The sequence below is a fragment of the Symphalangus syndactylus genome, chromosome 10, assembly GCF_028878055.3.
Source record: "Symphalangus syndactylus isolate Jambi chromosome 10, NHGRI_mSymSyn1-v2.1_pri, whole genome shotgun sequence".
NCBI lineage: Eukaryota > Metazoa > Chordata > Mammalia > Primates > Hylobatidae > Symphalangus > Symphalangus syndactylus.
In genome coordinates this window covers 68,558,085-68,698,366 of record NC_072432.2, presented here as the reverse complement: position 1 = coordinate 68,698,366, position 140,282 = coordinate 68,558,085, and the positions used below count along the sequence as shown (strand labels likewise).

Below are 140,282 nucleotides of genomic sequence, written 5' to 3'. Positions count from 1 at the left end.
TGAGAGACAAAACTGATTTTATGGTCTTAAAGAATGCAGTATGTGCTTTAAATTAGAATCTGATAGCTGATATCTTCCATATTTTAGTTTAAGTACATGGGTCTAGAATTCAAGGGATTTAAAAAGGGAATGGATTCTCTCAAAAGTATGCTCCATTATTTTGCCTAAACTATTTTTTTTATTATTGCAACCTTGAGGCAATTTGAAGATTGTCAATCACAAGAGAGGAATATGGGATCCAAATATGGTAATATGGGAATCATATTACCTATGGATTTGGCCACAATTAACTTAGATTGGAAACTGAGAGTGCCTCTTGATTATTCTGAGCTACCGTGTTTTAGACTTTGGCCAGAGAAAGCATTACTCTCCTGGCTGTGGTTATTGATCCAAAATACCAAAGATAAACTAGGATGCTAAAATATGTTGAGTGTAGTCTAAATTATAGCTAATACCTGCATGTTGCAATAACATATCTTAATACTTTGGTATTCAATAATAAAATTCAGTGAAAAGTAATGGCAAATCATTGAGACTAAACATATTATTACATGATTTGAAATTGATGAAATTTTGGATAATTCTACCAGCTAAAGAACTTTGACCAGAGGAAGTGCTGCCAGAGAATAAGGGACACATGCAATGTTTACAAACAAAATAAGTTAAACAACCAACTTCAGCCTCCTGATTAAGGGACGATCTTATAAGAGCTGTGCAAAATCACTCTCGCTGATGTGACCTGGTGTCTGCTGTGTGAGGGATGAGACTTTCCACATTTGACTCATCTGAATAGTTTTGCTAACAGCTGTTAGGGAAAGTTGATCCTCAGTCTCTCTCTCTCTCTCTCTCTCTCTCTCTCTGTCTCTGTCTCTGTGTGTGTGTGCATGTGTGTCTGTGTGTGTGTATTCATGTACATCCTGCAGTTACACTGACTAATCCAGTTTGCATTACTCAGGAATTTTTGCCAGCTGATCTTCTAATAATATTCAGATAAAGAGAGATAACTGCAGAATATGAAAGAGAAGGAGGAGAGAAAGCAGCTACTATCTTACCTGCTCTTTCTCTACCTTGGCCTCGCCTTGCTTTCAGTGACTGTGTCTCTCTGAAACCCCATCTCTTACCATGGTATCTTGTTTCTACAGTTCCACTTCTTAAGGAACTCTAAAATGTCACTTCTTTTACTTTTCCTTTCCAATCTAGGGTTGATGGAGAGTTTCTTCTCTTGGTAAGTCATAGTTCATAATTTATTTTCTTAGCTCTGTCAACATTACTAGGAATAGTAACATCCTAAAGCTGAATTATCCTGGGGATACACCTGTAAATAAATTAAGCCCCTCAGCTTTGAGGCAAAACAAAACAAACTCAGCAGCACAGAGACCCCAGGCAGATTCAGTGGCTTTGGCAAGGCCGGAGGTTAGTCACACCTCATTGCTCCCCTTCCCTATAACTGCCACAGGACTTTATTTTCTAGTAATTGAACAGACACCAATTCCTGAAAAAAAAAAAAAATGACTGAAAGGTGTTTCCACCAACGTTGACAGACTGTCTCACATCACGACTAGACTCCCCTCCCTTACTGTGGTTTCTCTAGGACAGCTGACCGGACTTACAAAGCTTTCTTTCCTAAGCAATAACGACTGACCACAGACTGGTTCTGACCAGCCCACGATGACTGTGCACAAGGCGCCTTTATGCCCTCTGATTGAGTTTTTAATGTAAAGAGACAAGTTTCAGTTCATTTTAATGTTAAGTCTCTGTGCCAAAGTGAACATGGGATGAACATACAGGTTTGTTCACCATGCATGTGTTTGGTCTTCTTCATACATATTCCTAGGATTATTATATATCCTACTTAATATGTATGCATAACTGGTAGGGTCCTGTTAGGCATAAAGCCCAGCCTCTTTTTTTTGTTTCTGAATCATATGCTTTTGGTATTAGCTGGAGACTCTGTTTCCTAGCCTGCAGATTATAACTCTTTGTAACAAATAAATCTCTCTTTTTTTCTTCTTCCACATATTTCACGGTGTTTCATTAACACACTTTCCTGAAGCTCGTAAGCACCTACCATGTTCCTAAATTGACAGTTTCAATATAATCCAGTAAATTATTATTATCCGTGCATATATTTCAAAAAGTCAGTTGACTGGAATAATTGAGAGGGGAAAAGAGACAACCAAGTCTGACTCTTTAGGATTGAATTTAAGCCAAGTGTTGAGAGTATTCCTATTTAAAATGAACACACTGTTCCCTTTGTCCAGAAATCATGGTACAAGGGCTTTGAAAAGATAGTTTTATGTAGACTATTTCCACTAAAAAAAACACACTGCACAGAATTCCATTTGAGTTTGCCTTCTTCCCTACTTCTCAAATACTAGGCTTCAAAAATAAATGGAGTACTATAACTATCCTTCAAGTTTGGAAACTAAATAAAATAATTGTCTCAGGTAGCCTAGAAACAAGTTTAAGGCACCTATACAAATTCAGAGCAAATACTGAGAAAGCATGTTAAAAAAAAAAAAAAAAAAAACACGAGTTGATAACCATTTACATAATATTAATTTTTTTTTCTAAATGGCAGACTAAGAAGGCAATCAAGCATAACATATGCTATGGTCTGAATGTGCCCTCCAAAATTCATATATTGAAACTTAATTGCCAATGTGTTAGTACTAAGAGGTGGGCCTTTAAGAGGTGATAAAGTCATGAGGGCAGAACCTTCATGAATGAAATTAGAGGCCTTATAAAAGGGTTTGGAAGAATGGGCCTCTTCTCTTCCACTCTTTGCCATGTAAGAACATAGCGCTGGCCCACTATTTATCTTTCATCTTTTCTGCCCTATGAGAACACCAAGAAGGCACCTTTTATGGCCTTCAGCAGATGACGAAACTGCTGGTGTCTTGATCTAAGACTTTTCAGCTTCCAGAATTGTGTCAAAATAAATTTCTCTTCTCTATAGATTGTTGAATCTGTTATTTTTTTATAACAGCAGAAATAGGCTGAGACAATATGTGAATCCCCAAAAGAGAATATTTGAAATAAAATAAGAATGTGAGGGTAATAGATTCTAGATCAAAAATCCGATTATGAAACAAAATGATAAAAGAGACAGGTGAGATGTTAAATTAATTTGTGAGAAATAACACTTGAAAAAATTGACAAATAAATTAGAAACAGAAAGCAAGGCTTATGACATTAAAGTGAATTTAGTACTTGAAATTATTTAAGGCAGTCTCAACGAGCTAAGAATAGTAAAAATTAATTAAAACAATTAGACAAAAAATAGTACAGAATGAGGATGATCAAAATATTTTAACATAGGGACAACTGAAATCTGATGTCCCAAAAGTAGAGAAAAAAATGGAACTGAAAGTTATCCTAATAATCAAACAAAAATTAATTTTTAAAATAAAAAATGAATATATTAAATCTTAGATTAGCTGTGTTATAAAGACACACTATTGGCCTGGAAAGTGTATAAAATATATAAAAATTTATTTAAATTAAGCTTCTGAGTTTGAAATACAGTGATTTTTTTCTAGTCAAAATGGAAACTTTTAAAAAAAGAAAATAATTTGACAGACCTCAAAAGCTCTTTAGTAGCATTTAAAGCTGGAAGACTGAATATTATTTACACAGCTCTGAAGGGAAGAAGGTGAGAACTAAGTACATGATATTAAGACTTAGATTATGGTCATTCTTACATAAATGCAATGAGTAAATATTGCCAAACTTGATCTCAGAAAATTAATATTCATGAGTCTTTATTGAAAGCAAATTCTGTATGACATGTTCAAACCAGAAAAAGTTCAAAATATTCTGGAATAATCTCTGATTCAATGGTGAACATTGAATTCCTTCAAATATAGCAAAAAGAGCAAAGAAATGTGAAGCAAGTAAGGGTCAGAACTATTGACAAGTTATAATTATGATATAAATCATATAAATTAGAGATGAAATTACTTCCATAGCAGAAGTTTAGCTAATGGCTAAAATTAAAATGCATGGTTAAAAATAATGACTAAAACTATGCATACATAGTATTTCTTAATATTAGAGACATCTTTCAGAGAAAAACCTATATAAAGATATGTATCTAAAATTCAGTAGAGATTAGAGTTCCGTTTCAATATCTTTCAGCCAAATCAAATAAAATTATATTTAAACTTTTATTTAAAAATCCACAAATAGTACTAATCCACGAGTGTGGATAACCCCCAAAAAACAGCTATCACACTGGCCCTTTGCTCTTGCTGGTGGAGGGCAGCTGCCCCACATGATGAGGCAAAGGGCCCATTTAGCTGTTAACACCTAAGCCATCCACAGATGGCTGAGCTTAAAGAGCACTGTAACACACCCTCTGGAGCTTCAGGGAGTCACAGGCATCTCTACCTAGATGCTGCTGTGGGGCCCGCACACAGTTTGTTCATGCTGGCACCCAAAAGCAGCTGGCCAGACCCATTACTCACTTGCCTAGGTGCTCCTTCCTACAATGGGTTGAGCCAGGCAAGCTGAGTAAATGGAGTTTGTTCCAGCCAGTGTCCAGAAGTGGTTGTCCGGTTCCTGCACTTGCTCACTCCTGGTTCCTACACTTGTTTGCTTGCATGCTCCCTCTGCAAGGGATACAGGGACAGGCTGAGTAAATGAGACACCTCTGCCATGAGTCCCACAAAGGGGTCAAGAAAATATCCTGCATCACTAGGTTATACTTTATAGACAGTGGTACTTATCTGGAGGTTTGTTAATGACTGCTCTTAAGATATTTTAAAAATTCACTGGTCATTATGTTTACATTCATCTCCACAGCTGCCCCTTTGACCTTTATGTGAATGATGTCATTAGGCTAATGAGCAAATATGGGAACTCACACCATACAGAACTATGATAAATAGCTTTATAGATCCCATTACTTACACCATAAGTGATAAATGCTTTTGTTTTGAGATGATCTACTTTGTGGAATGGATGAGAATGAGATAAGGATTTCATTCAAGGGCAGGGCCAAGATGATGAACTACAAGCAGCTCATGTGTGCTGCTCTCAGGAACAGGAAACAAAAGGGTTAGTGGACCCTGACCCTGCAAATCAATTATTTGAGAAACCAGGTTGGCATCCATCAAAGCAGCAGGGGAACACAGAGAGCAGAGAGCAGCAAACCTGGGCACTGACCTGTCTAGGCTTAGAATAGAGCAAGGAGAACCTCTCCAACATGAGAAAGGAAGAGTGAGTGACAGCTCCAAGAGGGATTGACGCTCTCCATAGGGACCTGGGCAAGAATAGGAGTGTGAAAATCTCCCTTCCCCCCTCCCCAGCATCCCTGTAGTGTGCTTCTTGATTGAGGCAGTGAGCCACTCAAACATTTTGCCAGGTGAACTTGCAAGGAGATCTTATAAGCTTTAGGCCCAAGAGAAAACCAGCAATGATGCCACAGGTAAAACAGAAGACACAGTTGTGGTGCCTGGGAGCAGTAAGATTGCTCCCTTTGCTGCAAGGGGCTTAGCACCATTTTCCAGTCCAGCTGTCCTGCTTTGGCCCAAACTTGGCTGGCTACTCCACCAACCCAGCTACTAATAGCCAAGTAGGCAACACTTACTTGAGATTCCAGCCCACTGGTCACATTTTAGTGTAAACTCAGCTGGAGCGCATAGTCTCCTCATGTCCCAGGAAACACCCAGATGGCAGGGCATGTGACCTCACTCAACAACACCAATTATAGCAGGTAAACAATGCCTCTAGAACTTCTGGCCCAGTAGCTCTGCATCTGTGTATACTCAGCTAGAGCATGCCGCATTCCATTGGTCCGGGAAACACCTAGGTGAAAGAGTGCATGAGGTTGCTCACCTCCATCACTAGTAGTCAGGTGGGCAATACCTGTTCGAGCATCTGACTCAGCGGTCCTGCTTCTATGGGAATTCAGGTAGTAGGTACAACCTCTTATTGTCCCAGGAAGCACTCATACAGGAGAGCAGGTGTCCCCCACAATTACTGCTGCTGATAGCTGGGCAAGCCAAACCTGCTAGAACTTTCTGCCCAGCAGTTCTACTGCTGTCTGAATTTGCTGGGCAGCATATCCTGCTATTGCCTTGGAAACACCCAGACTACAGGGCAGACAACTCCACTCACCCCTACCTCCAACAGTCAGTTGGGCCATACCCGTTTAGAGCTTCCAATCAGTATCCCTCCTTCCATCTGAATTCTGCTGACAGGTGTAACCCTGGGCTGCCGCAGAAAGTATATAGACAACACGTTAGGGCTGGTCTGTCAAGGATATTTCTTGTCTGCCAACAGTGGGCCCTGCCAGAGAAAGCCCCATAGACCAGAACAATCAACAATAGAAACAAGGATATGGAGTTAGTAATTGGAGACAAAACACAAACAATCCACTATTCCAAACCCAGGAGTAGACTAGAATTGAAGCCAGTCAACCAAAGCCACGTAATATCATAATCACTCACCGGAGAAAAAAGCAAACAATTCCATCCAAAGGACAGTAACTTCAAATAATAAAGGAATATCAGTCCACGCAAATGAGAAAGAACAAGTGCTACAATTCTGGCAACTCAAAAGTGAGAGTGCCTTCTTGTTTCCAAATGTCTGCACTAGTTCTCCAGCAAAGTTTATTAACCAGGCTGAAATGGCTAAAATGACAGAGATAGAATTTAAGATATGGATAGATATAAAGACCATTGAGATTCAGGAGAATGTTAAAACCCAATTCGACAAAGCTAAGAATCACAATAAAACAATGCAGGAGCTGAAAGATGAAATAGCCATTATATAAAAGAGCCAAACTGATCTGTTAGAGCTGAAAAACACACTACAAAAATTGCATAATGCAATCACAAATACTAAGGACAGAATATGCTAAGCTGAGGAAAGAATCTTAGAACTTAATGATGACCTCTTGAAATAACTCAGCCAGGCAAAAATAAAAATAAATAATCTCTGAGAAATCTGGAATTATGTAAAGAGAAAAAATATATGACTCATTGGCATCACTGATAAAGACAGGGAGAAAGCAAGCAACTTGAAAAGTATATTTGAGGATATCATCCATAAAACTTTCCCAAACTAACTGGAGAGGCCAACATTCAAATTCAACAAATGCAGAGAACACCTGCAATTATGTAAAAAGACACCCATCCCCAAGACACACAATCATCAGATTCTCCAAGGTTTAAATGAAATTTTTAAAAAAATGTGAAAGGTGGCTAGAGAGAAGAGACTGTTCATCTACAAAGGGAACCTCTTCAGGCTGACAGCAGACTTTTAAAGAGAAAATCTACAAGCCAGAAGAGTTTGGGGGCATATACTCAGAATTCTTCAAGAAGGAAATTTCCAAGCAAGATTTCCAGAAAAATTGATGCATAATGAAGGAGAAATAAGATTATTTTCAGATATGCAAATTCTGAGCAAATTTACCACCAAACCTCACTTTAAAAGGTCCAGAAAGAAGTGATGAATATGGAAAGAAAAGATGATTACCAACCACTACAAAAACACATGCAAGTACTGAGATTACTGACACTATAAAGTAACCACACAAACTAGTCTGTATTATAATGAGCTAACGATACAACAACAGAATCAAATCTACACATATCAATACTAGCCTTCAATATAAATAGGCTAAGGGTCCCTCAAATGGCACAGAGTGACAAGCTGGATAAAAAGCAAGACCCAATGTCATGCTATCTTCAAGAGATCCATCTCTCATGCTATTACATCCATAGGCTCAAAATAAAGGGATGGAGAAAAACCTACCAAACAAATGGAAAACAGACAACAAAAAAAAAGCAGGGCTTGTAATCCTAATTATAGATCAGAAGGATTTTAAGAAAGATAAAGAAGAGCATTATATAATGGTAAAAGTTTCAATTCAACAAGAAGACCTATCTTAATTATGTATGCACCCAACAATAGAGCACTCAGATTTATAAAGTAAGTTACTTTAAATCTATGAAGAGAGTGAGATTCCTATACAACAATAGCAGGAGACCTCAACACCCCACTGACAATATTAGACAGATCATCAAGGCAGAAAATTGACAAAGATATTCATGACCTGAATTCAAAACTTGACCAAATAGACCTAATAGACATCTACAGAAGTCTTCACCCAAAACAACAGAATATACACCCAAAACAACAGAATATACATTCCTCTCATAGCCATGTGGCTCATGCTTCAAAATTAACCACATAATCAGACAAAATACAATAATAAGCAAATTCAAACAAAAACCAAAATCATACTGACCATTCTCACAGACCAAGCACAATAGTAATAGAAATTAATAGTAAGAAAATCACTCCAAACCATAAAATTACATGTAAAATAAAAAAAAAACTACTGCTGAATGACTTTTGCAGAAACAAAGAAATTCTTTGAAACTATGAGAACAGAGATACAAAATACCAGATTCTCCAGAACACAGTTAAACAGTTTTAGAGGGAAGTAGATAGCATTGAATGCCTACATGAAACATTTTAAAATATTTCAAATTAGGAAACTAGCATCACAAATAGAAGAACTAGGGAAGCAAAAGCGAAATAATCCCAGAGATCTCAGAAGAAAAAAAGTAGTCACAGCTGAACTGAAGAAAATTGAGATACAACAAACAAACAAACAAACAACAAAAAATCAATGAAACCAGAAGTTAGTTCTCTGTAAGAATTAAAAAGAAAAATACACTTCTAGCTAGAGTAAAAAGAAATGAAAAAAGAGAGAATATCCAAATAACCACAATTACCAATGACAAAGGGGATTTTTCCACCAACTACATAGAAAAACAAAACAAAACAAAAATCAGAGCCTAAAATGAAAACAATACTCCAAGCACACAAATTACAAAATCAAGAGGAAATAGAAAAATGTATAGACACATTCAGCCTACCAAGACTGAAAGCAGAAGAAATTAAATCCCTAAACAGACTAACAAGTTCTGAAATTGAGTAAGTAATAAAAAGTCTGCCCATCAAAAATAGCCCAGGACCAGGTGGAGTCACAGCAAAATTCTACCACATGTATACAGAAAAGATGATACCACAATTTCTTCTAAACTGTTCCCAAAAAATGAGAATGAGGTACTGCTTCCCAACTCACTGTATGAAGACAGCATCATCCTGATATCAAAACCTGGCAAAGACACAACAAAAAATGAAAACCTCACCCCAATATCCTTGATGAACACAAATGCAAAAATCCTTAACAAAATACCAGCACTAAATGCAGAAGCACATCAAAAAGATAATCCACCATAATCAAATAAGCTTTATTCATGGGGTGCAAGGTTGATTCAACATATGGAAATCAATAAATATGGTTCATCTCATAACAGAATTAAACACAAAAAAACATGATTATTTCAACAGATGCAGAAAAGACTTTCAATAAAATTCAACAACTCTTCAAGTTAAAAGCCCTCAATAAAAATAAGCTTTGGAGGAACATACCTCAAAATAGCAAAAGCCATCTATGACAAAACAACTGCCAACATAATATGTAGTGGGCAAAAGTTGGAAGCATTCCCCTTGAAAACTGGCATGAGACAAGATGCCCTCTCTCACCCCTCTTATTTAACATGGTACTGGAAGTCCTGGCTAGAGATATCAGGCAAAGGAAATAAATATAGGGCATCCAAATAGAAAGAGGAAAGTCAAACTCTCCATGTTTGCAGATGACAATATTCTATATCTAGAAAACCACAAAGTCTTTGCCCAAAAGCTCCTTGTTCTGAGAAACAACTTCAGCAAAGTCTCAGAATAAGAAACGAAGTTCAAAAACCAGTATAATTTCTATACACCAACATCCTTCAGGTTGAGAGTCAAATCAGGTACATAATCCCATTCAAAATTGACACAAAAAGAATAAAATACTTAAGAATACAGCTAAGCAGGTAGGTGGAAGATCTTTACAATGAGAACCACAAAGAAATCAGAGAAGACACAAACAAGTGGAAAAACATCTCATGCTTATGGATAAGAAGAATCAGTGTTGTTAAAATGGCCATACTCCCCACAGCAGTTTACCAGATTCAATATTGTTTCTATAAAACTACAAATGGCATTCTTCACAGAATTAGAAAAAGAAAACTATTTTCAAATTCATATGGAACCAGAAAGAGCCCAAATAGCCAAGGCAATTACAAATAAAAAGAACAAAGCTGGAGGCATCACATTACCTTAGTTCAGATTATACTACTGGACTATAGTAACCAAAACAGCATGCTACTAGTATTAAAACAGGCACATAAACCAATGGATCAGTGTAGAGAGCCCAGAAGTAATGTTGCACAACTACAACCATCTGATCTTTAACAAAACTGACAAAAGGAAGCAATTGAGAAAACATTATCTATTAAATAATTGAAGTTGGGATAACTGGTTAGCTATATGCAGAATGAAATGGGGACACTTCCTTTCACCATATGCAAACATCAACTCAAGATGGAAGAAAGACAAATGTAAAACCAAAACCTATAAATAGGCTGGAAGATAACCTAGGAAATACCATTCTGGACATAGGAATTGGCCAAGATTTTATGGCAAAGTTCCAGCTTACATTTTCACTTTAAGCTGGTCCCAGCTGTGTTCTGTGTACAACGTTTTTTTGTTTTTTTGTTTTGATTACGTTATATTTATTTAAAAAAACAACTCATTTCTTTTGTGGTTGTTGCAAATTGTTTTTGTAATTGTTTTTTCAAGATTTAAGTTAAGCATACAGGTATTATATTACAATCCCTTTATACTGAAATATAGACAACAGGTCGCTTTGTTTTTAAATCTTGTCTCTGATAAATTTTACTTAATATATGCAGGTAGAGTTTTTGGCATTAAGTCTCATTATCATGTATGTCTTCTCATTATTGTCCAGAAAATATAATTGTAAGTTCATTATAAGAATGAGAAAATATCTGAAATGCATGCAAATTTAAATGCCTCCTCTAGAACAGAGTTTCAACTACTAACATAGGATAATCTTAATGGAAATTAATTTTTGGTATTATATGTTTAAATAAAATCTGTGATTAGTGGTATGTTTTGGGAGTAAACAGATGATAGGTTAGTACCCAGCTATTTAAAAATCTTCTTTTCCATTTCTGCTTGAAAATATATCTCCCATGGTTTTATTTCTGCTCCGCAATGCTTAGCGTCTACATTAATGAAGTAGTTAGGAAGCCCTATATGATCTGAGAGTGGCATGCATTTCTGAGGTTGCATTCCTCTGAACCTTAGTGCCCAATGCTGAATTGTGCCCATTGTTTCAATCCTTATGAGGCCAAATTTCACCAAGGCAGCGTTTGTAACCAAAGGTCATCTCAGCTATAGCTGAAATTTTATACAGTTAACAGGGAATGTAAACTGTTGTTAAGACCATTAAGTAAAATTCAATGACCATTTGTTGAGCATTTATTTTATGCAAGTTTTTTTAACATAAAGTACAATAGTTATTAATATATTGTATTATAACATTTATGGTAATTAGTATATAAAATAGGTATGTTTTAATATATTTTATTTATTTATTTATTTATTTATTTATTACTATACTTTAAGTTCTAGGGTACATGTGCACAATGTGCAGGTTTGTTACATAGGTATACGTGTGCCATGTTGACGTGCTGTACCCATTAACTCGTCATTTACATTAGGTATATCTCCTAATGCTATCCCTATGCCCTCCCCCCACCCCACGACAGGCCCCAGTGTGTGATGTTCCCCTTCCTGTATCCAAGTGTTCTCACTGTTCAATTCCCACCTATGAGTGAGAACATGCGGTGTTTGGTTTTTTTCCTTGCAATAGTTTGCAGAGAATGATGGTTTCCAGCTTCATCCATGTCCCTACAAAGGACATGAACTCATCCTTTTTATGGCTGCATAGTATTCCATGGTGTATATGTGCCACATTTTCTTAATTTGATTTGCATTTCTCTGATGGCCAGTGATGATGAGCATTTTTTCCTCTGTCTGTTGGCTGCATAAATGTCTTCTTCTGCGAAATGTCTGTTCATATCCTTCACCCACTTTTTGATGGGGTTGTTTGATTTCTTTTTCTTGTAAATTTGTTTAAGTTCTTTGTAGATTATGGATATTAGCCCTTTGTCAGATGGGTAGATTGCAAAAATGTTCTCCCATTCTGTAGGTTACCTGTTCACTCTGATGGTAGACCATCTGATCTTTGAAAAATCTGACAAAAACAAGAAATGGGGAACAGATTCCCTATTTAATAAATGGTGCTGGGAAAACTGGCTAGCCATATGTAGAAAACTGAAACTGGATCCCTTCCTTACACCTTATACAAAAATTAATTCAAGATGGATTAAAGACTTAAATGTTAGACCTGAAACCATAAAAACCCTAGAAGAAAACCTAAGCAATACTGTTCAGGACATAGGCATGGGCAAGGACTTCATGTGTAAAACACCAAAAGCAATGGCAACAAAAGCCAAAATTGACAAATGGGATCTAGTTAAACTAAAGAGATTCTGCACAGCAAAAGAAACTACCATCAGTCTGTACAGTGTTTTAACTTTCATCTGGAAAGGGCACTGTTAGTCAATCTCCCTTTCCAATTAGTAGAGTGGCCACAAGGATTGCAGTACTGACCTGTGAATTTGAGAGGGCTTAGAAAAAGTATTAGTCTGTTTTCATGTACTAATAAAGACATACCTCAGACTGGGTAATTTATAAAGGAAAGAGGTTTAATTGACTCAGAGTTTCACATGGCTTGGGAGGCCTCACAATCATGGCTGAAGGCAAAGGATGAGAAAATGCACGTCTTACATGGTGGCAGGCAATATAAGGTGTGCAAGGAAACTCCCCTTTATAAAACCATCAGATCTCATGAGACTTATTCACTATCATGAGAACAGCAGGGGAACATACACTCCCATGATCCAATAACCTCCCAGCAGGTTTCTTCCAAGACACGTGGGGATTATTGGAGCTACAAATTAAGATGGGGTGGTGACACTGCCAAATCATATCGGGCAATAAGATTGATGTTTCTTCTGTGAGATTTTCGACTATTGATCTTGGAGAAAATAAACAACTCCATCCTCACCTAAACTTTGTGCAAAATCTTATCTTTCTTGTGAAGGTAAAATTCTCTCTGTTACCAAGGTGCAGCATCGTAGAGGAAAAGACACTTTTTACATATACTTCGAACTAGAAACAGTAAAGAAGTGTCAGAGACAAAATTAGGCTGATTCTTTCTTCTGACCAGTAGAGCTGTCTAGTCTCCTGAAGAATCATTATGATTCTAATACTTACGGCTTAAATGCATTATCAGTGATCACAAGTAAAAGCATGAAACAAAATTGAATTAGAAAATGAGTAAATGATAAAGAGTAATTCTTCTCATGGTGCATGGAACTGTTACTTGAACAGCATAATTTAACCAACCAACAAAGTTTTCCACCTTGGCCTCTCAAAATTTTGGAACTATAGGTATGTAGCACTGAACCTGGACAGAATAAAATTTGTAAATAAGCATGATTCAAATATTCAGAGAAAAAAGAGTCACTAACATAACAAAAAGATGGGATAGGATAAGAAGGATGAATTCCAAAAAACAAACAAATGTAATGCGATACCACCTTACTCCTGCAAGAATGGCCATAATCAAAAAAACAAAACAGTAGATATTGGCATGGATGTGGTGATCAGGGAACACTTCTACAATGCTAGTAGGGATGTAAACTAGTACAAACACTATGGAAAACAGTGTGGAGATTCCCTAAAGAACTAAAAGTAGAACTACCATTTGATCCAGCAGTCCCACTACTGGGTATCTATCCGGAGGAAAAGAAGTCATTATATACAAAACATGCCTGCACATGCTATTTACAGCAGCATAATTCACAATTGCAAAATCGTGGAACCAATGCAAATATATATGATGGAATACTACTCAGCCATAAAAAGGAATGAATTAACAGCATTCACAGCAACATGGATGAGATTGGAAACTACTATTCTAAGTGAAGTAATTCAGGAATGGAACATCACACATCACATATTCTCACTGATATGTGGGAATTAAGCTATGAGGATGCAAAGGCATAAGAATGATTCAATGGACTTTGGGGACTTGTGGTTAAGTGTGGGAGAGGGAGAGGGGTGAGGAATAAAAGACTACAAATAGGGTGCAGTGTATGCTGCTCAGGTGATGAGTGCAACAAAATCTCACAAATCACCATTTAAGAACTTACTCATGTAACCAAATACCACCTGTACCCCAATAACCTATGAAAAAATAAAAAAAAAACATTTTAAAAACTAGATATTTTTATTTTTGAAATTAGAAATGGGCTCCCTACATATATGAAATATTGCCCCCAAGAGAAATCACCTAATGCTCTAGAAATTGCCAGTAAACTGATGAAAACATAAGTGTTTTTTGTTAACAACTTACATTAAAGCTGGCCTCATTACCTGTTTTTCTTCTAAAGCTCTCATGTTTCTACTTGTCTTCTTGGTCTTAACCATCCATCCTATGCTTTGTTGAAATATTTGTGATCTGATTCAATGTGTTTGTTTCCATTTTTATTTTATGCTATCTGAACTCTTGCAACTTGCATGTCCTCATTATGATTGATCAATTCAACTTCAAAGATCACCTTATCTGACCAAGGATTATTCATTAATTTTTACTTGTTTATCTGACCTTGGCTAATATTATATCTTTGCCAGTCACTCTGAACCACAGTCATAATGACTCAGGATTGTGGATCTCTTTCAAATAACAAATTTATCTTTTGTAAAGTCTCTATATTAGAGAAGAATCTATAGAAAACACACAAAAAGAAAAATTGAGGGCAGTATTTGAACAAAATTCTGACTGGATTATAAACCAAGAAAGTGATTAATCAGATTAATAACAGACTTTGCAGTAAAATCACTGATACATTTTTATATATTTACATTGATAAAATTAATATTTATTTACAGGCAAAGCACCAAATAACTGGCGACTCCAGGGCTAGTTTGTTGGGCACATGACTGGTGGTAGGTGAACAGTACACAGGAGCCCAGAAGAGCATACTGCAACCTACTAGTATCTCAATTCTTATTATACATTTGCACATTAGGAAACAGACCACCAGTGGGACTGAAAATTCCGTGGGCCAACTCTAAGCTCATCTTTGTTGGAACCTCTATATGCCTCAACTTACAAAAACATTATTTTCCTTTTTTTTAATTGCCCACGTTTATTGACAGTGCTGAGCAGTGACAGATAAATATTTCCAACCTAGGCAGTTTGGTTCTAGAGGTAAAATAGTCTAAACAAGAATTAAACATTAAACTGGTCTAACAAAACCTACTTATCCAGAGAATGTCTTTTAAGAGAAACAGGAAATTTATGGACTTTAGCATAGGTGTCATAAAAATTTTGTTTCTACTTTTTTTATTATTATTATTATACTTAAAGTTTTAAGGTACATGTGCATAATGTGCAGGTTTGTTACATATGTATACATGTGCCATGTTGGTGTGCTGCACCCATTAACTCGTCATTTAGGATTACGTATACCTCCTAATGCTGTCACTCCCCCCTCCCCCCACCCCACAACAGTCCCCAGAGTGTGATGTTCCCCTTCCTGTGTCCATGAGTTCTCATTCTTCAATTCCCACCTATGAGTGAGAACATGCACTGTTTGGTTTTTTGTCCTTGTGATAGTTTACTGAGAATGATGGTTTCCAGTTTCATCCATGTCCCTACAAAGGACATGAACTCATCATTTTTTATGGCTGCATAATATTCCATGGTGTGTATGTGCCACATTTTCTTAATCCAGTCTATCGTTGTTGGACATTTGAGTTGGTTCCAAGTCTTTGCTATTGTAAATAGTGCCGCATACACCTACGTGTGCATGTGTCTTTATAGCAGCATGATTTATAATCCTTTGGGTATATACCCAGTAATGGGATGGCTGGGTCAAATGGTATTTCTAGTTCTAGATCCCTGAGGAATCGCCACATTGACTTCCACAATGGTTGAACTAGTTTACATTCCCACCAACTGTGTAAAAGTGTTCCTATTTCTCCACATCCTCTCCAGCACCTGTTGTTTCCTGACTTTTGAATGATGGCCATTCTAACTGGTGTGAGATGGTATCTCATTGTGGTTTTGATTTGCATTTCTCTGATGGCCAGTGATGATGAGAATTTCTTCATGTGTTTTTTGGCTGCATAAATGTCTTCTTTTGAGAAGTGTCTGTTCATGTCCTTTGCCCACTTTTTGATGGGGTTGTTTGTTCTTTTCCTGTAAATTTGTTTGAGTTCATTGTAGATTCTGGATATTAGCTCTTTGTCAGATGAGTAGGTTGCAAAAATTTTCTCCCATTCTGTAGGTTGCCTGTTCACTCTGATGGTAGTTTCTTTTGCTGTGCAGAAGCTCTTTAGTTTAATTAGATCCCATTTGTCAATTTTGGCTTTTGTTGCCATTGCTTTTGGTGTTTTAGACATGAAGTCCTTGCCCACGCCTATGTCCTGAATGGTATTGCCTAGGTTTTCTTGTAGGATTTTAATGGTTTTAGGTCTAACATATAAGTCTTTAATCCATCTTGAATTAATTTTTGTATAAGGTGTAAGGAAGGGATCCAGTTTCAGCTTTCTACATAAGGCTAGCCAGTTTTCCCAGCACCATTTATTAAATAGGGAATCCTTTCCCCATTTCTTGTTTTTGTCAGGTTTGTCAAAGATCAGATAGTTGTAGCTATGCGGCATCATTTCTGAGGGCTCTGTTCTGTTCCATTGATCTGTGTCTCTGTTGTGGTACCAGTACCATGCTGTTTTGGTTACTGTAGCCTTGTGGTATAGTTTGAAGTCAGGTAGTGTTATGCCTCCAATTTTGTTCTTTTGGCTTAGGATAGACTTGGTGATGCGGGCTCTTGTTTGGTTCCATATGAACTTTAAAGTAGTTTTTTCCAATTCTGTGAAGAAAGTCATTGGTAGCTTGATGGGGATGGCATTGAATCTATAAATTACCTTGGGCAGTATGGCCATTTTCATGATATTGATTCTTCCAACCCATGAGCATGGAATGTTCTTCCATTTGTTTGTATCCTCTCTTATTTCATTGAGCAGTGGTTTGTAGTTCCCCTTGAAGAGGTCCTTCACATCCCTTGTAAGTTTGATTCCTAGGTATTTTATTCTCTTTGAAGCAATTGTGAATGGGAGTTCACTCATGATTTGGCTCTCTGTTTGTCTGTGATTGGTGTACAAGAATGCTTGTGGTTTTTGTACATTGATTTTGTATCCTGAGACTTTGCTGAAGTTGCTTATCAGCTTAAGGAGATTTTGGGCTCAGACAATGGGGTTTTCTAGATATACAATCATATCATCTGCAAACAGGGACAATTTGACTTCCTCTTTTCCTAATTGAATACCCTTTATTTCCTTCTCCTGCCTGATTGCCCTGGCCAGAACTTCCAACACTGTGTTGAATAGGAGTGGTGAGAGAGGACATCCCTGTCTTGTGCCAGTTTTCAAAGGGAATGCTTCCAGTTTTTTGCCCATTCAGTATGATATTGGCTGTGGGTTTGTCATCGATAGCTCTTATTATTTTGAGATACGTCCAGGAGCTGGTTTTTTGAAAAGATCAACAAAATCGATAGACCGCTAGCAAGACTAATAAAGAAAAAAAGAGAGAAGAATCAAATAGATGCAATAAAAAATGAAAAAGGGGATATCACCACCGATTCCACAGAAATACAATCTACCATCAGAGAATACTACAAACACTTCTATGCAAACAAACTAGAAAATCTAGAAGAAATGGATAAATTCCTTGACAAATACACCCTCCCAAGACTAAACCAGGAAGAAGTTGAATCTCTGAATAGACCAATAACAGGTTCTGAAATTGTGGCAATAATCAATAGCTTACCAACCAAAAAGAGTCCAGGACCTGATGGATTCACAGCCAAATTCTACCAGAGGTACAAGGAGGAACTGGTACCATTCCTTCTGAAACTATTCCAATTGATAGAAAAAGAGGGAATCCTCCCTAACACATTTTATGAGGCCAGCATCATCCTGATACCAAAGCCTGGCAGAGACATAACCAAAAAAGGGAATTTCAGACCAATATCCTTGATGAACATTGATGCAAAAATCCTCAATAAAATACTGGCAAACCGAATCCAGCACATCAAAAAGCTTATACACCATGATCAAGTGGGCTTCATCCCTGGAATGCAAGGCTGGTTCAGCATATGCAAATCAATAAATGTAATCTAGCATATAAACAGAACCAAAGACAAAAACCATATGATTATCTCAATAGATGCAGAAAAGGCCTTTGACAAAATTCAACAACCGTTCGTGCTAAAAACTCTCAATAAATTAGGTATTGATGGGACGTATCTCAATTTCAAATATTTAAATTAACACTTTAGCTAGAAACGTCATTAAATTTATAAAGGGTAAAGAAAGCAAAATCTTCAATATATTTATTAAATTAATGCAAAGCTGAATCAAGTAAAAATATTTGCCTTCAACTAGTGCTTTCCGTTGATAAATATTTATTATGCCATATCCTTGGTGAAGCTCTTAGTTTTTTATATACATAGCATAACAATTAATTGATAAATTTAAATTTGTGGAAGATAAAGACAAAAATAATGCAAAGATATCAAATTCCAAGTAAGCATTTTTTATTTTTTGGCATAAAATTAAACTTTTGATAACATATAGTGATAATGTATTATGAACATTAGTGATTTTTAAGCATAATTAATTAATGGTTCATGTAATTATTTGCACAGTTAACTAAAAATTTTATAAAATTGATCAATTTTTCTCGATTTCTAATTGTTATATCCTCTAAATATGATCTGTTCACCTTCAACATATAACCCAGTACTTTCTCCTTGAAATAAAAAAGAGTCAATTGATTTATTTATTAAAGACAGTACCCAAATCTTCCACTACAAGTTATATAAGAATATATGTTGAAGAAAGGCAGGCAAGTTATACCGTGATTTTCTAGATATGCTCAATGAAAATTTTGTAGACATTTAATAGGGATGCACATCACACTTAAAATTCATTCTCTAACTCCTGAAACATTGAGCAAGCAGAGGAGTTTGTTTTTATTAAAAAAGGAAATCATTACCTTTCGCATAACACACTACTCTCCTGTGGTGGCTCCTTGATTTGTTTGGTATATGGAAACTTGTGAATTTGACTCTTCCTTACACCTATCAAATTCCATCTACACTGTATGCATTACCAGGATTCAGAATATTGTTCATCATTAATTAAGGTTAACTATAAAATAATTTGATACTATGAATAGAACATATTTAAAATTAGGTAGTATCCTTGTGTCAGAAAAGTGAAAGGAAGAGGGTATAGTCAGCAGGGAGAGACAAAGGAAAAATAGAAGGCTATAACTCACAAGTTAATAATAATCATGCCAAAATCTAGGCTTTATCAGTAGGCTTATCACAGATAGAGAAATAGAAAATTTGGAAACAGGATGGGAGATGCGTTTTTGTTAAACTCCTTTTGGCTGGAATTGATAGGACTACACTACTCAGAATTTTGCCAAATTTAAAAATACATGCATTTCCTCTTTTTCTTTACCTATTCTCTTTTTTTCTTCTTTCCTATCTTACCAAGTTTTTGACAGGAAAACAAACAACATCGTATGACCAAAAATATAGCCGTTGTCACACAGACCAGCAAGAACCCAATTACATCCAAAGAGTGGTACTGGAACCAGGTGAGGTCGTGGGCAGCTGGCCGCAGGTGCTTGGCTCCTTTGTGGCGCATGACAAACTCGATCCAGAAGACTGCTCGATCCAGGGGCTTTACAGGTTGATCATGGTGAATTCTTGATAACCTCATAGCATTCTCTTTATAACTAGAAGACAGATAAATAGGCAGAAATTAGATAATTTTTGTTTTTATTTTCATTGAAGATAAATATGTGATACAATTTTGCTATACAAGTTAAAGGCCATAGTTAACGTTGAGAAAATATAATTCTTGCATGGACTTTGCTAGTTGCATAGGATTTTAAGAGTTATGAAAAGGAAGATATGGATGAAATATGTGCTTAACACAGTATGATCAAATGTAGACATAAAAAAGTAGAGTAAGCCAGTTGTAAATATATATGTTTAGCATAATTTTTCCAAAAATAATTTTGATACTGTGTGAACTATACTGTCCAGGATGGTTCCAAGATGAAGATGGTACATAACCTAATACTGTGGGATAAAAATCATGTAAGACATACATAAGCATATCCTCTAATGTCTGGTTAGTCCATATGACAGACAAAGGAAATTGGCAGTCAGCATTAGTGAGTCATTTTACAGTTCTAAGCTGTTGGCACTGTGATAATTACTCTGTGGCACACATTTGTATGTTTGTGATGAAAAGGACAGTGTCTGTATCTGTAACATGAAGACTGAACAAAAATACTTTGGTGATTTAAGAAGTGGCATATCCAAGTACATGAACTTTGATGTTTCAATTGAAACATCTCCCTAGAATTAGAGCTCTAAATCAACTTGCCATCACAATAGCGATAGTAACAGAGATAACAGTTCTAATGGCCTCTCAAACAATATTGGGTGGATATCTACATATTTAAAAGGCAAAGTGTGTCTTCACTTGCAGTTTCCCTAGTTGTTAAACCAAAATTAGTAGGTTTCATTTTGGTTTGTGTCTGGAATAAAAGTTCCAGCCTGTATTCATGAAGATGACAGAAGGTAAATGGTTTGTGTAGAGATGTCCTGGTGTTGGCAGAATGTTGTTAGGACTGGGGAATGGGGAACATGGTCATCATTTGCAAGAGAATATGGTACACTAGATTCAGCAGCAGGAGTAGTTTACATGTGTTGAGTGTGTGTGTGTGTGTGTTTGTGTGTCTGTCTAGTGAAAAAGATTATTCATACTTTCAACTGCATTGAAACTTAGGTAGGATCAAGACAGTAATTTTACATGGATCATCCTAATATACTTTAGGCAATAAATAAATTTGTACATGTGAATTGAAAAATAATAACAAGAAAGCATGTTTTCCTATAAATGATGTGGAACAAAGACCATGCTCATAAATTTATTATTTCATGTTTTATTATACACTAATGTTTTATGACTGATATGGTAAAATATTCTGAATAATTAAATTACAATGGTCTATTCAAATGTTATTTTTAATGTTTATTAATTGCTTTAATGAATAACAGAATGGAGTACAAACACATCCATATATATATACTCTACACCATACCTTGTGTTCCCAGAGGTGGTATTTGGTTTAGGGTTAAAGTGAAGGTATTTTGAATTAAATAATTTTTAGGCATTTATTTAGAAATTTCTAACAGTATTTATAGTTCTCGTTTTTTGCATCAATAGTTTTGTCAATGAAATGAATCAAAATCTAAAATATTTGAAGGTATTTATTTGTAGCAAAATATGAATGACCATGGCCCATGATAAAGCCCTCAGGAGGTCCTGAGTATATGTGCCCAAGGTTTTTGGGGTGCAGCTTGGTTTTTACATTTTAGGAAGGCATAAGACATTAATCAAATACATTTAAGAAGTACATTGGTTTGGTTTAGAAAGGTGGGACAACTTGAAGTGGGGGTGCATCCAGGCTATAGGTAAATTTAAACATTTTCTGGTTGACAATTGGTTGAGTTTCTCTAAAGACCTGGGATCAAAGGGAAGGAATGCCTGGGTTAAGATAAAGGATTGTGGAGATCCAAGTCCTTATTTGCAGAGGCAGCCTTCAGGTAGTAGGCTTCAGAGAGAATAGGTTGTGAAATGTTTCTTATCAGCTTAAAGTCTGCGTTGATGCTAATGCCGGAGAGGTATACTGGGTCATGTTTGACCCTCACTTCCCATTATGGCCTGAAATAGACGCTCAGGTTAAATTTTAAAAGATCTCTGGCTGAGGAGGAAGTCCATTCCGACGGTTGTGTGGGAGGCTTAGAATTTTATTTTTGGTTCATAGTTTTCAAGTCAATAATAAAATGTAGTGATCATTTTAAGCATTAGAGTTAAAGAGAATCACAGACCATACCTACGCTGATAATTAATACAATGAACCAAATTGTCAGCAACTAACAACTTTGTAATAGTCTAATTGACTAGACATTAAGGTCAAAAAAAGATCATACTTGAGCCTTGCTGAAGCTCCTCAACCAACACTTAGCTCGTGAATTATGATTTTTAAAATTATGACTTACACAACATGTATGTATTAATAAAAGTCAGTTAATTGGAATGTGGATAGAGAGCAAAAGTGGGCAACCAAGGCTGAGTCTTGGTATGAATCTAAACCAACTGTTGAGAGTCTTTCTTTTTTGAAATGAATACACTGGCCCTCATGTCTAAAATGCCTGGCAAAGGGCATTGAATAGATGTTTTTAAGCAGCTTACTTCCATTAAGAAAAAGCACTAAATTCGATCCGAGTTTAACTTCCCCTCTACCTCCTGAATCTCAGCCTTCAGGGAAGTGAATGAAATATTAAATCTGTTCTTCAAGCTTGGACTCTACATGAAAACAATTAAGTCCAATACAACATAAAGCAAGTTTAAGGTACCCACACAAATTCAGAGCAAACACCAAGACCGAGAAAAAAATAACAGCCTGATAACCACTTAAATATACTGAAAAATAAATGAGAAACTAAAAATGCATTTAGGTATGTCATATAGTCCAAAGAAGAGGAGATTCAAAATACAATAATAGCGGGAGGGTAATGAATATGATATCAAAATTGACTTATAAAGAAAGAGGAAGTGATAAGGAGATAGGTGAGCTGATGAAATAAGTTGTTAAAAGTGACAGTTGAAAGAATTAATAAAGAAATTAGAAACAGCAAGCAATGCTCATGGTAAAAATAATAAATTTACTAATTTGTGAACTATTTGAGGCAATCTCAATGAATTAATAATAGTAAAAATTGATTAGAACAATTAGACATGAAGTAATAGAGGAAAACATACCAAAATATTTTATCATAGGGAAGACTAAACTGGTGCTCCAGAAGTAAAGATAAAAAATAGAAATAAAAGGCATTCTAAGAAATAATACACAAAATAATTAATTTCTGAAAAGAAAAACTGGATAATTTTTTTATCCTAGATTAACAGTGTTGTAAGGACACAGTATAATTGAAGAAAAATATATAAAATAATTTGTAAGAATACACCATAATTGAGTTTCTGAATTTTAAAAAGTAACGATTTCTTTTTCCAAGTTGAAAAGAAAGCAAAAAGATAAAATGGTCAGGCAGGACTCAGAAATCATATAGCACAATTTAAACTGGAAGGCCATGAGTAATATTTCCACAGGTCTGAAGGAAAGAAAGCAAGAGCTAAACATATTGTTTACAGATAAAAGTCATTCTCATAACAAAGCAGCGAGTGAATATTGCTAAACGTTGTCTCAGAGGATTCAGTATCCAAGTCTTTATTGGAAGAAAATTCCATGTGAGATAATCAGTCAAGAAATAAATCCTAAATATTTTGGAATAAATAATCTCTAATTCAATGGTGAACACTGAGTCCCTTAAAATATAGGAAAAAGACTAAATGTGAGAAAAAAATGGCATAAATATTGGTGAAGTAAAATTGCAATATAAGTAATACAAATTTGGAATCAAATAGAGATACATTTCAAAGCAGGAGTTCAAGTATAAGTAGCTAAAATTAAAACACATCATCAAAAATAAAGACTCAAAATTACATATACATATATCATATTACTTCTTATCTTTGGTGAGATCTTTCAGAGAAAAAAAACAAGACACGATATATATACACACACACTATCTACTAAGCTAGATATATAGACATATATATAATATACTAAGCTACGTGTATATATATAGCTCAATATATTTTATAGATTCATTTCAATATAAAAGCTAAGTCAGATAAAATTATACTTAAATTTTATTTAAAATATCACATAGTACCAGTCAATATTTAAAGAATTATTCACTACCTTATATCTTTTCTCTCTGTGTGTATACATATACTAATTAAAGGTATAGAATGGTATATACTCAGTGTTAATAGTTATTTCTGAATGATTATTACTGGGCAGATTATCATTTCAATTTTGTATTTACTGATTAGTTTATAATATGCATATACTTATTAATTAGTTTATAATATTAAGCAGATTATCCAGAAAAAATGAGAATTTATATCATCATAGCATTCTTTATTTTGAAAAATATTGAAATAATATTTGAAGTCTTAGGATTTTCTTATTTTTCTGATTTCAGCAAATCACTTCAGCAGTTTGGCAAATAAAATAGTTTTTATATTGGTCAGGTTATGGTTGTTATTGAAAAATAATTAAAAAGTATTAAAGAATGTACATTTTCTGGTATTATAAATAACATAATTAATGTTTGACAAGTCGTTAGGAGCCTTAGTACTTACGAAGGTTCATTAATGACTGTTCTCAAAGCGCTAAGCAAATCCACACTTGTCATTGTGTTTAGGTTCACTTCCACAGCTGCTCCTTTGGCCTTCATGTGAGCAATGTTATCAGGCTGATCAGCAAACATGGGAACTCCCACCATAGGGACTCCGTGGTAAATAGCTTCATAGATCCCATTAGTTCCACCGTGAGTGATAAAAGCTTTGGTTTTAGGATGACCTAATTTGAGGATGGAGTGAGAAGTGGGTGTGAAATAATAACACATTAGCAGAATTTGAGAGACAGAAGGGGTCAAAAAGCTATAATATAACTCTCTCAAGAAGGATCCGTTTTCTACAAAAGCAGATCACATAGGGCATTGGTATGTCAGAAAACTGTGATCCCAGGAAAAGCAGTAATTAACAACATTTGCATTTTCTGGGAATATATTACTGAGGAGATGATATCTGAACTGAAAATGAAACTCGAAGTGTGATTAATCTTAACCGAAAATGCTCTTTTGTGAACCAGAGAAAGCATGAATCTATAAAATTAATGGCAAAGTATGTAATTATGTCTGCTTTAAAATTGAGTGTCAAATAAAATTTTAAATTATTAAAAATTTATTGAATTTATTTGCTATTAAACAGTTACTTAACTTGTCTATTGTCCCACTGTACAGCTTTTCTTCCCCCACAGTCTTACCAAGAAGATCATTCTGGGGTATCCAATCATAGAGCTGAGTATTGTTCCCTAATGTGGCTGGTTTCTTTCCTTTGTATCTCCATAAAACCTGTGGAAAATGGTGCTTTAATTTTGCAAGGAAAAACACAATGAGGACATGTTAAGTTGGTAGAATTATTTAGAAATCAATTAGCCAGCTACTTGGAGGATGGGAATTACATAAGCAGTAGTTTACAAACGTTGAGATACGTAGTAGAACTGTTTATGTGTACCTTTTTGTAAAGTCTTGTACTAATAGTCTATCAAGTATAGTATTATTGTTTTGATATTTACCACTTAAAAGCTTTTGGAAGTTAGATTTTAAGTGAAGCAATAGAATGTAAACAGGACCAGTTTAATCAATCACAACATGGAGGAGAAAAAATCATGAGGAGTGCTATGTGCCTTAACCAACACATAAATATAAAGAGTCCTAGGATGTGTCATGAATAGAAGTATAAAAAGAATAGAAATGCAAAATTGTAGAGATAAAAATTGAGGTTAATTGAATAACATAAGTCAGAAACTGCATGTTGTTGGACTATAATATTTGAATTTTAATTGTTTTTAGATACAGAATATTCAACTTAGAAAGACTAAGTGAATTTAGGCTTCTATTTCTAAACCAACTACACTTTGATAAAGTTGTAATAAAACCTAGACATTTGAATTATATTTTTAGCATAATTTCTCCCTGCTTTGTGTATACACTCTCTCTTTTCCTGGGCCATGGAGCTAACAAACTTCAGAACTTTTGAAAGTAGTCAGTGGAGAACAAAAAATTTCAAATAGTAAAAGGTCAGGGGAGGCTTAAAGTTTTCATTTCTATTCCATTAAAAATAAATGACTTCAAAAAAGTCTGTGTTTCTAAAATAATGCCAAGGCTCAGTAGGCAAATGATTCAATGTGCTAATGTTCACAATTTTAATATATTACACAATGTTACTTACAACTGTTACTACTGATACTCAGTGTATAATGAGTTTCAATTTTCATATGGAAAGAACATTACTAGCTGCACTGTCTCTCCCATTAGTAAAAAGCTGTGTACCAGGATCCCAGGCTGTACTGACCTTCTGTGGAATCTGTGCAAGGGCTGAGGCAATGAGATTGGCCTTTTCTTCTGTAAGGTTTTTGACCATTGATCCCAGAGAAAACACCACGACACCATCTTTACCTGAGCTCTGGATAAATTCTTCCATTTCCTGCACACATAATATATTTTCTATTACAAAGGTGTAGCATCATAAGAAAAATAAGTTTACGTACACATTTACATAGGTAAAATTGAGATATATGTCAGAGAAACTGTTAAACTGTCTGTCTTCTGACATGCAGAAAGATCTAGTTTCTATTTTTTTTTTTTTTTTTTTTTTTTTTTGACAGAGTCTGGCTCTGTCGCCCAGGCTGGAGCGCAGTGGCATGGTCTCTGCTCACTGCAACCTCACCTCCCCGGTTCAAGTGATTCTCACACCTCAGTCTCCTGAGTAACTGGGATTATAGTCTCATGCCACCGTGTCTGACTAAGTTTTGTATTTTTGGTAGAGATGGGGTTTCACCATGTTGGCCAGGCTGGTCTCCAGCTCCTGGCCTCCAGTGATCCACCTGCCTCAGCCTCCCAAAGTGCTGGAATTACAGGCATGAGCCACTGTGCCCAGTCAGATCTAGTCTCCTTAAGAGGAAACATGTCTCTAAAATGTATAACTTGAATATATAATCAGTGATTACAAGTCCAAGCATGGAGGCAAAACCATTACAGAAATGAACACTAAATAAGGGACAACTCTTCTCATGGTAACTGAAATTGTTACCTACAAGGCTTAATTTAACCAATCAACAGGGTTGTTTGCAAACTCATAAAAACGGTTTTTGGAGGGAAGCCCAATAAAGGATACTGAGCTAGGCTTTTCAAATTGTTAGCATGCCAGTTATATCTAATAAAATTATTAATAAATTTACCGGTTCCTGTTAAGCATTCAAGATCATTTTCTCAAGTTTATGCTTTCTTTGATTAATAGGTCTAAGAAAAAATTTGTTTAAAATGGCATCTAATAGTAACATATTTTAGAACAGGATAACAAAGTGCATCTCCAACTATAATCACAATGATGCTTATGAGACAGTGCATCTCTCTCTTCCCGATGTATAAGCTGCCATGAGTGTGATGTTAGCTATGTGCCCTTAATTTGAGCCTTAAAGCAAAATTAAAATATAAATTTGTCTGCCAATAAAGTTCCTTAGGTCATTACTTATAGTTTTGCAAATTTGACACTGCAAAATCTGAGATTAAGGTCTTTCACATCATAATCTATATGAATGATACTTTCTACAGATGTATCTTTCATTCCCTGTGCAAATATTTGTTGTGATCACACTGGAATCACTGATGTATCACTTTATGACTAGCCAAATTATTAGGGGAGGGTGATATCTTAAGTGAAAATAGATTGCTATTTTTGGCTTAGTTAATGTCAGGACAATATTTCTGAAGTCCCAGGAATTGGTGCTTTGCTATTTTGATTTATTTTCCAAACAGATATTAATTCATTAAAATAACACACACACAAACATACACATACACACACAAACATACACACCTACCATACTGATATGGAATTTTCCTTTGACAGCCTCTTGTTGTTTTTGTATTCTGTATACCCAGTGATTGGCATAATTATTTCATCAGCAATATAATCCATGATTGGTATTCATATTACCCAAGGCCTATATCGATATTTATATTGATTGAACACATAATGGCATAATGTGTGCTATTGTAAAACATGGCTGATTTGTCTTTGTGAAATTATGAATGTGTATATGTGTGTGTTTGTGTAAAAAGTGGGTTTGGGAGGAAAAACATAGTAGGGTGGCGTGGGTCATTATCCAGTGACCTATGGATATGTCATGTATATTTCTGTTTCTTTATTTAGATATTGGTACATTATCTCCTATAATAAACATTCACTAGAGCTTGCCTGCAGCCATAACTTAACTGGCAAGAAAATCCTGAAATAAAATTTTTAGAATCGAGAAATAAAATTTTAAACTTAAATATGTCTTTTACCATAAACAGAAATTTAGTACTCTTATGGGAACCTGCAACTTTCTAAAAAGATTACGTTTGTTGGTGTATGAACCAAATAAATAATAGCTTGTTTCCTCACTCCCTCTTGATAGTTAAATACATTGTTCCTACCCTATGTACCTGTACTCTGTGTTGCTTCTCAACACTTTTTCTGTATAATTTCCCTCCACATTTCTTCTCTGAGGACTTCATATTGTAGCATACAACTTCTTTCTCATGCCATAAAACCTGACATTATATTTATAAAGAACCAATACAACACTTGAGTCTCTCAGTTTTATAATAGCTACTTTATGCTGATGAATCTGAATCTATTTCTAATGCTTTCTGCTTGGATTTACACTTTGTACTACCTAAAAGATTTCTAGAAATTACCAAAAATCCTTTTGGTTCCTTAAAGTAAATAGGTCAAAAACTAAAGTCACCATTGTCAACTCAAAAGATTTTTTTTTTTTAACCAATTGTTTCCTGACAGTAGATGTCACAACTATCTAATAAATTCTCAAGATTAAAACCTAAGAGCGCTGCCTCATTTCATTGTCTTTCTTCAATAATGACTTCTTACTCAGCAAGTTATGTGGAATTCACCCCAGAGTTTTCATGAAGACATCTTTATCTCTCAAGAAATTTGGTAAATATTACTGTTCATAATGCTATGTGGCTTGTTAAGAAGACTAGGGCAGTCTCCTTCGTAATTTCTATGATCTGGTTTTCTGTCCCCCCAAGTCCAGTATCAAGGTGTAGACACACTGATATTTGTAACACAAAACTTGAATCATTTTATTCTTCAGTTTAAATTGTCAATGTAAAGTCCAAAACACCTAATATCACTTGTAGGAGACCTCTGCCATGAGGAAAATAGATGTGGAGTAGCAAATTGAAATGTCCAGCAGCATTTATTTGTTATTGAGGCTATAAACTTTAAAAGAAAATTATGTATTTTATTATAAGGAGCATAACATCCTCCACTGTTGTAGACCTACCTTAGGTAAAGGTTTGGCAGGTTTGCAGTGCAATCCTCCAACGAACTCAAAATTAGGTAAGTATGGATGAGGAAATTCAAAATCCCAATATGTTCGGATTAACCAAATTTCAGCTTTCCCCATAGTCTCACATAATGTAGTGGGTCTTCCTGGAGAAAATGAAACAAGTTGGATGGAGGAAATTAGCTTATATGTTTGCTGAGGAGAAAAAAAACTACCAGTAATTTCCTGATAAGCTATTAAGAAAAAATTCAATTAGGACTTCTAGAATACTTATCATGTTTACATATTAAGAAGAAAGAGAAATAAAGAGGAAGGAAGAAAGGAAGGAGGAAGGAAGAAAAGAAAGAAGGAAGGGAGGAAGGAAGGCAGGCAAGTAGGGAGGGAAAGAGAGAGGAAAGCAAGCAAAAGTGAGAAAAAGGGAAGAAAGAGATAAAACAATAAAGAAAGAGAGAGAGGGAGAGAGAGAGGGAGAAAAGGAGAAAGGGAAGAAGAGAGGGAGTAGAGTGGGGCCTGGGAAAGGAAGGAAGGAGGGAGGATTTTTAGTTAGTGAAAAAGAAGTAATGTATAAGTGTAATTTCACCATAATAAATAAACCAAAATTAAACTATAACTACAACTACTGACAAATTTAACATTCATTTTCTCTCTTCAATTAAATGTCAGATAACTTTTCTCCCCAGGACAGCGAATCAGAGGCACTGTTAGCATGCCTCCCTCTACTTGAAAAGACGATCTAGTGAGTAGAGAATCACACTGTGAATTTTTTTACCAGAAGCAACACAGAAACCTAACAGAAAAAAAAACAAAAGTAACCATAAGCCCTTTGAAAAAAGTGGGGGGCAGCAGCCTATCCTGTGAGCCAGGTGAAAAACTATGAGTCCCCAGAGTGTGAGTGGGGAGAAACTGCCTCTGGGATATATACACCCACTGGGAAACCTGGCAATCCAGACCGCGGGGAAATGCCTTAACCCTACCCAGTACTGGAGCTGCTTTAGTGAGCAGTGGGAAATACATGAGAAAGAGCAGCATCTGGACATGGTTTGTGTGCACTCCCAGACTCCAGCAGGAACAGAGAAAAGTAAATCCTAATCCTACATCACAAGGGACCTTGCGGAAGCCTGGAAACTAACTCAGGTTGTGGTCACAAGTTGAGAGAAGCTCCCAAGTGAGAGTCACAATACAATCTTGAGTGGGGGCAAACTCCCTTTGGCCAGAATTGAGGAATGAGTGGAAGTGTGCCATGGCCACAGGCACAGGAAGGAGATGGACACCCCTGCTTCAGAGGAGCATGGTCTGAAAGCCAGTTTCCATCTCAGTGGGTGTGTTAGGCCATTCTCTTATTCCTATAAAAAAATACTTGAAACTGAGTAATTTATTTTTTTAAAAACAGGTTTAACTGGCCTATGGTCCCATAGGCTGTACAGGAAGCATAGTGGTTTCTGCTTCTGGGGAGGCCTCAGGAAGCTTCTAATCACGGCAGAAGGCAACAGAGCAGCAGGTCGTTTTGCATGATGGGACCAGGAGCAAGAGAGAGAGTGAGGGCAAAGGTGCTATACACTTAAAAAAAAAAAAAACACAGATCTCCTGATAACTCACTCACTATCACAAGAACAGTACCAAGGGAGGATGGTGCTAAACCATTCATGAATACCCTACCTCCATGACCCAATCCTCTCCAACCAGGCCCCACTTCCAACATTGGGGATCACAATTTGACATAAGATTTGGGCAGAGACACAGATCTAAACCATATCAGTGGGGAAGGCTTATGACCTGGGGCATTTTTGAGTTTTGAGACGAGTGTGCCTGGAATCCAGTTACCTGATGCTAGTGGAACACTACAAATGTGACACCTGCCTTGCCAAGCATGTAGGAGCCACATAAGGTTTACTTCCTGCTTCTACACATACTCCCCATGTGGATTCTTCTTCTGTGCAGCAGAGGCAGCTGCACTTCTCCCTGGAACATTACCCTAGCAGCCAGAGAGCTTCCCTCTGATCCTCATTGTGACCACTGCTCCTGCCTACAAAGGGGGAGCCCGAACACAGACTTGGCTGACCCAGCCTCCACCTGTCCTTGCTCCTGAACCTGCCCTGGTAGCTTAACAGAAAGGACAGAGAATTTGGGGAGCTCCATGACCCCAACCCCGCCCAGAGTACTTCTCCTGGGTAACATAAGGCAAGCACAAAACTCACTTCTACCACTACAATTGGAGCTCTTTTGCAAGTGCCACCTCCTGGCTAGAGGCCAACTGAGAGTCCATTACAGCATCTGCAGGCAGAATAACACAACACCAGGAAGGAAAAAACTTGTGCATGACCTCAGCTATCACTATTGCCTTCATCACTTTGGGTAACTGGGAGGTCCTGAGTTTGTCCGTGTGCTAGTACATTACTACTACAGCTGGCATTTGAGAAAGTCAACATTGCTAAGGCCAATAACCAAGGAATCTCACAAAGTCTATGTAACTTCCCTGCTACCCGTGTCAGAGCTGGTGCTGGTATCCACTGATGGGAGACTAGAGGACAGGTCACATCACTGGATCCCTTGCAGACATTCCCTAGCACCAGTCTGGGGTGTGACAGCCCCACTGGGTGGCCAGGTCCAGAGGAGCAGCAGCATTCATACGAGTCTGGCCCTCAGAGACTCCAACTCTTAGGCAAAGTAGGACTGCACCACACCCATGCAACTTGAGAAGTTAAAGGGTAGAGTAAAACTAAGAAACCTGGAATAATTAGTAATCAAGAAAAAGTATATTATTGAAATAGAAATCAAATTAAGAGTCAATCATGCTCAAAATAGATGCTGTTACACTTAAAATTATTATTTGACTAAATCTAGTAATATTTTAACCAAAGATATGAAAAAGTTGGACTCATTATAGTAATGAAATGATAGCTTAAAATTGAAAAATAAATAAGTTCACCTTATTAAAAGGTAAAAAGAGAAAAATCCTATCATCTCAAACAATAAAAACAACAGTTGTTCATAATCTTGAAATCCTATTAGTAAACTACAAATAGAAAATAATTTCTTTACACCAACAAAGGCACTCCAAACAAAAAAGTTTCATCAAATGTAACTTTTATGTTAAAATAGAGCATTCTTATCAAGATGAGAAAAAGTCAGTGGTATGTACTAATGACAACTTTAATTCAACAATATTTTACACTACTGCAGTTAAACAAGAAAAATCATTTTTAGAATAAAAAAGATTTAGGAGTTCTATTTATCTGTCTATCTGATATCATGTTATGTAACTAATCCAAAATAATATGCACATAAATCTTCAGAATGAGCAAGAGAAGTTTTAATTTTGCTGAATGCAAAACTATAACATAGCAACTGAAATTTCTGTGCACAAGTAGACAAAAATTTAATTTAAAATCTAAATTTCCACTGAAAAACTTAGAATAATTTTTATAAAAGTTACATACTCTATTCATGCTTAGAATTACAAAATTGAATTAAAACCCACAATAGAAAAGTAAATAGAGCTAATATGTTCACAGATAAGAAGATCAAAATTCATAAAGATGTCCATTCTCTAAGATCAATTTATAGATTAATTATGAATCTTATCAAGGGTCAGGAGTTCAAGACCAGCATGGCCAAGATGGTGAAACCCTGTCTCTACTAAAAATACAAAAAAATTAGCCGGGCGTGGTGGCAGGTGCCTGTAATTCCAGCTACTCCGGAGGCTGAGGCAGAGAACTGCTTGAACCCGGGAGGCGGAGGTTGCAGTGAGCCGAGATCATGCCACTGCACTCCTGCCTGGGTGATAGAGTGAGACTCCGTCTAAAAAAATACTAACTAACTAAATAAATAAATAAATCTTATTAAAATTTCAAAGTCACAGGTTTCATAAACCTTTACAATTGTTGTAGAACTTTATATGTGATTCTAAAATCCATACGGAAAAGCAAAGAGCCAAAAATAATCAAGATACTCCAGATGAAGAGATACAAAGGGAAAGAATATTATTTTATCAGATATCAAGAACTAATATAAAGGAAAGCAGTTAAGATAGTGAAAAAAAACCATTTATGTAATGAAATGCATGAATGACAAAGATGCAGGCATTCAGGAAAAAAATATTTTCAATAAATAGTGATGGGACAACTTGTTACACTAGTGCAAAGATAGAAAAAAAATATAATAGGCTGAGAGGGAGTCAGGGAAGAATGAAAAAGGAAAAAATGAAAGAAAATGCAAAGAAATTGATTCAACTCTACAAAATACATACAAAAAATAATTTATTTTATTATTATTTTTTGAGACAGAGTTTCACTCTTGTTGCCCAGTCTGGAGTGCAGTGGTGCGATCTCAGCTCACTGCAACCTCCGCTTCCCGGGTTCAAGCCATTCTCCCGCTTCAGCCTCCTAAGTAGCTGGGACCACAGGCACGTGCCACCATGTGCGGTAATTTTTGTAAAAAATAAATAATTTTAAATAAATTCAGATGTTTAAAGTAAAAGCAAAACCATAGCTCCTATGAAGACGGCATAAAAAAATCATTTTTTTAATTTCATGGTAGAAAAGGATTTCCTCAGCAGCATAAAGAAAAATTATAAAGAAAATGATTAATATATTCACTTCCATTAAATTTAAAATCTACAATTCATTATCTCATATTAAAAGATAATGAGAAAACCATCATAAACTGAAGGAGGAGATCTGCAATATATAAAACTGGCCCAGGTTTATCTGGAATATATAAGATTTTTTTGGGGGGACACAGAGTTTTTCTCTGTCTTCCACCCTGGAATGCAGTGGTGCCAACACAGCTCACTGCAGCCTTGACCTTATGGGCTCAAGCTATCCTCCTACCTCAGCCTCTCAGTGACCAGAGGTTGTACACCACCAAACCTAGCTTTTTTTTTTTTTTTTTTTTTTTTTTTTTTGAGACAGAGTCTCTCTCTGTCGCCCAGGCTGGAGTGCAGTGGCGCGATCTCGGCTCACTGCAAGCTCTGCCTCCCAGGTTCACGCCATTCTCCTGCCTCAGCCTCTCCGAGTAGCTGGGACTACAGGCGCCCGCCACCACGCCCGGCTAATTTTTTGTATTTTTAGTAGAGACGGGGTTTCACCGTGGTCTCGATCTCCTGACCTCGATCTCCTGACCTCGGGATCCACCCGCCTCAGCCTCCCAAAGTGCTGGGATTACAAGCGTGAGCCACCGCACCTGGCCCCTAGCTTTTTTTATTTGTTTTAATTTATTTATTTATTTATTTATTTATTTATTTATTTATTTATTTTTTGTAGAGACGATGTCTCCTCTGTTTTCCAGGCTGGTCTCAAACTCCTGGGCTCAAGTGATACACCTTGGCCTCCTAAACAGCTGGGATTACAGGCGTAGCAATCATTGAATTGTAGACTGAAACTGTAAATTTTAAAGCATGTAAATTATATCTCAATACAACTGTTAATAAAAGTCATTAAATGAAATGAATAGTTTGCAGAACAATGGGAAATATAACACCCTACTACTGAAAGTATTAACTAGTATAATCTCTCTGTGATGAGATTATTTATACCTATACATATTCCTATACCTATACCCATACCTATAGCTATACCTATACCTATACCTATACTTGTTGGGTGAAACTAAATTGTTTATATCCTGTAAATACAATTGCTCTTATGGAACGAGACACATAGCAAATGTTCACTGCATTCCACAAAAAAACTACAGTCAATTGTCAGTTGACAGAATGTCATGATATAGTCACCTGACGGACAACTGTCTATAGAATTTGGGGAAAAATAAAAAGGAAATACATGGTTGTATCTCTACACTAATGTTGAGCGTAAGTAGAAATTCTACCCACGTGCTTGTGGTTTCCACTGGAAGAATCACGTTTCTAATACTGGAAGCAAAACTTTACAGTCATATATTATCAAAGTTGATATAGTTTCTAAAAGTGGAAAATACATGCATATTTTAAAAGATATATAAAATATTTTTAAATGTGCAAAAATTAAAGTTCATGGGTCAATCTTGCATTGTTCTAATTCTGCTATTACAAAAAAAAGTTGCATTTAATTCATTGTCCTTATGTCTGTAGTATGAAGCACCCTAAAATTCTTTAATCATTTAGTGTCTACCCTCAGACATTTTCTGGGGCAGGGTACAAATCATTTCATTTTCTATTTGGCCATTTATCTTTTTGACTTGTAACTGTTATGGCATTTTAGGTAATTTAAGCCTTTTTCCTGTGATATGTATTACAAATATTTTTTTCAGTTGACTTATGAACCGATTAACTTTATGCACCCTTTAAAACTTTAAACATAAACTTTAAATAATCTATTTTAAAAATCAGTGTTATGAATTGAATTGTGTTCCCCTAAAATTTGTATATGAAGCCTGGCTGTGTTTGAAGATAGGGTCTTTAGAGATAATTAAGCTTAAAGTAGTTCAAGGGTGGGTCTCTAATCCATTAGTGTCCTTCCAAGAAGAGGAAGTGACACCAGGAATGCCCATATGCAGAGGAAAAGCTCTATGAGAACATAAGATGGTGGCCATAAAAACTTCAAGAAATAACAGACCTGGCAAACCCTGATTCTGGACGTCTAGCCAGCAGAACTGTAAGAAAGTAAACTTTTGTTATTATTAGTTCTTGTATTAGTTTGCTAGCACTGCTACAGCTACACATCACTGTTTAGGAAGTTAAATTAGCTAATATTTTGCATACTCAATATAATCTTTGGTTTGTTAGTTCACATTTCCTTAAGATTCTCAAAAATAATAGTTGGAGTGGAAGTCTACCTCAGTTAATGGATTTAGATGAAAGCTGTGTGTATAAAAATTAGAAAGCAAAACCATTATTTAGCAGAATAGGCAAATAATTTTAAAATAAGTAGAATAAACGTTATCAGTGAAGTAAAAAAAGAAATCTACTGGTTTTTTGGTTTTGTTTTTGTTTTATTTTTTTGAGACAGAATCTTGCTCTGTCACTCGAGCTGGAGTGCAGTGGCACCAACACAGCTCACCACAGTCTCGACCTCCTGGCTTCAAGCAATCCTCCTACCTCAGTCTCCCAGTAGCTCACCACCAAGTCTGGCTATTCTTAATGCTATTAATTTCTGCCAAATTTTTAAAAAGTCAGAAACAACAAAATACAGCAGGGTCATAAAAGTACTCTAAGAAAATAGAGGTAATATTATAGTCTTAGAGAATGGAAGTCCTTGTCTACAAGATGACCCAGAAATCATAAGAAAGAAACTAATAAATGTATGCACACACTATGACAATGTTCATAATATGTTATGAAATACTTTAAATGAAGAGTAATGATACATGATATAGCTCAGAGTTTTTTCTCCAAATCTGTGTGTTAGCATAGAAATACTTCTAAATTGTTTTATCTGAGAAAACTAAGGTCTAATTTAAAACTAAGGTCTAATTAATTGCATAAATTTAAAAGGATGGGATTATTTTTCATTAGGCTGGGTGAAATATAAAATTGTTCCCTTTACAAGTCACTTTTGAGTAAGCAAGAAAGTAAAAATCATCACACTGCCAAAACAAAGTAAAAACAGGAATTCTGAAGTATACAATTTAGTACAACTTGAAAGGTTCCTTCTGAAGATGCACAGTACGTTTTAGGGTGGGAAAGTAGGAAAGCCTAATGGGTTGCCCTAGCATCCCTCACTACACATATGCATTCACATAAGTTCAACTCTCCAAATCTACCCTCACTCTTACAAATAAATTCCATTACATGGAAGTGTACAGCAAGAAAAATTTCCTGTGTTGACTTGTCCCTGTGTAGAAGAAAAATATCTTCTGAGAATTAACATAGTCAGCACTTATGTGAAGTTCCTTAAAATTCAAGCTAGAAAAGCATGTTGGAAGAAACTGACCCTAGCCTCAAAGGCTTCCCACAAATCAAATTCTAGGTTAATAGGCAGCTCCTGTTTACCAAGAAACAAGACTTCATCTATGCAAATCAGCAAAAGTAACAGAGACTAGAAATATTAATATAATTATTTCAGATATTAGAATTATTTGAAATAGGATATAAAATTATTCCATATATTATCATGAGTTGGAAGATAGCTCATGAGTTGGAAGAATCAGTATTGTTAAAATGGCCAAAATGGCCAAATTGCCCAAAGTAATTTACACATTCAATGACATTCATGTCAAACTACCAAAATCATCACATAATTAGATAAAAACTATTCTAAAATTTATATGGAACCAAAATAAAGTGAGAATAGCCAAAGTAAAGAGCTAAGAAGGAAGCACCATATTACCAAACTTCAAACTATAAGACTAAGGTAATTTAAAAAGCGTAGTACTAGTTTGAAAAGAGACACATAGAAAAATGGAGCAGAAAACAAAACTCATTAATAAAGCCACACAAAACTATTTGATTTTTCACAATATGGACAAAAACAAGAAATAGGGAAAGCACTCCCTATTCAATAAATGGCGCTGGGATAACTGGCTAGCCATATGCAGAAGAAAGAAACTGGATTGTCACAATTTACCCCATACAAACATTAATGCAATGTGGATCAAAGATTTAAATGTAAGACCTCAGAGTATAAAAATCTTTGAAGAAAACCTAGGATATTATGTATTGACATCAGCCTTGGCAAAGAATTTTTGGCTAAGTCCTCAAAAGCAATTGCAACTAAAACAAAAATTGACATGTGGGACATAATTAAAGAACCTCTGCAGAAAAAAAAAAAAAGAAACAAACTATCCAGAGAGTACAAAGACAACCTACAGAATGCGAGAAAATATTTACAAAGTATTCATTTGATAAAGTTCTAATATCCAGATTATATGGAGAATTTAAACAAGTCAACCAGCAGAAAACAAATAACCCCACTAAAAAAACAGGCAAAAGACATGACTAGACACTTCACAAAAGAAGGCATACAATCAACCTGCATATGAAAGAATGTGCATTATCACTAATCATCAGAGAAATGTGAATCAAAATCACAAGGATATATTATCTCACACCAGTCACAATGACTATTATTAAAAAGTTAAAAAACAACAGAAGCTGACTAGGTTCTGAAGAAAATGGAAGCGTAGAAACTTTTGGTTGGAATGTATATTAGTTAAGCCAACATGTGTAACAGTTTGAAAGTTTCTCAGAAAACTTAAAACAGATCTACCATTTCACCCAGGCATCCCATTATTGAGTATATACCCAAAGGAAAAAAAATCATTCCATAAAAAGATACATGTGCTAATACATTCATCATTGTGCTTTTCACAATAGCAAAGACAAGAAATCATCTACCAAGAATGGTGGATTGGGTAAATAAAATATGGTACATATATACCATGGAATACTATGCAGCCACAAAGAGAACAAAATCACGTATTTTACAGCAACATAGATGTAGCTGGAATCCACTATCCTGAGTAAATTAAGGCAGGAACAAAAAATAAAATACCCCAAGTTCTCACTTATCAATGGGAGCTAAACACTGAGCACACATAAACTTAAATGTGGGAACAATAGACACTGTGGACTTCTAGAGTGGAGAGAGAAGAAAGAAGGTGTGGCTAAAATACTAACTTTTGGGTACTGTGTTTACTACCAGGGTGACAGAATGCATACCACAAACATTAGCACTGTAACAAACCTAAACACGTATCCCTATATCTAAAATAAAAGTTGAAATTTAAAACAAAACAAAATAGGAAATGCAAACTAGAAAAGCAAGAGAAAACCAAATCAAAAGTTAGTAGTAGAAAAAAATAATAAAATTAGAATATAATAAATAAAATTGTGTCTAATAAAATAATATAAAAGATAAACAAAAGTTGTTTATTTGAAGATAAACAAAATCAACAAAACTTTAGCCAGACTAACAAAAAGCAGGAAAGGTCCAAATGAATAAAATCAGAGGCAAAAAAGTAGACATTATGACTGGTGCTACAGAAATTCAAATACAGGCCAATAGGAGCAACTATGTGTAAATAAATTGGAAAACCTAGAAGTAAACATATCTAGAAATATACAACCCATAAAATTGAACTGGGAAGAAATCCAAAACCCGAACAAGGCAATATTAAATAATGAGGTAAAGCAGTGATAAAAATTCTCCCATCCAAGTGAAGCCCAGGACCTGACGACTTTCACTGTTGAATTCTACCAAACATCTGAACAACTAATGTCAATTCTACTTAAACTATTCCAAACATGGTTGAAATATGTTCCAAAACATAGTATTCCAACTATGTTTAGAATACCAAAACCAAAGATACAACAGTAACAACAACAACAACAACTACAGGCCAATATCTGTGATGAACATAGACAAAAACATCTTAATAAAAATTTAGCAATCTGAATTCAACAACATATTAAAAAGATCATTCATCATTATTACATGTGATTCATCTCATGGATGCAAAAATGTTTCAACATATGCAAATCAATAAATGTGATACATCATATCAACAGTACCAGGAAAAAATCCATATGATTATTTTATTTGATGATGAAAAAAATATTTAAGAACATTAACACCCCTTCATGATTAAAAACTCTCAAAACAACTGACTATAGAAGGAACATAGCTCAACATTATAAAAGCCATAAACCGCAAACCTACAGGTAGCATCATATTGAATAAGTACAAATTGAAAGCCTTTCTTCCAAGATCTGGAAGAAAAGTAGGATATGCGCTTTCACAACTTTTACTTAACATCATAGTAGTAGTCCTAGCCAGAGCAATTAGACGAGTGAAAGAAGTAAAAGGCATTTCAAATTATAAAGAAAATAAAGTCAATTATTCTTATTTACAAAAAATATGATCTTATATCTAGAAAAACCTAACAACCCCACCAAAAACTGTTTTAAACTGATAAACCCATTCCCGGACACAAAATCAACATACAAATATCGGTGGCATTTCTATATGCCAACAGTGAACCATATGTTAAAAAAGGAAGTAATACCATTTGCAACAGCTACAAATAAAATAAAATACCTAAGAATAAACTGAATCAAATACAATAAATATATCTACAATGAAAACTATAAAATAGGGACGAAAAAGTTTGAACAGGACAGAAAAAAATGAAAATATGTTTTCTGTTCATAGAATAGAGGAATCCAAAGTATTAAAACATCTATAGAACCCAAAACAAGCTACAGATTCAATGCAATCCCTATCAAAATACCAATAAAATTCTTCACAAATTAAAAAATATATATATCTAAACTTTGTGTGGAACCACAAAAGACCAGAATAGCCAAAGCTATTCTGAGCAAAAAGAACAAAGTTGGAGGAATTACGTTACTTGACTTCAAATTATACTTCAAAGCTAGTAGCCATAACAGCATGGCACTATCATAAAAACAGACATATAGACCAATGGAATAGAATAATGGACACAGAAATAAATCTGTACACCTACAGTAAACTATCTTTCAACAAAGCTGCCAAATACATACATTGGGAAAGGAATGGACTCTAAATGGTGCTGGGAAGCTGGGTATCTATATGTAGAAGAATGAAACTGGACCTCTGAGTAGTCTGTTCTCACATTACTATAAGGAACTATCTGAGACTGTGTAGTTTATAAAGAAAAGAGGTTTAATTGACCCACAGTTCCACAGGCTGTACAGGAGGCATGGTTGGGAGGCCTCAGGCAACTTACAATTGTGGTGGAAGGGCAATGGGGAAGCAAGTACATCTTCACATGGTGGCAGGAGAAAGAGACAAGGGGAAAGTGCTACACACTTTTAAACAACAATATCTTGTGAGAACTCACTATCACAAGAAGAGCAAGTGGAAAACCAGACTTCCTGATCCAATCACCTTTCAACAGGTCCCTCCCCCAACACTGTGAATTACAATTCAACATGAGATTTGGGTGAGGACACAGGAGACAAACCATATCAATCCCTATCTCTCACCATATACAATAATCAAATCACACTGAAAAATTAAATCACTCTAATTTAAATCTAATCTTTCTAATCTTTAAGTTAAATCTCACTGATTTAAAACCTGAAACTTGGAGGAAACACTAAGACAATGTTCTGGGCAGATTTTATTAATAAGACCTCAGAAGCACAGCCATCCAAAGCAAAAATGGACAGATGGGATCACATCAACCGCAACCTAAAAAGCTTCTGCACATTAAAGAAAACAATCAACAACCTGAAGAAACAGTCTACAAAATGGGAGAAAATATTTTCCATGTACCCATCTGACAAGGGATTGATAAGTAGAATATATCAGGAGCTTAAACAATTCAATAAGAAAAGAATAAGTAATCCATAAAAAAATGGGTAAAAGATCTGAATAGACATTTCTCAAAAGAACAGCCAACAGGCAAGTGAAGAAATGGTCAACATCAGTAATCATCAAAGAAATGCAAGTAAAAACTATAATGAGGTATCATCTCAGCCCGGTTCAAATGGCTTTTACCACGCTGCCCCCTCACAAAAAAAAAAAAAAAAAAAAAAAAAAAAAACAGGCAATAACAAATGCTGGTGAGGATATGGAAAAAGTGAACCCTTGTGCACTGTTGGTGGGAATATAAAATTGGTGCAGCCACTATGGAGAAGAGTGTGGATATTTCTAAAATAACTAAAAATAAAACTACCATACGATCCGACAATCACACTGCTGAGTATATATCCAAATAAAGGAATCAGTATATCAAAGAAATATCTGAACACCCATGTTTATTGCAGTACTGTTCCCAATAGCCAAGATATGGAATCAACCTATATGTGCATCAATGGGTTAATCAACAGACAAGTGAAAATCCTGTCATTTGCAATAACTTGGATGAAACTAGAGTTTCCTCCAGTTAAGTCAAGTGAAATAAGCCAGGCGTGGAAAGACAAATATGCCATATTTTCACTCACATGTGGAAGCTAAAAACAATAACTAACGAAGGAAGATATAGAGAAGATATAGAGTAGAGGTATGGTTATCAGATGCTGGGAAAGGTCTTGGGGGGTGGGGAGGGTATAAGGAGGGCATGATTAATAACCACAAAAAAACAGTTAGGATGAAAAAATCTAGTATTTGGTAGCACAATAGGATGACTACAGTTAATAATAATTTATTGTGTGTTTCAAAATAACTAAGAGTGGAATTGGAATTTTCCTAACATAGAAAAGATAAATGCTTGAGGTTATGGATATCCCAATTATCCTGATTTGATCATTACACATTTTATGCTTGCATCAAAATATCACATTTCCTGCAAATAGGTACAACTATTATGTATACGAAATAATTAAAAGTGAAAATTTAAACAATTATAATATGTACCCCACCAACAAAAAGGAACTGAAGCGTTTGCAACTTCCAGTTTACCATTTCCTGGAAAGTCACTGGCTTACTCATTCAATTAATTTGAGAGAAATGAAGCCAGAAAAAAATGATAATTTTATCTTCTAACTAGGAAGTGCAATGGTTCGTTTAGGGAGAAAAGAAATGGAAAAGTATAAGCTATAAATCCTCCATTTAGCTGGAACTGTAGCTTCTCATTATAATAAAACTCAAAAGCTAATGACACTTTCTAAATTACTCTGCCATTTTCTTTTCTTTTTTTTTTTTTTTTTTTGAATAGTGGTTTCTAAGTTCATTTTCCCACTTGAAATTGCCTTTGTGTATGTGGCATCTATAATCAATGACAATGGAGTAAAGAAACATCTGCATAAGTTTCTGCCCACGTTTTTTTCCACTACTGTTTTGTAGTTACAATGTAGGTGAATAAGAAATATGTAGCTGGTGGAAATGGGATCTAATTCCAGTTTCCAATTGCCAGGAAATTCTCAACTTCTCTGATCTTGATTTCTTCATCGGTAAAATAAAGTTAGAATCACAGAACTATTGTTAGTATTCAACAATAAACTATGTGTAAAAGCACTTTCAAAACTATAAAACAAAAATGTGCATCCTTTGGCAGTTGCTGAATATTAGGACTTAGGTTAAAGCTAAATTTCACTTGAGAGTTCCGTCAAGCAGTTTATCAAGCTTTAGGATCTGCTGCCCTCCTGTGGATGACGGTTGATAGTGCTGAATAAGTATGATGAGTCCAAATTATTAGGATTTTAATAAATTTGTTGATGGCGTAAAAATAAACTTCATTTAGATCTACTTATGTTTATACAAATATATAATATACATGTTTATAACATATAAGAAATGTATATTATAAAACAAATTATGTGTACTTCTATACGTAGATGTACAAAACCAAGATGAACACACACAACATATTTAATAGGAAATATTGTAGCCATTCTCTAAGCACTAGTTTCCTTCATATTCAGGAAGAAAGACTGTTTCAAATTAGGGGTAGTGCTATTTATAAGTTAAAATAATGATATGAATACATTTAAAAAGTTTAAGTAGATTTCATTAGCAACATACAGGATCCATTAATACGTTCTTTAAAATAATTTTAAACACTAAAATAATACAAATTATTATTCATTATTGGGAATTAACATTTTTAAAAATATTGCCATTATAATATCTATCTAGGATTTTCTGATGTAATTTTCAAGATAATTGAAATAAAATATAACTACGTTTCAAAATAAAACAGGATAGAGGGTGGAGCCAAGATGGCCGAATAGGAACAGCTCCAGTCTCCAGCTCTCAGCCCCAGCGACACAGAAGATGGGTGATTTCTGCATTTCTGCTTGAGGTACCGGTTTCATCTCACTAGGGAGTGCCAAACAGTGGGTGCAGGACAGTTGGTGCGGCCCACTGTGCACGAGCTGAAGCAGGGCGAGGCATTGCCTCACTCGGGAAGCGCAAGGGGTCAGGGAGTTCCCTTTCCTAGTCAAAGAAAGGGGTAACAGATGGCACCTGGAATATCGGGTCAGTCCCACCCTAATACTGTGCTTTTCCAACGGGCCTAGAAAACGGCACACTAGGAAATTGTGTCTCGCACCTGGCTCGGAGGGTCCTAAGCCCACGGAGTCTCGCTGATTGCTAACACAGCAGTCTGAGATCAAGCTGCAAGGCAGCAGCGAGGCTGGGGGAGGGGCGCCCGCCATTGCCCAGGCTTGCTTAGGTAAACAAAGCAGCCAGGAAGCTCGAACTGGGTGGAGCCCACCACAGCACAAGGAGGCCTGCCTGCCTCTGTAGGCTCCACCTCTGGGGGCAGGGCACAGACAAACAAAAACTCAGCAGGAACCTCCGCAGCCTTAAATGTCCCTGTCTGGCTGACAGCTTTGAAGAGAGTAGTGGTTCTCCCAGCACGCAGCTGGAGATCTGAGAATGGACAGACTGCCTCCTAAAGTGGGTCCCTCACACCTGAGCAGCCTAACTGGGAGGCACACCCCCAGTAGGGACAGACTGACACCTCACTCGGCCGGGTACTCCTCTGAGACAAAACTTCCAGAGGAACTATCAGACAGCTGAATTTGTGGTCTCACGAAAATCCACTGTTCTGCAGCCACTGCTGCTGACACCCAGCCAAACAGGGTCTGGAGTGGACCTCTAGTAAACTCCAACAGACCTGCAGCTGAGGGTCCTGTCTGGTAGAAGGAAAACTAACAAACAGAAAGGACATCCACACCAAAAACCCATCTGTACATCACCATCATCAAAGACCAAAAGAAGATAAAACCACAAAGATGGGGAAAAAACAGAGCAGAAAAACTGGAAACTCTAAAAAGCAGAGCACCTCTCCTCCTCCAAAGGAACGCAGTTCCTCACCAGCAACGGAACAAAGCTGGATGGAGGATGACTTTGACGAGTTGAGAGAAGAAGGCTTCAGACGATCAAACTACTCTGAGCTACGGGAGGAAATTCAAAACCATAGCAAAGAATTTAAAAACTTTGAAAAAAAAATAGAAGAATGGATAACTAGAATAACCAACGGAGAGAAGGGCTTAAAGGAGCTGATGGAGCTGAAAGCCAAGTTTCGAGAACTACACAAAGATTGCAGAAGCCTCAGTAGCAGATGCGATCAACTGGAAGAAAGGCTATCGCTGATGGAAGATGAAATGAATGAAATGAAGTGAGAAGGGAAGTTTAGAGAAAAAAGAATAGGAAGAAATGAACAAAGCAAACAAGAAATTTGGGACTATGTGAAAAGACCAAACCTACATCTGATTGGTGTACCTGAAAATGACGGGGAGAGTGGAACCAAGTTGGAAAACATTCTGCAAGATATTATCCAGGAGAACTTCCCCAATCTAGCAAGGCAGGCCAACATTCAGATTCAGGAAATACAGAGAACACCACAAAGATACTCCTCGAGAAGAGCAACTCCAAGACACATAATCCTCAGATTCACCAAAGTTGAAATGAAGGAAAAAATGTTAAGGGCAGCCAGAGAGAAAGGTCGGGTTACCCACAAAGGGAAGCCTATCAGACTAACAGCTGATCTCTGGGCAGAAACTCTACAAGCCAGAAGAGAGTGGGGGCCGATATTCAACATTCTTAAAGAAAAGAATTTTCAACCCAGAATTTCATATCCAGCCAAACTAAGCTTCATAAGTGAAGGAGAAATAAAATACTTTACAGACAAGCAAACACTGAGTGATTTTGTCACCACCAGGCCTGCCCTAAAAGAGCTCCTGAAGGAAGCACTAAACATGGAAAGGAACAACCGGTACCAGCCACTGCAAAAACACGCCAAATTGTAAAGACCATCGAGGCTAGGAAGAAACTACAGCAACTAACGAGCAAAATAACCAACTAACATCATAATGACAGGATCAGATTCACACATAACAATATTAACGTTAAATGTAAATGGGCTAAATGCTCCAATTAAAAGACACAGACTGGTAAACTGGATAAGGAGTCAAGACACATCAGTGTGCTGTATTCAGGAAACCCATCTCACATGCAGAGACACAAATAGACTCAAAATAAAGGGATGGAGAAAGATCTATCAAGCAAATGGAAAACAAAAAAAGGCATTTATCAGAATAAAATAGACTTTAAACCAACAAAGATCAAAAGAGACAAAGAAGGCCATTACATAATGGTAAAGGGATCAATTCAACAAGAAGAGCTAACTATCCTAAATATATATGCACCCAACACAGGTGCACCCAGATTCATAAAGCAAGTCCTCAGTGACATACAAAGGGACTTAAACTCCCACACAATAATAATGGGAGATTTTAACACTCCACTGTCAACATTAGACAGATCAATGAGACAGAAAGTTAACAAAGATATCCAGGGATTGAACTCAGCTCTACACAAAGTGGACCTAATAGACATCTACAGAACTCTCCACCCCAAATCAACAGAATATACATTTTTTTCAGCACCACACCACACCTATTCCAAAATTGACCACATAGTTGGAAGTAAAGCTCTCCTCAGCAAATGTAAAAGAACAGAAATTATAACAAACTGTCTCTCAGACCACAGTGCAATCAAACTAGAACTCAGGATTAAGAAACTCACTCAAAACGGCTCAACTACATGGAAACTGAACAACCTGCTCCTGAATGACTATTGGGTACATAATGAAATGAAGACAGAAATAAAGATGTTCTTGGAAACCAATGAGAACAAAGACACAACATACCAGAATCTCTGGGACATGTTCAAAGCAGTGTGTAGAAGGAAATTTATAGCACTAAATGCCCACAAGAGAAAGCAGGAAATATCCAGAATTGACACCCTAACATCACAATTAAAAGAACTAGAAAAGCAAGAGCAAACACATTCAAAAGCTAGCAGAAGGCTAGAAATAACTAAAATCAGAGCAGAACTGAAGGAAATAGAGACACAAAAAACCCTTCAAAAAATTAATGAATCCAGGAGCTGGTTTTTTGAAAAGATCAACAAAATTGATAGACCGCTAGCAAGACTAATAAAGAAGAAAAGAGAGAAGAATCAAATAGATGCAATAAAAAATGAAAAAGGGGATATCACCACCAATCCCACAGAAATACAATCTACCAACAGAGAATATTACAAACATCTCTATGCAAATAAACTAGAAAATCTAGAAGAAATGGATAAATTCCTCGACAAATACACCCTCCCAAGACTAAATCAGGAAGAAGTTGAATCTCTGAATAGACCAATAACAGGTTCTGAAATTGTGGCAATAATCAATAGCTTACCAACCAAAAAGAGTCCAGGACCTGATGGATTCACAGCTGAATTCTACCAGAAGTACAAGGAGGAACTGGTACCATTCCTTCTGAAACTATTCCAATCAATAGAAAAAGAGGGAATCCTCCCTAACACATTTTATGAAGCCAGCATCGTCCTGTTACCAAAGCCTGGGAGAGACACAACCAACAAAGAGAATTTCAGACCAATATCCTTGATGAACATTGATGCAAAAATCCTCAATAAAATACTGGCAAACTGAATCCAGCAGCACATCAAAAAGCTTATCCACCATAATCAAGTGGGCTTCATCCCTGGGATGCAAGGCTGGTTCAACATACGCAAATCAATAAATGTAATCCAGCATATAAACAGAACCAAAGACAAAAACCACATGATCATCTCAATAGATGCAGAAAAGGCCTTTGACAAAATTCAACAACCCTTCATGCTAAAAACCCTCAATAAATTAGGTATTGATGGGACGTATCTCAAAATAATAAGAGCTATCTACAACAAACCCACAGCCAATATCATACTGAATGGGCAAAAACTGGAAGCATTCCCTCTGAAAACTGGCACAAGACAGGGATGCCCTCTCTCACCGCTCCTATTCAACATAGTGCTGGAAGTTCTGGCCAGAGCAATCAGGCAGGAGAAGGAAATAAAGGGTATTCAATTAGGAAAAGAGGAAGTCAAACTGTCCCTGTTTGCTGATGACATGATTATATATCTAGAAAACCCCATTGTGTCAGCCCATAATCTCCTTAAGCTGATTAGCAACTTCAGCAAAGTCTCAGGATACAAAATCAATGTACAAAAATCACAAGCATTCTTGTACACCAATAACAGACAAACAGAGAGCCAAATCATGAGTGAACTCCCATTCACAATTGCTTCAAAGAGAATAAAATACCTAGGAATCCAACTTACAAGGAATGTGAAGGACCTCTTCAAGGAGAGCTACAAACCACTGCTCAATGAAATAAAAGAGGATACAAACAAATGGAAGAACATTCCATGCTCATGGGTTGGAAGAATCATTATCGTGAAAATGGCCATACTGCCCAAGGTAATTTATAGATTCAATGCCATCCCCATCAAGCTACCAGTGACTTTCTTCACGGAATTGGAAAAAACTATTTTAAAGTTCACATGGAACCAAAAAAGAGCCCGCATCGCCAAGTCAATCCTAAGGCAAAAGAACAAAGCTGGAGGCATCATGCTACCTGACTTCAAACTATACTACAAGGCTACAGTAACCAAAACAGCATGGTACTGGTACCACAACAGAGACATAGTTCAATGGAACAGAACAGAGCCCTCAGAAATGATGCCGCATATCTACAACTATCTGATCTTTGACAAACCTGACAAAAACAAGAAATGGGGAAAGGATTCCCTATTTAATAAATGGTGCTGGGAAAACTGGCTAGCCATACGTAGAAAGCTGAAACTGGATCCCTTCCTTACACCTCATACAAAAATTAATTCAAGATGGATTAAAGACTTAAATGTCAGACGTAAAACCATTAATATCCTACAAGAAAACCTAGGCAATACCATTCAGGACATAAGCGTGGGCAAGGACTTCATGTCTAAAACACCAAAAGCAATGGCAACAAAAGCCAAAATTGACAAATGGGATCTAATTAAACTAAAGAGCTTCTGCACAGCAAAAGAAACTACCATCAGAGTGAACAGGCAACCTACAGAATGGGAGAAAATTTTTGCAACCTACTCATCTGACAAAGGGCTCATATCCAGAATCTATATTGAACTCAAACAAATTTACAAGAAAAAAACAAACAACCCCATCAAAAAGTGGGCAAAGGACATGAACAGACACTTCTAAAAAGAAGACATTTATGCAGCCAAAAAACACATGAAGAAATGCTCATCGTCACTGGCTATCAGAGAAATGCAAATCAAAACCACAGTGAGATACCATCTCACACCAGTTAGAATGGCCATCATTAAAAAATCAGGAAACAACAGGTGCTGGAGAGGATGTGGAGAAATAGGAACACTTTTACACTGTTGGTGGGACTGTAAACTAGTTCAACCATTGTGGAAGTCAGTGTGGCGATCCCTCAGGGATCTAGAACTAGAAATACCATTTGACCCAGCCATCCCATTACTGGGTATATACCCAAAGGACTATAAATCATGCTGCTATAAAGACACATGCATACGTATGTTTATTGTGGCACTATTCACAATAGCAAAGAGTTGGAACCAACCCAAATGTCCAACAACGATAGACTGGATTAAGAAAATGTGGCACATATACACCATGGAATACTATGCAGCCATAAAAAATGATGAGTTTGTGTCCTTTGTAGGGACATGGATGAAACTGGAAAACATCATTCTCAGTAAACTATCGCAAGGACAAAAAACCAAACACCACATGTTCTCACTCATAGGTGGGAATTGAACAATCAGAACTCATGGACACAGAAAGGGGAATATCACACTCCGGGGACTGTTGTGGGGTGGGGGGAGGGTGGAGGGATAGCATTAGGAGATATACCTAATGCTAAATGACAAGTTAATGGGTACAGGAAATCAACATGGCACATGTATACATATGTAACAAACCTGTACATTGTGCACATGTACCCTGAAACCTAAATTATAATAAAAAATAAATAAATAAAACAGGATAATAATTGTCTTATCTAAAAATCTTCAATACTTAGTCTCCTGAGGAAGAAACAAAACCAACACAATAACAATAAAAACAACAAAAATGATAAACAATACTTTACAATCCTAACATCATTGTGTTTAAATATGTCTTTCAGAAATGATTCACGTTTGGGATTTAATGAGAGAAAATTTTCCAGGCCTTAAGAATTTGTTTGTTTGACATTATTTAATTAGTAGTCTAAATAGGTTCAAATTAAAGAAAAATTGGATTACATGTTTTTATAGAGAGATTTAGTATCCGTGTATGTAATCATCATAATTCTATGAGAAAATATTATTTCTCAGAAAAATAAACCAGTAAGCTTGTGTATGTGTATGTGTGTGTATGTGTGCGTGGGTGTGTGTGTTTGTGTGTGTGTGTGTGTTGAAGGGGGAAGAATGTATTAAATTTGGTAAGTCTGGTTATAGTTTTAAAAATATTTTTGGGGCATTAAATTAAATAGAACCAGTAACCCCAGGAACTCATACTAATCAATCTAATTGAGAGATTACACTAAAGGTTGGCAAAAGGCTTTGTCACAAGAGAAGAGATTTAAAAAGCACAAAAATGTCTTGGTGAATTCTAACACATTTCTAATTTTGTTGGTTGAAAGGGTCTTTGTCTATTTCTGCTGCCAAAAATAAATTTATTTTAATCACGTGGCTGTTGAATGAGAATTTAAATAGACCATGTTAACAATATTTTGAAATAAGTTTTCATGTGAAAGTACACAAAGACTGTATATTGACCATTAATCCCTGAAACCCTGGATACAGTAAAATCTTTATGCTTTTCAGATTCAATTTTGGTTAAAATTTCTTTAAAAGTGTAATCCTAAGTTCAATTAATTCTATGATTATATCGATAAATGTAGAAAAGCCTTAAGTATAATCCAATAGCCTTATTGGTTAAAAAATAGGAGTGAACTTTCTTAGATGAAAATTATAAAACAACTATTAAATGACAAAAAACAAACAAAATAAGACCAGCGAGAAACCAAACTGCGGAAAATTTTCTACTCAAAATTGAAAGGTTAGAAGAAATTTTTTAAAAACTCAGGATCAAGACAAAGATGTTAACATACTTTAAATTAATGTTGAATTTTATAATTTAATTATGCAATAATGTATGGAAAAAAGTTATATATTATACAATATATGTATATACATTTGTAAATGTAGGAATTAAAATTATTTATATCAGAAAAAGGTTTATCAATGTTGATAGATATAATTTTAATACACAGGCCGCCTGTTGTGGTTCATGCCAACAATCCCAGCACTTTGGGAAGCCAACACGGGAGGATTGCTTGAGCCCAGGAGTTTGAGATCAGCCTGAGCAACACAGGGAGACATGTCTCTATAAGAATAAAAATAAAATTTAGCCAAGTGTGGTGGTGCATGCCTGTAGTCGAGCTACTTTGGAGACTGAGGTTGGAGAATTGCTTGAGCCTGGGAGGTTGAGACTACAGTGAGCCACCATCAGTGGCACTGTACTTCAGCCTGGGTGACAGAGCAAAATCTTGTCTTAATGCATACATACATATATACACAAAATAAAATAAAATAAAATAAAGCCAATATACAAAAGTAAATCGCAGTCTTACATACCAAATACAAACAAAAGTGAAATTTTAAAATAACATTAAAGAAGACTCTAAAAGTAATGATATACCCACAAATAAATCTAACATAAAAGGAATATAATCTTTTTCAGGTGAATTATTCCATTTGTTTGTGTAAAACTTAAACACATTCTAAAATCTGTGATAAAAAATAATGAACTCAGAATCATCCTGTTACCGAAACCTGGCAGAAACAAAACAGAAAATAAAATAAAATTCAGGCCAATAACCTTGATGAATACTGATGCAAAAATCCTCAACAAAATACTTCCAAATCAAATGCAGCAGCATATCTAAAAGCTAATACACGACAATCAAATAGGCTTTATCTGCAGAAGGCAAGATTGGTTCAATGTACACAAGTCAATACATGTGGTTCATCATGTAAACAGAAACACAAAAACCACAAGATTATCTCAATAGGTATACAAAAGGCTTTTGATACCTTTATACAAAAACGCAATAAACTAAGCATTGAAGAAACATACCTCAAAATAATAAGAGCCATGTATGCTAAACCCCCAGCCAACATCATACTGAATGGGGACAAGCTGTAAGCATTATCCTTACAAACTGGCAAAGACAAGTATGCCCTCTTTCACCACTCCTATTCAACATAGTATTGGAAGTCGTTCCAGAGCAATCAGGCAAGAAAAAGAAATAAAAGGCATCCAAATGGGAAGAGATAAAGTCAAACTTTCCTGGTTCACACACAACATGATTCTATATCTAGAAAACCCCATAGTCTCAGCCCCAAAGCTGCTTGAGCTACTAAAATCTTCAGCAAAGTTTCAGGAAACAAAATCTATCTACAAAAATCACTGTCATTCATATACACCAACAGCGAAGCTGAGAGCCAAATCAGGAAGGCAATTCCATCCACAATTGCTAAAAAAGAATAAAATACCTAGAAATACAGCTAACCAGGGAGGTGAAAGAGCTCTACAATGAAAATTACAAAACACTGCTCAAAGAAATCAGAGATGACACCAACAAATGAAAAAATATTTCATGCTCATAGATAGAATCAGTCTCATTAAAATGACCATACTGTCCAAAGCAATTTAGAGATTCAAGGCTATTCATATTACGCTGTTAATACCATTCTTCACAGAATTGGAAATAAAATCTATTTTAAAATATATATGAAACCAAAAAAGAGCCCCCAAAACCAAGGCAACACTAAACAAAAAGAACAAAGATGGAGTTATCACATTATCCAACTGTAAACTATACTACAGGGCTACAGTAACCTAAACAGTATGGCACTGGTATAAAAACAGAAACACAGACTAAGAAAAAAACAGAATAGCGAGCTCAGAAATAAGGCTACACAACTAACAACCATCTGATCTTCTACAAAACTGACAAAACCAAACAATAAGAAAAAGATTCTCTATTCAATAAATGGTGCTGGGATAAATGGCTAGCCATATACAGAAGATTGAAACTGGACCCTTTTCTTACAACACATACAAATATCAACTCAAGATGAATTAAAAACATAAATATAAAACTCAAAACTATAGAAACCTAGAAGATAACTTAGTCAATACTATTCCAGACATAGAAAGAGGAAACATTTTATGACAAAGATGCCAAAGGAAACACAACAAAAGCAAAATTTGACAAATGTATCTAATTAAACTTAAGAGCTTCTGCACAGCAAAAGAAACTATCAACAGTAAACAGACAATCTACAGAATGAGAGAAAATATTTGCAAAGTATGCATCTGGCAAAGGTCTAACATCCAGAATTTATAAGAAACTTAAACTTACAAGAAAGAAACAAACAACCTCATTAAAAAATGGGCAAAGAACATTAACAGACACTTTGCAAAAGAAGACATACATGCAGTCAACAAGTATATTAAAAAGCTAAAAGCTAAATACCACTGATTATTAGAGAAATGACAATTAAAACCACAGTGAGATACCATTTTATGTCACTCAGAATAGCTTTTATTAAAAAGTCAAAAAATAACAGAAGCTGATGAGGTTGCAGAGAAAAGGAAACATCTATATACAGTTGGTAGAAGCGTAAATTAGTTCACCCATTGTGGAAAACAGTGTGGTGATTCCTCAAAGACTTAAAAACAGAACTACCATTAAACCCAGCAATCCCATTACTGGGTATATACCTAAAGCAATATAAATCATTCTATTATAAACACACATGCATGTGAATGTTGATTGCAGCATGATTCACAGTAGCAAAAACATAAAGTCAACCTAAATGCCTATCAATGACAGATTGGATAAAGAATGTGTGGTATATATTCATCATGGAAAACTGCACAGCCATAAAAAGGAATGAGAACATGTTCTTTTGCAGGAACATAGATGGAGCTGGGGGGAGAGTCATTATTCTTAGCAAGCTAATGCAGACACAGAACACCAAATACCACATTCTCTCACCTATAAGTTGGAGCTAAATGATGAGAACTCATGGACACAAAGAGGGGAACAAAAGACACTAAGGCCTACTTGAGGGTGGATGGTGGGAGGAGGAAGAAGAACAGAAAATATAACTATTGAGTACTAGGCTTAATACCTGGGTCTTGCAATAATCAGTACAACAAACCCCTGTGTACCACATCACCTGCATAACAAACCTGCACATGTACTCCTGAACCAAAAAGTTTTTTCTAAAAAAAAAAATTAAAAAATTTAACATATGAGCTTAAAATAGCCAAGAGAAATTGTGAGAAAAAAGTTGTGAATACTTACCTGAACCTATATCGAAATACATAACAAAGTAATAATATAATGTATAACACCACAAAGATGGGAAATTGGCATACAAAAAGAGATCAGAACATATTTATAGCTAATATGCTATATAATGGAATCTATATAATGGATACAATATACTGAATGAATGATACACCTTAATATTATATATGCATTGTATATTGTACTGCCAATTCTTTGTCTAGAGGCTCAAAAGTGAGAGGGGCATGTATTGAGGATTTCATGTGTTATGAACTTCAATTCTATACCTGATGTCTAGGCAATGGGATGCTGCTATTGTCTAGCAAAACGAAGGAAATCTTCACATGACCCATAGGGTCAACAGGAATATAGAGGTTCAAGGTCCTCAAACACATTAATCCAGCGGTCCACATCCCATGTCTTGGCTTCGGTGTAGGAGATTTCCTGACAAAAATGGCTAAAAATTCAGCATCATTTACAATTCTGCTAAGCCAACAATTAGGTCTTGGCTGTAATTTTCAACATAGTCTACCCACTTGCTATGGGTCATAAGGGTCTCTTTAAAAATTGTCATGGATGTGTTCTGCTTTATATTGTGTCCTGAGTTATACATGTCTGAATTAATTGAAATTTTCTACCTTCTGTTACTGAAGGCAATAAACACAGCTAACAGCTACATAATTCTTATAATTGCTTCCACACTTCTCAGTTGTTGATTTGGCACAAGCTAGTCCATCCGCTTCCATCTGTTCCTCATGACAATTCACCAAAAATGAAAATCGTAGTAATTGTGATTGTACTGGATTCCAAGTGATACCACTACCCCATTTCTACCAGTAATGTAGTCTTTACAGCTATCTAGCCTAGGATTACTGCAATATAACACTCTGTTTTGAGTTCCCCAAGAAACAGGCGCTGAGAAAAGAATTTGAATACAAGTAATTTCTGTGAGAATCATCCCGAAGTAACACCACAAAGGCAGTGGATAAAATGGGGTAGGGAAAAGACAAAAGCCAATATGAATGTATTACCAAGTAACTTGCCACTGCAGGAAATTGTGCATACATGTAAAAAAAAAACAGCATAATATTTAACAGAATAGTTTATGTAAATATTTTTAAAAATACAAAATAATATTTTATGTTATTTAATGATAGACACAAAATGCACAAAGACATACAACAGATGCAAAGAATTGAAGTCACAGTTTTAAAAAGCAAATGAGCAGCCAAGGTATAAAAAATTATATAGTAATATTTAATTTCTTCAGATGGCTATCAAAAATATTAGGATTTATCTCAAGTTATGTGTAAAATTATATGTAATACATTATAAAAATAATTCAAATAAAACCTTTGAGATGAAGGTAGAAAATTGAGCTTAATGCTTTTTAAAACATTCATTTGAAAGTAAATTAAATAAAAATAAAGACTTGAGCAAAAGCATTTCAGAAAATACAAACAAAAAAGAAAAAGATTTTACAAAATTAATGCTGGCCAAAATGCCCAGAACAAGCACCTTAAGGAAGCATCTTATATATTGTGAAATGTAACAAAAACATGTAATTTTCACAAATTATTTTTCATGAACAATATGAACTCTATTATTTCTTATTTACTTTCTATATGCTTATTTTTTCAATTAGTAAAAGAAGGCCATCATGATCTCCAAGTATAAATGGGAATCTGTCTATTTCTCCTTTAATTTTCATCAGTTTACTTTCTTTACTTTGATCCTGTTAGGTACATATATATTTGTGATTATTATGTCTTCCTGATGAATTTAACACCTTTACTTATAAAATGACCTTTATTCTCATAAAAATCATTTTTCTGAAGATCTACTTTATCTAACATTAATGAAGCCACTTCATCTTTACTTTACTATTAGTATCATAGGTATATTCTCATTTTATCTTTAACCTTTTTCTTTATGAGTTTCTTAAGATAGCGCAGAGTTTAGTCTTGCTTTTTAAAAAAAAAAAATCCAATTTGACAATGTCTAACTATTGGTGAGGGTTGTGAGAACTTTACACTTAATGTGATTATCTACATGTATGAGTTGGGATTTATCATTTTGCTATTTTTTTAATACATCTCATCTCTGTTTTTTTCTTTTTTTTCTTTCCTATCTTCATTTTTATTGGTTGAACACATTTTATGATCCTAGTTGATATTTTTATTAGCTTATTAAATATTTTTTTTTGCTCTACCTTTGTTGTGGTTGTATGTAAAATTTGCAGTTAGTATCATTTTCAGCATAACAACTTTACAACAGTATACTTCCTGTATCTCTTTGCAGATTTTGTGCTATTGTTGCCATACAGTTTACTTCTATGTATTATAACTTCAAAACACAATAAATATCAGTAGTTATTATTTTGGTTTTAAGCAGTCATTTAACCTTTAGTAATATTAAATAAAATTTTTAATGTCTTTTTATTCATTGACTTATTTACAATTTTTGTCTAGCCATTCATTTGTCTAGATCTAAATTTTTACTTGAGATCATTTTTCTTCTGCCTTCAACATTTCTTCAAGAAGTGGTGGTCTACAAAAGATTAATTTCCTTGGTTCTTGTAGCAACAAAAGAAAAATTCAGCCTTTATTTTTAAAATTATATTGGCTGGGTATTAAATTTGCTGGGAATATATGTATTAGTTATGATAATTTTAATTTATGTTAGTACTTTTTAGGTGTAACTGCTGTTTTTAGCTTGCATTGCTTTTAATGAGAAGTATGTATTAATTCCTTTCTTTTTTTCTTTGCTAGATGAAGTATTTTTTTAATTTTCCATCCATTTTTCAGATTTTCTCTTTATCACCGTTCAGTATATTGATTATGATATGATAGAGGCATTTTATTTTTCTTTTCACTTGGTTAATTGAACTTCTTGGATCTATTTGTATATGGAATTCACCAAATTTGAAAAATTTGGGGGCATTATTTATTTTAATTTTTTTTCTGCTGATGCTCCTTCCCTCAGGATATTGAAATACTATATGTTAGGATGCTCTGTTTATTTTATGGGGAAGGGAGAAGCGATTATTTTTCTTTATTTTTCATTTTGTATAGTTTATATTACTATATCTTTAAATTCTTTTATTTCTATGCTGTGTCCAATCTTTTAATACTATCCAATGTATTCTTAATTTTAGATATTGTGTGTTTCATCTCTGGTAGTTTAATATGGGCTCATTTTTAGATATTTTATTTTTCTCTTTCTATGCTTACTTTTATGTTCTTTTGGCCACACCCTATTTTTTTAGGTCTACACTATATCACTTATGTAAATTTAAAATTTGCATACAGAAATACAGAGCAACTGCTCAATAGTGTAAAGATGTATTTTTTCAAAAGCCCCAGGCAGGAAGACTTAAAAAATCAATAAACAAATAGTAAAATTAATTAGTCTTGCAAGTTGTTCAACATAATATCAAATTACAAAATTCAATAACATTCTCTAACCCAGATACAACTACAAAATGTAACAAAATAAGATGTTTAGAATTGCAACAAAAACTATCATTGAAGAGTTATCTTAAAGATACTCAATAACCACAAGCTATTTATAATAGCTGTTTTAGAGTACTTGTCTATTAATTCTACCATCTATGTCATGACTGTGAACTTGTCTATTTAATAACATGCCATTTTTTGCTGTCAGTCATATTTATGCTTTGTTAAATACTTCATAACTTTTTTTTCTGATTTTACCTTGTTGGATACTGGGCTATTTTTTTTTTAATTCTTTTAAATATTTGGACGCTTTGATCTGGTAGAGGGATATATGTAATTTCATCCACTAGAAGCTTGCTTTTAAGTTTATTACATCATATACTAACATTTTATTTCAGACTAAATTTTATTCCAACAAAAAAGGCCATACACATCTAAAGACTCTATTTTGATGTTTGGAGACCTTTAACCATGATGAAAAAAACTATATACATATGTATGATTTTTATATACATACGTATGTATGAAGTAACTATCATTGGACCATCTCCTATTTCTAGTGGTTTTATGCCCTGTTTCAGTAGTTTCCTTACATGCATGTGCAGATCAGAATTCCAAAAAACAAAACAGACTTGAGGATATTTATTGGGTATTATGCTCACTACCTGGGTGATGGGATTATTCATACATCAAGCCTTAGTGACACGCAATATACTCAGATAAAAACTTGTACATATACCCTTGGAAACTAAAATAAAAGCAAAAGATAAAAAATAAAATACAGTGTTACTACTAAAGAAAGCTGGTCATTTAAAAAATTTTCATTATTCATCTTATATTCATTAATTGGAATTAAGAGATTGCTTGTTCATTGAACTGTTTATACAGTATAAGCTAAAATATTAATGAATTTTACTTTATGTGTTCTATTCAATCAAACTAATTATTAATTTTGTTCCTCAAATTGTCCCAGATTTTGGAAACTTCTTCATAGTAGTTCCTGTATTCTTTTGACATGGCTCCATCGTTTCTAAGCACCTTTGACTTTTTGGCATTACTAGATGTTTTAGACTCGACTTCTGTTTTCACTGCCTCAAACTTAAAATCAACCACTTCTCCAGTGAATGGTATTTCATTTTATTAGATAATGGCATATAAAACTCACGATATATATTATAGGTATATTCATTGTTACTGGGGTTTCATGGGTTTTCAATGGACAAAGAGAGAAAATATATTTGCACATATTGACACACACATAAATATTTTCTATTATCTATTTCTAAACAATTTTTAACAGTAAAAACCTTTGCCACAATAACACAATGTTTACCTATTTGATAAGTCTTCATAAATACATGAAATTTGTTTCAGAATTACTCAGAGATTTGTTAAAAAAAAATCAAGTTTACTGCTTATGGAAAAATATTTGTCTTATAAATGAGTCTCTTAACGCATTGAAACAGTACTACTAGGCTCATACCACATACTACACTAGTACATACTAGACTCATATGATTTTATGCATATATTATAACAAAATTCCAAATAATAAATATTTTTGTCTTCCATAGGCAGGCAGGCAGGCAGGTGAAAGAAAGAAAGAAGGAAGGAAGGAAGGAAGAAGGAAGGAAGGAAGGAAGGAAGGAAAGAAGGGAGGGAGGGAGGGAAGGAAGGAAGGAAGGAAGGAAGGAAGGAAGGAAGGAAGGAAAAGAAGGAAGGAAGGGAGGGAAGGAAGGAAAAGAAGGAAGGAAAGGAAGAAAGAAAGATAAAGAAGTAAAGAAAAAGAGAGAAAGAGAGAAAGAAAAAGAGAGAAAGAGAGAAAGAAAAAGAAAGAAAGAAAGAAAAAAGAAAGAAAGAAAGAAGAAAGAAAGAAAGAAAGAAAGAAAGAAAGAAAGAAAGAAAGAAAGAAAGAAAAAGGAAAGTCTCCTAAGGCCAATTCAAACTGTTCAGAAAAGGACTGAAGAACATATTCTTAAGGTTCATAATCACACATGAATACAAAGGCAAGTGTCCCTATATCAAATTATGAGCAAACTGGAATTAATGATGAGCAAGAAAATATAAAATATTAGTATCACACTGAAATTAACTCAAGATGGAAGGAGGGATAAATAGGAAATTTGTAAATGTCATAGACAATATTACAGGTTAAAAGAGAATGGAGAGAAAAAATATTAAAATATTATTAATTTTTGCATACTGACCCTTTATCATATATATGTTTTACGAATATTTACTTCCATTCCACAGATTGCCTTTTAAGTTTGTTGATTGTCTCTTTTGCTGGCCAGAAGCTATTTTAGGTTGATATAATCCCACTTGTCTGTTTTTGCTTTTGGTGTTATATCCAAGAAATTATTGCCAAGGTCAATGTCAAGAAGCATTTCCCTATGTTTTCTTCCAGGATTTTTGTGGTTTTAAGTCTTAGGTTGAATATTTAATTTGTTTCAGGGCATCAAAACGTCCACATTACCCAAAACAATCCAGATTCAATGAATCCATATCAAAATCCCATTGGCATTTTTTAAAGAAATAGAAAAAACACCACCAAAATTTATACGGAGCCACAAAAAAAAAATATTCAAAGCAACTTTGTGCAAGAAGAGAAAAGCTGGAGACATCACACTCCCTGGTTTCAAAATACACTACAAAGTGACAAGAATCCAAACAGTATTAAAACACACATATAGACCAAGGGAACAAAATGGAGAGCCTAGAAAGAAACCCACCCATATATGCTCAGCTGGTCTTTCAACAAGATGTCAAGAATACATGATGAACAAAGACTAGTCTCTTCAATAAATGATGTCGGGAACACAAAATATCCACAAGCAAAAGAAGGAAATTAGAGCCTTATCTTAAGCCATACCTTTTCAAATTTCATGAAAAAAATTCTTAAAACTTAGAAAAGAGAACTTTTTTGAATTAATACAAATGGTTATACAAGTTTAAATGGGAGAAAAAAATAAAAGCGTTTTCTTTAAAAGCAAATACATGAACGATCTAGAATTCCCACTTCTACTTAATACTAAATGTAAAGTTTCAGCTTACAAAATAAAATACATGTGAAATGCCTAAAAACTGAATAAAAGAGAAAAGACTGCCATAGCTTTTACATGCTATTATGGTCTATATTGGAATTCAAAGGAATCTATAGCCACTATCAAGTTATAGTCTACACTGAGAGAGACAATCTTTCAATTTCCCTCAGCTATTAGTCTCAAAGGGGATTCACTGACTGAACCCAAATTGATACTAAAGAGAAAGGGAGCCAGGTGATACCAGGTGATACACAGTTACACTCTTCTCCTGACTATGTTAAAGCTACCTTTGTCATTTCCCCAGTACCACAAGCCATAGCTTTTTTCAAGCATTGCTATTCCCTCTCCTTTTAACCACCTTCATTTGAATTTTGCAGATTCAATGGTATTAACACATTCTACTCTGAGTTACTACAAATGATGGGAATATTAACACTCCTCCAAGTAGAAAGGGAGCCAGGTGATACAGTCAATAAAAGTAGCTTCCTAGGACTCTGAATAGCGATCATTCAGGAGGTATATACTACAAAGTGTTTACTTTGCAGCTCTGGATTTCTCAACTTGTACATTCCCAAAAAAGGCTCATGTTCTTACATTCAAGACGGGCTCGTACCTGGCTCTAAGAGCTGAGTTCCAATCTTTTGGAATACAGTGCCTAATAAGAGTGTTTTTGTATATCTGAGGTCTTGGTCCACATTAGTTTGACCAGATAGTTTATGTTATCAATGTGATTTACCATGATCACCAGTTTTTGCTCTGAGGGTCTGGAGTCTGGGTAGCTGAGGTTAGTCAAACAGGCCTTAGACATCTATGTGATTGAGCCCTAACAATAACCCAAGACATCAAGGTTCAGGTGAGCTGGTTGATAAAACTGCATCCTGTCACCACATATCATTGCTAGGAATATCAAATAAATCCTGTGAAACTCTACTAGAAGAGGACCCCTGAAAGATTGCAACTGATCTTTTCTGGGCTACCCTTTCTGGGTCTTTTCTCTCTCCTTATTTTAATCTGTATTATTTTGTTATAATAAACCATAACCATGAGTCTAGCAGCTTCTGAGTCCCGTGAGTCTTTTGAGTGAATCATTGAGTCTCAGAGTAGATCCATAAGAATAATCAGTAAGATGTTATGAATAATTTGGTAAAACAAAATGTATATTATCATTGCAATAGAAATTTCTTTGTAAAATATTTTTTCTTTAATCTTGAATGTACAAGTATAGTTAAAATTCCAAAATACCACATGAAAAATAATGTACTGGAATTTATTTCTCATATTTAAATGTGACTTTAAATTACACTATTATAGTGTAATTAAGATTATATTAAAAGATTATATTAAAAATAGATAACTAAAATACAGCCATATGGATCAGAGCTCTAAGTTTCTATTCTTGTAGACATTTGTCTTTCTCTTTGTTTTAATGAGGATATACCAATAGTAATAGCTCCATCTGCAGTTAGCTTCGATGTATTTTTTTCTCCTGCAATTTTTGACGTAGTTAGAGTGAGGCCATATGTAACAGGGTCTTTAAGCAATTTCCTTCTTCCCAGATGTGCCATGCAGTGTCTTTACTCTCTATAACTCCCAATTCCCACCTCTTCCTGGTTACACTCTCATCCTGACTATGTTAAAGCTACCTTTGTCATTTCCCCAGCACCACAAGCCATAGTTTTTATCAACTATTACTATTCTCTCTTTTAACCACCTTCATTTGAATTTTGCAGATTCAATGATATTTACACATTGTGCTCTAAGCTACTACAAATCACTGTGAATATCAATACTCCTCCAAGTAGAAAAGGGTTATAAACAGGGAATTATAAAATAGGCCTCTAAGAAAACTCCAGAGGAATGCAAGTTAAAATGAGACACATATTTTCAACAAACTGGTCACAAAATAAAAACCATTTATTTAGCCAAGATGCCAAGGATGTATGAAAATTATATATGTTTTATTATGTTAGCGAGTGGTAACAGACCCTAAAGATGAAACTGTGAATGCAATTCTACTGCGGGAGGAATTCCTGATTTACCAAGTCTCCAGCACACCCACATTCACACAACACAAAAATACACTATATATCAATTATACATATATTATATATATACATACATGTAAGAATTATTACACTGTGGTGTGTGCTAAAGAATACATGAGTAAGTGGCAGAGTTAACAATACTACTTAAATGTTATTAATGACTTGAATGTGATCTCTGTGATAGGATGTCCCATCTCTCTAGATATGGAATCATTGACATAACCTTTCTATGGTTCTCTTTCTTAAACTGTAACACTACTTTCTCATTTGAAAAAGAGAATCAGTGATATCCATCTCAATATCAAATGCTTTATTTTTGACTTCCTACTTATGTCTTTTCTTTGGAAAAGCAGAGAGCTAGGGCTTGAGTGAATTTGAGAATCACAAAGATACCTATACTATTTTAGTGAAATTAGTTAAGTGGGCTTTGGAGGTAAATAGATCTATCTTCCCATATTTTTTCAAAATTATGTTTGTCAGAGAGTTACTTAATTTTTATCTGTTTTTATTTTATCATAAAACTAAAATAATGATAATATTTTGTAAATATATTGTGAAAATTAGTAATAATAATCCAAATGTTTAGAAAAATGCTTCAGTGGAGAATTTGTCATCAAAAATTTTAAAACTAAACTGAAGATTATAGCACAAGAAAGTAGGCTGTCAACAGATTTACTGCCTAACCATCAATAATGAGAAATAGTTTAGTTATCTTTCCAAAGTATATAACACAATATACAAAAATACAACAGAATGAAGAATATTATTTGAGATGAGAAGCCATCTCAAGCAGTCAGATATTTGTGTATCTAAACCTGCCAAGCAAGGAGAGGAGTGTGTACATGGGCATTTCTGGGTGTGTCCACTAATTATCCCAGTTGACAACCTGAAAAAGAGAACAACTGTAGCCACTACATCATGATATTTTGGGGATTTGAAGACTACGGACATATTACTAGGCTCCACTGATGCTGGGATACCAACTTTAATGAAATCACAATTGAGCTAAAAACAAAGATTGGTTGAATTCAATTTCTATTCTAACACAAGGCTACCACTTCACACTACTTTTAGTTGGCACTTTTGTCAAGAAAAGACAGAAAATATCTGGAAACACGGATTCCAAAATAATATCATTAAAAGGACAATATAAGCACCACAATTTGTATGAATCCAATAAATACCACATTATAGTTATTAGTTTTTCTTTACACCTAAAATTATTCACTTATGTGATGTATATTAACTTTATTTTTGAAAGAGATTCACAAAAATGAAAGATCTATTCCTATATGTTTACTTGCAATAACAAAATGATCTATGAATTCAAAGATAATTACATTCAGAGCAATTTTTAAAAGGTTCAAGGTGTTTTGATACAAATATAAAAGAAATCACAAAATAATTTGATTTGCTACCATGAAGGAAGAGGGAAGGCATAACACGTAATGTTACAAAGCTCAAAAGGAATAGATTTGGGGTTTAATAAGGGGTCTGCATTAAACATAAGGTAAATTTTTTTTTTCCACGAGTAGGGAAATTCTTTTTTAGTTTACAAGCAGCACCTTTCAGAATTGAAGTTGAGTTGCTGATGATGCCAGTACACCCACATTATGATTTCTTTGAAACATCCAATGGCTTCAGCATTTAGGCCAAAAGAGCACAATCTCACTGAGGATAATTTCTATTTATGACAAACTAAAAACAGGCAGGTGGCAAACTTCTTAACGCACGACAATAGTAAATATGGAAATCACCCTTAGTGAATATATTTTTATAAAGAAGTAACTGGCCGGGCACAATGATTCAGGCCTGTAATCTTAGCACTTTGCGAGGCAGAGGCGGGCAGATCACGAGGTCAGGAGTTCGAGACCTGCCTGGCCAACATAGTGAAACCCCATCTCTACTAAAAATACAAAAATTAGCCGGGCATGGTGGCAGGAGCCTGTAATCCCAGCTACTCTGGAGGCAGAGGCAGGAAAATCGCTTGAACCCAGGAGGCAGGGATTGCAGTGAGCTGAGATTGAGCCATTGCACTCCAGCCTGAGCAACAGTGCAAGACTCGGTCAAAAAAAAAAAAGTAACTATATTTAAGACAACTTTTATTTTTAATCAAGGAATACATTATGCACTAGAGATTCTTGATGGCTTACAAACCGGACGTGGGTGACAATTTAATCATGATGTTAAAGTTCAAATGATAAGAGGATGTAGTAAAAAGTCCACCAAAGAAAATTAAAAGTGAGTAAGAATGAAGAATGAGAACTAAGAGGTGGGAGTTATTCAGCCTAAGTATCTGAAAAGGTCTGGCTAGTGGCCTTGTTAGAAAGGAATCCCAGAGAATGATTGATGTGTTAGTTACACACATACACATTCGATGAAATAAATCACACTGTACACTTTATGTACTTTTTATCACATAAAAATTATACCTTAATAAAAACAATAGAGATCAACAGAATGGTTACAATGAAAATAAATACCAAAAAAAATACCAAATGTTGATGATAATGGAGAACAGCTGGAACCCTAGTATATGGCTAGTAGGTTTACTAGTTTGTACAACCTTTTGGGAAACTAAATTTTAATGGTATCTATAACCTGTCAATTCCACTCTCATGAATATATCCAACAGTATGGCATACATGCATTCACCAATATTAGGTACAAGAATGTTCTAAGCAGTGTTCATCATAAGGTGGCAAAACCAAAATAGCCTAAATTTCCATCACATCAGCAGTAGAATGGATAAATAAAATGAGATACTTTAATTCAATAGACCGCATATAGCTATAAGAATGAGCACAGCATATCTACATGCAACAACTTGTACGAATTTCAAAAACATAATATTAATCAAAATAAGCAAAATACAAAGGAGTACATAATGTGTGATTCAACTATATAACGTTTAAAGTCAAGGAAAATTGATCTATGGTATTAGAAGCCAAGAAAGTGTTTACCCTTAGATAGGAGTTGTGGGGACTAATAAGCAGATGGAGGAGGAGTTATGGATTGCATTCATGTTTTGTTTATTAATTTGAGTGCTGGTTGCAAGGGTGGGGTTATTTCGTGAAACTTCAATGAGCTATAAAGTTTAGGATTTATGTTTTACAGAAAGATTACACCAAATTTTAAAAAACTGGCCGTGCGCGGTGGCTCACGCCTGTAATCTCAGCACTTTGGGAGGCCGAGGCGGGCAGACCAGGAGCTCAGGAGATCGAGACCATCTTGGCTAACATGGTGAAATCCTGTCTCTACTAAAAATACAAAAAATTAGCGACCGGCCCCTGTAGTCCCAGCTACTCCGGAGGCTGAGGCAGGAGAAAGGAGTGAACCCGGGAGGCGGAGCTTGCAGTGAGCCGAGATCGTGGCACTGCACTCCAGCCTGGGCGACAGAGCGAGACTCCGTCTCAAAAATCAAACAAAACAAAACAACAACAACAACAAAAACCCACAACACTGATCACAGGAAAGCTACATATAAGAAGGAATTGGAAGGCTTACGTGACGAAAGATTAACAGAAAGCTCCAAGTTTTCCAGGGAAAGGGTGGGAAGCCGGGTATGAGAATTAGAGTGGGATTAGGAAACGGAGAGAAGCAATAAATACAACACTGGGCCCGGAAAAGAAACTACAGATGAAATACAAATAATATATTATTGTGATTAATCTAGTTTAGTTGCAGACAAGTTGGATAGAGGGGGAAGGTTAAGAGGCTGTTTTTTTCTTAAGGTACTTGGGGTTTATTCCAAAAATAAATGTTGATTTAACAACTGATAATCACTTTATATATTTTACCATATTGGCAGAACAAAGAGAATAATAATATAATAATTTGAATAGACGCAGAAAAACATTTGATAAAATTCATCATCCTTTTATAATGAAAATTTATTTGAATTAAAAAGGAAAAGGGAGATTCCTCAATCTAACAAGAGATATCTAAAATTCACCTACAGCAAACATTACACTTAATGGTAAACAATGAATGATTTTCCACTGACATCTAGAATGAGACAAAATACCCATTACCCTCATTTTTATCTTATATTGTGCTGGAGTGTCTCATTAACTGTTAAGAGATTTGTTTTCTTCATGGGCTGGGATAAGGTAACCCTAGTTCTAAGAATCCATCTAAAATTTATCAGCAGGAAATGCTTGAGGGGATGGATACCCCATACTCCAGGATGTGCTTATTTTACATTGCATGTCTATATCAAAACATCCCATCTACCCCCTAAATATATACTACTATGTACCCACAAAAAAGTTTAAAAATAAAAATAAATTTAAAAAGAGGAGTAAGGATTAAAGTTCAGATTTAAATTAAATATTAAATGTCAAAAAATAAAATTGAATAAATAAAATATATCAGCAGGGAAAGAGGGCCCAACGTGGTACTGACAGTTAAAACTAAATTATACCAGCCAAGTGTCATATAGCTTATTACTGGGCTTTCTGCTCTTCCAATCTATAGTGCGCTGGGATGGACAGAGACAGACTGGAAACCCAAAAGACACATGCAAAATGGAGCCATCCAGTTTCCAGTTGCCTTACCTGTCTAACCATTTTCACTACAGTGTTCAAGGGCTTAACCTTTCTACTGCTGCAGCAAAGGCTAGTCTCAAATTCTACAGTGAGAACTATCTATTTGCTGTACAGCAGATCTCTTAGAAGTTGAGGAAGAAATAAGGTTCAGAGGCTGGGTGAGGTGGCTCAAGCCTGTAATCCCAGCAAGTTGTGAGGCCAAGGAGGGCGGATAACTTGAGGTCAGGAACTTGAGACCAGCCTGGCCAACATGGTGAAACCTCGTCTCTACTAAAAATACAAAAATTAGCCTGGCCTGGTGGCTGCCTGTAATCCCAACTACATTGGAGGCTGAGGCAGGAGAATTGCTTGAACCCAGGAAGCAGAGGTTGCAGTGAGCCAAGATCCGCCACTGCACTCCAGCCTGGGCAACAGAGTAAGAGTCCATCCCAAAAAAAAAAAAAAAAAAAAAAGGAGAGAGAGAGAGAAATAAGGTTCAGTTAAATTTGATGGTGCCATGCAGAACACTTGGCCTGCCCAAAATTTATTAATAGATTCGCTTCTGGATATGAGTAGCAGTGATTTTCATAATTCCTGATATCCCTGTTCCCTTAGCTTTTAAAGGTATTTTTAAAATGTTAATTGTTTTACTCATTTCATCTGTAAGATTTAAGACTTCCTCACTGATAAAGAAAACAAGTTTTTTAACTGGTGCAATCAACTATGTCCTTGTACTTATTCCGACGTCCTTCAAGACATTTGGAGTTTTTCTTTGTCACAATTTAACATATCATTTCTCTAGTCTGTTTTTCTTACACAGAACTGAAGAACAACTATTGCAATGGAAACTTCACAAAAATTCGACATGTTGTTAGCTCTCCCGTGGTCAAACATAATTATGTAAAATTGTGTATCTGCCCTCTTTCAATATCAGTTTACAGTTAGCAGGTGTTCTTAATCCTTTGAGAATGTGATGGCAAACAAAACACAAAGTGGGGTTTTACCAGTTCTTCACAGTATACCTTAATTTGAAATAAAATATTCAAGGAAGTTATTTGTTGTTCAAATTATGTTCAGTAACATGAGAAGCATAAAGGATTTAAGTAAATAGGATATTTAATTTCTTAAATGATAGAATTTCTAAACCTAGATTATTATACCGTAAAGGTGAGAAGTTGGGAACTTGCTGTTTTACAAAGCCTTTTTCACACTTACCTAATTTGTTATGGCTTCCTTTGAGAAGGAAGGTTTAGTACCTACCAGAAGCCATTTATTTTTTGTAGATTTTTTTGCCTACTTTCCATTTACAGAGCCCCATGGTAATATAACTAGGGTTTTATCATTGCAGATTTCCTAAGTAGTTTGGTGTAAATAACATATAATTCTTTATAATTGACAGTGAAATTTTTAACCCTATTTTAAAGAGGAGAAAGCACTGTGACTCAAAAGTTTCAGTTACTTGTCTGAGATCCCAGTTAGCAAGTGGAATCGGAACTTGAAGCCACATGCATTTTTCGGGACCCTTCACCTTGTTACTTTTTGTATGTCTCTTATTTATGGTGTATAGATTGTTAACTCATTCAGTAGCTACAATAATCACTATCCAATACATAGCTGGGTAGTTACAATTATTATAGAACACATTTCAAATGTCTTGAGATATATTCATGTGAATCATACCCAAATTAAAAGAAAAATGTGGTTTGAAGGCATATAAAATTTGAAAGCCAGAAATAAAGAAACTACAGTTAAATTATGCCTTAAAAGAATTTTAAAAACACAGAATTATGCTTGTAAAATTTTAGTTACCACATCTTCAAAAATAAACTTAAATTTTATTTACCTTGCATATGTTTTATATGTGGTATATTTAATATCTTTCCTCTAGACAAATTCTAAGAAAAAGTTGAAAACTTTTGATAAAAAAAATTATTGCAAGAGTTTTGCAATATCAAGAGAAGAAAAAAGATATATTCAAATACCACTTGTGAAAGATAAGAGTAAGATCAAGTTAGTTTATGAGTATTCTTGTGTGTATGGCTTGCCACAAGTCTTTGTACTTGTTCTTATCTACTCCTAAAAGGCTTTTCCTCCAGGGATCTTATGGATTCTAACTTTCACTTCCCTCACGTCCTTGGCCTGATGTCATTCTTTCATTTGATACTTTCTCTGCCTGCTCTATTTAAATATGCAAACTCACTCTAAGAACTATCTGTTCTTCTTACTTTATGACACAGCATATATCACAGGCTAATATCCATATATTTTATATATTTATTTTATTTATTGATTGTCTCCTCTCATTAGAATGTAAGTTCCATGAGATAGAGAATTTGATCCGTTTTGCTTATTGCTGTATTCCTACCACTTAGACAAGTTGTAGGAACTAGGTTGGCATTCAACAAATACTTTTTTTTACACAAAGTAAACAAGAGAGAATGAAGGAAGAAAAGTAAAAAAGGAAGGAAGGCAAGAAGGAAGGCAGGCAGGCAGGCAGGCAGGAAGGAAGGAAGGAAAGAAGGAAGGAAAGAAGGAAGGAAAAAAGGACCAAGGGGAGTGAGGGAGAAAGGAAAGAAAGTCAAAAGGTATGTAAAATGTCTTTCACATTACTTCTGTGAGAAAGTACCAGTGATAGCATCATCTATTAATTCCAGCTATTGATTAGTGTCCCGAGTACTAAGAGATCTGGAGGCAAAATCATCAAGAGAGAAGGAAATAAAAATATAAAGGGAGGCTCATAGAAGCCAGGAAAAATAAGTAATATAAACAACCAATCAGGACTGGCCTTGATGGTTAACATTATTGTGTTTGATTCTCATAAGGAATGTTTCATGCAAGGAAACATGAGGCTGGCCACAGGATAGAGAGAAATTCATCTGAGAGATGGTGTCCAACTACCCAGAGACGTGTAAAGATAGAGAGACAGTGAGAACCAGGGTAGAGTGTAAACTCCAGTTTTCTATTGCCTGATTCTATGCTTTTCAAAGCTTTCTGCAGACAAAGAAAATAATGAAGGACAAAGGAGGCACGGTAAATCATGTGTCACCTCAAAAATATTTGCCAGGGTATTTTTCAGTAGTGTTATAACGTATCCTAATACGGGCACTTTCATTTATATTTTGAAATTGATTTATACATTGAAAAGCTATTACCTAAATGGACACAAAGTTGTTTGCATTAAGAGACAATAGCATACATATTAATACCACCATTTCATTGTTAAGGATTTATTCAAAGAGAATAATCAGAGAATTGTTTGTACAGAGATATAAGAAGTCCATTATCTTCAGCTCAGCATAGGCAGTGGAATGGAAATCTTTCGCCGTACGGCAATAAGAAAAAATAAGGGATGCGGAGTCATTAAAAAGAGAAAATTTTAGACTTATCTAAAATTTTGCTATAGTATGAATTCCATTCTCCCCAGTAGGACTGAAATATATAGTCTTGCAGAGAATAAGATATGGTATTTTTATTCCTTTCACCAAAGGTCATCTGGTCAGTGAGCTCTGACAAGGCTGCCAGTACATAGGAGACTGGTTCTGGGATTTTCCCACAGTATCTCTCCACTGTTGATGCTGGAGAGAACCTCAATGTGTACATAAGTGAAATTCCTAATTTCAGAGAAATGAGATCACCACAGATTTTTACTGGGTCTGCTACCAACACATCAAAACCACCTTTCTGAAGTCTTGCCATCAACTTTGGGTTCTTTAGTACACCATCACAGATTTGTATATTAATTTGAAAGAAAGTGCAGGAAACAGGTACCACTTCGAAATTTACAGGAGAATCAGGATTGGAGTTGATGAATAGAGTTGCTGATGAAGCCAATACAGTCACATTGCGATTTCTTTGAATCAACTTTTCTAGAATAATCTTAATATTTAACCAATGGCTACCATCTGTAGGCCAAATTAACACATTCCCACTTAGAATGACTTCAGTCAGAGTCAGATTAAAAACCAGCATCTGGACAAACTTCTTAGGCATGGTAAAATCCCTTATGGAAACCATCCTACTGTAGATCCTTCAAGATGAAAAAAAAACTTCAAAGTATATTTAGGTCAATTTTTAAATAAAATAATATCTAATGTGATGGTTACACTCAGTCGTAGGTCAATTGATCTTTAGATTAAAAGGTAAATAATATAATTCAAATTCCTATATGCACTAACATCATTATTTCAATAACAGAAATAAAATCTGGTACTTTTTAAAGAAGAGGAAGCAGAGGGTTATAAACCTACCATCTACATATTCTGTGATAATAACTATGATTTATAAAATACATCTCTATTTTTCACAAAATTGAATAAACAACTTTCAGAGGAAGTTTGCTCAAACATTTCAGGGTATTTTAGATTATATGGATTATAGAGTAAAATACTATGCATTTGATATAGAATAACTTTCTTCTCCATAAAGCCAATTGATTGTTGTCTCCTATGCCTTTGTTACAGGGAATTTTTCAGTTTCTTCCATATGACACAGATCAAGAAGATATGGCCTGGAACTCCAAAGAATCACAGACTTTGTTATTCAGTGAAGTTAGGTAGACATTGGAGTTCAATAGACCCAGATTCAAACATTGTCCTTTTATAAGATTTCTGACACCGGGGAATTATTCAGACCCTCCCATTCTCAGTTTTCTCAAAGAAAAATGAGAGGTGATGACATTCATTTGTTATATTACTTTGTGGATTAACAATAGTATCTGTAAAGCTACTTTTCAGTCTTCTTGGTACACAGTAAGAGTGTAGTAATGTTAGCGGTTTAATAAATTTGTCTAAAGATTGATTAGGAAATCAGTGGGCCAGCTACAGAATGACTGGCTAGACTTGGATATAGTGAGGTCAGATATGGATATAGTGTTGCAATTCTTATTGAATCCCAAACTGAGCAATAGCAATTATATAACAATGCTGTTTTGAAATCATTACAGGCCACCATTAAAAAGAGCAATCAGAACACATAGAGTGATTAAAAGGATAAAAATCAAAAATTAAAATTAGAAAATAAGTGACAGATTTTAAAGTTATACTCAATTGCCCTTAAATTATGTAATTTCAGGCCCTTGAGTAACAAAAGAACTGGGAGGACAGAGAACAGGAAAGACAAGAGAGAGAAGTGATGGTTTTAGAATTTTTGCATTTGTGTCCTCTCAAGAGTAAGCCTCAATTTGAATATACTGGGAGTACCTTAAAAATTAATTAGATTTTTGAAACAAGGCAGCCAGAGAAGAGTGTCAAGAATCTTAACGGTCTTCAAAATAAGCCCAGTAAAAGGGGTTCAAAAATCTTCATAAAGAAATCTGTTGCTGTCAAACTTTCAATAAAAAATAAAGAAAGCAAAACATTATAGAAAACATGAACAAAAGTCTATCTATAAAATACTTAGATTTGTTCAAATATTGAGTTACATGTAAGGAAAATATAATAATTAATTAGGGATTACTCACAAATGTAGCTACAATAGCACATAAAAGCTTATCAAAATATGCTCCAAAATCTCAATACATATAGATATCCCTAAATTACCACGAGTAAGGGAAAAAACTATGATTTTAGTCAACTTCCACTTTTACGTAATATCTGCATGGCAATAAAATATTTATCTAATTTAGTGAAGACCAATAAAATGGAAATAACCCTTTTAATTTGAGTTGATTATCCTTAAAACAACATTTTGTTTAGTAAAATGTATATAATGCTATTAGTCTGAATTGATAATCCTCAGAACAACATTTTGGTATGAAAGATTTTTTCTTCCACTAAAGACATGCCCTTGCCTGAAAGTCTTGTCTTCCTAAGTGCTTCCTAAATATTGCACCTGATGGCTAGGATTCAGCTCTGCTGGCTCTTTTTTCATTGTCTCCCCAAGGCCAAAAAATGCCTGGAAACCAGCTTTCATACTGTTTTGGGTATGAGTGATTCAGTTTTATTTGAGTTTCTTGATTTGTATTTACCTAATTCTCTAAAAGCTTAAATTTAGATGTACTTTTAGTTTTTCTTTGTTTTGCTAAACAGTAACTGAGTATATTCTAGCACTTTGCTTTTTACCTCAGAGTGGAGTCTGATATTAAATGATTCACCACTTTCTGAATTGTAAGTAGGAAAGTTACTTAGCCTCATTTAACAAATGATGAGAACAATGGCACCTATTTCCTATAGTTTTGGGTATGGTGTGACATAATGCAGGTAAGTGATTCAGAACAGCACCTGGGCTCCATAAGTGATAGCTAGCTATGATGTTTTACGGAGAGAATCTTATTTTTTTAATGATCAAATTAATCCGATCTCATTACCTTGACCCTTCTCTACTCTTTCCCTCCTCCTACACTGACAGACTGGGGAATCTAGGATTTGGTGCAGAATTTCTCAAACACTGAGAGTCTCCCCATAAGGCAGTCACTCTCAGTCTTTAGGCATACCACAAGTGATAGGTTATTAACAATGCACAGAGTACCAAAATTTACAAATTATTTATTTTAAGAAATATATGCATATAAAACTCAAGATTATATCCACACAAATTGTAACTTCCATTTCCTTTTGTTCTGATACCCTTTCATGAGTGGGAGCAAAAAGGATAGAGTGATCACTATCTCCAAGAATTTCCAATGTCCCAATGTCAATTACATCTCCAACGTAATGCCTGTGGCTGTCATTCAGCTTATGGCTCATTGCAGAAAAGGGAATGATACTAGAGGGTTTTTCAAAGATTCTAACCAATCAAGATCAATGTAAATTAAAACAGAAAAAGAATAAAGGAAGAAAGGAAAGAGAGAAGAAAACAAATGAATGATTAGTAAGAAAGAGTAAAAGAAAAAAGGAAGACCTAAGTAGAAATGTATTATTCTACAGGGAAAGATTCCAGTGCATTTTTTCTTCTTAAAATTACTACTGAAAATCAAGAATCATGGAAGGATATACACTTACATGTGTTTCATTTCTAGCACTTTATTTTACATTAATTACTCATGCTCAGTGAGCCCACAGTTCATGCAAAGATCTAGATATTATGATTATTCTTTTTGAAAGTCTAGATTTCTTATTTAATAGACTTGCCAAAGTCTGTTATTATAGACTTCATATTATAGATGGCATTCATCTTAGAGATTATTCACCTAATTATTCCTATATAATGTGATGTATTTTTACATATTATATACCTCTAATATATAGAGATTATTCACAAAAAAACCTTGTTTTTACAGTGGTTGAAGGGTAAGGTGCTGTTGGTAACAGTATGTAATGCTTATGGATTATAAGTATTTTTAATGATAAAAATGTTACATTTTTCTCCCCTTAAATGTGCCCCAGTTTTGATTTTTTTTTAACTAAAAGTAAAAATGAAATACCTGGTTCCATTTTTTTTAATGCATAAAAATTCAAAAAAATTTTGAAGGTATACATTCGAAACTGTGGAAGGCTTCACTTTCTTTCAGTTAGCGGTGACTTAGAAAGCTCTCCTAATGCCAAAAATATATCCCTAGACAATCCTCCCCAGAAAACAGAAACACATGATGACCTACCCCTTAATGAATAGTAAGTTACCTAGTGATACAATGGCCCAATTATATTCATTCGACAAATCAAGAAATAGAATAGCAGATTTTAAAAGCTAAACACATTGAAAAGAAGAAAAGTGTCTAAGAAAAATTTAACCTAAAATATTCTGAACAGTTAATAGATTTGCACCTGAAATTTAAAAAGAAGGAAAAACAATTCCTAGAACAAGGAAATATGACATCAAAGCTTTGATATGAGAAAGATTTTCATTTGAATACTATTTTCTCATAATTTTAACATGTTTGATATTTCCAAGTCTCAATATTCTTTTCTGTGTTACAACTTTTTTTCTTGCAATGAACTGCAACAGTTCAAGGATTGAGAGAAAATATATGTAAATCACTTATCACAGTGGCTTGTGCAGAGGAAGATATTAATATATATTGCTATCATTATTATGATATCCATGAGTTTGAGCTAAATGCCCATGATGTGAAATAAAATGAGTAATTTTACATTATAAATATCCAATTTCTACCAATTAGCAGAGATTAAGGACTCACTCTGACCTTCTTATTGCATTCCACTACAGAGAAGTAAACTTAGGGAGTTGGTCTATTTATTTACTCAGGTGAGGCTGTTCGAGGCCTGAGTGGATATAAATTTGTTGCAATGATTTGATTAAAGAATTCTGAGTAAATGTAGAAGATCAATTCAAATTACAAATTGGAAAGGAGTTATTTTTACAAGTCAGTTCCATTTATCATTCTCCTTTAACATTCTACATCCACAAAGTCTTGCACAAAAATAAGTCACTCTATCATGTCAATACTTTACTTCTTACCTGGTCTTTTAAATATGACTGTTCATGTTCCTGGCATCAGTAAGAATATTGTGTTTTAATAAAGACAAACTTAAGTAGTCATTCTAATTCAGAAGAGGGTAATTTGATCAGAAACATGATATATCAAAATCAAAGGATAAGAACATCTTTAGAAATCTTCATTATGTTCCTCTGAACAAATTGTTAAGAAAGATTAGCTTCATGTCTTAAGACTGAAAGAATCGTGTGCTTTTATTACCAGCATTAACTTACAGGCAAAATAAAATGGAACATGTGATTCTGAGACTGCCAGCCTAGGTGAAGTAAACTGGCGTATAACTTCACAAATAAAGAGCATAGTAATCATGAGAATTAGAATTCCAAGGTTGATCATGAGCAGTTGACAAAACTGAAGTAGTAGGATTGAAAATGTAAATATGAATTGTGACCAAGAGATGGTCTATGTACATTCCGCTCTTACATGAACTGAGATGCTGCACATATTCAGGGTCCCTTTTAGTTTACCACATACATGAGGATATGAAGGAGATTTTGCCATCTTGACAGTTTCATTGCTTCATAAAACTTCAATTTTTTTCTCTGCTCTCTTTTAAGATCTAGTTTCAACCACAAGATGTTTCCCATTCACTGTGACACTTGAAGGTTTATCTATAATCATTGTAGCAAGGTTTGTATTCTCTGAATGACAGAATAGCTGGCTCTTCTTTTACATCCCAAGAGATAAATATCTGTTTTTGAATTTTGGGCCAATTACTTAACATACCCAGAGGAGATGATGACTTTTGTTATCGGTGTTAATTATAGTTGGTTTACCAGCTTTTGATAATAATCATTCACATGGCTGTAGTATCTCACATCCTCATTCACATACTAACCTATGCATATTTATTTTGATTGATATATATCAACTTTACAGTTATTTTAGAACAGAGATCTGTAGAAAAGAAGCTAATGTTTCAGTAGGTATCACTACACAGAAATCTCACTTTTTCTTTTGCCAACATTCATGCAGTCCACTGTTTTACACTTTGTCATCTTTAAATTATTTTTAATCGCATTTAGGATGTTCATTCATTAGCTAGTAAACATCTCTAGGCCTTACAAGCTCTGCTTAGCAAACATTACAGTCTCTGCAGTCTGTGCATTATTACTTTGTTATCAATAAACGAATGCACATAAATTAATGTGTCAATGTTACTAGCCCATGAGATTACCTCTGAGATCTCATCCCGTATATCCAGCTGCTTACTGGATTTCGCTAAATATTCCCAAAAGTATCACATACACAACATGTCCAAAATTCAATGCAGTATTAATTTTTACTCTCCCATATTCGCTATCAGGGTTGATTGGGCCACACTACTCTAAAATCCTTTCAGATGTAAACTAATTTAGTCCTTTTAGTAGCCCTGTCAGAGATGAGATAAATGAGGTTCACGTGCAAGGAGACTGAGTTACTTTTCCAAGCCACAGACTGCTATGTGGATGTTGTCTGTAAGCGCCTGCTCTCCCAATTGTGTTGCTATGTAGTCTCATACTGCATTATTTTCCTCCATTTATCAGCTACTTCTGTAGGGCAGGCTCTTACCACATCTTTCCTAGAGGGATACATTAGTCTAGTCTCACACCTCTCAACTCTACTGCCACATCTGTCCAAGCATTTTACATAAAATGAAAATCAGGCCATAATATTTCCCTTTAGATGGTTCTCAATTGCTTATTAGATTAAAATGTTTTTAGAATGACATACAGGAGACTTTGAAATATTCATTGAATTAATTCACTCATTCTTGCGGTTCCGACGTCATTGGCATCTTCCCCCATGCCTCCCTACCTTACACTTGAACTTTCAGAAATATCAAATTATCAGAAATATTGTACCTGTGCTGTTTCGTCTTCAACTTTGAGCATACTTTTCCTTCCCCATTCTTACTTTGCAGAACTCACATTCAGTATTTTAAAATATCCTTATGCATCATCTGAACTCTGAAGTTTTTCAGAATAACACACTCTGTCTGTCACATAATACCTAACTCCTCTACATTTTGTATTTTGTGCATATTTACATATTTACATAATTCACATAATAAATATTCCTTTTAATGTCTGATTTATCTGTTTGTGAAATCCTTGAACCCATGGACTTTATTTTAGTCTTCCTATCTAAAAGAGTGCTTAGTAAAGAGTAAGAAATCTATAATTAATGAAGAATAAATGAAAAAATTCAAAAGCATAAAAAATGGGCAAGCCCTGTTTGATTTTTAGACAAATATGTGCATAAACATATTCAACATGATCAATATAGGCTTTTATTCTAGTACCACTGATTATATTGTATTCATCAGGTAAACACCATATCACACTTAAGCAAATTAAATAGGCTTAGCATGGATAAATCATCCCATGAATGGTTGTAGTTCACACCTTACAATTAAAGGTGATAAAGCCTTAATGCATTTTGTTTCTTTATGAGCCTTAATATTTATTAAGCGATGATCAGAGATTATCCACATATATGTATGTTCTTAAACATGCATATGAATTTCTGTATTAATAATAAACTTGTGGAAAGTTTAACATTTTCCAGCTTTCTCCACATATCACTGCAGCTTCTAGGCAATTTCTATCTTGAGCATAATATCTACATGAGATCCAGCCCAACTTTTAAACTGAAGTATTTGTCACTATATTTTATCCATAAAAGAACTGAATTGATATATTTAAGTCCATGCAATCAGAAAACAACACACTGTACTTCTGAAGCACAATGTCTTTTATCTTCTTTTCTGCTATCAAGTGATAGTAATACATAGTACATCAATACTTAGAATTAAAAAAGAATAGACATAGGGAAATAAAGAAGGGCTCTACAAAGGTCTGTTTGTTCAAATTCAAGTAATAAAAACAAAATTTGTTACATACCTAAAGCTTTACTATAGTATGAATCCCATGATTTCCAAAGAGTTTCAAACATGTAGTCCTGTAGGTGGTAGGAGATGAAATTTCTTACTCTGTCAGTGAAAGACATTTGGTCGGTGAGTTCTGATAAAACAGCAGGAACATAGGAAGGAGGGTATGGTACCTTCCCACAGTGCTTTTCCACTGTTGAGGCTGGAGAAAACCTCAAGGAGTACATAAATGGAATTCCAAGTTTTAAAGCTACTATATCGCCACAAGGAAATACTGGATCGGACACCAGGACTTCAAACTTGCTTTTCTTTAGCTTTTCCATCAGCTGTTGGTTTTTAAGAACGCCATCACAGATCTCCTGAGACACTATGTGGAAGTCCTTGATTACTTTGGCCACCTCCTGATAGAATCTCCAAATGGTTGAAGGAGATGGTCTATTTTCCAGCCATGTCAAAACGAAGTCCTGAATTACTCCTTCTATTCTTTCTTTGCCAAAGGGCACCTTATATATTTCAAATGTCAGAGATGAGTTAGAGGTTGGTGTGATGAAAAGTGCACAAGAGGCAACTAGGACAGTCACATTATGGTCCTTTTTAATGAGCTCATCTATAATTATCTTAACGTTTAGCCAATGACTACCTTCCATTGGCCAAATCAAAACATTCCCACCAAGAGTGGTTCCTATGAGACTTATCTGAAGGGAGAACAGCAGAAGGTTGTTTAACATGATGTGGCTTGATGCAGAAGATTTGATGAGATGTGAAGCAAATGTTTTTCTCTGCTTTTAAAGAAAAAAAAAGGAAAGACAAAAGTATTTCTGTTTTGAGGCAAATCATTAATATCCTTAAAAGCCTTCTTTCTAGAAAGTGATACTAGTCATAGTAGCTCCGTATTTTAGGGTATTTACAGATTTATAGGTAATGTGTCTTACTTCTCAATCTGTTGTTTTAATTTTAATGTTATGGTTATTATTTCTGCTGTCTAATCCTCCTTTTGAGCTTGATACTCCAACCCTTTTTTGTGTGTTTCATAATTGTTAAATTTTTACAATTAAATTGGGTAAAGCTTCTGTATCTCTCAACTGTACATTCAGGCCTAGGTATTGAAACCTCAGATAGGACCAAAACTCATTCAGAAATTTAAAGATGTTAATGCTGTAAGTTTTAAAATTTTTGATGCATGAATATAATTCCATTTGTCACAATTAAGCATTATAATAATAGTTACAATATATAAGATTATGTCAAATAATATTTATAAATATATATTACTATAAATAATATTTAGAAATTCAAATATTTATAAATTCAAATAATACTTATAAATAATATGTATAACACATATAGTATTATATTACTACTTTAGTAATACATTTACAAAAATAGTTTATGTTAATCATCAAGAAAATATTATAAGTAAGTGAATAAAATAAAATATGTGCAAGAGATTATAGGTAATGTTACTAGTGAACAGGAGCTATTTAAAGAGAATTACTAAGTCAAGCATACATCTACCAAAAGTGCTGCTCAAAAGCTATCTAGCTTGCATGAAAAACAGCTACTTGACATCTAGACCCAGCCTTCAATGATTGCTAGCGTTTATTAAGTCCTTGTTATATGTCAGACATTATGCAAACTCTTTAACACGTTAATTTCATTTCTTCCTTATTTTAAAAAAGATCCAATTATGGATATTTTATAATTACTCCCACAACAAAGAAAAAGAAACCACTGCCCAAAGAGATTGAATAATTTGCCATGTTCCTACAGCAAAATAAGAAAATATTACTTATTGGGTGCAATGGAAATACAGTGTAGACTACTTGAGTGATGGGTACACTAAAACCTCGGATTTCACCACTACACAATGTACCCAAACAGGACAAAGATAGGAAATTGCTGGTAGCAGTCTTAAGGATCTCTGACTCCCAGAGCCTATTGTATTAACCACTGGGATAGATTGCCGCATCAAAATGTATCATGTCCCCTTACCAATTAAGGAATCCATATGAATAGCAGCCTGCCAAAAGCATGCTAACACAATACAAAATTGTGTAACACACATTGGATAATACCGGATTAAGTAATTCAAGTAAAGCGATCTCTGTGAAAATATTATGTTGTATGCATGTGTCTGTGAATAAGCAGACTGATCCTTTTTGTGTTAGTAAATCTTCTGAAATTATAAATTCTATATTTTTAGTAATATCATAAAAATGTCTCTTCTAAGCTCTCCCATCCATCACCAAAGATAATCTGTATGGAAACATCAACTGTTTCATTAAAACAATTACTTTTATAAAGTACTGTTCAAAGTTTAACAGAGTGATCATAAAATTCCTTGAATGTATTTCCTTTGCAGGCTCTCTGCATAAGATGTTATGGTGTGCACAAAATTTTTGCCTTTCTGGTGTCACTCTGGTTCATAGTGACTTGGCAAGAAACTTTAAAATAATTGTCATGATTCACTAGGATGTCATGATTCACTGATGCTATTTTCTTCATTTTATTTATTGGCAGGGAATCAGGTCCAGTTTTAGACAACTAAAATACAGTATTTTATTCAGGTGCTATTGAGAGAGGAGAAAGCAAGAAACCAGTTAGGCAGATAGAACAAGGTCCTTTGGTAAAATTCTTTCTAACAAAAGGGCAGCCTGAAGCTGCACAACCTTCAAGCACAGATAAAGAGGCAAGGTCGACTGTAAAACACCCTTGTCTTTTGCAACCAGCAAAAGACATATACATATACATATACACACTGTGGGCTTCGGTGAGCATGTTTCTTTCCTTTTTTGGACATACTCAGATAAAAAAACTTACACAGGGGGGCTTGCCTACGACATCCCTGGAGGTGCACAGATAAGATTAGTTACACAGAACCAGACATGTCTGCAATGGAAAAGTCCATCTCCTGACACATGCGCAGTAAGGAAACAGGATAATATGGTAACTCAGGTTAAGGGCCTGCACGCGCATGAGAGGGAGTGGGTGGAGTTGTGAGAAGTTCGCACCTTTGCGAATAAAAATCTTTTTTTGTGTGCCATATGAAAATGAAACACCCCACCCCGCTGGCTGGTTTACAAAAGCCTTTGTATTCAACTGAGAAATGGCAATCCTCTCGGGCCCCCTCTCTGCTGTGGAGAACTTTCCCCTTTCACTTACTAAACTTTCACTCTAACCTCACCCTTGATGTCCACGCTCATTAATTTTCCTGGTCCTAAGACAAAGAACTCTGAGTAATACCTCAGATAGGGAGACTGCTCCAGTGACCCTAGGCTGCTTCACTATGTGTTTATTGGGTACCTACTATTCACACACAGCAGTACCTACTAGGTAGAAGAGGAATCCAGGAGATCTTTCTCATATTAATTTTATAGTCTATCAGTGGAAGACAAGAAAAATACATACATATCTGTGACAAAAATCACTGTAGTACATTATAGTCAGCAAGATATTATAAACATAATTTAGATTTTAGAATAAATTAGGCCAAAGAATTCTAGCTTAACATTATGCGGCTTAATGTTTATTAGACTCAATTTAATTTTCTCATATATAAAATGAAAATTAAAAACAACTTGAGTTTGAGAATATAAAGTAATGAGATAAACAACATATCTGTTAATATATTAAAAATTAATATACAAAAAATACCGTAAGTTATTATGTAATAATACATACAACATATAAGAAAACTATATATTTAAATAGACACAATTGTATTTATTAAGCAACAAGTATATTACCTGGAGTAAAAGTGATGTTTAAAAATGTATTATCTTTTTCATGTAATCCCTTCTCTTTCTGTTCCCTAGAGAAATTAACAAGGGCCTTCAGATGAAATGACATAGGTAAAGTGTTTTCAGAGATCTGTAGAGATTGATTCCAGCTTTTTGTGGAGATTAAGGGTAGGGTGGAGGACAGGAAAGTCTTCATGAAAGGTATGATATTTGATATTCATGTTGAAGTATAGGGTACCTGGATGTGCATGACAAGCAGTGCGCAAAAAGGCAATTGCTGTTATGCCACTAATGAAATTTAGTGTTTTTAAATGTTTTCTATTTTAATTTTTGTGGAGTACGTAATAGATGCATAAATTCATGTGATACGTGTGATGTGCTGATACAGCATAAATACCTCAGAAATATGATCAGTAGTAAAAAATTTCTCACACTGGTGAGGTTAAATTTTTAGGTTGATTTGTATTTTTGAATTTAATAGAAAACTAAATGAAGTTATATTCACAACAAAAGGTTTAAAGAGGTTAAGTATAAAGATTTTGCCTAAAATGTGGGTCTGAATTTGTGTTTGTAATTACTCTGATCTTAAAATCACTGAAAAGCTAATCTGCCCTTGCCAGAAAAATTTTGAAAGAAACACATCATATGCCTGTATCAAAACATCACAAATATGTCATAAATATATACCTGTATATACTATGTACACATAAAAATTAAAAATAAAAATAAACCATGTGTAATATGATTACAATAGTTGTGAAAGCTCATGAATTCAGAGAAAAAAAACATATTTCAGAAGAAGCTAGCATACTCAAATATTTTCATCTTAGAGAATGATAATAAAATATATACTTTGCTTAATTGTGTTACAGGTAATTAGATAGGCATTAGGAATGTCAGGTGACAATTCGATGATTATCACACTGCCTCTCTAAAAATGAGAATTTTGCAGCCAGTGCCAGGGAGAGACAATCTCTTTATGATTCACAGTTGTTAACATTAAAGCGTTAATTGAATGCAGATGCCAGAGAGGAGCGACTGCCTGGGCACGTGCACTAAGAGACAAAAGGTTGAAGTGTGACCATCCAAGGACACTTTACCAAAAAAGGGAAGAAAGCCTCAGATGAGCATATACACAACTTCCTAAACAGACTGTGCATGCTCATTTCCCAAGGGTAAGAGGGCACTGCACATGTGGTCAGGCCACCGTAAGGGAAGAATCATGGAAAAGAGGCGAGCCTATAAAGTCCTAGGATCAGGGTTAAACGGGGCACTTCAGGTGCCCACTGGAGTCTCTTCCAAGTAAGTTTTCCTTTCTTTCCTGTCCTAAAGCCTTTAAAATAAACTTCCACTCCTGCTCTGAAACTCCTGTCGGTCTCATCTTCTCTGCCTTATGCCCCTCAGTCAAATTCTTTCTTCCGAGGAGGCAAAAATTGAAGTTGCTGCAGACTTGTAAGGATTCACCACTGATAACTCAGATGCCTTCTACTGGTTAACAACTGCATACAAAAGGAGTTAGCATGGCATTCACAGTAACACAATTGGTTATTGCTTTTACAACAGTATTTTCTTTAGAAAAACTTTATGTCTTTTTTTTTTTTTTTTAGACAAAGTTTGGCTCTTGTTGTCCAAGCTGGAGCGCAAGCACACAATCTTTGCTCACTGCAACCTCCACCTCCCAGGTTCAAGCTATTCTCCTGCCTCAGCCTCCCGAGTAGCTGGGATTACAGGCGACCACCACCACGCCTGGCTAATTTTTGTATATTTAATAGAGACGGGGTTTCACCTGGTCTTGATCTTCTGACCAGAGGTGATCCACCTGCCTCAGCCTCCCAAAGTGCTGGGATTACAGGTGTGAGCCACCGCACCTGGCTGTCTTTTTTCTTTTTTTAATAAATACAATTGATTTTGCATAAAACTTATTTGATTTATAGCATAAAACTTATTTGACTTATATTTAAAGTAAATAGATTTTTAAATAAATATTTAAAAATCCATTAAACAATATTAAGAAAATAAAATACCCACTAAGGATGACATCTTACATCCTCTTATTCATGTGTTGTCTTAAAGACCACAGTGGTCACTTGTGTGCATTATCCTTGTCTTCATATGTCATTATATGACATATGTCAAGTTCATTATCCTTGACTCCATATGTCAGTATAAAGTTTATTTGTCACTTTATGTGTCATCTAATGAAGGAACAAACAACTCTCCACTGGTAGGAACAAAAGGCATGAGAAGAACCTCTAAAGAGGACTTTGAGTTCACACTTAGACAAAACTCTCAATTTACTGCTCTGTCCACACAGTTGCCTCCGTATCTGTAAAATTATTTTGAAGTATAAAATCTGGGAGAAAAATCCATCAAATTATAAAATAGAACTAATAATGCTTTCATGGGTAAGCAATGAAACAAACCAAAAGGTAAACCAATGTTTTAAAGATTGATATTTCTTTAAAAAGAGAATGGAAAATAAATTTAAATATACATTTTATATTGATTATCATGAAGTTTTCTAATTTCTTACCTGAAGTTTCCTGAAGGAACTTTAACAGCACTCATTTGACATTAGGAAGAAGCTGAATGTAAATAAATCCTAGGTGGATAAGCATAATATAATGAGTAATATGATCTTAAATGGAAAAAAGATTATATAAAGTTGTTTATACTTAGCATTTTCCACCCACTACACTGTGAAGCCGATTAACCTGCTGTCAAAGGTGTAACCTTCTATTGGTTCCCTAGCAGCTTTTTGCCCTGAATTTTGCATTTACTATCATGGTCTCTGCCCCTACCCCCACTAACCAAGTGTGTCAGGATATATCTAAAATAAGATTGACAATAATTAGTAATCTTGAAATTGTTATGAATAAGTATGAGCAATTAATATCCCTCAAACTCATGAAACAATTATATTTATTATTATGAAAAAAAATTTTTTGATTAAAATGTCTATTTTTATTTATTTATATATTTATTTTCCTGATTCATGATGATGAAAGTGGGTGGTTTGATTGATCTTTGCCATAAATAAACAAGATAGTAATTTAGATAATGAAATAACTTTTTTAGAGTTGCACACGTTCATTATGCACCATCCTTGGGGAATAAAATTACTGCTGTTTCTTTGTGCAAATATTTTGAAGTAGCAAAAAATAACTTAGTATTTTTTTGGCATAGTGTCCCAAATATGTCATATTTAGTAATAACTAAGTACTGAGATAGAACATTACCATTTGTTGTTTTTGCTGATAAACTTATGGAAATGTGGAAATAAATTTCATACAGCTAATAAGTATGGCATTCCATACCATGTATGATAATAATTTTTATCAATGTTTAAAAAGCATTTTGAAAAATTCATGTCAAATGTTTTCATTTTAATTTCTGAGTTATTTTTCCTATGTGTATCAGTTGTTTATTGCTGTGAGAAAATTCACTTCAAATTTAGTAGCTTCAACAAACAATCATTTTGTTTGCTACCAATTTTTTGGGTGAGAAGTTTGTGCTGGGCTCAGTTGGACAGTTCTACTGATTCTCTTGTATATACCTCATGCAGCAAACGTCATCCTGGTGGCTCTATGTGATGGTTAATTTTTGTATCAACTTGGCTGGATCATAGTCCCCAGATATTTGGTCAAACATCATTCTAAATATTTCTGTCTAGGTGTTTTGGGAATGAGATAATATTTTACTGGATTATTCTTCACAGTGCGGGTGGGCCTCATCCAGTTAGTTGAAGGCCTTAATAGACAATAATTGACATCACACCCAAGTAAGAAGGAATTCTGCCAGCAGACTGCTTTTGGACTCAAATTGCAACTCTTCCCTGAGTCTCAAGCCTGCTGGCCTACCTTGCAGATTTTGGACTTACCAAGCTTCCACGATTGTATGAAGCATTTCCTTAAAATAAATGTACGTATCTCTCTCTCTACACACATACATGTACACACACTCATGCACGTCCTGTTGGTTCTCTTTCTCTGTAGAACCCTAACACACTCCACTTAGACAGAGTGTCTAAGGTGGCTTCACTTAAGTTTTGGATGTCAACTCTTGCCCTCAATCTCTTGAAACAATGTTCTTAGACTCTCATGTAAAGAAACTCCATCTAGCTGCACCCTGGCATTGTCCCAAAAAAGTGAGGATAATACCTGCAAGGTTTCTTAAGGATTATGCCTTGAAGTCATATTTTACTTCTGTAGAGTTCTATTAGATCAAACAAGTTACCTGGCCAAGCCTAGGGTCATAGTGGGAGAAGTTTGAGGGCCATATGGCAAACAGCCTACCATACAATACATTCTCAAATGGCTTCTCAAATTTTACATTCTTGTGAATGATTCTCCTTCTTGTGATTAATTTTATACACATTACTTCAATATAAATTTTTATCTCATTGAATTTTCAGTTTTTTTGTAATTTCACATTTATGGTGCACTTACAATGTGCCATGTGCTATTCTAAGTATTTTATGTACATTAATTTAATTCTTACAACAACCTTTTGAGGTAGGTAACACTATATCGTTCCCATTTTGAGATGAAAATGCCAAGGCATAGAAAGCTTATATAACTTGCCCAGTGACACTCAGAAACTTAATGTCACAACCAGTACTTAAATGTATACTATCTGACTACAGACTATGTATGCTTAGTCATAATGTTATTAAAATATCATTTGTGATGACTGAGGCATCATGGCAGATAGGAGGCAGGACTAGATTGCAGTTCCAGATGGAGCAGGAGACAGAGGCTTGCAAGAGCAAACCAGTAATCCTGAGAGGACCCACAGATCCTCTGGTGGAAGCAGACTGTTTTTGCAGCACCAAGGAGACACCACAGATACTGTGGGTGTCCCAACTGCAGAAATTGGAAAGGGAGACCCTTCTCTTCTAAACACACACCGCCACTAGAGAAGCTTTTTCTGACTTTAACTGGAGCTGTGTCAAGTTAGAGAGCTGAGCCAAGCGAAATACAGGGGTAGGGGAAGTAGCAGAAAGGCCCTGGGAGCTCGCTGGGTCCTCCAAGCAGCCGATACCTGCCTGGCATTGTGTCCAGAATTGGTGGGTTCTTGGTCTCACTGACTTTGAGAATGAAGCCGCAGAACCTCGCAGTGAGTGTTACAGCTCTTAAGGTGGCGTGTCTGGAGTTTGTCCCTTCTGATGTTCAGATGTGTTCGAAGTTTCTTCCTTCTGGTGGGTTTGTGGTCTCACTGGCTCAGTAGTGAAGCTGCAGACCTTTGTGGTGGGTGTTACAGCTCATAAAAGCAGCGTGGACCCAAAGAGTGAGCAGTAGCAAGATTTATTGCAAAGAGTGAAAGAACAAAGCTTCCACAGTGTGGAAGGGGATCCGAGCGGGTTGCCACTGCTGGCTAGGGGAGCCTGCTTTTATTCTCTTATCTGGCCCCACCCACATCCTGCTGATTGGTAGAGCTGAGTGGTCGGTTTTGACAGGGCACTGATTGGTGTGTTTACAATCCCTGAGCTAGACACAAAGGTTCTCCATGTCCCCACTAGATTAACTAGATACAGAGTGTCAACACAGAGGTTCTCCAAGGCCTCACCAGAGTAGCTAGATACAGAGTGTCGATTGCTGCATTCACAAACCCTGAGCTAGACACAGGGTGCTGATTGGTGTATTTACAAACCTTGAGCTAGATACAGGGTGCTGATTGGTGTATTTACAATCCCTTAGCTAGACATAAAGATTCTCCACATCCCCACAAGACTCAGGAGCCCAGCTGGCTTCACCCAGTGGATCCTGCACTGGGGCTGCAGGTGGAGCTGCAGCTAAGGCCTGGTGAGAAATCAAGGCAGTGCTGGTGGGCTGGCACTGCTGGGGGACCCAGTACACCCTCCGAAGCCACTGACCCGGGTACTAAGCCCCTCATTGCCTGGGGCTGGCGGGGCCAGCCACCTGCTCCAAGTGTGGAGCCTGCCAAGCCCACACCCACCCAGAGCTCCAGCTGGCCCACAAGCACTGAGCGCAGCCCCAGTTCCCGCTCATGCCTCTCCCTCCACACTTCCCTGCAAGCTGAGGGAGTCGGCTCTGGCCTTGGCCAGCCCAGAAAGGGGCTCCCACAGTGCAGCAGTGGGCTAAAGGGCTCAAGTGCCACCGAAGTGGGAACCCAGGCAGAGGAGGTGCCGAGAGAGAGCAAGGGCTGTGACGACTGCCAGCACGCTGTCACCTCTCAATCCCCCCTCTAAACAGGACACCCCAACTGCTGTTGGGAATTTGGCCGATGACCACTCTAGCTACTTCCTGCTCAATAGGGGTGCAGAAGGGGCCCTGCAGTTGTAGTGTCCTTCAGAGGGGAACTCTCTAGGCCAAGGGAAGTGCCAGCAGGTTGGTCCAGGGGTCCTCGGTAGAAGTTGTTAGTTGAACTCATTTGGGCTTCCATTTGTAAGACCATCTGTAGCTTGATGGCCTCAATTCTAGAGGAAACAAATATGACAAGAAGGTTAAAAATACAGGGCCCAAAGGCGAGTAACAGCAAGATGGCTGCCATGGGACCTAGAAAAGGGAAAAGCCATGTTGCCCAACTCCAGAGGTTGGCATAAGAATTTGAAAGGCATTGTCTGATTTCAGAAGCCTTTTCCTGTAAATGCTGGGAGGCCTCTCATACTATCACCAACTGGTTAGTGTAAAAACAACAGTCTTCCCCTAAGAAGGTGCAGAGTCCTCCTTTCTCAGCAGTGAGGAGGTCTAGGCCTCGGCGGTTTTGGAGAGTCACTGCTGCCAAAGAGTCTATTTGGGATTATAAAGTAAGGATAGATTTCATTATTTCTTGCAAACTGTTTGAGAGGCAGATATGGGTTGAAGATCCACATAAGTAGAATATGCCTTGGCTGGGTAGATAGAAATTTACCTAGGCCTTTAAAGGAATAAGGTACACTGTCTTTTTCTTTACTACTTTCATGTCTCTTTCTTTCTCTTTGACTTCTTCTTTGTCTCTTTCTTTCTGACTTTCTGTGTCTGTTCCTCTTTCTCTCTGACTCCTTTTCTTTGTCTCTGTTTCTGACTCCCTCTTTGACTTTGTCTCTCTGTCTCTTCCTCTGTCTCTTTCTCTGACTTCCTGTCTCTTTCTTTCCTTTCTGTTGCCTCTACCAGCTGCTTATGCTGCTGTACTCCCCTCTCCTTCCCATTTTGATGGCTTTGTCAGTGTAAGGTTCCCACCTCTTTGTGTTTTTGCATTGCGTGCAATAACTCTGTAATTTCCTTGTGGTATTTAATGGGGGTTTCCCCAGAGGTTAGGAACTCCCTCTGTTTCCATATTGCAGCATGGGCATGTAGGATTAGATAAGCATACTTGCTATCTGTATACACATTTATTCTTTTTCCCTTTCCCAGTTCTAAGGCTTGGGTAAGTGCCACCAGTTCGGCTAACTGGGCACTGGTCCCTGAGGCAAGAGGCTTACTTTCAAGTATGGTTACATCACTAACTATTGCTAACCTGCCCTTCGTATCCCATTCTCCACAACTGAACTTCCATCGGTATATAGGTTAAAGTCAGTATTAGTTAAGGGGACTTCTAAGAGATCATCTCAGACGGCATAAGTCTGGACTATAATTTGTTGGCAGTCATGCTCGATTGGTTCCCCATTCTCTGGGAGAAAAGTGGCAGGGTTGAGGGCCACATGGGTGCGTATTTGAAGCACCAGTCCCTCAAGGAGTAGTGCCTGGTATGTAAGTAGGCGGTTGTCTGATAGCCATAAACTTCCTTTGGCACCTAGTATGCCATTCACATCATGAGTAGTCCAGACAGTGAGATCCTTTCCTTGTATTCTTTTGATAGCCTCTGACACTAAGACAGCCACTGCTGCAACTACCCTTAAACAGTGAGGCCAGCCTTTTGCTATAACATCAATTTCCTTACTTAGGTATGCCACTGGTTGTGGGGTTGTCCCACGAGTCTGAGTAACGACTCCAAGAGCTATCCTGGCTCTCTCTGTGACATATAAAGAGAAGTTCTGTCCTGTGGGAAGGCTTAAAGCTGGAGCTTGTACTAGGGCATGCTTTAAGGTTTGGAAGGCTGTTTCTGCCTCTGGTTCCCATTCTACTAGATGAGTATTTGCCATCTTGGTTTCCTTGATTGGTGTATAGAGGGGCCTGCCTATCTCACTGCATCTGGGGATCCATAGTCGGCAAAAGCTGGTAATTCCAAGGAACCCCCTCAACTGTTTTAATGTCTTAGGGCAAGGATAAGCCAGTATAGGCTATATTCATTCCTTGCTGAGGGCCCTGGTCCCTCTAGCTAAGATTAGGCCTAGATATTTAAACTGCTGTAGGCAAAGCTGGGCCTTCGACCTAGACACCTTGTACCCTTGATTAGCTAGAAAGTTCAAGAGATCTAGAATAGCCTGCTGGCACAAGGCTTCCTAACTGGTAGCCAAAAGTAAATCATCCACATATTGAAAGGCCAGAGTGCCTGGACTTGAGAAGTGGCCTAGATCTTGGGCCAGTGCCTGACCAAACAGATGAGGGCTATCCCTAAACCCTTGGGGCAAGACCATCCATGTAAGTTGGGACAAGTGGTCTGTGGGATCCTCAAAAGCAAAGAGAAACTGGGAGTCAGAGTGCAGGGGAATACAGAAGAAGGCATCCTTGAGGTCTAGAACCGTGAACCATTCTGCTTCCTCTGGTATTTGAGAGAGCAGGGTATGGGGTTGGGTACAACTGGATATAGTGGAATTACTGCCTCATTAATGAGTCTAAGATCTTGCACTAGTCTCCACTGACTGCTCAGTTTTTGTACTCCTAGAATTGGGGTGTTGCAGGGACTGCTGCATTTCCTTACTAAGCCTTGAGCTTTCAAATGTCTAACAATATTCTGTAATCCTTTGTGAGCTTCAGGCCTTAAGGGATATTGCCTTTGATAAGGAAAAGAGGTGGGATCTTTTAACCTGATTTGGACTGGGTGGGCATTTTTTGCCCTTCCAAATTGTCCTTCCAATGCCCAGACTTCAGGGTTGATTCCTTCCTCAAGTAGGGGACAATAAATGGGTAACTTGTTCCCCATATTCATTTAGATAATAGCTTCAGCCTTGGCTAATATATCCCTCCCTAATAAGGGTGTGGGACTTTCAGGCATCACAAGAAAGGCATGTGAAAAAAGCAAAGTCTCCCAATTACAATGGAGGAGGCGGGAGAAATACCTGGTTACAGGCTGTCCCAGAATTCCTCAGATGGTAACTCACCTTGAGGATAGTCATCCAGGACAGGAGATTAACACTGAGAAGGCCACGCCAGCGTCCAGGAGGAAGTCAATTTCCTGGCCCTCAATAGTTAAATATACCTGGGGCTCAGTGAGGGTGATGACATGAGCTGGCACTTGCCCCAGGCACCCTCAGTCCTGTTGTTGGATCATCTGGTTGGGGGCTTCTGAACCAGGGAACCTTCATCCTCTGAGGCAGTGCACCTTCCAGTGATTGTCTTGGCACAGTGGACATGGATGAGGGGGCAGCTTGTTTCTCATTGGACAATCTTTTTTAAAGTGTCCTAGTAAACCACACTGATAACAAGCCCTACCAGGTGATTGGCCTGCTCCATTTTCTGTCCTCTCTGAACCACCAAGGTTTGTTTGTCTGAGGGCCATGACTACAGCTGCAGCCTCTCTCTGATCTCGCTTTTCCATTTGGGCCTGTTCCTCTTGGTCCCTATTATAGAACAGCGAGATTGCCAGGTTTAATAATGTCTCCAAATTTTGTTCAGGGCCCAGGACTTGCTTTTGAAGCTTTCTCCTGATATCTGCAGCTGATAGCATAATAAGCTTATCTTTTAGAATCAATTGACCCTCAAGTGATTCAGGTGACAGGGGAGTATATTTTCTTAAGGCCTCTCATAGCCACTCGAGGAAGGCAGAAGGATTTTCTTCCTTTCCCTGAGTTATGGTGGACATCATTGAATAATTCATGGGCTTTTTTCTAATTCTCCTTAGTCCTTCTAAACACAGGTCAACAGATGTTTATGACTCCAGTCCCCATGATCTGAGTCAAGGTCCCAGTGGGGATCCACACAGGGGATGGCTTGCTGACCGGTAGGGAATTTGCCCCTTTCTTCAGCTGTCATTCTATCATTTACTTGACTAAGATACCAGGTATCTCCAAACTCTCAGGCTGCAGCTAAAGCCTCATTCTTTTCATTAAAAGCCAGAGTTTGATCTAACGGTAGCATGACATCTCTCCAAGCGAGGTTGAAGGTTTGCCCTAGACCCTGTAGGACATCTATGTACCTATCAGGATTGTCTGAAAACTTCCCCAGGTCTGCCTTGATCTGCTTTAAATCAGAGATGGATAAGAGGACAGGTACCCAGATTGGGCCAAATTCCCCTCCCCCTACAGCTTGAAAGGGACATAACCGATAGCCCAGGGGTTTTTGTGGACCTTTGGAGATTTCTTTGCTTAATTCCTTCTGGGCTGGGGAGATTAGAGGAGGATTATCATTAATTGGAAGGAGAGCTATAGCAAGGCTAGGATATGGGGGTAAGCTGAGAGATCCTGTGGGATGTAAATTGCAAGCTTTGCCTAGTTGTGTATTCTCCCTCAATGAAAAGAAAGCTTGGACATAAGTTATTTCACTCCATTTGCCTTCCCTGTAACAGAAAAGGTCAAGCTGGAGGATAGTATTGTAATTTGTACTTCCCTCAGTTGGCCATTTTTCCCCATCAGAGACAGAATATCAGGGCCAAGCCATAGTGCAGAAAAAAATGAGCTGCTGCTTTTTCAGGGTTTGTGGGTCAAATTGGTCCCAATTGCTTAGGATGCATTTCAAGGGTGAGCCTGTTGATGACTGAGTGTTTCCCATCTGAAAGACAAAACCGCCCGCTTTTTTTGTTTATTTTCTTTCTCCCCCTGCCCAAGAACCCACAATGGTCCCTGGACCCTGCTGATCGGAATAGTTGTGCTCATGGACACAGCAGCAGAAACAACCCCTGCCCAAGAACCCACAATGGTCCCTGGACCCACAATGGTCCCTGCTGATCAGAATAGTTGCGCTCACCGACACAGCAGCAGAAACACTGTTTTTCCTCCCAGACCACATGGAGGACTGAGGTAGGTTGGATTTAGTGGTCCTTACCAATTCATTCTCAAAAACCTGCACCCTTGCCTGTCCTCCTAGACCACAGGGAGGACCGACTGAGAAAAATCAGATTTAGTGGCCCGTATCGATGCATTCTCGAAAACCTGTTAGAGCCCTAAGCATTCTCCTGTTAGTATTGGGATTTTATCCCTTTCCTATAAAGATTTTATGCCCCAAAAATGAAGTGGAGGGCCATACCCTGAGGGACAAAAGTGATCTCCAGGGTTGGAAGAGTGACATCTTTTGTTCTCACTTATATGAATAGAAAGTATACAATTTCTGAGGCTCCCCATATCCTAGCTTCAGGAATAGCTTTTGTTAGGCCTATTAGTCTAAGGAAGGATCCTAAAATTCCAGGTAGTCCCCACTACAATGGGGCTTTGGGCAAAAATTGTGTCTTTCTGATTGGTGAGCCTGGGTGCCTAAAGAAGGTAACAGAGTTCTGGAGTTTATACTAGAAATCATTTTTATAGGAGAAACTAGAAAAGCACCAGAGACAGGTAGCAATTTTTAGAAGCCGGTCTAACCTCAGAGAAGAGAGGTGAGAGGAAGTTTTTCTGGCAGGCATTAGGACCCAGGGGGCAAGGGTCAGGATAGATAGGTTAGATGGGTGAGTCTCGCTTGGGCAACATGTTTTTGAGAGTTCTGCTCATGGCTGCAGTGTCAACCAACTTGTTGTTGGGAACCCGGAGCTGCATGGCTTTCCTCTCTGTCAACCCTCGGCTCAGCCCAGAAGTACAGGAAAAGGGGAAGCTGGTTCTAGGCAAACCAACGGTCCCAACTCTGAACAGTCGGGGATTGTTAGGGAGCCCCTTCTCAGAAAGCCCGACACCCATGTCTTTAGTCCGGCGGCCGCACTAGTCACTTTTAACTGGCTGACAGGTGCCCGGTATTTAGTCCCTGAATTCTAAGGAAAAATAGGACAGAATAGCAAGCGAAAGGGGTCCGATGGTACTCACTGCTTGGCGATAGGCAATTGTCTCACCACTCGGCGATAGGTGAAAGTCCCATCTGGGTCACCAAAATGTGTCCGGAATTGGTGGGTTCTTGGTCTCACTGACTTCAAGAATAAAGCCGCAGACCCTTGCGGTGAGTGTTACAGCTCTTAAGTTGGTGCGTCTGGAGTTTGTTCCTTCTGATGCTCGGATTTGTTCAAAGTTTCTTCCTTCTGGTGGGTCCGTGGTCTCACTGGCTCAGGAGTGAAGCTGCAGACCTTCGCGGTGAGTGTTATGGCCCTTAAGGCAGTGCATCTGGAGTTGTTTTTTCCTCCTGGTGGGCTTGTGTCTTGCTGGCTTCAGGAGTGAAGTTGCAGACCTTTGCAGTGAGTGTTACAGCTCATAAAAGCAGTGTGGACCCAAAGAGTGAGCAGTAGCAAGATTTATTGCATAGAGCAAAAGAACAAAGCTTCCACAGTGTGGAAGGGGACCTGAGCAGGTTGCCACTGCTGGCTCTGGCAGCCTGCTTTTATTTTCTTATCTGGCCCCACACACATCCTGCTGATTAGTAGAGCCAAGTGGTCTGTTTTGACAGGGTGCTGATTGGTGTGTTTACAATCCCTTAGCTAGAGAACACAAAGGTTCTCCATGTCCCCACCAGATTAGCTAGATACAGAGTGCCGACACAAAGGTTCTCCAAGTCCCCACCAGAGTAGCTAGATACAGAGTGTCAATTGGTGCATTCACAAACCCTGAGCTAGACACAGGGTGCTGATTGGTGTGTTTACAAACCTTGAGCTAGATACAGAGTGCCGATTAGTATATTTACAATCCCTGAGCTAGACATAAAGGTTCTCCAAGGCCCCACCAGAGTAGCTAGATACAGAGTGTCGATTGCTGCATTCACAAACCCTGAGCTAGACACAGGGTGCTGATTGGTGTACTTACATTCCCTTAGCTAGACATAAAGGTTCTCCATGTCCCCACCAGACTCAGGAGCCCAACTGGCTTCACCCAGTGGATCCTGCACCAGGGCTGCAGGTGGAGCTGCCTGCCAGTCCTGTGTCGTGCGCTCGCACTTCTCAGCCCTTGGGTGGTCGATAGGACTGGGCACTGTGGAGCGGGGGCGGCGCTCATTGGGGAGGCTCGGGCCACACAGGAGCCCATGGAGGGGGTGGGAGGCTCAGGCATGGCAGGCTGCAGGTCCCCAGCCCTGCCCCGCAGGAAGGCAGCTAAGGCCCGGCGACAAATCGAGCGCAGAGCTGGTGGGCTGGCACTGCTGGGGGACCCAGTACACCCTCCGCAGGCACTGGCCTGGGTGCTATGCCCCTCATTGCCCGGGGCCAGCAAGGCCAGCCAGCTACTCCAAGTGCAGGGCCCACCAAGCCCTCACCCACCTGGCACTCCAGCTGGCCCACACGCACTGCGTGCAGCCCCAGTTCCTGCTTGCGCCTCTCCCTCCACACCTCCCTGCAAGCTGTGGGAGACGGCTCTGGCCTTGGCCAGCCCAGAAAGGGGCTCCCACAGTGCAGCGGTGGGCTGAAGGGCTCCTCAGGTGCTGCCAAAGTGGGAGCCCAGGCAGAGGAGGCACCGAGAGCAAGCGAGAGCTGTGAGGACTGCCTGCACACAGTCACCTCTCAGTGTCAACACCATCTAGGGCAACATGGCTTCCCTAAATAATGAACTAAATAAGGCACCAGGGACTTCTCTAAATAAGGCACCAGGTATCTCTGTTTTTGGAGGAACAGATTTGTGACCTTTCAGACAGAGAATTCAAAATAGCTGTGTTGAAGAAACCCAAATAAGATCACCTCAAGGCATTTAATAATGAAACTTCCAAAGGTCAAGGATTAAAAAAAAACAGGGATCCTAAAAGCAGCAAGATAAAAGAAACAAACAACACACAGTATGGCTCCAAAATGCCTGACATCAGAGTATTCAGTGTAAACTTATAGGCCAGGAGAGAGTAGTATGCCATATTTAAAGGGTTGAAGGAAAAAACAAATAAAATACAAATAAATAAATAACCTTTACTCTTAAATGGTATATCCAGTGAAAATACCTTTCAAACATGAAAGAGAAATAAAGACTCTCCCAGAAAAACAAAAGCTGAGGGATTTCAACACCAGACCTGTCCTAAAAGAAATGCTAAGGACAGTTATTCAATCAGAAAGAAAATGACAATAATGAACAATAAATAATCATCTGAAGGTACAAAAATCACTTGTAACAGTAAATACATTGAAAAATACAGAATATTATAACACTGCAACTGTGGTGTATAAACTAATCTTATACTAAGTAGAAAGACTAAAAAAAAAACAACAAAAAATAATAACCACAACATTTCAAAACATACTCAGTACAATAAGATATAAATAGAAACAACAAAAAGTAAAAAAGTGAGAAGATAAATTTAAAGCATAGAGTTTTTATATGTTTTATTTTTGCTTGTTTGTTTGTTAAAGCAGATGGTGTTAAGTGGTTATCAGGTTAAAATAATGGGTTATAAGAGTATTTGCAAGCCTCATGGTAAAATTAAACTAAAGAAAATACAATAAATACACAACAATTAAAAAGCAAGATACTAAATCTTATCAGAGAACATAACCTTCATGAGAGGAAGACAGGAAGAAAAGAAGGGAGGAAGACAAGGCCATAAAACAATCAGAAAATGAATAACAAAATGGCAGGAATAAGTACATACTCATCAATTAAGAATCATGTTGAACATAAATGGATGAAACTCTTCAATCAAAAGACATAGCTGGCAAAATCATAGACTGGTTGAATGGATGAAAAAACAAGATCCATTGATATGTTGCCTATAAGAAACACAATTCGCCTATAAAGACATATATAGTCTGAAAATAAAGGGATAGAAAAAGATATTCCATGCTAATGGAAACAAAAGGAGAGCAGGAGTCACTAACCTTATATCAGATAAAATAGACTTCAAGACAAAAACTATGAAAATAGACATACAAGGTCACTATATAATGATTAAAGGGTCAATTCAGCAAGATAATATAACAATTTTAAATATATATGCACTCAACACTGGGGCACACAGATATACAAAGGAAATATTATTAGAGCTAAAGAGAGAGACAGACCACAATACAGAAATAGCTGGAGACTTCACCACCCCACTTTCAGCACTGGACAGATCTTCCGGAGAGAAAATCAACAAAAATGAAATATTCTGTAAAGACCTATTAGACCTGTTAGATCTACAGTACAGATCAAATAATCTGGTACTATATCTGTATCTAAAGTACAGATCAAATAATCTCTACTATAGATCAAACAAATCTAATAGATCTTTACAGAATATTTTAACCAAGAGCTGCAGAATACACTTTCTTTTCCTCAGCACATAAATCATTTTCAAGGAAAGACCATGTGTTAGGTCACAAAACAAGTATTAAAACAGCCAAAAAATTGAAATAATATCAAGCATCTTCTCTGACCATAATGGAATAAAACTAGAAATTAATAGCAAAAAGAGTTTTGGAAACTATACAAACACATCAAAATTAATCAATATCCTCCTGAATGACTAGGGGTCAGTGAATAAATGAAGAGAATTGAAAAAAATTCCTGAAACAAATGATAATGAAAATACATTACAATACCTATGAAATACAGCAAAAACAATACTGAGGGAAGTTTATTTGTATAAGTGCCTACATCATAAAAGAGGAGAAAGGTCAAATGAACAGTCTAATGCTACATCGTAAAGAACTAGAAAAGTGAAAGCAAACCAAATCCAAAATTAGAAGAAGAAAAAATATAATAATAAAGATTAGAGCAGAAATACATAAAATTGAAATGAATAAACAATAAAAAGATCAATGAAGAAAAGTTGGTTTTTGAAGAGTTGAACAAAATTGACAAACCATTAGACTAAGAAAAAATGAGAAGATCCAAATAAATAAAATCAGAAATGAAGGGAGAGACATTACAACTGATACTGCAGAAATTCAAAGCATCATTAGTGGCTAATATGAGCAACTATATGTCAATAAACTGGAAAATCTAGAAGAAATACAACCTCCAGGACTGAACCAATAGGAAATGCAAAACATGAACAGACCAATAACAAGTAATAACATCGAAGCTGTAAGAAAAATTCTCCCAGTACATAAAAGCCCAGGACATGATGGATTTGCTGTTGAATTCTACCAAATATTTAAAGAAGAACTAATGCCAATCCTACTCAATTTATTCTGAAAAATAGAGAAGGGAATACTTTCAAACTTATTTTATGAGGCCAGAATAACTCTGATAACAAAACCAGAAACAAACATATCAAAAAAGAAAACTACAGGCCAATACCTCTGATTAATATTTATGCAAAAATCCCCCAAAAAATGCCAATAAACTGATTTGACAACACATTAGAAATATCATTCTTTATAACCAAGAGGGATTTACCCCTGAGATGCAAGAATGGTTCGACATATGCAAATCAAACAATGTGATAAATCATATTGACAGAATGAAAGATAAAAATCATTTGATCACTTCAATTGATGCTGAAAAAGCATTCGCTAAATTCAACATCCCCTCATGACAAACACCCTGTTAGGAAGAGAAAAAGTGGCCACAGTAACACCATTTTAAAATATGCCTCCTTCTATAAGAAGCAGGGGCACCAAAGGTAAAAAGGTAAACACCTTGTGTGAGATTTCGCTAAAAGCCCAAAAATTACTTCAAGTCCTGGAACATGTCCCAGGACACTGCTCCCAGAATGATAAAGTTCCAGAGGGCATCCCAGAACATTGTTCCCATAATGATTGTTTCAGTGTTGCTTGCTCCAGAAGGGGCCTCCTGAGCAAACAAAAGAGGGTGCCCAAAGTAACAACTGGACTTAATAAAAGGAGTTTACACGTAGGAGGATTGAAGGCTGTTGTTGTGTGCTGAGGAACAGCACCAACTTCAACTGCAGGATCCCAGGTGTCTGCCTTCCTACTCTGGTGATGACTCTTCCTGTGGTCTGGTGAGCTGTGGTTACATGTTGTCTTCTTTTGTTAGTTTGTTTATACCTACTTAATGCTGCTTTTGCTGTGATATTTGCTTACAACTTTTACTCCAGGATGCTAGGCATCTGCCTTCTGACTCCGGTGATGACTCTTCCTGTGGTCTGATGAGCTTCTGGTTACATTTTATTGAGCTTTGGTTACATTTTTTCTTCTCTTGTTACAAGGCTGTTTTTGTTGTGATATTTGCTCACAGTAATAAAGTCTTAGTTTTCCCATCCCTCTCACTTGAATGCTCAGCTCATTCTTCCAACACAGTCTTGAAACAATCCTCAACGTAATAAAAGCCATATATGACAGATATATTAGTATATTCTTGCATTTCTATACAGAACTACCTGAGACTGAGTAATTTATAAAGAAAGGAGGTTTAATTGGCTCATAGTTCTCCAGGCTGTATAGGAAGCACGGGTGGGGAAGCCTCAAGAAACTTACAATCATGGCAGAAGGTGAAGAGGAAGGAGGCATGTCTTCACATGGCAAGAGCAAGAGGAAGAGAGAGCAACAGGGGAGGTACTCCACACTTTTAAACAACTACATCTAGTGCAAACTCACTATCATGAGAACAGAAAGGAGGAAATCCACCCCCATGATCCAGTCAGCTCCCAATAGGCCCCTCCTGCAACATTGGGAATCACAATTAGGCATGAGATTTGGGCATGGACACGAATCCAAACTATATCAACATACCCATATCTAGTATCATACTAAATGCAGAATAACCGAAAGCCTTTCCTCTAAGATCTGGAACATGACAAGGATGCCCACTGTCACCACTGTTATTCAACATAGTACTTGAAGTCCTAGTTGGGGCAATCAAACAAGAGAAAGATAAAGGATATAGAAACTGGAAAGGAAGAAGTCAAATTATCCTTGTTTGTAGCTGATATGATCATGTATTTGGAAAAACCTAAGGGCACCACTGAAAAACTATTAGAACTGATAAACAAATTCAGTAACGTTGCAGGATATAAAATCAACCTACAAAAATCAACAGCATTTCTACATTCTGACAGCATACAATATGAAAAAGAAATTTAAAAAATACCATTTACAATAGCTACACATAAAATTAAATAGCTATGAATTAACCCCAGAAGTGAAAGATCTCTATAATGTAAACTATAAATATCTAATGAAATAAGTTAAAGAGGACACCAAAAAAATGAAAAGATATTCCATGTTCATTGGTTGGAAGAATCAATATTGTTAAAATGTCCATATTACCCAAAGCAATCTACAGATTCGATGCAATCCCTATCAAAATACCAATGACATTTTTCACAGAAATAGAAAAAAAAATCCTAAAATGTGTATGGAACAACAAAAGACCCCAAATAGCCATAGGTATCCTAAGGAAAAAGGACACAACTGGAGGAATCACATTCCCTGACTTCAAATTATACGACAGAGCTATAGTAACCAAAGCAGCATGGTACTCACATAAAAACAGACACATAGACAAATGGAACAGAATAGAGAACCCAGAAACAGAAACCACACATCTAGAGTGAACTCATTTTTGAGAAAGGTGCCAAGAATATACACTGGAAGAAAAGACAGTCTCTTCAATAAATAGTGCTGGGAATACTGGATGTCCATATGCAGAAGAATGAAACCAGCTCCTATCTCTCACCAGCTACCAAAATCAAATTAAAATGAATGAAAGACTTATATCTAAGACCTCAATCTATGAAACTACTGCAAGAAAAGATTTGGGAAAATTTCCAGGACATCGTTCTAGGCAAAAATTTATTGAGCAATTCCTTAAAAGCATAGGCAAACAAAGCAAAGATGGAAGAATGGGATCACAAGTTAAAAAGCTTCTGCACAGCAAAAAAATACAATTAACAAAGTAAGGAGAAAGCCCAAAGAACTGGAGAAAATATCTGTAAACTACCCATCTGACAAGGGCTTAATAACTAGAGTATATAAGGAGCTTGAACAATTTCATAGGGAAATAAATCTAATAACCCAATCAAAAAAATGGACAAAAGTAAGCATTTTCAAAAGAAGAAATATAGATGGCAAACAGGCATATGAAAATGTGCTCAACATCACTGTTCATCAGAAAAATGTAAATCAAAACTACAATGAGCTATCATCTCACCCCAGTTGAAATGGCTTATATCCAAAAGACAGACATTAATAATGATGCTGAGGATGTGGAGAAAAGGGAACTGATGGTGGGAATGTAAATTAATACAACCATTATGGAGAACAGTTTGGAGGTTCCTCAGAAAACTAAAAATGGATGTACCATATGATCCAGCAATCTCACTGCTAGGTATATAGTGAAAAGAAAGGAAATTAGTGTATTGAAGAGATATCTGCATTCCTATTTGTTGTAGTACTCTTCACAATAGTCAAGATTTGGAAGCAACGTACGTGTCCATCAAGAGATAAATGGATAAAGAAAATATGGTACATAATGCACAATGGAGTACTATTCAGCCATAAGAAAGAATGAGATTCTGTCATTTGCAACAACATTGGTGGAACTGAAGATAATTATTTTAAGTGAAATAAGACAGGTACAGAGAGACTAACGTCACATGTTCTCACTTATTTGTGGAATCCAAAAGTCAAAACAGCTGAACTCATAGACATACAGAAGAAGGATGGTTTCCAGAGGCTGAGAATGGTAGTGAGGGGCTGGAGGGAGGAAGGAGGTGGAGATGGTTAATGTCTACAAAATAAATAGAAAGAATAAATAAGACCTACTGTTGATAGCAGAATAGGGCGACTATAGCGAATAATAATTGTACATTATAAAATAACTCAAAGATGTAATTGAGTTGTTTGTAACTCAGAGGATAAATGCTTGAAGAGACAGATACCCCATTCCCTATAAGGTGGCTATTTTGGTTATTTCACATTGCATGCCTTTATGAAAGGCATACCATGTATCCCATAAATATATACATCTACCGTGTGCTCAAAAAAAATTTAAAAATTTAAAAAACATTTAAGTATATTTTACAGATCCATAGAGCCTATCTTCCATATTCTGTTGCTTTTGAAAACATTTCTTTGACTTTGCATATTTTTTAATATCAAGTGGGTAAAAATATAACACAGAGAAACTCAATTATTTTTCTGAAAGCACACATTTATCTCGTAAAAATTTTATATTGTTTCTTTACATAGATTAGTCATGTCAAAATTCAGTATGCATAATCAAAGATAATATTAACATTACCTTTATATCACAAAGTCTATGGGTCTTCAAAATCTTAACATTTCATTAAGTACCCTAGTTTTTTTATCTTTATTACAATGATCGATACTAATGCCTAATCTGTTTATAGAAGTGAACATTATATATATATATAACTGTATTTAAAATCTCAACCACAAATAGTGTCTTTTGACTTTCTCTTTAAAATCATTTTCACTAGATTTAAAATATTTTATGTAGAAAGGATTAATGCTCAGCTAGCAAAATTCTTTTTTTTATTTTAGTTTTATGAGCAGCCCCTCTTTTTTATTATTATTATACTTTAAATTCTAGGGTACATGTGCACAGTGTGCAGGTTTGTTGCATAGGTATACATGTGCCATGGTGGTTTGCTGCACCCATCAACTCATCATTTACATTAGACATTTCTCCTAATGCTATCCCTCCCCTGTCCCCCTACCCCACAACAAGCCCCAGTGTGTGATGTTCCCCTCCCTGTGTCCAAATGTTCTCATTGTTAAATTCCCATCTATGAGTGAGAACATGTGGTGTTTGGTTTTCTGTTCTTGTGATAGTTTGCTGAGAATGATGGTTTCTAGCTGCATCCATGTACCTGTAAAGGACATGAACTCATCCTTTTTTTATGGCTGCATAGTATTCCATGGTGTCTATGTGCCACATTTTCTTAATCCAGTCTATCATTGATGGACATTTGGGTTGGTTCCAAGTCTTTGCTATTGTGAATAGTGTCACAATAAACATAGATGTTCGTGTGTCTTTATAGTAGCATGATTTATAATCCTTTGGGTATATATCCAGTAATGAGATCACTGGGTCAAATGGTATTTCTAGTTCTAGATCCCTGAGGAATCACCACACTGTCTTCCACAATGGTTGAACTAATTTACACTCCCACCAACAGTGTAAAAGCGTTCCTATTTCTCCACATCCTCTCCAGCATCTGTTGTTTCCTGATTTTTTAATGATCACCATTCTAACTGGCATGAGATAGTATCTCATTGTGGTTTTGATTTGCATTTCTCTGATGACCAGTGATGACGAGTATTTTTTTCATGTGTCTGTTGGCTGCATAAATGTCTTATTTTGAGAAGTGTCTGTTCATATCCTTTGCCCTCTTTTTGATGTTTTTTTTTTTCTTGTAAATTTATTTGTTCTTTGTAGATTCTGGATATTAGCCCTTTGTCACATGGGTAGATTACAAAAATTTTCTCCCATTCTGTAGGTTGCCTGTTCACTCTGATGGTAGTTTCTTTTGCCGTGCAGAAGCTCTTTGGTTTAATTAGATCTCATTTGTCTTTTTTGGCTTTTGTTGCCACTGCTTTTGGTGTTTTAGACATGAAGTCCTTGCCCATGCCTATGTTCTGAATGGTATTGCCTAGGTTTTCTTCTAGGGTTTTTATGGTTTTAGGTCTAACATTTAAGTCTTTAATCCACCTTGAATTAATTTTTGTATAAGGTATAAGGAAGGGATCCAGTTTCAGCTTTCTACATATGGCTAACCAGTTTTCCCAGCACCATTTATTTAATAGGGAATATTTTCCGCATTTCTTGTTTTTCTCTATTCTTAAGCCCAAGCTTATATATTTGTCAGTACAATAACATTTAGTTTTTTTCTTTTTGTGCCATAAGGGTATATCTATTTCATCAACTACACCACCCGTAAAATTTTTTAAATTCCTGTTTCATTGTGTTTAATGTATATGACTCTGGGAAATGACGCACTTAAGGATGGGGGTAAGGTGGTGTGTTGGGATGCACGATACTAAGCAGTCAACATATGTTTCACCAGAGTGAGACAATGGAGCACTCAAAGGTGCTGAAAAGACAATATTATAAGATCTCTGTAACTCATACCTGAATCAGTTTAATATATGGATACTTTGCTAGAATAATTTAACAATTGCTAAAAATATAATAAGGACCATATTTATCTACAGAATAGTATATAAGTACAGAACCACTCTAGTCTCCATGATATCAATTTTAAGGTAATTACACAAAGAAAACACACTGAAGAAAAACATCTCTAAAAGCATAAAACAAATATTGGCACAAAAAATATGTAGAATAAGGAGATAAAAATCATGGCACTAAAATACTGAAATAGGATCTTAATTAAAAGACAACAAAATTTGATGCAATACATTTAGAGACATTCTTTGCTACTAAAATTATACCATATTTATTGTGTAATAAATATTGCCCGAGTCTTCTCTAACTATAATCACAGATGTGACAACATATTAATCTTAGGGAAAAGACGCAAAATAAACAAAGTTATTCCTTCTAGATTCATGGCTTCTTGTACGTTAAAGTAACACAGAATATTTTTCATTAAAAAGGAGAGAGATCCAGTTTGCAAAAGTTTTAAGAAAGACACTAATTTTTTTTCTAATTTTAAAAATTTATTTAGTTTCTTGATATCTGACAATTATATTCTATGTAAATATATTTTAAATGATTTATCTGCTCTCTATAAGAATATTTGATTAAAATAAAAAATAATTAAACTTTGAGTAAAAATTAATCTGTAATTATAGTCTCAGCCAGGAAGGAAAATATAATGACAGGGTGATGTAATTTGATCCACAATATAACCTGATAAGATGATATAATTTTCTAAAGTAGAGTAAAGACTTGTTATAAAACAATTAAGTTGCTCTCTAGGAATAAAATATTTTTTTAAAAAGTAATAAATCAATTTTTTTGAATTGTTAAAAAACATAAACAAAAGACGCTTGACGGCAATAAGTGACAGATGCTTAAGAGAGAAGGGTGTCCTATGAAGTTAAGAAAAATAAAATAACTTCAGTAAACATAATCAATAGAAACTAACTAAACAAGTTCATTTTTTCCTGAGAAATATGAGCTATTTTGCTTCAGTAAAGAGCCTCTTAAAATTAAAAGTAGTAATGATCAAAGCCCCTTCAATAATCATTGTCTTTGTCAGAATACTGGTCTACACATGCAGGTGAGGAAACTGCTATAATAGGGCATAAAACCACCACAAACAACAGGTGGTCCAGGAATAGTTAGTTCATATTGATTCCTGCCATGGTGAAAAGGTCTCCAAACATCTAAGCACATTCCTTAAAGTCTATTACCTCATTGGTGGGGTAAAATTTACTCTGAAATAAAATGTTGGAATTTGATTTAATAAACTTAAAAGCCAGCTTCTAATGGATCATTTAGAAAGTTCTCTCTACCAGATCAAAGCCACCATTTAAAAGAATATAAATAAATAAAAAATAAATAAAATCCAGTAACCAACAAGGTAAAATCAGACTAAAAAGTTCTGAAATATTCAACAAATCATAAATGTGACACATATGATATAAAATATGGCATATTATTTAATAGACCAAGTCACAGTAATGATACTGATGATAGAATTAATAGACTTGAAAACAGCTGTTATAAACAGCTTACGGTTATTGAGCTTTCTTTAAGATAATCCTCTAAGGATAGGTTTTGCTATATTTTCTAATTGTATCTGGCTTAGAGAATGCTATTAAGTTTTATAACTTGATATTATATCAGACAAGTTGTTAGACTCTTTAGTTAGTTTTAATATTTGTTTATTGATTTCGCAAGTTATCTTGCCGGGAGCTTATGAAAGGATACATCCCTACAATACTTAGCAGTTGTTCTGTATTTCCGTGTGTGAATTTTAAATTTACTTAAGTGATATAGTTTAGACCTGAAAAGAAAATAGCTATGGCCCGAAAAACATAAAAGTGAGCATGTGAGGAGAAAAATAAAAGATCTAAACATGAGCCTATATTAAACTACCAGAGATGAAATACACAATATTTAAAATTAAGAATACTTAGGATAGTATTAACAGATTATATGTATTATAGAAAAATATAATAAACTTTAAAATAGTGTAATATAAACTACTAAAAATGAACAAAGCCACTCTTCACTCCCCCTACAAAATAAACAAAGCATCCCAACATGCATATAATTAGATGACCTGAAAGAGGAAGCATCAACAGAAACAAATTTGGAAAGAAATAATAATTATTTTCAAATTTGGTGAATTCCATGTGCACATAGATCCAAGAAATTCAATTTACGAGGTAAAAAGAAAAAAATCATCCTGAGCAGATCATAATCAATGTATTGAACCAGTGATAAAGAAAAAACCTTAAAAATTGCAGAAAAGTTTTAAAAAACATATCACCTAATGAATGAAGAAAATATAGAAACAGACTTCTCATTAGAAGCAATGCAAGCTAGAAAACAATAAAGCTAAATCTAAAAAGTCCTGAAAAAATATAATCCTTGTAATAAATATGTGTATGCCCAGAAAATTAAATATACAGCAAGTATAATTTTTAAAATAAAGACTGAATAAAGATTTTTTATAGCTACAAGAAACAAGAAAATTAATCTTCTCTAGAAGACCACTTCTTTAAAAGATGTTAAAGGCAGAAGAAAAATAATATCTAATGGATATTTGGACGTAGAAAACTGAATGGAGAGATGTGAAAATTGTAAATATGTGTGTGAATATAAAAGATGTTTAAAAATTTTATTTACTGTCACTAAAGGTTGAATGACTGCTTAAAACCAAAATAACTACTGTTATTTATTGTACTGTGAAGTTATAACACATAGATGTAAAATGTATGGCAACAATAGCAGAAAATCTGAGAAGAGGTACAGGAAGTATACTGTTGTAAAGTTGATATGCAAAAGATGATATTAATAGCAAACTGAACATACAACCACAACAAAGGAACAAAACAAATATCTAAAAGGCCAAGAAAAATGTCAAATAGAATTATAAAATATATTTTACTAATTTAAATGAAGGTAGAAAAGAAAAAAAGAGCAAAGAAGAGATAAGATGAATTTATAAAACAAATAGCAAAATAATAAATTTCTCCTCAAACATATGAATAATCACAATAAATAAAAATGGTCTCACTACCCTCATCAAAAGTTAGACATTGTCGGATTGGTTTTTCTAGACATCTATATGATGTCTAGAAAAAACTCATTTTATAAAGAAAAGGTTTAAAAATAAAATGAGAATACACATTTTATAGTAACACAAGTATAATAAAACTGCAGTGGCTACAATAATACCAAATAAAGTAGATTTTTGGAAAAATTATTAGGGAAAAATGGTGATTTGATAATTAAAGGTGTCATTTCATCAAGAAGACTTAACAATCATAAATATATATGTACCTAAGAGCATCAAAGTAAAGAAAGCAAATTGATGAAAATTAAAGGAGAAATAGACAGATTCCCATTTATACTTGGAGATCATGATGGCCTTCTTTTACTAATTGAAAAAATAAGCGTATAGAAGGTAAATAAGAAATAATGGAGTTCATATTGTTCATGAAAAATAATTTGCAAAAATTAAATATTCTTGTTATATTTTACAATATACAACATGCCTTTTTAAGGTGCTTTTTCTGGGCATTTTGGGCCTGCATTAATTTTGTAAAATCTTTATCTTTCTTGTTGTTTTTATTTTCTGAAATGCTTATGCTTATGTCTTTATTTTTGTTTAATTTACTTTCAAATAAATCTGTTACAAAAAGTATTAAGCTCAATTTTTTACCTTTATCTCAAAGTTTGTATTTGAACTATTTTTATACATAGTCATACATAATTTCACAAATAAAGTGAGGTAAAACAAATACTAATCTATCTGATAGCCATCTAAAGAAATTAAATATTACAATACAATTCTATATATCTTGCCTGCTCATTTGCTCCTTATAACTGTGACTTCAATTCTTTGATTCTCATGTTCTTTGTAATGCTTTTTTGTATTTATTATTAAATAACATACATTATTTTATATATTTTTAAATATGTAACAGAATACACAATATTTTGTTAAATATTATGTTGATTTTTATTACATGTGTGCACAGTTTCCCACAGTGGTGACTTAGTAATACCTTTATATTGGCTCTTGTCCTTTCTCTATTTAATGTTATCCACTGCCTTTGTGGAATTACCTGGCAATGCTTCTTACAGAAATTATTTGCACTCAGATTTTTTCCTGAGAGCCTATTTCTTTGGGAACTCAAAATAGAGAGTAATATTGTAGTGATTCTAGGCCATATAGCTATAAAAACTACATTACTGGTAGAAGCGAGGTAGATATCACTTGGCATGCAGTACAATCACAGTTACTACTATTTTCATTGTTGGTGAATTGTGATGAGGAACAGATGGAAGAGGATGGACTATTCTTGTGCAAAATCAACACTTAAGAAATATGGGGCCAATAACGATTATAGGATTACATAGCTGTTAGCTGTGTTTATTACCTTCAACAACATAAGGTAGAAAGAAAATAACAGAATCAATTCAGCCATGTATATCTCAGGACACAATATAAAGCAGAAGGCATCCATGACAGCTTTTATGTATATATATAGTAATTCTTTTCTCAAACTTTTATTTTAGGTTCAGGGGTACATGTGAAGGTTTGTTACATAAGTAAATTGTGTGTTATGGATGTTTGATGTACAGATTATTTCATCCACCTGGTAATAAGCGTAGGACTCAATAGGTAGTTTTTTGATCCTCATCCTCCTTCCTCCCTCCACTCTCAGGTAGGCCCCAATGTCTGTTGTTTCCTTCTTCATGTGCATATATATTCAATGTTTATCTGCCACTTGTAAGTGAGAACACGTGGCATTTGGTTTTCTGTTCCAGTGTTATTTTGCATAGGATGATGTCCTCCAGCTCCGTCCATGTTGCTGCAAAGGACATGATCTCATTTGTTTTTGTTTTTTGTTTTTTTTTTCTGCTGCATAATATTCAATTGTGTATATATACCACATTTTCTTTATTCAGTCTACCATTGATAAGCATTTAGGTTGAATCTATGTCTCCGCTATTGTGAATAGTGCTGTGATGAACACATGTGTGCCTATGTCTTCAAGGTAAAATGATTTATATGCCTTTCAGCATATACCTAATAATGGGATTGCTAGATTCAATGGTAATTCTGCTTTGAGTTCTTTGAGAAATCACCAAACTGCTTCACAATGGCTGAACTAATTTACATTCCCACCAGCAGTATATAAGCATTCCCTTTTCTTTGCAACCTCACCATAGTCTGTTTATCTTTTGACTTTTAAATAATAGCAATTCTGACTGGTGTGAGATGGTATCTTGTTGTGGTTTGGATTTGCATTTCTTTAATGATTATTGATTTTGAGTAGTTTTTCATATGCTTATTAGCCGCATGTATGTCTGCTTTTGAAAAGTGTCTGCTAATGTTCTTTGTTCACTTCTTAATGGGGTTGTTTTTGCTTGTTAGTTTAAGCTCCTTATACATTCTGGATACTAGGCTTTTGTCAGATGCAGAGTTCGCAAGTATTTTCTCCCATTCTGTAGGCTATTTACTCTGTTGATAGTTTCTTTTGCATTATAGAAGCTCTTTAGTTTAATTAGGTTTCATTTATCAATTTTTGTTTTTGTTGCAATTGCTTTTCTTATTTCCATAATGAAATCTTTGCCAACTCCTATGTCCAGAATGGTATTTTCTAGGTTACCTTCCAAGGTTTTTATGATTTTAGGTTTCTACAATTAAGTCTTTAATCCATCTTGAGTTGTTTTTTTTTTTGTATATGGTGGAAAGAAGGGGTCCAGTTTCAATCTTCTGCATACGCCTAGCCAGTTACTCCACCATCATGTATTGAATAGGGAATTCTTTCCCCATTGCTTGTTTTTGTTGGCTTTCTCAAAGATCAGATGGTTGTGGGAGAGCTTGACTCTCTATTCTGTTCCATTGGTCTATGTGTCTGTCTGTTTTTATGCCAGTTATTTTGGTTACTGTAGCCTTATATACACTATACTGCGTTTACAGTAAAGTACTTATGGCATAGTTTTTAAAGAGACCCTTATGTCCCATAGCAAATGGGCAAACTGTCTTGAAAATCATAACCAGGACCTAATCGTTGGCTTATCAGAATTACAAAGGATGCTGAATTTATAGCAATTCTTTTTGCCTAGCCAGCAAATAACCTACACCAAAGCCAAGACATAGGATTGGGACAGCTGGATTGGTGTATTTGAGAACCTTGAACCTCCATATTCCCCTGAACGCTACAGGTCAGTTGAAGACTCTCTTCTCCTTGCTAGACAATTAAGCATCCTCTTGCATGGAGACAACGCATAGAATTAAAGTTTATAACACACAAAGTACTCAATATATGCCCCTCTCACCTTCGAGCTTCTAGTCCAGGAGTTGTGAGCATGATATATAATATATATAATATTAATATGTAATAAATATTATATTATGTATACATTAATAGTATCTATTATATAAATACTATATGCCTATTTGACAGATAATATATAATAAAAATTATTTTTTCTAAAAACTGTTTCTTTAAGAAATTTGTAATTGGTTTTGTTAGGCACAAAAAAATGCAGTTTTCTTTTTGTTTCTATGTGGTTAAACAATTGTTTCAGGTCATTAATTAAGCAATCTATAATTTTTCCCATTTTCCAGTGGTATGAAATGCAGTGACATATTAGCTATACATATATGATAGGTCTCTACCTTTCTTTATATGCTAGTTTTCCATCCCTGTGTTGTTACCACACTATATTATTACTTGTTATTATTTATCATTTAACTTAATATCTGTTCATGTGACTATGACTTTGTCCTTAAAATGTATTTTGGCTATTTTGAGCCCTGTATTAGTCTATTATCAGGCTACTATGAAAAAATACCCGAGGCTGAGTAATTTATAAAGAAAGAGTATTAATTGACTCACAGTTTCCACATGGCTGGGGATGTCTCAAGAAACTTACAATCACGGCTGAAGGCACCGCTTCTCAGGCGGGCAGGGGAGACAATGAGTGCAAGCAGGGGAAATGCCAGGCGCTTGTAAAACCATCAGATCTCGTGAAACTCATTCACTCTTAGGAAAGCAGCATAGCAAAAACCGCCCTTAGCTAGACATAGGTTCTCCAAGTCCCCACTAGACTCAGGAGACCAGCTGGCTTCACCCAGTGGATCTCGCACCAGGGCCGCAGGTGGAGCTGCCTGCCAGCCCCCAGCCCTGCACTCGCCCTCCTCAGCCCTTGGGCAGTTGATGGGACGGGGCGCCAAGGAGCAGGGGGCGGCGCTTGTGAGGGAGGCTCAGGCCTCTCAGGAGCCCATGGTGGGCGAGGGGAGACTCAGGCACGGTGGGCTGCAGGTCCCGAGCCCTGCCCAGCGGGGAGGCAGCTAAGGCCCGGGGAGAAATCAAGCGCAGCGCCCGTGGGCCAGCACTGCTGGGGGACCCGGCGCACCCTCTGCAGCTGCTGGCCCGGGTGATAAAGCCCTCACTGCCTGGGGCCAGCAGGGCCGGCCCACTGCTCCACTGCTGGGAGTGTGGGGGCCCGCCAAGCCCACACCCACCTGGAACTCTAGCTGGCCCTCAGGGTTTGTAAATACACCAATGGACACTCTGTATCTAGCTAATCTAGTGGGGACTTGGAAAACTTTTGTGTCTAGCTCAGGGATTGTAAACTCATCAATCAGCACCCTGTCAAAACAGACCAATCAGCTCTCTGTAAAATTGACCAATCAGCAGGATGTGGGTGGGGCCAGATAAGAGAATAAAAGCAGGCTGCCCAGCTAGCACTGGCAATCCGCTCAGGTCCGTTTCCACACTGTGGAAGGTTTGTTCTCTCACTCTTTGCAATAAATCTTGCTGCTGCTCACTCTCTGGGTCCACACTGCCTTTATGAGCTGTAACACTCACCTCGAAGGTCTGCAGCTTCACTCCTGAAGCCAGAGAGACCACAAACCCACCAGAAGGAAGAAACTCCGAACGCATCCCAATGTCAGAAGGAACAAACTCCGGACACGCCACCTTTAAGAACTATAACACTCACCACGAGGGTCCGCAGCTTCATTCTTGAAGTCAGTGAGACCAAGAACCCACCAATTCCGGACGCACTACTGCAGGCTAAAATAAATTTATTTTTGGCAGCAGGAATAGCAAAAGATCATTTGAATCAGTACACTTAGAAACGTATTAGAATTCGCCTAGATATTTTTGTGCTTTTTAAAACTGTTCTCATGTGACAACATTTTTTACCAAACTTTGGTAGAATTTCTCAACTATATTGATGAATTTGAGCTCCTGGAATTTCTGACTCTATTAATTTGATGTCTCAAAAATATTTTCAAGTGAAATATAATCAGTTCTATCAAATTCAATACATGCTCCCCCTTTCAACCTACATATACAACAAACACATGCATAATTTTCCCACAGGCTTATTTTCCTGTGAAATGATATTTTCTCATAGAATTATGATGATTATACAACATGGATAAAAAAACTCTATATAAAAATCTGCAATCAAGTTATTCTACAATTTGAATCTATTTAGACCCCTAATTGAATGACTTTGAACAAATAAATTCTTAGGGCCTGGAAAATTATCTCTCATTTAAACTCAAATGAGAGTGATTTCCAAACAGCTTATTAAAACACCGTAACGCTAGGATTACACTGTCTTGTTTATCATTGTGTTGTTACACAATAACAGCATATTGTGTTAGCTTTGTTACTTCCTCAGGAAACTAGGTATTGAACATTTTTAGATCAGACAATAATATTTTCCAGCATTATTTTGAAACCTAGCTATATTTTAATTCAATGATGTTGAAAATTGTATCAGATAATCCTGGATATTAATTAGATGTTAGTGGAACTGGTTTTAGAAATTTTAATATATAGTATTGAAAAAAATTGTGTCATTTTACTGTTTAAAATTATTTAAAACCTGTTAATGGAGCCTATATGTTGCTAATGAAATCTGCTTAAACTTTTAATGTATTTATATCTTTTTCTTAACTTACAAATAGCACTAACTCTAACCTGAAAAAGTCTTGATAAATATCAAAAAAAAACTAGTGCTTGGAGAATAACCACAGAATTTCCTAATAAATATATTGTGTGTGTTCATCTCGGTTTTGGATGTATATATATATATATTTAGATGAAACTTCATCATTTTGCCATCAACAAAATTATTAAATTCCTAATAATTTGGACTCATCATACATATTCAGCACTATCAACTGTCATCCACATGAGGGCAGCATATCCTAAAGGATGCAGATTTTTATATTACAGTTTTGAAAGTGCTTTTACACATGGTTTCATGTTGAATCCTAGCAAAAGTCTATTCCTAACTTTATTTTACAGATGAAGAAATCAAAATCAGAGAAGTTGAGAAATCCCTGGCAAATGCAAACTGGAATTATATTCCATTTTCACCAATTACGTATTTCTTATTCACCTACATTTTAACTGCAAAACAGTAGGAAGAAAAGCATGGGCAAAAACTTATGCATATGTTTCTTTACTCCATTATCATTAACTAGAGATGCCACATACACAGAAGGTAATTTCAAGTGGGACAATGAAACTTGGAAGACTTTGGAAGACGACTATTCCAAAAAAATAAAAATCTTTGGCAAAGAAATTTCAAAGTGTCATTAGTTTTAGATTTGTGTAGTAATGACAAGCTACAATTCTAGCTAAACAGAGAATTTACAGCTTACACTTTTCCATTTATTATTTCCCTTAATGAACTGTTGCATATTCTAGTTAGAAGATAAAAAGATTCTTTTTAATTATTATGGATACATAATAGTTGCACATATTTATGGGGTACATGTTGTTTTGGGTGCAAGTATAAAGTGTATAATGATCAAATAAGGGTAATTGGGATACCCATCACCTCAAGCATTTATCTTTTTTTGTGCTGGGAAAATTTCAGTTCCACTCTTTTAGCTCTTTTAAAATATACAATAACTTACTGTTTACTATGGTCACCTTATTGTGCTACCAAATACTGGATCTTATTCATTCTAACTTGATTTTTGTAGCCATTACCACGCCCTCTTTATACCCCCCATTCTCACCACCCTTTCTAGCCTCTGGTGACCATCCTTCTACTCTATATGTCCGTGAGTTAATTTTTGTTTTTAGCTCCAACATAAGAGTGAAAACATGCAATATTTTTCTTTCTGGCTTCTTTAATTTAACATAATTGGAGGACACTCCGTGTTATTGCAAATGACAGGATTTCATTATTTTTATGGCTGAATAATAATTCATTGTATATTATGTACCAGGATTTCCTTATCCTTTTATCCATTGGTGGAAATGGATGTTGATTTCATATCTTGGCTATTGTAAATAGTCCTGCATTAAACATGCTTGTGCACATATTTCTTCAATATATTGATTTCCTTTATTTGGATATATACCCAGCAGTAGAATTGCTGAATCATATGGTAGTCATATTTTTAGTTTTTTGAGGAAACTCCACACTGTTTTCCATAATGGCTGTAATAATTTACTTTTTCACCAACAATGTACAAGCGTTCCCCTTTATCTACATCCTCATCGGCACTTGATATTGCCTACTTTTTTGAGTAAAAGACATTTAAACTGGGATAAGATATCTCATTATAGATTTTATTTGCACTTCTCTGATGATTAGTGATGTTGAACATTTTTTCATATATTTGTTGGCCATTCTTCTTTTGAGATATATCCATTCAAATCTTTTACCTATTTTTAAAATTGATAATTTTTTTTCCCTACTGAGTTGTTTGAGCTCCTTATAGATTCTGCTTATCAATCCTTTGTCAGATGGGCACTTGGCAAATATTTTCTCCAATTCAGTGGGCTGTCTCTTCACTTTGTTTACTTCACTGTACAGCAGCTTTTTAGGCTGATGCTATTTCATTGTCCATTTTTGCTTTGTTAACCTATATTTTTTGAGGACTTACTCAAGAAATCTTTTCCCGGAACACTGTCCTAGAGTGTTTCCTCAACGTTTTCTTATATGGTTGAGGTATTACATTTCAATATTTAATCCTTCTTTATTTAATTTTTATATATGGCAAGAGATGGGGTCTAGTTTCATTTTTCTGCATACAGATATACAGTTTTCCAAGCACCATTCATTGAAAAATCTGTCAATTCAGCAGTGTATATACTTGACATACATTGTCTGTGTAATCTCTTGATAGTTTATCTTACGGTGCAGAAGTTCTTTAATTTAATTATGTCCCACATGCTAATTTTTGTTTTTGTTGCAATTGCTTTTAGAGACCTATCCAGAAACATTTTACCTAGGTCCTTGACAAGAAATTATATCCTAGGTTTTCTTCAAATATTTTTATAGTTTGAAGTCTTCCATTTAAATATTTTTTTATAGTTTGAAGTCTTCCATTTAAATATTTAATCCATCTTGAGTTAATGTTTGTATAGGGTGAAATATACGGGTCCAGTTTCATTCCCCTGCATTTGGCTAATCAGTCACACCAGCACCATTTATAGAATAGGGAGTTCTTACCCTATTTCTTATTTTTGCCTGCCTTTGTTGAAATCAGATGTTTGTGGATGTGTGGCTTTAATAGTGAGTTTCTTTTCTACTCAATTGGTTTATGTGTCTGTTTTTGTAACTGTACCATGTTGTTCTGATTACTGTAGCCTTATAATATAGTTTGAAGTTGGGTAGTATAGTGCCTCTGGCTTAGTTCTTTGGCTTAGAATTACCTTGGCTATTCACACTCTTTTTTTGGTTCCACGTGAATTTTAGAATCATTTATTTTATTCTAATTCTGTGAAGAATGATTTTGGGAGTTTTATAAGAATATCATTGAATCTGTAAATTGCATTGAGCGGTATGACCGTTTTGATATTCATTCTTTGAACTCATGAGCATGGAATGTTTCCCATTTATCTCTATCATCTCTGATATCTGTCAGTAGTGTTTTGTAATTATTCTTGTAGACATTTTTGACCATTTTTGGTCAGTTGTATTTTTAGATATTTCATTTTCCTTTGGTTATTGTAAATGATATTGTGTTATTGATTTGGTTCTCAGCCTGGAGGTTAATGGTATATAGAAATTGCTGATTTTTGTACATTGTTTTTTATCCTGAATCTTTACTAAAGTCATTTATCAGTTTGGAACATTTTTATGGAGTCTTTAAGGTTTTCTAGGTAAAGAAAAATATCAAAACAAAGAGAGATAGTTTGATTTATTCTTTTCCTATTTTGATGTCTTTTATTATTTTCTCTGGTTGATTTTTCTGGCTAGGACTTTCAGCACTGTGTTGAATAGGAGTGATGAGAGTGGCCATTCTTGTCTTATTCCAGTTCTCAAGGGGAATGATTACAGCTTTTACCATTCAGTTGAGGCTGGCTGTGGATTTGTAATAAATGGCTCTTATTATTTTGACATATATTCCTTCAATGCCTGTTAGTTGAGGTTTTTACAATAAAGGGATGTTGGGTTTTATCAAAGCCTTTTTCTGTGTCTACTGAGATGATCATATGGCTTATGCTTTTAATTCTGTTTATGGGGTGAATCACATTTATTAATTTGTATATGTTGGACCAACTTTGCATCCCAGGAATAAAGCCTATTTGATCACGATGAAGTAGCTTTTTGATGGGCTGCTGGATTCGGTTTGCTAGTATTTTGTTGAGGATTGTTGCTTCTGTGTTCATCAGGGATATTGGCCTTAAGTTTTCTTTTCTCATTGTCTTTGGGCAAGATTCTGGTATCGTAGTGATGCTGGCTTCATAGAATGAATTAGGGAAGTGTCACTCCTCCTCAATATTTTTGGAATAGTTTTAGCAGGATTGGTACCAGTTTTTCTTTGTACATCTGGTAGAATTTAGCTGTGAATCCATCTGGTCCAAGGCATTTATGGTTGACAGGTTTGTTTTTATTACAGTTTCAATTTGAGAGCTTGATATTTGTCTATTCAGGGCTTCAATCTCTTCCTGATTCAACCCTGGGATAGTGTGTGTTTCCAGGAAACTATCATTTTCCTGTAGATTTTCTAATTTGTGTGCATACACTTGTACATAGTATTTTCTGAATATCTTTTCTATTTCTGTAGGATCAGTTGTTATGTCATCTATGTCATTTCTGAATGTGTTTAATTGGATATCCTCTTTTTTTATTTATTAATCTAGCCAATAGTCTATTAATCTTGTTTATTTTTTCAAATAACCAACACTTGGTTTCATTGATCTTTTGTATAGACTTTTATGTCTCAATTTTGTTCAGTTATTCTCTAACTTTTGTCATTTCTTTTCTCCTGCTAGCTTTGGGGTAAGTTTGTTCTCTTTTTTTCTATTCCCTTAGATGCAAAGTTAGATTGTTTATTTGAGTTTTTTTGTTTGTGTGTTTTGTTTTTTGTTTATTTGTTTTATGTTTTTGAGATGAAGTTTCACTCTTGCTGCCCAGGCTGGAGCGCAATGGCATGATCTTGGCTCACTGCAATCTCTGCCTCCTGGATTCAAGTGATTCTCTTGACTCAGCCTCCTGAGTAGCTGGGATTACAGGCACTCACCAGCATGCCCACTAATTTTCATGTATTTAGTAGAGATGTGGTTTCACCATGTTGACCAGGCTGATCTTGTACTTTTTTTTTTTTATTATACTTTAAGTTCTAGGGTACATGTGCACAACGTGCAGGTTTGTTATATATGTATACATGTGCCATATTGATGTGTTGCACCTATTAACATGACATTTAGCATTAGGCATATCTCCTAATGCTATCCCTCCCACTTCCTGCCACCCCACAACAGGCCGCGTTGTGTGATGATCCCCTTCCTGTGTCCAAGTGTTCTCATTGTTCAAGTCCCACCTGTGAGTGAGAACATATGGTGTTTGGTTTTTTGTCCTTGTGATAGTTTGCTGAGAATGATGGTTTTCAGCTTCATCCATGACCCTACAAAGGACATGAACTCATCTTTTTTCATGGCTGCATAGTATTCCATGGTGTATATGTGCCACATTTTCTTAATCCAGTCTATCATTGTTAGCCATTGGGTTGGTTCCAAGTCTTTGCTATTGTGAATAGTGTCACAATAAACATAGGTGTTCATGTGTCTTTATATCAGCATGATTTATAATCCTTTGGGTATATACCCAGTAATGGGATGGCTGGGTCAAATGGTATTTCTAGTTCTAGATCCCGAGGAATCGCCACACTGTCTTCCACAATGGTTGAACTAGTTTACGCTTCCATCAACAGTGTAAAAGTGTTCCTATTTCTCCACATCCTCTCCAGCATCTGTTGTTTCTTGACTTTTTAATGATGGCCATTCTAACTGGTGTGAGATGGTATCTCATCGCAGTTATGATTTGCATTTCTCTGATGGCCAGTGATGATGAGCATTTCTTCATGTGTCTGTTGGCTGCATAATGTCTTCTTTTGAGAAGTGTCTGTTCATATCTTTTGCCCACTTTTTGATGGGATTGTTGGTTTTTTCTTGTAAATTTGTTTGAGTTCTTTGTAGATTCTGGATATTAGCCCTTTGTCAGATGAGTAGATTGCAAAAATTTTCTCCCATTGTGTAGGCTGCCTGTTCACTCTGATGGTAGTTTCTTTTGCTGTGCAGTAGTTCTTTAGTGTAATTATATCCCATTTGTCAATTTTGGCTTTTGTTGCCATTGCTTTTGGTGTTTTAGACATGAAGTCCTTGCCCATGCCTTTGTCCTGAATGGTATTGCCTAGGTTTTCTTCTAGGGTTTTTATGGTTTTAGGTCTAACACTTAAGTATTTAATCCATCTTGAATTAATTTTTATGTAAGGTGTAAGGAAGGGATCCAGTTTCAGCTTTCTATATATGGCTGGCCAGTTTTCCTCACACCATTTATTAAATAGGGAATCCTTTCCTCATTTCTTGTTTTTGTCAGGTTTGTCAAAGATCAGATAGTTGTAGATGTGTGGCATTATTTCTGAGGGCTCTGTTCTGTTCCATTGGTCCCTATCTCTGTTTTGGTCCAGTGCCATGCTGTTTTGGTTACTGTAGCCTTGTAGTATAGTTTGAAGTCAGGTAGTGTGATGCATCCAGCTTTGTTCTTTTGGCTTAGGATTGACTTGGCGATGCGGGCTCTTTTTTGGTTCCATGTGAACTTTAAAGTAGTTTTTTCCAATTCTGTGAAGAAAGTCATTGGTAGCTTGATGGGGATGGCATTGAATCTATAAATTACTTTGGGCCATATGGCCATTTACATATTGATTCTCTTCCTATCCCTGAGCATGAAATGTTCTTCCATTTGTTTCTGTCCTCTTTTATTTCACTGAGCAGTGGTTTGTACTTCTCCTTGAAGAGGTCCTTCACATCCCTTTTAAGTTGGATTCCTAGGTATTTTATTCTCTTTGAAGCAATTGTGAATGGGAGTTCACTCATGATTTGGCTCTCTGTTTGTCTGTTATTGTTGTATAAGAATGCTTGTGATTTTTGCACATTGATTTTGTATCCTGAGACTTTGCTGAAGTTGCTTATCAGCTTAAGGAGATTTTGGGTGGAGATGATGGGATTTTCTACATATGCAATCATGTCATCTGCAAACAGGGAGAACTTGACTTCCTCTTTTCCTAATTGGATACACTTTATTTCTTTCTCCTACCTGATTGCCCTGGCCAGAACTTCCAACACTATGTTGAATAGGAGTGGTGAGAGAGGGCCAGTTTTCAAAGGGAATGCTTCCAGTTTTTGCCCATTCAGTATGATATTGGCTGTGGGTTTGTCATAAATAGCTCTTATTATTTTGAGATACATCCCATCAATACCTAATCTATTGAGAGTTTTTAGCATGAAGGACTGTTGAATTTTGTCAAAGGCGTTTTCTGCATCTATTGAGATAATCATGTGGTTTTTGTCTTTGGTTCTGTTAATATGCTGGATTATGTTTATTGATTTGAGTATGTTACACCAGCCTTGCATCCCAGGGATGAAGCCCACTTGATCATGGTGGATAAGCTTTTTATTGTGCTGCTGGATTTGGTTTGCCACTATTTTATTGAGGATTTTTGCATTGATGTTCATCAGGGATATTGGTCTAAAATTCTCTTTTTTTGTTGTGTCTCTGCAAGGCTTTGGTATCAGGATGATGCTGGCCTCATAAAATGACTTAGAGAGGATTCCCTCTTTTTCTATTGATTGGAATAGTTTCAGAAGGAATGGTACCAGCTCCTCCTTGTACCTCTGGTAGAATTCTGCTGTGAATCCATCTGGTCCTGGACGTTTTTTAGTTGGTATGCTATTAATTTTTGCCTCAATTGCAGAGCCTATTATTAGTCTTTTCAGGGATTCAACTTCTTCTTAGTTTAGTCTTGGGAGGGTGTACTTGTCCAGGAATTTATCCATTTATTCTAGATTTTCTATTTTATTTGTACTTTTGACCTCAGGTGATAAACCCACCTTGGCCTCCCAGAGCCCTGAGATGCCAGGCGTGAGCCACCGCACCCAGCCTATCTGAGATCTTTCTAATTTCTGGATGAAGGTATTTAGCACTATAAATTTTCTTCTTAACACTGATTTTGCTAAAACCGAGACATTTGGGGGACGTTGTGTGTCTATTTTCATTAATTTCAAAGAACTATCTTATTTTTGTCTTAATTTCACTGTTCATCCATGAATCATTCAGGAGCACGTTGTTTAATTTATATGTATTTGTTTAGTTTTAAGAGCTATTCTTGATATTTGATATCATTTGGCTCTGTGTCTCCACCCAAATCTCATCTTAAATTATAATCCCCATCTGTTGAGGGCAGGACCTGGTGGGAAGTGATTGGATCATGGGGCAGTTTCCCACATGGTGTTCTTTTGATAGTGAGTGAGTTCTCACAGGATCTGATGGTTTAAAAGTGTTTTGCAGTCCCCAAACCTCTCTCTCTCTCTCTCTCGCTGGCTGCCCTGTGAGAAAAAGGTCCTTACTTTTTCTTCACCTTCTGCCATGATTGTAAGTTTCTTGAGGCCTTCTCAGCCATGTGGAATTGTGAGTCAATTAAACCTCTTTTTTTTTTTTTTTTTTTTACAAATTACTCAGTCTCAGGTAGTTCTTTATAGCAGTTTGAAAACAGACTAATTGAATATTAAGCATCATTTTTATCACACTGTGGTTCGAGAGCATGCTTTCTAGATTTTGGTGTTATTAAATGTGTTGAGACTTGCTTTATGACTATATTAGTCCATTCTCATGCTGCTAATAAAGACATACCTGAGACTGGGTAATTCATACAGGAAAGAGACTTAATGGACTCACAGTTCCACACAGCTGGGGAGCCTCACAATCACGACAGATTGCAGATGAGGAACAAAGTCACGTCTTACATGGCACCAGGCAAGAAAGTATGTGCAGGGGAATTCCCCCTTTATAAAACCATCAGATATCATGAGTCTTATTCCCTTTCATGAGAACAGCAAGAGAAAGATCTGTCTCCATGATTCAATTACCTCCCACCATGTCCCTTCCATGACATGTGGGAATTATGTGAGCTACAAGTGAAGATGAGATTTGGGTGGGGATACAGCAAAACCATATCAATGACTAAGTATGTAGTCAGCCTTAGAATATATTCTATGTGCATATGAGAAGAAGGTATATTCTGTGATTGTGGGGCAGGGTGTCAGTTCCAATTATTCAAGTATTGAGTTTAAGTTCAGAGTGTCTTTGTTAGTTTTCTGCCTTGATGATCTGTCTAATGCTGTCAGTGTGGTATTGAAGTCTCCCTCTGTTATTGTGCCATTGTCTAAGTCTTTTTTTAGGCCAATAAAACTTATTTAGGAATCTGGGTGCTCTGATGTTAAGTGCATATAGATCAAATAGTTAATTTCTTTGGATTGTACTCTTTATCATTATGTAATGCTCATCTTTGTCCCTTCTAAATTGTTATTGTTTTAAAGTTTGTTTTATTTCACATAAGAATAGTGGCTCCTACTCTTTTTGTTTCCCATTCACATGGCAGATCTTTCTCCACATTTTCAGTTTGAGCCTGTGGCTGTTGTTACACATGAGATGGGTTTCTTGAAGGCAGCATATGGTTGGGTCTTACCTTTTTATCTAGCTTGACACCCAAGTCTTTTTGGTGGGGTGGTTAGCTCATTTACATTCAGGGTTAGTGTTTATATATGAGATTTTGATTTTGTCGTCATATTGTTAACTGGTTGTTACATAGACTTGATTGTGTAGTTGCTTTATACTCCCTGTGGGCTACTTGCTTAGGTGTTTTTTTGTTGTAGCAGTTATTGATCTTTTGATTCCCTGTTTAGCACTCCCTTAAGGAAATCTTGTAAGGCTGGTCTAGTTGATATGAATTCCCTCAGTATTTGCTTCTCTGAAAAGGATTTTATTACTCTTTCACTTATGAAGCTTAGTTTGCTGGGATATGACATTCTTGGTTGGAATTTCTTTTATTTAAGGATGCTGAAAATATGCCCCCAATCTCTTATGGCTTGTATAATTTCTGCTGAGAAGTCAGCTACTAGCCTGATGAGGTTCATTTTGTATGTAACATGACTCTATTGTGTTTACCTTGGTGCATCTGATGGCTATATGTTGTAGGGTGGTTGTATTGTTTAGTATTTAAGCAGGTTTTTCCATTTTTTTTGAATTTGCATGTCAACCTCTAGTGAAATTAGGAAACTTTTCATGACTATATTCTCAAAAAAATTTTCCATGTTACTTATTTTCTCTCTTTTTCTGTCAAGAACACCAATGAGTTGTAGATTTGGTCTCTACGTAATCCCATATTTCTCTAAGGTTTTGTTCATTTTTAAAATTCTTTTAAATTTATTTTTTTTTTTTGACTAAGTTGATTCAAATAATTCACCTTTGAGCTCTGAGATTCTTTTCTTAGCTTGGTCTATTATGTTGTTAATACATTCTATTATATTATGAAATTACTGTAAATTTTTCAGCTCCAGAAGTTTAGTTTGGTTATTTCATAAAATGACTTTTTGTCTTTAACGTTTGGATCATTTTATTGGATTGCTTGGATTCCTTGGATTAGGTTTCAACTTTCTCCTTAATCTTATGAACTTCCTTGCCATCCAGATTGTAAATCCTATGTCTGTCATTTCAGTCCATTTAAGAACTCCTGCTATGAAGCTATTGAACTCATTTGGAGGAAAGGGGACCTTCTGGCTTATTGAATTGCCAAAATTTTTGTGCTGATTACTTCTCAGCTGGGAGGGTTGGTGTCCCTTTAACTGTGGTATAAGTTGAATATAGTCAGTTGGCTTCGTTTCCAGATGTTTTCAAAGGGTCAAGGCTAAGCACAGGGTTTTTATTTGTAGTTGAATTATTGCCCTTGGTTTCACAGGGGATATATTAGTAAAATATCTTTGGTGTTATACTTTGGGTTGTGATTCAGTAAATGGTGCTTAAGAGTAATGGGCAGTAGATAAGTTCTTACTTAGCCACATGGCTCCTTTGGATTTCCTTGCATCTGTAGGCATGTGCTGTGGTGCAATGGGGAGAGAGAGCAGACCCCTTTACCAGGTCTGCTCCTGGGCCTTAGTGGAACCCCCTCCAGTTACTGGCACTGCACTCATATTTCTTTTTATTAGGTGTTCCAGGCCACAGGGCTCACTCACCCTTTCCAGGCTGGCTCTTTTAATGGAAGCACACCCAACTCCTACTCCAGCCAACAAACACAAGCATCTCACATTGCTCAGCACTCTAAGAGTGTGGGCCACTCTTCTGCTCAAATCATGGCCACATAGCTCAGCTTAGCATTTCCAAGCTTCATGCCACATCCATGGGGTTCCAGATCAGCGTGTGGCTCTGTCCTTTGGAGTTAGGGAGCATTTTGTCAGCTCAAAAGTCAATGGGGAAAGAAGGGTCCCTTGTAGCTAGAATCCCAGTAGTCTCATATTTCCTTCACTTGTTCATTTGCCAGGAGTCATTCAAGAGTGGAAACTAGCTCTAGCATTCGGGTACCCCACACAGGGCTACTGGCTTTCTTCTTTAGCTTAAGTGCTTGCAACATATCTTCATCTACTTTCAACATTTACTCTATGAAGAGCTTTTCAAATTATTTTTGTTTACTCAAAATTTTGTTCTCTCTGTGGGAACGATTCTTCCTGGCTGAATGTAACTGGCCATCTTTACTTTTTTTTTTTTTTTGAGATAGAGTCTCACTCTGTCACCCAGGCTGGAGTGCAATGGCATGATCTCGGCTCACTGCAACCTCCCCCTCCTAGATTCAAGCGATTCTCCTGCCTCAGCCTCCTGAGTAGTTGGGATTACAGGCACCCACCACTATGCCAGGCTAACTTTTGTATTTTTAGTAGAGACAGGGTTTTGCCATGTTGATCAGGCTAGTCCTGAACTGCTGACTTCAGGTCATCTTCATTTCTTATTTCCTGCAACTTTAATAAGACCTGTCTTTCAAACCCCTAATTGTTATATTTGTTTATGTTTAAATTTTATGCATTCTTGATTTCACCCTAGTTCTATTTTCCATAAGTTTTATGACTACATTATACTTAGTAATTAAATAAATGTATCATCTAATTTAGAGTACTTAATGAATTAGCTACCTCATATATATAATAGAACTATAATGGTACCTTGGAATAAGTTTAATGAAGGAGGTGAAAAGAGCTCTACAAGGAAAACTGCACTACTGAAATAAATAAAAGATGACACAAATAAATAAAAACATTTTATGCTTATGAATTGGAAGAATCAATACGATTAAAGTATACTGCAGATTTAACACGATTTTTATCAAAATACCATGTCATTTTTCACAGAAAAGGAAAAAACTATTCTAAATTTCACATGGAACCAAAAAGGGGCCTGAATAGCCAAAGTAATCATAGGCAAAAAGAACAAAGCTCAAGATAATCACACTACCTGACATCAAAATACAATATAAGGATATAGTAACCAAAACAGCATTGTACTGGTACAAAACAGACATATAGAACAATGGAACAGAATAGAGAGCCCAGAAGTAACGTCACACAAATACAATCATCTGGTCTTTGACAAGCTCAATAATAAGAAGCAATCAAGAAAGGACTCCCTAGTCAATAAGTGGTGCTGGGATAACTGGCTAGCCATATGTAGAATATTAAAGCTGGACCCCTATCTTTCGCCATACACAAAAATTAACTCAATGAATTAGAGACTTAAAGGTAAGAACTAAAACTATAAAAATCTTAGAGGAAAACCTAGGAAATACAATTCTGGAAATTAGCCTTGAAAACAAATTTATAATTACATTGTTAAAGCAATTGCAAAACCCCTCAAAATTTACAAATAGGATCAATTAAACTAAAGAGCTTCTGCACAGTAAAAGAAATTATCAACAGAGTACACAGACAACCTACAGAATGGGAAAAAATATTTGCAAACTATGCATTTTATAAAGGTTTAATATCCAGAATCTAAAAGGAACTTAAACAATTCAACGAGCAAAAAGACAACTCCACTAAAAAATAGGAGAAGGACATAAATAGACACTTCTCAAAAGAAGACATACATGCAACCAACAAATATATTTTAAAATATTCAATATTCCTAATTATTTTTATTTTTATTTTTTGAGACAGAGTCTTGCTTTGGTGCTTAGGCTGAAGTGCAGTGGGATGACCATGGCTCACTGCAGCCTTAAACTCTGGAGCTCAAGTGCATCCCTTACCACAGCTTTCCGAGTAGCTGGGACTACAGTCATGTGCCACCACATCTGGCTGTTTTTTAAAGATTCTTTTTTTGTACAGATTGAGTCTTACTATGTTGTCAGGGTTGAACATCACTAATTATTAGATAAATGCAAATCAAAATCACAAGATACCATCTCACACCAGTCAGAGTGGTTATTATTAAAAAGATAAAAAAAACACATGCTGGTGAGAATGTGGAGAAAAGGGAATACTTATACACTGTTGGCAGGAATATAAATTAGTTTGGCCACTGTGGAAAGCTGCGTGGAAGTTTTTTAAAATAACTTAGAGCAGAACTATCATTTGACATAATAATGTCATTAGCGGGTGTATACATACTCAAAGGAAAATGAATCATTCCACCAAAAAGACATACGTATTCGTATGTACACTCAGCACTATTCACAATAGCAAAGACATGGAATCAATGTAGATTCTCATCATTAGTGGACTGAATTTAAAAAATGTGATAAAAGGAATGTTTTAAGAGTAAATACAATGGTACAAGAGCAGTTCAGTGCTTGGAACTTATAAATGATTCAGTGGTATTTATTATTGTTATATTTAGGATTTTAATTGTCTTATTTGGGAGATTATATTCAGTAAACATTTCATGAAGATTATTCTAATTCCTTTCTTGTATATTCACTCAGCTTTCTTGCCTCTCTCAGCTCTCCGCATACTTGTTTTGAGAAATCCCAAGTCTAAATTCAACATTCCACCCATTTTATACTCAAACATGGCTAAAGAAAACACATCGCTATAGTGACTGGTCTCGTTTTAAATTCATGGCATGAACATTTTCCCACGGCTCTTCCTATATTTTCCTACACTTCTAAAAAAATAACATTCCACATCCGCTTTGCTATTTTTCTTTGCTCTACTTTGTGTTTTATTTTTAGGTCCCTATTTCTCATCTTCCTTTTTGATAAATTTGTTAACCCATGCTTTCCAGAGCATAGTGAGCCATGAAAGCCATGCATGTGTGAGATAATTAAATATATAGTTTAGTGCAACACATACTGAGGTTCAAGTTTGTGAGGGCTTTGTGATAAAATTATTATATACTTTGGAGTTATTTATCAACACTTTGAGGAAAGACATTTATTCATCATGGGACAAAAACAATACTCTTTAACTCACTAGACATTATGGTGAAGGTAGTTACACATCCTGGTAGCAGGTAAGGATGCCCAAGTTTACTCAGAATTGTAGGGGGACTATCCAGGGTAACTCTTCACAACTCTTAGTTAGACATCGAGCCCCTGAATAAGCTCCAGAGTACTAGAGAGAATTAGTTAAGACAACAAAATAAAGCATAAAAGTGAAAGATACTACCAGTGTTTCAAAAAAAAAAAAGAGAGGAAAGAGGAAGAACTACTTTGACATCAGGTGCTCTATAACGATGGTGGAAGTTTGTATTTTTTTCCCCACTGCTTTCAATAGAGAGAAAGAGAATGCACTATCTTTTTCACTTTAACATTGTCCTGAAAAGTAACTAATCCAATAGGTCTGCAGCCTTCCCAAATATATATGTACCATCTTTCTTTTTCATCTTTTATTAAGAGGGCACTGTATTTTATCAATAAACTTTTGTTTCTCAAACTCAGCTCTAGGATTTTTCAGAAAGTATATGATTTAAGACAACACCATGATAAATCTTTCAGCAATTTTTCAAAAACAAGACACCACACGAGCAGCGACAATAAAAGTTTTAAAAGCCCTGTGTATTCAGCCTTTAGGATTCTAACTCTTAAAGAGTAATCTTACAGAGCTCAGGGACACATGAAAACAGACCTAAAATGATTCACTACCTCAATAGCACTGTTTCATTCTCCATTGTTACACTGTAGTCTTCTGAAATACTCCTATACATAGATGAATTCATATTACATGGTCCAATTTTAATCAGGAGAATTTCCAATATTGAACTTGCCTTTTACTCTTTATTTCATTGTAATTGCCCATTTATAAATCGATAGTAGGCAGGGTGTGGTAGCACACTATACGAGAATTGCTTGAACCTCGGAGGCGGAGGTTGCAGTGAGCCGAGATCCCACCACTGCACTCCAGCCTGGGTGAGAGAGTGAGACTCTGTCTCAAAACAAAAACAAAAACAAATCGCTGTTAGTACTCAAGAAACTAATTTGTAAATTATGTATTTTAGAAAATATTTTTCTAGTTTTGCCTGTTTTATAGTTCTTAGTCTGGCCTGAACACATTTTCTGTAAATGATTAACTCCATGAAAAGTTATATTTAAACTCTTCTATATGCCCTAATAAAGAGTATACATAGAATATACATGCGACTATATCTTTCTGCAGTGTGTGCTTAGAGTTCCATCTTGGTGTGTTAAGGGTGGTAGGTGTTCCTGTTAGTTCCTCTTGATGACTGTACACCCTGTACATTTTATTCAGACAAATATTAATACACATAGGCTGAAATAAATGAACATTTTAATCTCTACTGACTCAAATGTCAGAAAAATAAAATTATAAGCATTTGGAGAGAATAGAAAAGAATTTTTATTTTATAATTTACCACTTTCTGTTTTTGCCAATTAATAAAACAGCCTGGAGCTGACCCACTCATAATATTTGTGAGGTCTAAAGAATATGAATGGAAGCGCTAGCCCACAGTAACACCCAACTCCACTCTCCTCCAGAAGGGTCTCATATAAATATATTTGAACAAATCACACCTCAAGTTAAAGCTCTGCCCCACCCTTTCTCCCATGCAAAGAATCACCATTTGCCCCTCCTTTAAGTTACAGCCGCACATGCTTACAGCCAAGGCCTGCCCTTGGGAGGAGGACCTGGGAAGAAAGCCTCGTAGGGCTGCAAGTGGGCCATGACCATATGGGCAGGGAATTTCTGAGCTTGGGACACCTGAAACATGGCCTACATGGAAGGACAGTCGCTGGCTTTTTGTCCATCGTGAGGGGTACAGCAAGAGAAAGGCCAGAGTATGAGCCCCTGAAACTTGAGGCTCTCAGCAGATAACAGCCAGGGATGCATTTCTCTCAGTTAAAATGAGACTAACTTATAGGATAAGGATTATGGAGGACTAAAAATATGAGGAGATAAAAAGTAAATAGCAATAGCACCATAAATGCCCAGTCTGGTGGGAGATGAGGAGAGTGGGCTTAGCAGTGAAGGAAGGTTTCAAGTATGACATCCTCTAACTGTTTGTGTTTTTATTTTCTATTTGAGTTACAGAGGTTACCCTATTGCTTCAGGGTTTATCCTGCCCAACTAAGGCATTTAATCAGGACTTTGCTTTTTTTTTTTAATCTACAGTACTAATCAGCTGTCTTACAGCTTTCCTGCATGGCAGGTAAGGACTCATGGCATTGGTTTCTGTGATTTCAATATTACATATAAAACAAGGGAGGAGTAATAAACACTACTTCCTAGAGATTGCACTATTGTTCTGTTTCATAGAATTGATGGGGAAAAAGTAGTCGCAATTACAATTGAATAATATTTGTATTCCAACAAATGAAATAAAAAGCAATGAACATTTCAACTGTAATAGAAAATTTGTTTCAGTATTAATTATTAATGCTATTTGTAGTGATATTTTTAAATGATGTTAAGTTGTAACACTCTTCTAATGAGAGGGGTCTTTGTTACCTCCCCTTGAGTGTGGACAGGCTTCAATCAAAAGAGTATATTGAAGTGACACTATTTAAATCCTGATTCTAGGTCATAAAATTCTGTGTAACTATCCCTTTGTTGGTCAGAATATTTGCTCTTGGAGCCCTGAGTTGCCGTGTAAGAAGAGGACAGATACTATCCTGTGTGGGAGCTCAAACCATGAGGAAGGTAGCCCCCTGGTGTTCATTACCAGTTGAGTATAGTCTTCAAGTTATCACAGCCCAGGCTTCCAATCTGTGATTGAAGACCCCTCCAAAATATTTCAACACCCAGCCATTTGAATCTTCCCAGTGGAGTCCCCCAACATTATAGAGGGGAGCCAAGCCATCTCTCTGTCCCTTGTCTGGATTCCTGATCCACAGTATTTTTAAATATGTTTTCATACCACTATATTTTGGGGTAGTTTGTTGCATAAAAGCAGATAACCTGAAACATTTTAACAATTGTGTGCATGTGTGTGTGTGTGTGTGTGTGTGTTCTACATAGGTACAAATATGTTAGATGAGAAATACCCAAATATTACAGAAACTAATAAAGTTATTTATAATTTCATTGCACAGTTGGTTGTGTGTTTACAATTGAATCACTTAGTATAATATTTTGTTGCAAAGAATCAGGTGTCACGGACCTTTCTTGACTTTTCCCATTTAAAGTTCTATAGTTGTGGATTCATTTGTAGAGCTGTGTTAAAATTATTACATATTTTTATGTGTTCATTTTATTAGTGTTTGAAAGAGTAATTTGAAAAATGTTGTGGCATTTTAAATAACATTTATTATATAATATACACATCTGGGGGAAGAAGAAACTGGGATTATTCAATCTTAAGCAGTTTTAGAAGTACTAGTATAGAGATTCTTTAAAACAAAACTTCCTTTCAAAGTTGTAATAAAAAGAAGTAAAACAATTATTATTCTGTATAGCAATTACTTAGGTAATCTAGATCTTCAGGGATCTTTACAAGACTTTAAATCTTCAATCCAACAGTATCTGATTTAGATCTTTATACCTTGGAGAGTTCTTTATTATACATTTTCTTCATTTATTTTTATCTCTATTTTCTGTTTTTCCCTCACTTCCCATTTGCTACTGGCCACTGATTATATTATTAGAAGAAAATAACCTAAGTAAAGCAAACAAACTACTGCAGTTCTGCTCATTTTCTTTGCTTTTATGGTTAGACATTTTCTACATTAAAATTTTTATGAGATGAGGTCTAATCCAACCAAACCTCACTTAATTCTTTTTTTTTTTTGAGACGGAGTCTCTCTTTGTTGCCCAGGCTGGAGTGCAGTGGCGTAATCTCGGCTCACTGCAAGCTCCGCCTCCCGGATTCACGCCATTCTCCTGCCTCAGCCTCCCGAGTAGCTGGAACTACAGGCGCCCGCCACCGCGGTCAGCTAATTTTTAATTTTTTAGTAGAGACGGGGTTTCACCGTGTTAGCCAGGATGGTCTCGATCGCCTGACCTTGTGATCTGCCTGCCTTGGCCTCTCAAAGTGCTGGGATTACAGGCGTGAGCCACTGTGCCCGGCCCTCACTTACTTCTTCTAACCTCCTTGCGGATCATCTGCTTGAACATCTCCAGTATCTCCTTCCTCTGGAGACATTTTGGTGTTTTTCCCAGAAGGAACCCTTACTTATGGGAGAATCACATTTGATAATTTTTAACACTTCTAATGAGTGGGATGGTTTGGTGATTTGGGACAATTATACTCAGATAAAATGTGATTATGCCCAGTCTGAGAAAGAAGAAACTAGGCAAAGAAAAATAAAGTGAGTTTCTAATGATCACACAGCTATTAAAGCAGAATTAGAAATCAGGTTTCACTTCTAAATGTTTCTGCTCAATTCATGCTTTTCATTTTTTGTCAGTCAGACTTTCTAACTCAACTGCATGCTGAAGGATTTTTTTAAATTCTATCAAAATAGAAGCTCTTAGTAGTATTTTATCTTAATCTGTCACAGTTTAAAGTTTCAGAAGCTGGTTCATTAAAATGCATTTTGAAAAATCGATAAAAGATTCATTTAAGAAAGAAAACCGATTTTCCTGATTGCCTGTAATATTTTCATGTATTGATTTTAAATTAAAAATTATCTGGAAAATGTGATAAAGTTAATGGGATTACTTTTAACATATGTGTGGTGGGATAAAAGAGGTAAGAATATACTGATATTGCCGGAGAAAGAAAATTTGAGAGCAAAGGAAGAATTTTTTTTTTTAATTTTAGAATATTTACCAAAACCCCTTATTAAGCTGTATTCTTTTTACGTAATTTTGCAAGATCTTTGGATATCAGGACAAAATGAGAAGATATACATGAATTTAGTTTGAAAATTATTTATACCTCTTTAATGACACTATATTTTGTAAGATTATTTTCACTTCAGAAAAAAAAAACAAATTGTCTCATTGGCTTTCAGGACTCAGGAGTTCTTTTGTCTCTAATAAAAAAGCTGTGAAACATAAAGTTACACTCCTGTTTGTTTCTTTGGGTTTCACTTACTCTTTAGAGGATCTACATGAGCTTCTTAAACCTGGCTTGTATAGCATTGTTTTTGGCAATGCTAAAACCATGGTTTTGGCACATCACACACTATCTCGTTATTACTCATGTCGGAATGTTCTCACTATCTGGGAAATTTCCTCTATAAATGCTTTGAACTAAACACACCTGTGATAGCTGGCTGGGGCAGAATCAACACAGCTATGAAATAAAGTGTTGCCTGAGACAGGAGAAGTTTACAACCGCCTTTCACTTCTAGGCATGTCAGAGTTTGTCTCCCTTTTCCTTTTCTTTACTTCTTTTTGTTATTGTTGAGTGTGTTTTTAAGTGTGCCTTTACACCAGATAATCATATTTAATTTCACATTTCATGGTATACATGTGACAGAAAAATTTGATGGAAATTCATCAAATTTCATCAAAATTGACTATGAGTCAATATTCTTCATGTTTCTCCCATTAAGATACATTTGTTTCTATTTTTTGTTTCAAAAGGAATCACCTGGATGCAATTTTATGATAAGGATTGAAATTCTCATTTATATATTTTAAAGTTAAAAATACATTTCTGTCCATTACAAACCAGAAAAAATGTACTCATGCAAGACATATTTGCTGTGTGAATGTGTGTGCCTTTCCCATCCTGCCATACTAATTTTGAGACAATTGTCTCATGCTTGTTTTTAGACAAAATTATGTTGCTTTCAGAGTTTTGTTTTTGCCAGGCTAGTCTCCAACAGATAACATTCATTTTCTAAAATGATATTCACTAATCAGTGAGTAACATTTCTTTAGACCTGCTATGTGTGAGTAATTTCTAAGAGCTTGACATATGCTTACTAATTTTACCCTCATTACACTCTCATGAGTAGCCACTATAATTGTGCTCATTTTTAAGGAAGGAAACTGAAACAGAGGCTAAGCTACCTGATCCATAGCACCCTGCCAGAAAGTGGCAAAGCCTGCATTCTTAACAACTCTCATGTACTACTTCATTATATAATTTCAAAAATAATTGAAATAATAATAGTAATTACCATTTTTACATGTTTTTTATGTACTCTGTGTGAGATTTTGCATATTTCATTTTATTTTATTCTCTTCATAATGCTATGAAATACTTTTTAGTAATGTGGAAATAGAATCAGACATGCTAACTAATAAGCCAAGGTTATGGAACTAGGAACTGGGGGCATATAGATGTTAACCTCTGTATTAATCTGTTCTCATGCTGCTAATAAAAAAACCACACTCCAGAGTAGGTAATTTATAAAGGAAAGAGGTTTAATGGACTCTCAGTTCCGCATGGCTGGGGAGGCCTCACAATCATGGCCAAAGGCAAAGGGGTCACAAAAGCACGTCTTAACATGGCAGCAGGCAAGAAGATGTATGCAGGGGAACCTCCCTTTTTAAAACCATCAGTTCTCATGAGACTTATTGACTACCACAAGAACAGCATGGCAAAGACCCACCCCCATGATTCGATTACCTCACACTGGGTCCCTCCTACAACATGTGGGAATTATGGGAGCTACAAGTCAAGATGAAATTTGGGTGGGGAGAGAGCCAAACCATATTATTTGGCCCCTGGCCCCATCCAACTCTCCTGTGCTCACATTTCAAAACCAGTAATGCCTTCCCAACAGTTTCCCAAAATCTTAACTCATTTCAGCACTAACTCAAACTCCAAGTCTAAAGTCTCATCTGAGACAAGCAAGTTCTTTTTGCTTATGAGCCTGTAAAGTGAAAAGCAAGTTAGTTACTTCCTAGATATGATGGGAGTACAGGCATTGGGTAAATACACTCATTCCAAATGGGATAAATTGGCCAAACTGAAGGGACAAGACACTCCATGCAGGTCTGAAATCCAGTGGGGCAGTCACGTCTTAAAGCTCCAAAATTATCTCCTTTGACTCTATGTCTCATATTCAGGTCATGCAGATGCAAAAGGTGGGTTCCTATGGTCTTGTCCCTGTGACTTTGCAGGGTACAGTCCCCCTCCTGGCTGCTTTCATAGGCTGGCATTGAGTGTCTGTGACTTCTCCTGGTGCACAGTGCAAGCTGTTGGTGGTTATACCATTCTAGGGTCTGGAAGACAGTGGCCCTTTTTTCACAGCTCCAGTAGGCAGTTCCCCCAAGTAGGGGCTCTGTGTGGGGATTCACAACTCACATTTTTCTTCCACACTTCCCTAGCAGAAGTTCTCCATGAGGGCTCTGCCCCTGCAGCACACATCTGCATGGACATTCAGGCATTTCCATACACCCTCTGATATCTATGTGGAGGTTCCCAAACCTCAATTCATGATTTGTGTGCACCTACAGACCCAACATCACCTGTAAGCTGCCAAGGCTTGGGGCTTGCACTCTGAAGCAAAGACCTGTGCTCTATGTTGGCCCCTGTTAGCCATGGCTGGGACACAGGACACCAAGTCCTGAGACTGCACAAAGCAGCAAGGCCCTGGGCCTGGCCCAAGAAACCATTTTTTCCTCCTAGGCCTCCAGACTTGTGATGGGAGAGGCTGCCATGAAGACCTCTGACATGTCCTGGAGACATTGTCCCCATTTTCTTGATGATTAACACATAGCTCGTAGTTACTTATGCAGATTTCTGCAGCTGGCTTGAATTTTTCCTCAGAAAGTTGGTTTTTCTTTTCTATTGCATTGTCAGGCTGAAAATTTTCTGAAAGTTTATTCTCTGCTTCCCTTTTAAAAATAAGTTCCAATTCCAAACCATATATATGTGAATACATAAAACTGAATGCCTTTAACTATACCCAAATCACCTCTTGAATGCTTTGCTGCTTAGAAATTTCTTCAGCCAGATGCCTTCAAACTCTCTCTCTCAAGTCCAAAGTTCCACAAATCTTTAGGTAGGGGCAAAAAACCACCAGTCTCTTTGCTAAAACATAGCAAGTCACCTTTGCTCCAGTTCCCAGCAAGTTCCTCATCTCCATCTGAGTTCACCTCAGCCCGGATTTTATTGTCCATATCACTATCAGCATTTTGGTCAAAGCTATTCAACAAGTCTCTAGGAAGTTCCAAGCTTTCACACATCTTCCTTTCTTCTTCTGGGCCCTCCAAGCTATTCCAACCTCTGCCTGTTACCCAGTTCCAAAGTCACATTTTCAGGTATCATTTAAGCAGCACCCTACTACCTGGCACCAATTTACTGTATTAATCTCTTTTCATGCTGCTAATAAAGACATAATTGAAACTGGGTAATTTATAAAGGAAAGAAGTTTAATGGACTCACAGTTCTGCATGGCTGGATAGGCCTCAAAATCATGGTGGAAGGTAAAGGAGGAGCAAAGGCACAACTTACATGGCAATAGGCAAGTGGGCTTATACAGGAAAACTTCCCTTTTCAAAACCGTCAGATATCTTGAGACTTATTCAATAGCATGAGAACAACATGGGAAAGAACGGCACTCATGATCCAATTACCTCCCACCTGGTCCCTCCCAGGACATGTGGGAATTATGGGGGGTTACAATTCAAGATGAGATTTGGGTGGGAACACAGCCAAACCATATCAACCTCTTTTTATTTTAATTAAATAACAGCTCATTTTACTTTTGCAACTTGCTGTTTTTCTATTTATCACTTATTTAATATTTGTGTGTGTTCCTCTCTGTGTGAGATAATAACAGGAAAAATGTGGATGGTTTCATAATATACTTCAGCTTCGAATAAAAGATTGAATCTAAAACCAATTGTGCAGCCAGAAAATATTGCTTTGAAGGGGATTATATACTTTAGGGAAGAAACTAGATGAGATTTTTCTGGACTAGCCAAAAACTAAAACGCTTTTAATGTCCTAGGCAAGTCACATACATGTGAGAGAGACTGAGAAGGATAGTGGGGCTTATATTGAACTGGAGATTATATGCCCCCAGGTAAAGATATTCAAATTCTTAAAAAAGTCAAGGTCAAACAAATACCTTAGTACCAACAACAACACTGAAAATTCTACTGGCCAAATAGAATACTTCCAAAGCCAAATTCCAGTGAAGAAATTCTAGCTTGCCTCTTCATTGCAGATAATAATCAACACCTCATTTTCAAAAGCTAGCTATTATATTAGAAATCCAAAGTAAGTAAAAGACACTTTTTATGTATTTTGTACATAAAGTTTTCAAAGTAGAGAGAAACACCAATTTGTTAAGGGGAAAGTGAGGAATTCCCAGTATTCCAGGGAAGAGAGGTGTGAAAGCAGCTAATGTGCCCAGATGAATTCGTGAGAAGAGACTGAGGTCCAGGAGAAGGCAGGAGAGCACAGTAGTTAAGACTATGCTCAGGTATTAGACTACCTGGCGTCAAATCTCAGCTCCACTACCTCACGACTGAAATAAAATAATTTTTTTAAAAAAAAGAAAATCTAGATGGAGCGCAATATCTAACTCGAATGAATGAACTGATGGAATCAGGTAGGTCATCAGAGATAGTTTATTGAGGAAACATTTCTAGCCAAGAGTTTCAGGATGAGCTGTTGTTGTGCCTAACTCCTGTCTACTCCAGTAAGGATGGCACCAGGTTCAAGAGGCCAAAGAAGAGACCAGAGTAAGCAAATGACACATTGGGTTTTTTTGGGGACTTACATACAGGCCTAAAAATCTAGTATTAGTGGGCTGGACAGGAGAACCAACCACATAGCCCAGTGGTGGCAGGCTGGGCAGAAGACTGAAACCACTTGCAAAAGGAATGCAGTTTGTGTAGCATTTTCACGTAGCACCCTTTCCCTAACAATTTCCACCTTACAACATTTATGCAACCCAAAACTCACTCCCCTGTATGTCCCATGTTCCATAGGAGAAGCCAGGGTCTCAGAAGTTCCTCATAGGCAAGAAACAAATCTCTGGATGGCTACTCCAAAATTCTCTAGCTCTAGATTGTAACACACGTTCAGGTGCATGTGCCATGCGGGATCATTCTCAGAATATGCTTAATTATTGCTATCAGGTGCATTTACCATACACCTGTGCCTCATCTCAGAGTGATCAAATCCTACTCCTCAACCTCCCTGATATGGTTTGGCTCCGTGTCCCCACCCAAACCTCATCTCAAATTGTAATCCCCACATGTTGAGGGGGGTACCTGGTGGGAGGTGATTGTCTCATGGGTGTGATTTTCCCCATGCTGTTCTCTTGATATTGAGTTCTCAGGAGATCTGGTTGTGTGATAAGTGTCTGGCATTTTCCCTGCTTGCTTGCTCGCTTTCTTTCCCTGCCCCCTTGTGAAGAAGGTGCTTGCTTTTCCTTCACCTTCCACCAAGATTGTAAGTTTCCTGAGGTCTTCCCACCCACGTGAAACTGTGAGTCAATTAAACCTTTTTTATTTATAAACTACCCAGTCTCATGTAGTATCTTTATAGCAGTGTGAAAATGGACTAATACACATCCCTACCTCCTTGGGCCATGTGTTGGTAGGCAGATGAGCCTTCTTCTAAGAAAAGGAGGAGAAAGAGGTCTTTATTGAGCCCCTCTCAAGGACCAGATTCAGCTGATATTTTATCATCTAATTTAATCCTCATAATACTATGATCCTATGACCTATCCTTGATAGAGGTATTGTTTGTCCTGGTGTTCACGCAATTGAGGAAACTGAGATTCGGCAACAGTCATAACTTGCATAAGATTAAAGAACTAGTATGTGGCAGAGATGGGATCCAACTCTGGTATGTTAGACAGGAAGGCCTGTGCTTGTCCTCTACACTACACCATCTCCCTCTGCCACTTCATTTTACCAAATGACACTCCTGCAACCCTGGCTCTTAGCCCTAACCGTGAGATTAATTTCTATTCTGCTCAGAACCCTGGTAGAAGAACCTCCTGTAGGCTCTGGAAAGCTGCAGGGACACAGTGATCCTCTCTATTAACAGCATCAACTTTTTCTCCAAGGTAGAGGGAACTTAACTAACCAGGTGCCACACAGGAAACAAATGGCCAAGGGGAAAAAGGAGGGTCATAAGTAAAAACTGGTAAGTACGCAGAGAGGTCACACAGGAACATGATTCAACTTGCTGTCCTCAAAAGATGGTGCTACCTTGGATAAAATTTTCCCTAACAAATATAAGAAAATAGTTTGGGGACCATAAAGAGAAATTAAAACTTAGTTACTCAAGCTATTTGCTTGTGCATTTATGTGATCAACCTGTTAAAAGAGCCTGGATACTTCTCTATTTCATTTATCTTCACCTGACCTCTGGGACACTTGTTTCCATAGGTGAAAGGGATGGGAAAATGCCCTTACTAAGGTCCAGACAATGATTTCAGAAAATAGTCTCCAAAGCAATGTGAGCAGGCAATGGTGGATGGGTTCCATGAGACAGAAAGGGCTGTGAGATGCCCAGGAGCTAAAGCCTGGAATCCTGCTCTCTGATTCTATGTAAAAATACAATTGATTAACAAATGAAAATTGTAGATATTCAAGGAGTACAAAGTGATGATTTGATAATCATGCAGTAAGCATCAGCTGTGGTCATCATTACACAATAATCATGTAGAGAGTGTCGCTGTGTAATAACTTGTGTAACGATTACCATAGCTGATGCACACTGCATGCCTGCTTGCCTGCTCTTACTGCAATGTCACAGCACAGAATATTTCACTTTCTGGCACGCAGAAAGCCCCTGTATAAACAGCACTGTCCCTATAATCAGTGGAGCTGAATTTGACCCTGGCTCTCAGGTATCAGCTATAATTTTGTGAAAGTTACTTAACCCACTGAGCTTCAGTATTCTCACCTTTAAATAGGATAAGACAGGAAATAAAATACATTTTTTAATTAAATGATAATACAACCCGGCACTTCCAAAGTTGTAGTGTGGCAAGCCACAGTGGCTCATACCTGTAATCCCTTCACTTTGAGAGGCTGAGGGAGAATCACTTGAGGTCAGGAGTTTGAGACTGGCCTGGGTAACATATCAAGATGTGTGTCACTATGAAAAATGTAAAAATTAGCTGAGCATGGTGATACACATCTGTTGTCCCAGCTGCATGGTTGGTTGAGCTGAAAAGCTCACTTGAGCCCAGGAGTTCCAGGCTGCAATGAGCCATGACTGAGCCACTGCACTCCAGTCTGGGTGACAGAGCGAGACCCTGTCTCAAAAAACAAAGACAAAGAAGTTGAAGGGTGAAGATAAAAAAGGTTTCAAGTGAATTATACTGATATGCACATATTAGAAAATGTAAATCTTGAAATTAGGAGAAATATGTTCTGGTGTTCAGCACAGGAGGGTGACTGTGGTTCTGAATATTTTACTGTATATTTTTTTTTTTTTTTTTTATACTTTAGGGTTTTAGGGTACATGTGCACAATGTGCAGGTTTGTTACATATGTATCCATGTGCCATGTTGATTTCCTGCACCCATTATCTCCTCATTTAGCATTAGGTATATCTCCTAATGCTGTCCCTCCCCCCTCCCCCCACCCCACAACAGTCCCCGGAGCGTGATGTTCCCCTTCCTGTGTCCATGAGTTCTCATTGTTCAATTCCCACCTATGAGTGAGAACATGCGGTGTTTGGTATTTTGTCCTTGCGATAGTTTACTGAGAATGATGTTTTCCAGTTTCATCCATGTCCCTACAAAGGACACGAACTCATCATTTTTTATGGCTGCATAGTATTCCATGGTGTATATGTGCCACATTTTCTTAATCCAGTCTATCGTTGTTGGACATTTGGGTTGGTTCCAACTCTTTGCTATTGTGAATAGTGCCGCAATAAACATACGTGTACATGTGTCTTTATAGCAGCATGATTTATAGTCCTTTGGGTATATACCCAGTAATGGGATGGCTGGGTCAAATGGTATTTCTAGTTCTAGATCCCTGAGGAATCGCCACACTGACTTCCACAATGGTTGAACTAGTTGACAGTCCCACCAACAGTGTAAAAGTGTTCCTATTTCTCCACATCCTCTCCAGCACCTGTTGTTTCCTGATTTTTTA

General features: G+C 36.2%; 1 protein-coding gene across 6 annotated transcripts; it reads right to left on the bottom strand.

The window, feature by feature from the left end:
* Window positions 1-18,643: 18,643 nt before the first annotated feature.
* On the bottom strand, window positions 18,644-84,975 carry LOC129492285 (UDP-glucuronosyltransferase 2A1). 6 transcript variants are annotated; one of them, XM_055297417.2, is made up of 7 exons: window positions 84,916-84,975; window positions 78,656-79,424; window positions 29,207-29,355; window positions 26,209-26,340; window positions 25,118-25,205; window positions 24,433-24,652; window positions 18,644-19,879 (listed from the first exon to the last, which is right to left on the bottom strand). In XM_055297417.2, the coding sequence occupies exons 2-7, from the start codon at window positions 79,368-79,370 to the stop codon at window positions 19,600-19,602; spliced, it is 1,584 nt and encodes a 527-aa protein (XP_055153392.1). In that variant the 5' UTR covers window positions 79,371-79,424; window positions 84,916-84,975; the 3' UTR covers window positions 18,644-19,599. The 6 variants fall into 6 exon arrangements, with proteins under 6 accessions (XP_055153392.1, XP_055153394.1, XP_055153390.2 ...); XM_055297415.2 differs by lacking the exon at window positions 84,916-84,975 and adding an exon at window positions 70,761-71,280 and having other exon boundaries at window positions 19,600-19,879; window positions 29,207-29,351; window positions 78,656-79,370; XM_055297419.2 differs by lacking the exon at window positions 26,209-26,340.
* Between the last annotated feature and the right edge of the window lie 55,307 nt (window positions 84,976-140,282).

Excerpts from the sequence above, each read along its gene's own strand:
- LOC129492285 (XM_055297415.2), bottom strand. The coding sequence starts at position 79,370 with ATGTTAAACAACCTTCTGCTGTTCTCCCTTCAGATAAGTCTCATAGGA. Across the intron at positions 71,281-78,655 it reads ATACTATAGTAAAGCTTTAG|ATGGTAGCCATTGGTTAAAT; the intron begins GTATGTAACAAA and ends TTTGGCCTACAG. Across the intron at positions 19,880-24,432 it reads ACAGTCATTAATGAACCTTC|TTATAAAGAGAATGCTATGA; the intron begins GTAAGTACTAAG and ends TCTGTCTTCTAG.